The sequence below is a fragment of the Oncorhynchus keta genome, chromosome 29, assembly GCF_023373465.1.
Source record: "Oncorhynchus keta strain PuntledgeMale-10-30-2019 chromosome 29, Oket_V2, whole genome shotgun sequence".
NCBI classification, from domain to species: Eukaryota; Metazoa; Chordata; class Actinopteri; order Salmoniformes; family Salmonidae; genus Oncorhynchus; species Oncorhynchus keta.
In genome coordinates this window covers 10,987,220-11,131,398 of record NC_068449.1, presented here as the reverse complement: position 1 = coordinate 11,131,398, position 144,179 = coordinate 10,987,220, and the positions used below count along the sequence as shown (strand labels likewise).

The 144,179-nt window shown below is 43.5% G+C and overlaps 2 protein-coding genes across 5 annotated transcripts; both read right to left on the bottom strand.

Annotated features, from left to right (window-relative positions):
* Positions 1-30,040: 30,040 nt before the first annotated feature.
* Positions 30,041-105,343, bottom strand: LOC118372104 (probable E3 ubiquitin-protein ligase RNF144A-A). Of its 4 annotated transcripts, none has more exons than XM_035757870.2 (9): positions 105,206-105,309; positions 77,498-77,756; positions 71,548-71,698; positions 63,542-63,646; positions 58,144-58,204; positions 53,726-53,945; positions 46,197-46,344; positions 45,478-45,567; positions 30,041-32,068 (listed from the first exon to the last, which is right to left on the bottom strand). In XM_035757870.2, exons 2-9 carry the CDS (start codon positions 77,521-77,523, stop codon positions 31,649-31,651), a joined length of 1,221 nt encoding a protein of 406 aa, XP_035613763.2. In that variant the 5' UTR covers positions 77,524-77,756; positions 105,206-105,309; the 3' UTR covers positions 30,041-31,648. The 4 variants fall into 4 exon arrangements, with proteins under 4 accessions (XP_035613763.2, XP_035613765.2, XP_035613764.2 ...); XM_052485890.1 differs by lacking the exon at positions 30,041-32,068 and adding an exon at positions 37,036-41,674 and having other exon boundaries at positions 105,206-105,304; XM_035757872.2 differs by lacking the exons at positions 77,498-77,756; positions 105,206-105,309 and adding an exon at positions 104,553-105,139 and having other exon boundaries at positions 30,042-32,068.
* A 9,662-nt stretch (positions 105,344-115,005) lies between these two features.
* Positions 115,006-120,913, bottom strand: LOC118372105 (radical S-adenosyl methionine domain-containing protein 2-like). The gene is made up of 6 exons (XM_035757873.2): positions 120,082-120,913; positions 119,766-119,927; positions 118,527-118,756; positions 118,123-118,272; positions 116,521-116,553; positions 115,006-116,019 (listed from the first exon to the last, which is right to left on the bottom strand). The coding sequence occupies exons 1-6, from the start codon at positions 120,425-120,427 to the stop codon at positions 115,855-115,857; spliced, it is 1,086 nt and encodes a 361-aa protein (XP_035613766.1). The 5' UTR covers positions 120,428-120,913; the 3' UTR covers positions 115,006-115,854.
* Between the last annotated feature and the right edge of the window lie 23,266 nt (positions 120,914-144,179).

Sequence of the window (144,179 nt, the reverse complement as noted above, 5' to 3'; positions counted from 1 at the left end):
CGATTCGAAAGGTCTGCTTGCAGAAGTGTTTTAGGGAGTGTTTGACAGTGATGAGGGGTGGTCGTTTGATCGCAGACCCATTACGGATGCAGGCAATGAGGCAGTGATCGCTGAGATCTTGATTGAAAACAGCAGAGGTGTTTTTGGAGGGCGCGTTAGTTAGGATGATATATCTATGTGGGTGCTCATGTTTATGGATTTGGGGTTGTACCTGGTAGGTTCATTGATAATTTGTGTGAGATTGAGGGCATCAAGCTTAGATTGTAGGATGGCCGGGGTGTTAAGCATGTCCCAGTTTAGGTCACCTAGTAGCACGAGCTCAGAAGATAGATGGGGGGCAATCAAGTCACATATAGTGTCGAGGGCACAGCTGGGGGCAGAGGGTGGTCTATAGCAAGCGGCAACGGTGAGAGACTTGTTTCTGGAAAGATTAATTTTTAGAAGTAGGAGCTCGAATTGTTTGGGTACCAACCTGGATAGTAAGACAGAACTCTGCAGGTTATCTTTGCAGTAGATTGCAACACTGCCCCCTTTGGCAGTTCTATCTTGGCCGGTTTTTGGTGGTTTTCCTAAGCCAGGATTCAGACACGGCTAAGACATCCGGGTTGGCAGAGTGTGCTAAAGCAGTGAGAAAAACAAACTTAGGGAGTCAGCTTCTAATGTTAACATGCATGAAACCAAGGCTTTTACGGTTACGGAAGACAACAAATGAGAGCACCTGGGGAATAGGAGTGGAGCTAGGCACTGCAGGACCTGTATTAACCTCTACATCACCAGAGGAACAGAGGAGAAGTAGTATAAGGGTACGGCTAAATGCTATACGAACTGGCCGTCTAGCACGTTCGGAACAGAGAGTAAAAGGAGCAGGTTTCTGGGCACGTCTCCTACCAAAGTCCTCTACCTACCAACCCTTAACAGAGAAAAAGAGTTCCCACTTTACCACCTACAATAATTAAGCCATCAGAAAAGAGCAGGCGTGATGATAACCTCTGCAGTATTGCTGATGTGTGGATCTCTGTGGAGTTCTTATCACACCATGTTTAGCTACTACATATCTGTTTATCATCCTCAGCCTGAGCTGGTGTTTGACGTTAGAACACCGCACCTGCAAATGAGCCCTGTGACAGCTGTGTACGGTGGTGGCTCTGCAGTGTGGAGTGTGTTGCAACACACACACACACACACACAGACACACAGACACACACACACACACACACACACACACACACACACACACACACACACACACACACACACACACACACACACACACACACACACACACACACACACACACACACACACACACACACACACACAGGAAGGTTGGAATGCTTTTCTAAACTGCACGATGCCTCCGTACTGCAGCTCTACAGCCCAACATCTCATCCACTCAGACAGGAAGAGAGAGTTAAAGTTCAGGCTGTTCAGGCCTTTCCCTGAAGACTTCACACACATCACTATGATCAGGTCTCAAAATCAAACCTATGGCCACCACCCAAACCTCTTCAAACCTTCATATCATCAACATCATCGTTATCATCGTTGTCGTCATCAATGTCGTGTTCATCATCAATGTCATCATCATCATCATCATCATCATCATCATCATCATCATCATCATCATCATCATCATCATCATCATCATCATCATCATCATCATCATCATCATCACCAAGTGATGTGAAGTAAACTACCTGTAAACTTCAGGTAACTGCCAAAATAAAGAAAACACGTGACTAATGAGGGATACAAAGTATATAACGAAAGCAAGTGCTTACACAGAGGTGTGGTTCCTGAGTTAATTAAGCAATGAACATCCCATCAAGCTTAGGGTCATGTATAAAAATGCCCAGTTGCCCACTATTTTGGCTACCATAGCTAGAAGAAGAGATCTCAGTGACATTGAAAGAGGGGTCTTAAAGGAGCATATGTGTGTGTGTGTGTGTGTGTGTGTGTGTGTGTGTGTGTGTGTGTGTGTGTGTGTGTGTGTGTGTGTGTGTGTGTGTGTGTGTGTGTGTGTGTGTGTGTGTGTGTGTGTGTGCGTCAGTCACCAGATTTCAACCCAATTTCAACCCAATTGAACAATTATGGTTTTCCACCACTGTCAACAAAACACCAAATGATGTAATTTCTTGTGGAAGAATGATGTCGCATTGAAGCTGTTCTGGCAGCTCGTGGTGGCCCAACGCCCTATTAAGACACTTTATCTTGGTGTTTCCTTTATTTTGGCAGTTATCTGTACCTTCCTCTCTGATTGCAGATGGGACAGACTAGGAACAATTGTTCTTGTATTAAAGCCCACAGTCAACCTCGATCTGAAATGGCCTCTGCTTCCCACTCTGAAACAGAGATGTGTCAAGTCAAATGTCACCAATCAGATGACTTGCATGACATCACCATAACTTACCCTGCTGCTGGCTGCTGTGTTGTACCATGGCCATGTTTGCCTATGCTATTCTGTGAAACCTAAAGTACTAAAGATTTCCTCAACAATCCCCTCTGTATCCCTTTCCTCTCTACCCTGCCTTTCATAAGCATCGCTATTTATTTACTGGAGAAACGCGCATACATGCAAAAACAAACAACACAATTTTTGTGAAAAGTCTATCACCAAACCAAGATAAATGACATAAAGAACTATGGAAAAATAATTGAGTACTTTAAATTATATAATGGGCAGAAAACTCAATTCATCATCTCCATCATTCATTGAAGTTGATAGGTCATTTATAACAACAAAAAAACAGCCTGAAGGAGTGTGTGTGTACACAGGCGTGGAAGGAAACGGAATTAATTCCACTGTCTAAAAATAGTAAAGCACCCTTCGCTGGCTCTTACAGCAGCCCAATCAGTTTGCTGCATGTTCTTAGTAAACTGATGGAGAGTATTGTGTTTGACCAAATACAATGCTACTTTTCAGAGAACAAGTCAACTACTTCAGCACGCATATACACTGAGTGTACAAAACATTATGAACACCTGCTCTTTCCATGACAAGGACTGACCAGGTGAATCCTGGAGAAAGACAGTACCTCAGAAAGGCATTCTAAATAGTGTTGTTTTACAGCCTGAAATTGATTGACAAATTGACAATACCACATAATGACAAAGTGAAATGTATTGAAAGTGAAGTACAAACATGTCATTTGCATAAAAACATATTTAAAAAAGGTATTTATTCAACAACAAAAAAACACATTTATTCAGCCCTGAGTCAATACTTTGTAGAAACACCTTTGGCAGAAATTACAGCTTGTGAGTCTTTTTGGGTAAGTCTCTAAGAGCTTTCCACACCTGGATTGTGCAGGATTTGCCAATTATTATTTTCAAAATTCTCCAAGCTCTATCAAATTGGTTGTTGATCATTGCTAGATGATCATGTTCAGGTTTTGCCATAGAAGTATACTGAGCAAAAATATAAATGCAACATGTAAAGTGTTGGTCCCATGTTTCATGAGCTGAAGTAAAATATCTCAGAAATGTTCCATACGCACAAAAATACTATTTCTCTGAAATTTTGTGCACAAATGTGTTTACTTACCTGTTACTGAGCATTTCTACTTTGTTGAAATAATCCATTCACCTGACAGTTGTGGCATATCAAGAAGCGGATTAAACAGCATGATCATTACACAGGTGCACCTTGGGCTGGGGACAACAACAGGCCACTCTAAAATGTGCAGTTTTGTCTCACAACCCAATGCCACAAATGTTTCAAGGTTTGAGGGAGTGTGCAATTGGCATGCCGACTGCAGGAATGTCCACCAGAGTTGTTGCCAAATAATTTAATGTCATTTCTCTACCATAATTCACCTCCATTGTAATTTTAGAAAATTTGGCAGTACGTCCAACTAGCCTCACAAACTCAGACCACATGTATGGGGTCATGTGGGCATGCAGTTTGCTGATGTCAACATTGTCAACAAAGTGCCCCATGGTGGCGGTGGGTTTATGGTATGGGCAGGCATAAGTTACGGACAACGAACACAATTGTATTTGATCTATTGCAGTTTTAATGCACAGAGATACCGTGACGAGATCCCATTGTCGTGCCATTCATCCGCTGCCATCACCTCAAATTTCAGCATGATAAAGCACAGTCCCATGTTGCAAAGATCTGTACACAATTTCTGGAAGCTGAAAATGTCCCAGATCTTCCATAGCCTGCATACTCACCAGACATTTTCTGGATTGGGATGCTCTCGATTGACGTGAACAACAGCGTGTTCCAGTTCCTGCCAATATCCAGCAACTTCACACAGCCATTGAAGAGTAGTGGGACAACATTCCACAGGCCACAATCAACAGCCTGATCAACTCTATGCAAAGTAGATGTCGCTCTGTATGAAGCAAATGGTGGTCACACCAGATACTGACTGTTTTTTTTAATCCACGCCCCTACCTATTTTTAAAGGTATCTGTGACCAACAGATGCACATCTGTATTCCCAGTCATGTGAAATCCATAGATTTGGGCCTACTTCATTTATTTCAATTGACTGATTTCCTTATATGAACTGTAACTTCAAATCAAATCAGATTTTATTTGTCATATACACATGGTTAGCATACACATGGTAAAATCTTTAAAATTGTTGCATGTTGCATCTATATTTTTGTTCAGTCAAAACTAATGTGGCCACTCAGAAACATTCAGTGTCTTCTTGGTAAGCAACTTCAGTGTAGATTTGGCCTTGTGTTTTAGGTTATTGTCCTGCTGAAAGGTGAATTCATATCCCACTGTCTGGTGGAAAGCAGACTGAACCAGATTCAGGATTTTACCTGTGCTTAGCTCCATTCTGTTGATTTTTTATATCCTGAAAGACTCGTCAGTCCTTAATGATTACAAGCATACCCCTAACATGACCACTATGCTTGAAAATATGGAGAGTGGTACTCAGTAATGTGTTGTATTGGATTTGCCCCAAACATAACACTTTGTATTCAAGACTGAAAGTGAATTGCTTTGACACATTTTTTGCAGAATTACTTTAGTTTGTATTCTCTACAGGCTTCCTTCCTTTGTCAATTAGGTTAGTATTGTGGAGCAACTACAATTTTGTTGATCCATCCTCAGTTTTCTACTATCACAGCCATTAAACTCTGTAACTGATTTGAAGTCACCATTGGCCTCATAGTGAAATCCCTGAGTGGTTTCCTTACTCTCCGGCAACTGGGTTAGGAAGGACGCCTGTATCTTTGTAGTGACTGGGTCTATTTTCTCAAAGTGTAATTAGTAATTTCACTATGCTCAAAGGTATATTCAATGTATTTTTTTTAAATGTTTACCAATCGACCAATAGTTGCCCTTCTTTGCGATGCATTGGAAAACCTCCCTGGTCTTTGTTGTTGAATCTGTGTTTGAAATTCACTGCTTGACTGAGACACCTTACAGATAATTGTATGTGTGGGGTACAGACATGCCGTAGTTATCAAAAAATATATGTTTAGTCCATGGAACTTATGTTACTTGTTAAGGACATTTTTTCTCCTGAACTTATGTAGGCTTGCCAAAAACAAATGGGTTAAATACTTATGGACTCAATATGATTCCACTTTGACATTATGGGGTAGTGTGTGTAGGCCAGTGATATATATATATTTTTTAATGGAATCCATTTTAAATTCAGTCTGTAACAACAAAATGTGGTAAAAGTCCAGGTGTGTGAATACTTTCTGAAAGCACTTTATGATCCCTTATTGATGTTACTTCAATCAGTTTAGATGAAGGGGAGGAGACAGGTTAAAGAAGGATTTTTAAGGCTTGAGACAACTTAGACATGTATTGTGTATGTCTGCCATCCAGAGTGTGAATGGGCAAAACAATACAGATAAGCGCCAGGCGCTCCCGTTTGTGTCAAGAGCTGTAACTCTACTGTGCTTCACACGTTCAACAGTTTCCTATGTGTTTCAAGAATGGACAACCACCCAGAGGACACTCAGCCAACTTGACAACTGTTGGAAGCATTGGAGTCAACATAGGCCAGTATCCCTGTGGAACGTTTTTGGCACCTTGTAGAGTCCATGTGCTGACAAATTGAGGCTCATCTGAGGGAATAAAGGGGGGGGGGGGTGCAACTCAATATTAGGAATGAGTTGTTAATGTTTTGTACTGTACACTCAGTGTAGAGAAGGGAACTCAATTTGTACTGCACTGACTCAGATGACAGATGATTGGTTAAAATAAATGGATAATAAGATACCAGCTGGAGCTGTATTGTTAATTGGCATACGGTCCCGAGTTATTGGCCACCTTACTATTTTGTTAAATTACATGATACGTCCGTTTAATTTTGTTTAAAAAAATAGACACCAACCTCTTATCCGAATGTTTACTAGATAGCTGACTAGTTGGCTAACTTCCAGGAAAAAACAAACACTTTCCTGTCAACTTTCCATTGCATAGCCCGGTGCGCCCTCCTGTAGACTGTTAAAAATGGTTCATCACCAACATCTTCTTCAGTGTTGCAAACTAATAATGTCTCACTACTTGTTTTACAGATTCATCTTATGTTTTGAGAAAGTAGATAACAGTTAAATAATTTAGGTAAAAAGTTGGATATTAAATGATGTGTGGTCTGTCGACAAGTCGAATTTTACAATATACAGAGTCCCACAAAATGTGAACATATATTACTTTTTTGAAAACTAACTTAACTTATATAAACTGCAATGAAAATCGGGGGTCAGCTAGCTAGAGGGTGTCTTTAGTCGCAAAACATACCGTTATTTTCCAGTCCCTTTAAATGTTGAGCTGGAGGGGATTTAATCCTCCAACCGCAAGAGAGTATCCGAAGGGGGGGTGTCCGATGTTGGGGGAAAATGAGCTTCTGTAAATAAATCTACACTCGGATCATGACAACCTGCCTTGCCTTCTGCTGATGTCATGCCCTTACAACTGATACAAGGTCCCTATTTTACAATTAGTCTACACAGGCTAATCCAAATGTATGTGTTGTAGACAAAATTATAAAAAGGATTGTCTGGTAGTTTCAATGACAAAGATCTGAAGATTTGAACAAGTCATTGTTTTTACTTGACTTGAGACTTAACTTGAAAAGAATGTATGACTCGACTTGCTCTTAGAATGCAAGACACATTCTACTTGTGACTCGACTTGAGACTTGGACCTTGTGACTTGACACTTGCTTGTGACTTGAATAATAGTGACTTGGTCCCACCCCTGACTGTCTGTCACCTTGATTACTCAAAAATTCTCAACCTGTGCACCTACGTTGTAAACTTTCATTCATAGGCTAGGTTGCAGCAACCTTATGATGGGTACAGGAGAAAAATGTATGTAGTAAGCTAAACATATCAACATTACATTGAGCTGGGTCAATGGTATATGAATGACAGTCATCCAATAAGCTGTAATAGAAATAAGGCCATGCTCATAAACAAAATGATCATCCTCCCTCATCTTAAACGGCATTGACCGCCACTGATTTAGTTTGGGGGAAAAGTCAATACAAAACATTGGAATAATAGCTGCTGATTCTGCCATAGCTAATGGGGATTAAAATAAAGAAATACACACACACACACACACACACACACACACACACACACACACACACACACACACACACACACACACACACACACACACACACACACACACACACACACAGCCTCCTGTCTGGCAAAAGCCAACATTTATAGAGAGTGAGGGGAGGGACAGTTGGGATTTGCACATGTCATGGAAAAAGAACTACAAGTCCCAGCAGACTTGGTGGTGGAAATTAACCAGCTGTCCATGGTTTGTAGATCAGATCCCATCCCCTTGGTTACCAAATCACAAAATAATGAGGACCAAAGTGGTAGGCATGCCGTGGTTCTCCTTTGTTGTTTCCCTGCGACAGAAGTTATTTTTCTTCCATTGCCTCCGAGCTGGGTTTGGTTTGTGCCAGTAATTGGTGTGCTGTGCTACATTTGTTCTCTCTCTCACACACACGCTCAGAAAAGTAGAAGACTTGTGACCTGCCCCTCTAAAGCTGTCATCCAACTCCCGCCTTTTGTTTCATTTACACTTGAGCGTGGTCCATAAATTCTACTCACCAACTGGCTTTATCAAACATGCATAGATCAGACACATTTTAGGGGTTGAGGAACTTTTTTTTACAAAGAAAGTTTGGTTGCGCCAACATCTCACATGTAAGGCCCGATGCTATGGACTGGTTCATAGGATTTCTTGATTTACTTTGCAGGGTAGGAAATAGAACCCACACACCAACACAATAACACGTATGAAATGAAGCACAGCATGTTAAAAAAAAAAACACTCCTCTTTTTAAACACATTCTACAGAAACAAAGTGGGTAGCAACACATACCTGCTGCCTTCCTTTCAGTGGGTTGAAACTAGAGGCTTGTTTGCCTTTCAGTGGGTTGAAACTAGAGGCTTGTTTGCCTTTCAGTGGATTGAAACTAGAGGCTTGTTTGCCTACCTTTCAGTGGGTTGAAACTAGAGGCCTGCCTGCCTTTCAGTGGGTTGAAACTAGAGGCTTGTTTGCCTACCTTTCAGTGGGTTGAAACTAGAGGCTTGTTTGCCTACCTTTCAGTGGGTTGAAACTAGAGGCTTGTTTGCCTACCTTTCAGTGGGTTGAAACTAGAGGCTTGTTTGCCTACCTTTCAGTGGTTTGAAACTAGAGGCTTGTTTGCCTGCCTTTCAGTGGGTTGAAACTAGAGGCTTGTTTGCCTTTCAGTGGGTTGAAACTAGAGGCTTGTTTGCCTTTCAGTGGGTTGAAACTAGAGGCTTGTTTGCCTTTCAGTGGGTTGAAACTAGAGGCTTGTTTGCCTTTCAGTGGGTTGAAACTAGAGGCTTGTTTGCCTTTCAGTGGGTTGAAACTAGAGGCTTGTTTGCCTTTCAGTGGGTTGAAACTAGAGGCTTGTTTGCCTACCTTTCAGTGGGTTGAAACTAGAGGCTTGTTTGCCTTTCAGTGGGTTGAAACTAGAGGCTTGTTTGCCTTTCAGTGGGTTGAAATGAGAGGCCTGTTTGCCTTTCAGTGGATTGCAACTAGAGGCTTGTTTGCCTTTCAGTGGGTTGAAACTAGAGGCTTGTTTGCCTTTCAGTGGGTTGAAACTAGAGGCTTGTTTGCCTTTCAGTGGGTTGAAACTAGAGGCTTGTTTGCCTACCTTTCAGTGGGTTGAAACTAGAGGCCTGTTTGCCTTTCAGTGGATTGCAACTAGAGGCTTGTTTGCCTTTCAGTGGGTTGAAACTAGAGGCTTGTTTGCCTACCTTTCAGTGGGTTGAAACTAGAGGCTTGTTTGCCTTTCAGTGGATTGAAATGAGAGGCCTGTTTGCCTTTCAGTGGATTGCAACTAGAGGCTTGTTTGCCAGTGGATTGAAACAGTGGCCTGCCTTTCAGAAACTAGAGGCTTGTTTGCCTTTCAGTGGGTTGAAACTAGGAGTGGATGAAACTAGAGGCTTGTTTGCCTACCTTTCAGTGGGTTGAAACTAGAGGCTTGTTTGCCTTTCAGTGGATTGAAATGAGAGGCCTGTTTGCCTTTCAGTGGATTGCAACTAGAGGCTTGTTTGCCTACCTTTCAGTGGGTTGAAACTAGAGGCCTGCCTGCCTTTCAGTGGGTTGAAACTAGAGGCTTGTTTGCCTTTCAGTGGGTTGAAACTAGAGGCCTGCCTGACTTTCAGTGGATTGAAACTAGAGGCCTGCCTGCCTTTCAGTGGATTGAAACTAGAGGCCTGCCTGCCTTTCAGTGGATTGAAACTAGAGGCCTGCCTGCCTTTCAGTGGGTTGAAACTAGAGACTTGTTTGCCTTTCAGTGGGCTGAAACTAGAGGCTTGTTTGCCTGCCTTTCAGTGGATTGAAACTAGAGGCTTGTTTGCCTTTCAGTGGGTTGAAACTAGAGGCTTGTTTGCCTTTCAGTGGGTTGAAACTAGAGGCTTGTTTGCCTGCCTTTCAGTGGATTGAAACTAGAGACTTGTTTGCCTTTGTGGGTTGAAACTAGAGGCTTGTTTGCCTTTCAGTGGGTTGAAACTAGAGGCTTGTTTGCCTGCCTTTCAGTGGATTGAAACTAGAGGCTTGTTTGCCTACCTTTCAGTGGGTTGAAACTAGAGGCTTGTTTGCCTACCTTTCAGTGGGTTGAAACTAGAGGCTTGTTTGCCTACCTTTCAGTGGGTTGAAACTAGAGGCTTGTTTGCCTACCTTTCAGTGGGTTGAAACTAGAGGCTTGTTTGCCTGCCTTTCAGTGGATTGAAACTAGAGGCCTGCCTGCCTTTCAGTGGGTTGAAACTAGAGGCTTGTTTGCCTTTCAGTGGGTTGAAACTACAGGCTTGTTTGCCTTTCAGTGGGTTGAAACTAGAGGCTTGTTTGCCTACCTTTCAGTGGGTTGAAACTAGAGGCTTGTTTGCCTTTCAGTGGGTTGAAACTAGAGGCTTGTTTGCCTACCTTTCAGTGGGTTGAAACTATAGGCTTGTTTGCCTTTCAGTGGGTTGAAACTAGAGGCTTGTTTGCCTACCTTTCAGTGGGTTGAAACTAGAGGCCTGCCTGCCTTTCAGTGGGTTGAAACTAGAGGCTTGTTTGCCTTTCAGTGGGTTGAAACTAGAGGCTTGTTTGCCTTTCAGTGGATTGAAACTAGAGGCTTGTTTGCCTACCTTTCAGTGGGTTGAAACTAGAGGCTTGTTTGCCTACCTTTCAGTGGATTGAAACTAGAGGCTTGTTTGCCTACCTTTCAGTGGGTTGAAACTAGAGGCTTGTTTGCCTTTCAGTGGATTGAAACTAGAGGCTTGTTTGCCTACCTTTCAGTGGGTTGAAACTAGAGGCTTGTTTGCCTACCTTTCAGTGGGTTGAAACTAGAGGCTTGTTTGCCTACCTTTCAGTGGGTTGAAACTAGAGGCTTGTTTGCCTACCTTTCAGTGGGTTGAAACTAGAGGCTTGTTTGCCTACCTTTCAGTGGATTGAAACTAGAGGCTTGTTTGCCTACCTTTCAGTGGGTTGAAACTAGAGGCTTGTTTGCCTTTCAGTGGATTGAAACTAGAGGCTTGTTTGCCTTTCAGTGGGTTGAAACTAGAGGCTTGTTTGCCTTTCAGTGGATTGAAACTAGAGGCTTGTTTGCCTACCTTTCAGTGGATTGAAACTAGAGGCTTGTTTGCCTACCTTTCAGTGGATTGAAACTAGAGGCTTGTTTGCCTTTCAGTGGGTTGAAACTAGAGGCTTGTTTGCCTGCCTTTCAGTGGGTTGAAACTAGAGGCTTGTTTGCCTTTCAGTGGATTGAAACTAGAGGCTTGTTTGCCTTTCAGTGGGTTGAAACTAGAGGCTTGTTTGCCTGCCTTTCAGTGGGTTGAAACTAGAGGCTTGTTTGCCTTTCAGTGGATTGAAACTAGAGGCTTGTTTGCCTTTCAGTGGGTTGAAACTAGAGGCTTGTTTGCCTTTCAGTGGGTTGAAACTAGAGGCTTGTTTGCCTACCTTTCAGTGGATTGAAACTAGAGGCCTGCCTGCCTTTCAGTGGATTGAAATGAGAGGCCTGTTTGCTTTGTGTGTTTTTGTGAGAGGCATCAGTCTCTGTGATTAAGAATAGCTCTTGTCAGGACTAAAATAAATCAACACAAACAATGACATAAAAGCTTTAACAGATATGGATTGAGGTCGTTATGGCAGGAGTGTAGTGGCAGGCACTACTGTATAATAACAATATAGTGTGTGGGTTTATGTATGATGTTGTGTTCAACATGTTCTATAGGTCCATTGTGAGGTGACTGTATACAGTAAGTCTGTATACATCAAACCAAACTTTATTTGTCACATGCGCCGAATACAAAAGTGTAGATCTTACCCTGAAATGCTTACTTACAAGCCCTTAACCAACAGTGCAGTTCATCCAGCTGGATGGTCTTGTGTGAGGATGAATTTGGTTAAAAAAAAAATGTTGAGTCGTTTTGCAGACGCTAAAGCATCTTACAGTAGTGAGTGCATACATCGTTGTACTTCTACATACTCCTCCCCCATTGGAATGAAACCCACAACCCTGGCATTGCAAGCCCCATGCTCTACCAACTGAGCCACACTGGTGCTGTAGGCTAAAGATGAATGTCTTCCAAAGCTTCCTCATATTACTGTTGACTGGGAAACAGTGATTTCTGCACCAGTGATGTTGTCAACTCATTAGAACAGGTTAGAATGTCTCAGACTCATTAGAGCAGGTTAGAATGTCTCAGACTCATTAGAGCAGGTTAGAATGTCTCAGACTCATTAGAACAGGTTAGAATGTCTCAGACTGATTAGAACAGGTTAGAATGTCTCAGACTCATTAGAACAGGTTAGAATGTCTCAGACTCATTAGAACAGGTTAGAATGTCTCAGACTCATTAGAACAGGTTAGAATGTCTCAGACTGATTAGAACAGGTTAGAATGTCTCAGACTGATTAGAACAGGTTAGAATGTCTCAGACTGATTAGAACAGGTTAGAATGTCTCAGACTCATTAGAACAGGTTAGAATGTCTCAGACTCATTAGAACAGGTTAGAATGTCTCAGACTCATTAGAACAGGTTAGAATGTCTCAGACTCATTAGAACAGGTTAGAATGTCTCAGACTCATTAGAACAGGTTAGAATGTCTCAGACTGATTAGAACAGGTTAGAATGTCTCAGATTGTTACTGTACTTAACTTTGAGCAAGTGATGCACTTTTGGCAGGTCTCAGGTTGTGATATTCTCAGATTATACTTTTATTTCACAACATTTCATTTCACACATCCTACTTTCATACAACTGAGATACAGTGTATGATAATCAACTAACTTTTCACACCTTTCCATGTTACGGGGGACACAAAATGAGCAAACAGCAGAGTGTGGTTTGAATGTACTGCAGGTGAATGAAAAAAAAAGATGGAAAAGGCTGACAAAGTTAATAGGAGAACCAAAAGGAGAGTGCAACCTGGCAGTCAGTCAAGTCCTGCACCTGCACTTTTCCCTAACAAGCTCTTCTGTGATTATCTGGCTCCGACTCCCTCTGCCATTTCCATTCTCCTCCGTGTGCTGTGGCTCGGGGCGTTGTCATCGTTGTGGTGACCTCCGTGTGCTGTGGCTCGGGGCGTTGTCATCGTTGTGGTGACCTCCGTGTGCTGTGGCTCGGGGCGTTGTCATCGTTGTGGTGACCTCCGTGTGCTGTGGCTCGGGGCGTTGTCATCGTTGTGGTGACCTCCGTGTGCTGTGGCTCGGGGCGTTGTCATCGTTGTGGTGACCTCCGTGTGCTGTGGCTCGAGGCGTTGTCATCGTTGTGGTGACCTCCGTGTGCTGTGGCTCGGGGCGTTGTCATCGTTGTGGTGACCTCCGTGTGCTGTGGCTCGGGCGTTGTCATCGTTTTTGTCATCGTTGTGGTGACCTCCGTGTGCTGTGGCTCGGGGCGTTGTCATCGTTGTGGTGACCTCCGTGTGCTGTGGCTCGGGGTGTTGTCATTGTTTTTGTCATCGTTGTGGTGACCTCCGTGTGTGTTCATTGTGTGCGTGGGGGGGAGGGGGTGATGACAATGAGGAGGACCTGCTTGAGAGCAGTCATGCCAGGTTCTACCGATGACACGGTGTGGAGCTACAGCCACCTGGTCTGCCTGAAGGGCAAACGGAAGACCTCCCTCTCCATCTCCCTTTCACTCTTTTCGCTAGGAGAAAACAGCTGCTGTTCAGCCGCTCACACACAGCTATCCCTCCATACCGTCCTAACATATCCCATCAACCCCTCTGCTGTGGATAGTGGCAGATAGACCAGCGGTTAGGCGTGTTGGGACAGTAACTGAAAGGTCACTGGTTTGAATCCCTGAGCGAGCAAGGTGGAAAAATCTACCATTCTGCCATTGAGCTAGACAGTTAAACAACTGGGCCATGGGCATTGATTAAGGCAGCCCCCTGCACCTCTGATTCAGAGGGGTTATGTTTCATGAGACACGTTTCGGTTGAACACATTCAGTTGTGCAACTGATTAGGCATCCACTTCTCTTAAAGTAAAACAAAATGTGTGAAAAGTCATTGCATTAACTAATATATGGAGGACTTTTCCGCTACATTTAATTATTTTTGTGATTGAAGTTGAAAAGCCGTGAGCTAGTGACTGGATGGTAGTCATAACTGAGGCAGGTGTGGTTTGGCTGTATCTGTATCATCATCCACATCATCAAATACTCTGGTCATTCAACCATCTACGCTTAGGGACAAATCTAAGATCAGCTTACCTTCCTCATATCCCAACCGTTTGGGGAAAGTACACTAAAACTGACCCGGGTTTATTGACTACAGCAGAGCTGGGCAACAGGTGACTCTTTTTGGGCTATATCGAGGTTTCAAAATTCAATGGAGAACAGATCATTTGGTCTTAGACGATCCTGCAGGTGAAGAAGCCAGATGTGGGGGTCCTGGGCTGGCCTGGATACACGTGGTCTGTGGTTGTGAGGCCCTTTGGACGTACTGCCAAATTCTTTAAAATGACGTTAGAGGAGGCTTATGGTAGAGAAATTAACATTAAATTATCTGGCAACAGCTCTGGTGGACATTCCTGCAGTGAGCATGCCAATTTCATGCTCCCTCAAAACTTGAGACATCTGTAGCATTGTAATGTGTGACAAAACTGCACATTTTAGAGTGGCCTTTTATTGTCTCCAGCACAAGGTGCACCTGTGTAATTATCATGCTGTTCAATCAGCTTCTTGATATGCCACACCTGTCAGGTGTGCTTTGGGTCATTGTCATGTTGTAGGAGGAAATTGGCTCCAATTAACTGCTGTCCACATGGTATGGCATGGTGTTACAAAATGGAGTGACAGCCTTCCTTCTTCAAGATCCCTTTCACCCAATATAAATCTCCCACTTTACCACCACAAAAGCACCCCCAGACCATCACATTGCCTCCACTATGCTTGACCGATGGTGTCAAGCACTCCTCCAGCATATTTTCATTTTTTTTCTGCGTCTCATGAATGTTCTTCTTTGTGATCCAAACACCTCAAACTTAGATTTGTCTGTCCGTAACAATTTTTTCCAATCTTACTCTGTCCAGTGTCTGTTCTTTTGCCAATCGGAGTCGCCTCTGCTGACGTTAAAGACTGGTGTTTTGCGGGTACTATTTAACGAAGCTGCCAGTTGATGACTTGTGAGGCGTCAGTTTCTCAAACACTCTAATGTACTTGTCCTCTTGCTCAGTTGTGCACTAGGGAGTCCCACTACGCTTTCTATTCCATTTAGAGACAGTTTGCGATGTTCTGTGAAGGGAGTAGTACACAGTGTTGTACGAGATCTTCAGTTTCTTGACAATTTCTCGCAAGGAAAAGCTTTCATTTCTCAGAACAAGAACAGACTGACAAGTCTATAAAGATATTTGTTTCTGGACATTTTTAGCATGTACTCAAACCCACAAAGGCTGATGCTCCAGATACTCAACTAGTCTAAAGAAGGACAGTTTTATTGCTTCTTTAATCAGAACCATCAGCTAACATAATTGCTAAACGGTTTTATAAAGATAAATTAGCCTTTTAAAATTATAAACTTGGACTAGCTAACACAACTTGCCATTGGAACACAGGAGTGATGGTTGGTGATAATGGGCCTCTGTACGCGTATGCAGATATTTCATTTTTTAAAAGAAATCTGCCGTTTCCAGCTACAATAGTCATTTACAACAATAACAATGTCTACACTGTATTTCTGATCAATTTGATGTTATTTTAATGGACCAAAAATGTGTTTTTCTTACAAAACAAGGACATTTCTAGGTGACCCTAAATACCAAGTCCATAAATTAGTATTTGGTAGCATTGGCTTTAAATTTGTTTGACTTCAAACGTTTCAGGAAGCCTTCCACAAGCTTCCCACAATAAGTTGGGTGAATTGTGGCCCATTCCTCCTTACAGAGCTGGTGCAATTGAGTCAGGTTTGTAGGCTTCCTTGCAGGCACACGCGTTTTAAGGATTGAGGTCAGGGCCTTGTGATGGCCACTCCAATACCTTGACCTTGTTGTTTGTAAGCCACTTTGCCACAATTTTGGAGGTATGCTTGGGGTCATTGTTCATTTGGAAGACCCATTTGTGACCAAGCTTCAACTGATGTCTTGAGATGTTGCTTCAATATATCCACATAATTTTCCCACCTCATGATGCCATCAATTTTGTGAGGTGCACCAGTCCCTCCTGCAGCAAAGCAGCCCCAAAACATGTTACTGCCACCCCCAGTACTACACGGTTGGGATGGTTTTCTTCGCCTAGCAAGCTCCCCCTTTTTCCTCCAAACATAACAATGGTCATCATGGCCAAACAGTTCTATTTTTGTTTCATCAGATCAGAGGACATTTCTCCAAAAAGTACAATCTTTGTCCCCATGTGCAGTTGCAAATCGTAGTCTGGCTTTTTTATGGCGGTTTTGGAGCCGTGGCTTCTTCCTTGCCGAGCGGCCTTTCAGGTTATGTCGATATAGGTTATGTCGACTCGGTTTACTGTAGATATAGATACTTTTGTACCGGTTTCCTCCAGCATATTCACAAGGTCCTTTGCTGTTGTTCTAGGATAGATTTGCACTTTTTGCACCAAAATAAGTTCATCTCTAGGAGACAGAACGCGTCTCCTTCCTGAGCGTTATGACGGCTGCGTGGTTCCTTTGTGTTTATACTTGCATACTATTGTTTGTACATATGAACGTGGTACCTTCAGGTGTTTGGAAATTGCTCCCAAGGATGAACCAGACTTGTGGAGGTATACCATTTTTTTTCTGAGGTCTTGGCTGAATTCTTTTGATTTTCCCATGATGGGTTTGAAGGTAGGTCTTGAAATACTTCCACAGGTGCACCTCCAATTGACTCAAATGATTTCAATTTGCCTATCTAAAACCATGACATCATTTTCTGGAATTTTCCAAGCTGTTTAAAGGCACAGTCAACTTAGTGTATGTAAACTTTTGACCCACTGGAATTGTGATACAGTGAAGTAAGTAAAATTGTCTGTAAACAATTGTTGGAAAAATTACTTGTGTCATTAACAAAGTAGATGTCCTAACCACCTTGCCAAAACTATAGTTTAACAAGAAATGTGTGACTTTTAATGACTCCAACCTAAGTGTATATAAACGTACGACTTCAACTGTACAGTATATACATATACAGAGTACCAGTCAAAAGTTTGGACACACCTACTGATTCAAGGATTTTTATGTTTTACATTGTAGAATATTAGTTAAGACATCAAAACTATGAAATAACATAGTTATTATAGAATCATGTAGTAACCAAAAAAGTGTTAAACAAATGTAAATATTTTAGATTCTTCAAAGTAGCTACCCTTTGCCTTGATGCTTGATGACCGCTCTTGACATTCTCTCAACCAGCTTAATGAGGCAATTACCTGCAATGCATTTCAATTAACAGGTGAGTCTTGCTAAATGTACAATGGTGGAATTTCTTTCCTTCTTAATAGCCTTGAGCCAATCAGTTGTGTCGTGACAAGGTAGGGGTGGTATACAGAAGATAGCCCTATTTGGTAAAATACCAAGTCCATATTATGGCATGAACAGCTCAAATAAGCAAAGAGAAGTGCAGAAAATGTCAAGAACATTGAAAGTTTCTTCAATTGCAGTCGCAAAAACCATCAAGCTCTATGATGGAACTGGATCTAATTAGGACTGCAACAGAAAAGGAAGACCCAGAGTTCTCTGCTGCGGAGGATAAGTTCATTAGAGTTACCAGCCTCAGAAATTCCAGCCCAAATAAATACTTCACAGAGTTCAAGTAACAGACACATCTCAAATCAACTGAGGAAACTGCAAGAATCAGGCCTTCATGGTTAATTGCTTCAAAGAAACCACTACTAAAAGGACACCGATGAGAAGAAGAGACTTGCTTGGGCCAAGAAACATGAGCAATGGACATTAGACTGGTGGAAATCTGCTGATTCCAAATTTGAGATTTTTGTTTCCAACCTCCGTGTCTTTGAGACGCAGAGTAGATGAACGGATGATCTCCGCATGTGTGGTTCCCACCTTGAAGCATGGAGGAGGAGGTGTGATGGTGTAGGGGTGCTTTGCTGGTGACACTGTCAGTGATTTATTTAGAATTTAAGGCACACTTAACCAGAATGGCTACCACAGCATTCTGCAACGATACGGCATCCCATCTGGTTTGCACCTCCAGGCTGTGTAAGGGAAATTTGACCAAGAAGGAGACCTGGCCTCCACAAATCACCCGACCTCAACCCAATTGAAATGGTTTGAGATGAGTTGCACCGCAGAGTGAAGGAAAATCAGCCAACAAGTGCTCAGCATATGTGAGAACTCCTTCAAGACTGTTGGAAAAGTATTCCTCTGGCTGAGAGAGTGCCTAGAGAGTGCAAAGCCATCAACAAGGCAAAGGGTGGCTGCTTTTAAGATTCTAAAGTACGAAATATATTTTGATTTGTTTAACACTTTTTTGGTTACTACATGATTCCATTTGTGTTATTTCATAGTTTGTCTTCACTATCATTCTATAATGTTGAAAATAGTAAAAAAAAATAAAGGAAAACCCTTGAGTACACACACAAACCTCCCACGGGCCGGATTGAATCGGCTCTGATTCTGGCTCAGTTTGTCCACTCCTGGTCTCGAGGCAACTTCCTCCAACTCCCGCATTACATTTACATTTACATTTAAGTCATTTAGCAGACGCTCTTATCCAGAGCGACTTACAAATTGGTGCATTCACCTTATAACATTCAGTGGAACAGTCACTTTACAATAGTGCATCTAAATCTTAAAAGGGGGGTGAGAAGGATTACTTATCCTATCCTAGGTATTCCTTAAAGAGGCGGGGTTTCAGGTGTCTCCGGAAGGTGGTGATTGACTCCGCTGTCCTGGCGTCGTGAGGGAGTTTGTTCCACCATTGGGGGGCCAGAGCAGCGAACAGTTTTGACTGGGCTGAGCGGGAACTGTACTTCCTCAGTGGTAGGGAGGCGAGCAGGCCAGAGGTGGATGAACGCAGTGCCCTTGTTTGGGTGTAGGGCCTGATCAGAGCCTGGAGGTACTGAGGTGCCGTTCCCCTCACAGCTCCGTAGGCAAGCACCATGGTCTTGTAGCGGATGCGAGCTTCAACTGGAAGCCAGTGGAGAGAGCAGAGGAGCGGGGTGACGTGGGAGAACTTGGGAAGGTTGAACACCAGATGGGCTGCGGCGTTCTGGATGAGTTGTAGGGGTTTAATGGCACAGGCAGGGAGCCCAGCCAACAGCGAGTTGCAGTAATCCAGACGGGAGATGACAAGTGCCTGGATTAGGACCTGCGCCGCTTCCTGTGTGAGGCAGGGTCGTACTCTGCGGATGTTGTAGAGCATGAACCTACAGGAACGGGCCACCGTTAGTTGAGAACGACAGGGTGTTGTCCAGGATCACGCCAAGGTTCTTAGCGCTCTGGGAGGAGGACACAATGGAGTTGTCAACCGTGATGGCGAGATCATGGAACGGGCAATCCTTCCCCGGGAGGAAGAGCAGCTCCGTCTTGCCGAGGTTCAGCTTGAGGTGGTGATCCGTCATCCACACTGATATGTCTGCCAGACATGCAGAGATGCGATTCGCCACCTGGTCATCAGAAGGGGGAAAGGAGAAGATTAATTGTGTGTCGTCTGCATAGCAATGATAGGAGAGACCATGTGAGGTTATGACAGAGCCAAGTGACTTGGTGTATAGCGAGAATAGGAGAGGGCCTAGAACAGAGCCCTGGGGGACACCAGTGGTGAGAGCGCGTGGTGAGGAGACAGATTCTCGCCACGCCACCTGGTAGGAGCGACCTGTCAGGTAGGACGCAATCCAAGCGTGGGCCGCGCCGGAGATGCCCAACTCGGAGAGGGTGGAGAGGAGGATCTGATGGTTCACAGTATCGAAGGCAGCCGATAGGTCTAGAAGGATGAGAGCAGAGGAGAGAGAGTTAGCTTTAGCGGTGCGGAGCGCCTCCGTGATACAGAGAAGAGCAGTCTCAGTTGAATGACTAGTCTTGAAACCTGACTGATTTGGATCAAGAAGGTCATTCTGAGAGAGATAGCGGGAGAGCTGGCCAAGGACGGCACGTTCAAGAGTTTTGGAGAGAAAAGAAAGAAGGGATACTGGTCTGTAGTTGTTGACATCGGAGGGATCGAGTGTAGGTTTTTTCAGAAGGGGTGCAACTCTCGCTCTCTTGAAGACGGAAGGGACGTAGCCAGCGGTCAGGGATGAGTTGATGAGCGAGGTGAGGGAGAAGGTCTCCGGAAATGGTCTGGAGAAGAGAGGAGGGGATAGGGTCAAGCGGGCAGGTTGTTGGGCGGCCGGCCATCACAAAACGCAAGATTTCATCTGGAGAGAGAGGGGAGAAAGAGGTCAGAGCACAGGGTAGGGCAGTGTGAGCAGAACCAGCGGTGTCGTTTGACTTAGCAAACGAGGATCGGACGTCGTCAACCTTCTTTTCAAAATGGTTGACAAAGTCATCTGCAGAGAGGGAGGAGGGGGAGGGGGATTCAGGAGGGAGGAGAAGGTGGCAAAGAGCTTCCTAGGGTTAGAGGCAGAAGCTTGGAATTTATAGTGGTAGAAAGTGGCTTTAGCAGCAGAGACAGAAGAGGAAAATGTAGAGAGGAGGGAGCGAAAGGATGCCAGGTCCGCAGGGAGGCGAGTTTTCCTCCATTTCCGCTCGGCTGCCCGGAGCCCTGTTCTGTGAGCTCGCAATGAGTCATCGAGCCACGGAGCGGGAGGGGAGGACCGAGCCGGCCTGGAGGATAGGGGGCATAGAGAGTCAAAGGATGCAGAAAGGGAGGAGAGGAGGGTTGAGGAGGCAGAATCAGGAGATAGGTTGGAGAAGGTTTGAGCAGAGGGAAGAGATGATAGGATGGAAGAGGAGAGAGTAGCGGGGGAGAGAGAGCGAAGGTTGGGACGGCGCGATACCATCCGAGTAGGGGCAGTGTGGGAAGTGTTGGATGAGAGCGAGAGGGAAAAGGATACAAGGTAGTGGTCGGAGACTTGGTCAAACATTGAAGTCAAACATTTAGACTTACGTCAAACAACAGCTTGCCTTCTACTTTTAACTCCCATCTCTTTTCCTCTAAAACACATGGCCTTTCTAGTCAACTCCTCAACTCTTGCCCACATATGCACATGGAGGTTGAGCGCTGAGAGAAAAGTTGGTGTTCCATATTCACGTCGCCTGACATATTGAATAATGGAAAGTTGCTCGTGGAGTGCTTCTGGGCAGAGCCAGTGACATACGGGCATAGACACACACACACACACACACACACACACACACACACACACACACACACACACACACACACACACACACACACACACACACACTTGGTCAGCACAGATGCGTTCTGGGAAAACAAGCAGCTGCAGGAGGAAGAATGGACCATAAGGTTGGATTGCTTGCCAAATTTCATCATCTATTATAGATTTCCTAAGAAGCACAGTCCTCTGCGACCGGGGGCATGTTTCTGAATCACATGCAATCACAAATGTGCATACTTCACGCAGACAACCAGCCTCTTTTTGAACAAAACATTTCATTTTTAATTGTATTGTATTTTATTTTGTATTGTGTTTTTTTATAAAGGAATATGCTGGCAAGTAATGTATACCTTAATGTAATTACAAATAATTAGAGAGTATACAATTGGGAATAAATGACTACCATTATAATCATAATGGATCATGAATAACATATTAATTGGAGTGCATCATATTTACAAAATAACAACCATTATCAAACCATGAATTCATAATACAAATTCCTTTAAACAATGTCAATTTCAACACTCTCAGAGCCTAATATCAGGAGAAAGTTCAACATGTCTGTGGATGGCCCTTGTATTGGCCGTAAGGTAATGGTGCCTCCCTCTTTGGGAGGCACCATTACCACTCATCAGTCAAATGCATTGTAAATTACAGGGCCCGGGTAATAAAACCAGATTTGTACATCACCAGGACTGGAGACTGTCTGTCTTGTAAATTTAATTAAACAGCAGGTGCAAAATCAGGTCATATGGCTTTGATGTGTCCCATGTGAGAATGACAAGCAGACAAAGATTCTAATATGGGAAGCATTTACATATTTTTGCATGTGCACGCGTGTACGAGGGGAGCATTCCAGTTCGCCCAAATTAAGAGAGATTCAAATTAGCTGTCACCTTCAATTTCAATAGCTCGTCGCCAAAATAAACAGTTAAGCTCTTCAAAAGCAATCCCTGCTCGTCAAAAGCAGAGTAAACACACATATTACCAACAGCTTGTCGAGACGGGAAGATTTGCACTAATCAGGTCTTATAGCAAACAAAATAAAATGTTATTGGTCGCATACACATATTTAGCAGGTGTAGCGAAATGCTTGTGGAGCCATGAACAGGACGACCATGTCAATCAGTGCCGTCTTGTCAAGTCTGTGCACGACAACACAGAAAACCTACCTAAAGAAAACACTCATCAACCAGTGCCTACAATACAGTATAATCACATTTGATTTTCCAACCTACTAGTCAGCTCTTAATATAGACTTGATCCAGAGTGATGCGCATCCTCTTATGAACGAGTGTGACCTCTGACACCGTTCTCTCGCAGTCTCCGTGGCAGAAGACAGACATCGATTGAAGTTGACCAGCGAAATGTCAGCTGCCTGACCTGATGGCAACACTTTTGCTTGTTTTTGGGAAGAAGTGGTTGATAATTACCACCTAGAATGTAGCCATCTGTCCCGCTCTTTCATGACCTGTTAAACTCGCTTTTCAAAAAGTTTACTGGTGACAGAGGGCACGTGACGGAGTGTGCACGCAAGCCAGAGCTAAGGAGCTCGTAGAACCTCTTGTACTGTAGATACAGCAAACGGCTCTAAGACACTTTAAGTTATTTTGGGAAAACAAGGAAAGCAGAAGAGGGAAGAAAAGATGTTAGAAAATATTAAATGTTAATTTGAAGTAATATGCTTACGGAAATAAGAACCTAATTCTGTTGAACAGAACAAATAACTCAACCAAAGCCAACAACCTAGTGTCACCATGAGTTAATCATCGGTTGCTTTCAATTTCTCCCACACATTGCCAATAGTTTGACATCTACTCTCATTCCAGAGAAAGTCAGTGATTTTGCAACTTACATAAAACCGACTATCAGCATTGTCAATTACATCTGGGTTTTTCCCCTAGTCTTCAGAGACACCTGTGTTTTCACAGTAAGGAATCTGCTATCAACAACATGTTTGTCCGATGTCTATTCATCTGTCTTTGTGGAAATCCTCACTTGTCAGAACTGTTTCTCTCATGTTTCACTGAGTTTTTAATGAGAAACACCAGGCAAAATCCACAAGCAACAGGAGAGCAGAAGGGGGGGGGGACAGGGGACAGGTGGATAGCTGGGAGCTTCTGTATAACTGAACATCATGTGGTATACATCTCTTTTGATTACTGCCACATCCAATCACACTAATCAAACACGCATCAAAGAGCAGAAGTTATAGAGCGATGACTGAATGACACAATGTAAAGACTGGTGCCGTGTGAAATCTGCCAAGACTATCACTGGTGGTTTCAAAACCATGCACTGTGTCCACCCACTCTGCCAAGACTATCACTGGTGGTTTCAAAACCATGCACAGTGTCCACCCACTCTGCCAAGACTATCACTGGTGGTTTCAAAACCATGCACTGTGTCCACCCACTCTGCCAAGACTATCACTGGTGGTTTCAAAACCATGCACTGTCCACCCACTCTGCCAAGACTATCACTGGTGGTTTCAAAACCATGCACAGTGTCCACCCACTCTGCCAAGACTATCACTGGTGGTTTCAAAACCATGCACTGTGTCCACCCACTCTGCCAAGACTATCACTGGTGGTTTCAAAACCATGCACTGTGTCCACCCACTCCACCCAAGACTATCTCTGTCCAACTCTGCCAAGACTATCACTGGTGGTTTCAAAACCATGCACTGTGTCCACCCACTCTGCCAAGACTATCACTGGTGGTTTCAAAACCATGCACTGTGTCCACCCACTCTGCCAAGACTATCACTGGTGGTTTCAAAACCATGCACTGTGTCCAAGACTATCACTGGTGGTTTCAAAACCATGCACAGTGTCCAAGAAGACTATCACTGGTGGTTTCAAAACCATGCACTGTGTCCACCCACTCTGGTGGTTTCAAGACTATCACCCACTCTGCCAAGACTATCACTGGTGGTTTCATGCACTGTGTCCACCCACTCTGCCAACCATGCACCATGTGTCCACCCACTCTGCCAAGAAAACCATATCCACCCACTCTGCCAAGACTATCACTGGTGGTTTCAAAACCATGCACTGTGTCCACCCACTCTGCCAAGACTATCACTGGTGGTTTCAAAACCATGCACTGTGTCCACCCAAGACTATCTGGTGGTTTCCAAGACTATCACTGGTGGTTTCAAAACCATGCACTGTGTCCACCCACTCTGCCAAGACTATCACTGGTGGTTTCAAACCATGCAACCCACCAAGACTTCACAAAACCATGTGTCCACCCACTCTGCCAAGACTATCACTGGTGGTTTCAAAACCATGCACTGTGTCCACCCACTCTGGTGGTTTCCAAGACTATCACTGGTGGTTTCAAAACCATGCACTGTGTCCACCCACTCTGCCAAGACTATCACTGGTGGTTTCAAAACCATGCACTGTCCACCCACTCTGCCAAGACTATCACTGGTGGTTTCAAAACCATGCACTGTGTCCACCCACTCTGCCAAGACTATCACTGGTGGTTTCAAAACCATGCACTGTGTCCACCCACTCTGCCAAGACTATCACTGGTGGTTTCAAAACCATGCACTGTGTCCACCCACTCTGCCAAGACTATCACTGGTGGTTTCAAAACCATGCACTGTGTCCACCCACTCTGCCAAGACTATCACTGTCCACCCACTCTGCCAAGACTGGGTGGTTTCAAAACCATGCACTGTGTCCACCCACTCTGCCAAGACTATCACTGGTGGTTTCAAAACCATGCACTGTGTCCACCCACTCTGCCAAGACTATCACTGGTGGTTTCAAAACCATGCACTGTGTCCACCCACTCTGCCAAGACTATCACTGGTGGTTTCAAAACCATGCACTGTGTCCACCCACTCTGCCAAGACTATCACTGGTGGTTTCAAAACCATGCACTGTGTCCACCCACTCTGCCAAGACTATCACTGGTGGTTTCAAAACCATGCACTGTGTCCACCCACTCTGCCAAGACTATCACTGGTGGTTTCAAAACCATGCACTGTGTCCACCCACTCTGCCAAGACTATCACTGGTGGTTTCAAAACCATGCACTGTGTCCACCCACTCTGCCAAGACTATCACTGGTGGTTTCAAAACCATGCACTGTGTCCACCCACTCTGCCAAGACTATCACTGGTGGTTTCAAAACCATGCACTGTGTCCACCCACTCTGCCAAGACTATCACTGGTGGTTTCAAAACCATGCACTGTGCCAAGACTATCACTGGTGGTTTCAAAACCATGCACTGTGTCCACCCACTCTGCCAAGACTATCACTGGTGGTTTCAAAACCATGCACTGTGTCCACCCACTCTGCCAAGACTATCACTGGTGGTTTCAAAACCATGCACTGTGTCCACCCACTCTGCCAAGACTATCACTGGTGGTTTCAAAACCATGCACTGTCCACCCACTCTGCCAAGACTATCACTGGTGGTTTCAAAACCATGCACTGTGTCCACCCACTCTGCCAAGACTATCACTGGTGGTTTCAAAACAATGTTCCAAGACGCACGTTGGTGATGAAATTTCACTTCCTTATATTATCAAATACATTTTACCAAAACAAATATGATTATTCATGTCTGAATCATTCAGTAGGGTCTTTCTCTAACATATCATTAGCATTATATCCAAAAAGTTGGATTTTGTAATCTAATACATGCGATAATAAGCACCAAGATCTGTTGACATCGTGCTACAGGTTTCTCATAACTTCTAAAGATGTTACATTTTGAGGTCATCGTCTTCCAAGTAGTTAACAGGTCGCAAAAAGCTAATTAGAAATTAATTAAATGTAAAAGACTTGGATAATAAAAAGCTTGGAATGCTCAGCGTTCATTTTATAGAGATTCAATCATTTCTTACAAACAAGCATAAAAGAACAGGAAATTTCAAATTAATATGAAAAGTGTGTACTAAAATGTGAAAATATGTCATGTCTCAAAATCGATATCCATCTTAGCTCTATATTGTTTTATGTCCTGCGGGTTCGAGAAGAAAGATGACAAGTTCAATAGGGAAGTGAGCCTGTCAGGTAGCCAATAGCCTTAAGTCTTCCACAGAATCCAGCCTAGCTGACACAATGCAATTTTCCACATTTTTTTAACACATGTCTTTTTTCTCCGGCCTCCATTGATTTAGTCACCCGAATTCTGACCATCCCACAAGGGTAAAGACTCCAATAACTTGAACGGATTATGATAGACACAAGGTTTGGACCGTTGGAATTCTTAGAGGATTATCTACAGAATTAACATACTATTTAAAACACTGCTCGAAAAGATACATTTTTGATTGGAACTTGTGAACTCTGATTTTTTTTTCCAGTGCCTGAATATCACGACTCAGGATAAGACCCATATGCAGACAGTTCGAAACACAGATATTTATTGACAAAACAGGGGACAGACAAAAGACAGGTCAAGGGCAGGCAGAGGTCAGTAATCCAGGGCAGAGGCAGTAAGGTACAGAACGGCAGGCAGGCTCGGGGTTAGGGCAGGCAGAGGTCAGTAATCCAGGGCAGAGGCAGTAAGGTACAGAACGGCAGGCAGGCTCGGGGTTAGGGCAGGCAGAGGTCAGTAATCCAGGGCAGAGTCAGTAAGGTACAGAACGGCAGGCAGGCTCGGGGTTAGGGCAGGCAGAGGTCAGTAATCCAGGGCAGAGTCAGTAAGGTACAGAACGGCAGGCAGGCTCGGGGTTAGGGCAGGCAGGGGTCAGTAATCCAGGGCAGAGTCAGTAAGGTACAGAACGGCAGGCAGGCTCGGGGTTAGGGCAGGCAGAGGTCAGTAATCCAGGGCAGAGTCAGTAAGGTACAGAACGGCAGGCAGGCTCGGGGTTAGGGCAGGCAGAGGTCAGTAATCCAGGGCAGAGTCAGTAAGGTACAGAACGGCAGGCAGGCTTGGGGTTAGGGCAGGCAGAGGTCAGTAATCCAGGGCAGAGTCAGTAAAGTACAGAACGGCAGGCAGGCTTGGGGTTAGGGCAGGCAGAGGTCCGTAATCCAGGGCAGAGTCAGTAAGGTACAGAACAGCAGAAAAAAACCCGATGGTATGCTTGACGAGACAAGACGAACTGGCAACAGACAAACAGAAAACACAGGTATAAATGCACAGGGGATAATGGGGAAAATGGGCGACACCTGGAGGGGGTGGAGACAAGCACAAGCCAAGTGAAACAGATCAGGGTGTGACACTAAGGCTATGCAGCAGTTTGATAATGTAGAATGTGTTTTTTTTTTTTTTACTCTTGAGATCAAGGCCACATAGATCCATAACCAGGTGTGGTGTTTCGTGGTGTTTCGGGAAGGTGGGAGCTAGATACAGTATATCCAACATGCTTTTTTGTGACTATGAACATTAAGGTGTAATTGAGCTTTGCAATGTAACTCGACCCCTTTAAAGAAAAATACGCAAATGTTGAGAACTAAAGCTAAACCAGTCAAAATCCCTCTACTGTAGTTACATCATTTGCCTTATCACACATGCAGTAGTTACAACATCTGCCTTATCCCACATGCCTACTCTTGTCCTACATTCTTGTCCTACATTCTTGTCCTACATTCTTGTCCTACATATAATCAATCTTCCCTTGAAACGATCTAAGTCATAAGATATGAGTGTTTGCTGATTGACTCTCCGATACACATTTCAAAGATGTTTGTGCATCTGTATTCGCCTGCATTCACTACCAACACATTCCTCGAGCCTGCTCAGGTCTGAGGGTGTCAGAACAGATACAGAGAAACAGCTATTTCTTCACCTGCAGCAGAGAACAACATCTCCACGGAGGCCAGCAGCAGCAGCAGATATGTCATAGCGAGAGAGACAGAGCAGTTGAGAAGGTGAATGACTGCAGGCGGTCCTCAGAGGGAGAGGTGGAGGGTGGAGCCCCATGGGTTGGAACAACCCCATGGAGAGTAGACATACCAGCACTATTGAGTTGTTACACAACATCTACTGTAGGTCATGAATGCACTACCTCTGGTATTTTAACATGAACTGGAAAGTTTAGAGGCTCGGTATGAGGTTGATATGAGGTGATTTTGGTGCAACACAAAAGCAAGAACTTTACAATTTAGTAATTTAGCAGAAGCTCTTATCCAGAGTGACTTACAGGAGCAATTAGTCTTAAGTTCCTTGCTCAAGGGCACAACGAGAGAGCCTTGTTGGCTCAGGGATTCAAACCAGTAACCTTTCAGTTAATGGCCCAATACTCTAACCACTACCTTCCCCCCCAATCAATCCAATCAGTACTTGGACTGGTAACTGGAAGTTTATGGCAGTAAAACATACATTCGTGTTTCTCTGTCAGAATATTCAATTGAATTACTAGTTAATAACAGTCTTGTAGCACAGGAGCATTTACCTTAATTTATACATCAATCCCAGAATTGAATGATTGGTGTGACATGCAGAATATCTTGTCAAGGGCGCAAGAAGACGTTTGTAAAACCACAAATAAGTGCATCCTTTTGTCAGTCGGAGGCCAAAGAGCCTCTTTTTCTTCTGCTAGTGTCACACAACGCGGGAGGACCAAGGCCACGTCAAACCACAGGAAGTTAATAGGTGTCATTGGTGGTGTGGACAAAGAGCAGCACTGTAGCATGCTGGGAGAAAACTGATGTCAACTGATCACTTAGTGATGCACAATGGCCTCTGGTCACAGCTTGAGTCACATCACCGTTCTCATTATTAACCTTTCACCTTTAGGTGGAATCCCCAATGGCAACATGTGTTTGCTCCATTCATCTATTTGTGGGAAACAAACAACCCCTGTCAATGCATCATAGCGGCCTGTATGCCTCCAGTGTGTTGGCTGTGGATACCGTGCAATATATGGGTATATGGTTCAGGAGAGTTGAAGCTTAACGAAATGTTTCTCAGTATGCTGTAAAAGATAGCTCTTGCCACGCAGAATGAGAAATCATTATCAGCTCTATATGTTGCTTGTCAATATGAAACGCTGAATGTTAGACACTCCTAAATAAGCCATTTTGCTATGAGTCGTTCACCTGAAGCACCTCTTGTGGTCAGGTTAGGTTAGCTCTGTATTCAGATTCTCAGTCACATAATCTGTGTTACTGTGGAACAGCGTTCTGGGAGACGGGGTGGTGGTCGGCATGTTGTCTGTGTCCTGGGAGGTCGGCTGGGGCGGGGTGGTGGTCGGCATGTTGTCTGTGTCCTGGGAGGTCGGCTGGGGGCGGGGTGGTGGTCGGCATGTTGTCTGTGTCCTGGGAGGTCGGCTGGGGGCGGGGTGGTGGTCGGCATGTTATCTGTGTCCTGGGAGGTCGGCTGGGGGCGGGGTGGTGGTCGGCATGTTGTCTGTGTCCTGGGAGGTTGGCTGGGGGCGGGGTGGTGGTCGGCATGTTGTCTGTGTCCTGGGAGGTCGACTGGGGGCGGGGTGGTGGTCGGCATGTTGTCTGTGTCCTGGGAGGTCGGCTGAGGGCGGAGTGGGGTGGTGGTCGGCATGTTGTCTGTGTCCTGGGAGGTTGGCTGGGGGGTTGGGGTGGTGGTCGGCATGTTGTCTGTGTTGTAGATGATGGAACTCTAGTTCCCTCTCATGGCAAACGGATCTATAGCATTCACCTTGGAAGGCTACATGTCCCTTGAATTAAAGCCCCAAAATATCCAAGAAAGACAGAAAAACATAAGTATCAAGTATTTACTGATTTAGATAACATCAGCTGCGTTTAGACAGGCAGCCCAATTCTGATATTTTTTTCTCCACTGATTGGTCGTTTGACCGATCACATCAGATCTTTTCACATCAGATATTTTCCAGTAAAAAAAGATCAGAATTGATCTGCCTGTGTAAACGCAGCCATCCTAACATTTACCAAGACCAGTGAGGTTAATAACTGAGATTAATAAAACATTTGAATCCTGTTAGATAAAAAAAAGCGAAATTCAACACCATCAATTTGTCCAGATGATGACAATATACTGTTCAACAACAGAAAGTGTTAGTAATATCCTACTGATATTATATGCATTTCTTACAGCTCACTGCTCTGAATCTAATGTGTTATAGGAGGTGGTAAAAATAACAGATACATGTTAAATTAAACAAATTAGCGAGTTTAAGTGATAATGTTAATTGTAAAAGTTGGATACTGTAAGTAAAGGGACTTTTCATTGCTGAGTTCTGCACCCCTGTAAGTAAAGGGACTTTTAATTGCCAGAGTGCTGCACTCCTTAAATCTTTCAAAGTGAAAGTGGGAATGACAAAAATAACCACTTGCTACTTGTTAATCATATTAATTCATTTCAATACACATTATGGACAATTAAGAAAAACTAAGAAGGAGAAATGGATCATCAGCAACACCTTGAAAGTGAGAACTTTCCGCATTGGGTAATTGATTGAACCATGTGGTGTGAATATGAGGGGGTGTAAAATGATGAACTACTTGCATTGCAAAAGTTAAGTTGTGCTTTCTCACCCCCTTGAATCATGAAGGCACTGAAACAGAAACTGTACATGAAGTTAAGGCCTGAGTAAGTAATCAACTAATAAACTGTCATCTGTGTTATTCTGACAGACTTTAGTTGAGGGAGAAAAACATTTTAATACAGTGTATTACTTACCCATTACATTTCATGTAAATCATTCATTGGCATATTCAAATCAGTCGTCACTGACAAACACATTGCCTGAACATGGGTTGACAATTAACTGCCATTCAATGTGACATTCTTATCTCAAGTTCTAACATAACTCAGTGCCAATGATGACCAAAAAGGAGCTCTTTGCTTACATTATTTTCCAATCAAAGCTTTGCTCATAGGGTTCACATCTCTGAGATGGGCTCACTCCAATACCAGCTGGGCAGCACCTGGGGCCTGTTTTACAATATCAAATCGCTTTCAAGACATTTTAAGGGCTACCCCTTCAAGTCGCAACTTGGAGAAGATGAGAAATTCCAACATCATACCATCACCATTCCAGTCCAGTCCCTAAACAGCCAGGTCTACAGCTGCCTCCCAGTCCCAGCTCCTAGCAATCTGTTACAAACCACAGAAGAGGACCTCTGAGAGAACAGGCAGATTCTGAAGAGCATCATATCTAAGGTAATATGCACTGAGTGTACCAAACATTCAAGGACACTTTCCTAATATTGAGTTTAACCTGCCTCCTCCCCTTCATCTACACTGATTGAAGTGGATTTAACAAGTGACATCAATAAGGGATCATAGCTTTCACCTGGATTCACCTGGTCAGTCTATGTCATGGGAAAGAGCAGGTGTCCTTAATGTTTTGTTTACTCATTGTAAAATCTATCAGGGATATGAAGAGGTTTGGGTTAAGTACATATATATGTGTGTACATAAAACTATTTTAAAAACAAATTAAGACCTTAGGAACCTACCTGCCTGTAAATTAGCACATTCCAATTACTATGCAGGTTCACTCTAGAGACTGTACAGCGTTTTATTAGTGGAACATTTCACAGAAAGACACAAGGACAAAGAAGTCACCTCTCTTTACACCAAAGATTAAGTACAGGAGAGAGCAGAGGAAGGCCTTGGCAGAGCAGTGGGTGAACCCCAGCCCTGCGGCCCAGCGGCCCACACCTGTGATGTTAGGACTCTGTGTACCATACAGTACAGGTGTGAGGGCCTGGCTCTGGCTTCCTCTCCTCACTTCATTCGCTCCAGATAACCCATCAGCCTCAGCACCCGGAACCCTGTCGCCATGGAGCCCACAGATGGTGCTTCCTGCGGCCGGACCCTGCGATTGGCGGAGACCTTCCAAACAGAGAACAGCTGCTGGGGGATGATATATCACTGGGTTGTTATTTGGCGTTAGCGCTTTCATTTCAGGCTCGTCTGCTTGACACTCCCAGACCCACATCTGGCAGGAAATGGAAGCACAATGAGAGAGGGGGAGAGAGAGAACGAGAGAGTGATTAACAAAGAGCTGAAGAGCAGGTGTTGGTTTGACAGGGCTACAATGTGTGAAGAGAAGTAGAGATTGATTCAGAAGGCTTTTCAATAGCTTTAGTGAGCATATACAGTGCCTTGCAAAAGTATTCATCCCCTTGGTGTTTTTCCTATTTTGTTGCATTACAACCTGTAATTGAAATATTTTTATTTAATTTAATGGACATACAAACAAATTGTCAAAATTGGTGAAGTGAAAAAAAAGAAAAAAAAAAATTGTATTCACCCCCTTTGCAATGAAGCCCCTAAATAAGATCTGGTGTAGACAATTACCTTCAGAAGTCACATGATTAGTTTAAAAAAGTCCACCTGTGTGCAATTTAAGTGTCACATGATCGCAGAATGTATACATACATACATATATATATCTACATACACACACATACATATACATATATATATATACACATATACATACATTACCACACACACACACACACACACAGACATACATATATATACACATACACATACATTTATAAATATAGACACACACACACACACACACATACATATATATATACACATACACACACATATAGATACACACACACACACACACACACACACACACACACACACACACACACACACATATATATATATACAGGGTAGCCTAGTGGTTAGTGTTGGACTAGTAACCGAAAGGTTGCAAGTTCAAATCCCCGAGCTGACAAGGCACAAATCTGTCGTTCTGCCCCTGAACAGGCAGTTAACCCACTGTTCCCTAGCCGTCATTGAAAATAAGAATTTGTTCTTAACTGACTTTCCTAGTTAAATAAAGTAAAAAAAAATATATATATATATATATATATATGTATATATATACACACATACATACATACATACATACATACACACACAAATATTTATAAATATATATATGTACACAAACACAGAAAAAAATACATACACATGTACACACACATACATACATACATACATACATACATACATACATACATAGCCAGGGATTTTAACAAGGCTAATCTGAAAACAAGGCTCCCCAAATTCTATCAGCATATCGATTGCGCTACCAGGGCTGGAAAAATCCTAGACCTCTGTTATTCTAACTTCCGTGACGCATATAAGGCCCTCCCGTCAGGAAAAGCTGACCACGACTCAATTTTGTTGCTCCCAGCCTATAGACAGAAACTAAAACAAGAAGCTCCCGCGCTCAGGTCTGTTCAACGCTGGTCCGACCAATCGGATTCCACACTTCAAGATTAGATCACGTGGACTGCGTAATGTTCCACATTGCGCGAACACGCTGATTCGGTGTGCGAGTTTATTAACAAGTGCATCGGTGATGTTGTACCCACAGCGTCTATTAAGACATTCCCCAACCAGAAACCATGGATTGATGGCAGCATTCGTGCAAAACTGAACTTGCAAACCACTGCTTTTAATCAGGGCAAGGTGACCGGAAACATGACCGAATACAAACAGTGTAGCTATTCCCTCCTCAAGGCAATCAAACAAGCTGGTTGGTAGGTGATCAAATACTTATGTCATGCAATAAAATGCAAATGATTTCCTTAAAAATCATACAATGTGATTTTCTGGATTTTTGTTTTAGATTCCGTCTCTCACAGTTGAAGTGTACCTATGATAAAAATTACAGACCTCTACATGCTTTGTAAGTACGGAAACCTGCAAAATCGGCAGTGTATCAAATACTTGTTCTCCCCACTGTATATACAGACACATCAAATACACTGCTCAAAAAAATAAAGGGAACACTTAAACAACACAATGTAACTTTTGAATGCTGGTGGTGCTTTCACTCTAGTGGTAGCATGAGACGGAGTCTACAACCCACACAAGTGGCTCAGGTAGTGCAGCTCATCCAGGATGGACCATCAATGCGAGCTGTGGCAAGAAGGTTTGCTGTGTCTGTCAGCGTAGTGTCCAGAGCATGGAGGTGCTACCAGAAGACAGGCCAGTACATCAGGAGATGTGGAGGAGGCCGTAGGAGGGCAACAACCCAGCAGCAGGACCGTTACCTCCGCCTTTGTGCAAGGAGGAGCACTGTCAGAGCCCTGCAAAATGACCTCCAGCAGGCGACATATGTGCATGTGTCTGCTCAAACGGTCAGAAACAGACTCCATGTGGGTGGTATGAGGGCCCGACGTCCACAGGTGGGGGTTGTGTTTACAGCCCAACACCGTGCAGAACGTTTGGCATTTGCCAGAGAACACCAAGATTGGCAAATGTGCCACTGGCGCCCTGTGCTCTTCACAGATGAAAGCGGGTTCACACTGAGCACATGTGACAGAGTCTGGAGACGCTGTGGAGAACGTTCTGCTGCCTGCAACATCCCCCAGCATGACCGGTTTGGCGGTGGGTCAGTCATGGTGTGGGGTAGCATTTCTTTGGGGGGCCACACAGCCATCCATGTGCTCGCCAGAGGTAGCCTGACTGCCATTAGGTACCGAGATGAGATCCTCAGACCCCTTGTGAGACCATATGCTGGTGCAGTTGGCCCTGGGTTCCTCCTAATGCAAGACCATGCTAGACCTCATGTGGCTGGAGTGTGTCAGCAGTTCCTGCAAGAGGAAGGCATTGATGCTATGGACTGGCCCGCCTGTTCCCCAGACATGAATCCAATTGAGCACATCTGGGACATCATGTCTCGCTCCATCCACCAACGCCACGTTGCACCACAGATTGTCCAGGGATTGGCGGATGCTTTAGTCCAGGTCTGGGAGGAGATCCCTCAGGAGACCATCCGCCAACTCATCAGGAGCATGCCCAGGCGTTGTAGGGAGGTCATACAGGCACGTGGAGGCCACACACACTACTGAGCCTCATTTTGACTTGTTTTAAGGACATTACATCAAAGTTGGATCAGCCTGTAGTGTGGTTTTCCACTTTAATTTTGAGTGTGACTCCAAATCCAGACCTCCATGGGTTGATAACTTTGATTTCCATTGATAATTTGTGTGATTTTGTTGTCAGCACATTCAACTGTGTAAAGAAAAAATAATTTAATAAGAATATTTCATTCATTCAGATCTAGGATGTGTTATTTTAGTGTTCCATTAATTTTTTTGTGCAGTGTATATAGACACACTCACACACACATATATATATATCTATATACACACATACAAATATATGCAACGGGCACCACCAAGCAAGCGTCACCATGAAAACCAATGAGCACTCCAAACAGGTCAGGGACAAAGTTGTGGAGAAGTACATATCAGGGTCGGGTTATAAAAAAATATCCTAAACTTTGAACATCCCACAGAGCACCATTAACTCCATTATAAAACATTTAAAGAATATGACACCACAACAAACCTGCCAAGATAGAGCCGCCCACCAAAACTCAAGAACCAGACAAGGAGGGCATTAAATCAGAGGCAACAAAGAGACGAAAGATAACGCTGAAGGAGCTGCAAATCTCCACAGCGGAGATTGGAGTATCTGTCCATATGACCACTTTAAGCCGTACACTACATAGAGCTGGGCTTTACGGATGAGAGGACAGAAAAAAAAACAAGCAAACACGTTTGGTGTTCGCCAAAAGGCATGTTGGAGACTCCCCAAAGAAATGGAAGAAGGTACTCTGGTCAGATGAGACTAAAATTCTGCTTTTTGGCCATCAAGGAAAAGGTTATGTATGGTGCAACTCCAACACCTCATCACACTGAGACACCATTCCCACAGTGAAGCATGGTGGTGGCAGCATCATGCTGTGGGGATGATTTTCTATTGGCAGGGAAACTCTTGAGGGAAACCTGTTTGTCTTCCAGAGATTTGAGACTGGGACGGCGGTTCACCTTCCAGCAGGACAATGACCCTAAGCATACTGCTAAAGCAACACTTGAGTGGTTTAAGGGGAAACATTTAAATGTCTTGGAATGGCCTAGTCAAAGCCCAGACCTCAATCCAATTGAGAATCTGTGGCATGATTTAAAGATTGCTGTATACCAGCAGAACCCATCCAATTTGAAGGAGCTGTAGCAGTTTCTCCTTCGAAAAATGGGGTGAATACTTTCGCAAGTCACTGTACTCTATAGTTTCTTGTAGTTTTTACAGCCTCCATACATTCAACTCTATATGCATTTAACCCAAAAGCTATAAAATACCTTGAGACCAAAACATTGCAAATGGTACCATACAAACATACTTCATTGATATGAATGGTACAACTTTTATTTATGAGCTGGTGCCAGGAAATTAATGTTGACTATTCTGATTATAGGTACACTTGGCTTATTCTGAGAACCTGTCACAGTGCAAAGCCAAGAACTGGCAGGGGGGGGGGGGTCAGCAGCAACACTATGAATAGATTTGATTGAATGTCTCAATGCATATGTGTATTATTTTATGGATCTAGAAGGAACATAAGACCCATACAATAAGTAAGGTGTGCCACTGGAAAAGCCAAGGTTTACTTGGTAGGTCTACCTTCAAATAAGACCAACCCACTGACGGAAGTTGTTATTCATTTGCACATCTCTTTTCAGTGACATTTAACATGACCCGAGAGCCGACTGGAATGAAAATATCCTATTGTGTTTGATGAAGACAAACGTACCATTCATCTTTCAACACCAGTGGGCGCACTTACACCAGTCATGTTCCTGGGACCGATGAGGACTCGTGAGCACTTCCGTATGAGCAAAAGACGTTGAAAATACAACTTTCTGGTTGAAAAGAAGTTGAAAATACTACTTTCAACGTTGTGCTCATCGTATTCCCTTATTCACATCATACGGCCAAACCAAGTCAAGTTGTACTGGTCTGCTTACACATCCCTCATTGTTGCTGAAAAGGACCAGCGCCGTACGATTCTGGATGACCATACTGTGAATCAGACAATGTGAATATGCTTGACGCATTTATGTCCAAAGGAGACACGAGTCACAAAAAACAACCACATTTATTCCATGTCACAGTGTCAGTGAAACTGTAGATACATGGCAGAAGTACAATGTTGGTTTATGGAAGGACATCCTCACATGCCAATTTACAAGGTACCATCTTTTGAAAAGTTGAAAATAGTTGAAAGTAATTAAATGTAAGATTAACTGCATCAAAGCCAACAGAACAAGTATAACACAAAGGCAACCTACATACAGTGTCTTAAGTGTAAAAGGCAAACTTCAAAAGCCAGGATAGAGTACGTCATGACAGAAATTTAAGGACTTGTTTCAGTCCCTAAAATGAAGAGGCATAGTATGGGTTCTTAAAACGCATAGTAGTGGTAGAGTACAACATGCATTTTAAAAACAAGAGCAATGGAATTTTTTGGACAACCTAAATACATCTCAGTAGAAATGTGGACAAAGCAATAGAAGTATCAAATCTTAGAAAATAATTGTGCAACATGCATGACATCACGTCAGGGTGACCGGTCCTTGGAGTTTGATTGGTAGATACTGTGTAACCATATGAAAAGCCAGCAACCTAAATCAGTTGAGTAAGAGGACAAATATTCAGGATTTCTTCTAAGCTCAACATCCCAACTATACCAAATGGATGATAAGAGAAGTGGAAACAAGTTGAGTGTTACATTTCCTATAGTCCTGCAATGTCATCCTTCCATTTCCTATAGTCCTGCAATGTCATCCTTCCATTTCCTATAGTCCTGCAATGTCATCCTTCCATTTCCTATAGTCCTGCGATGTCATCCTTCCATTTCCTATAGTCCTGCAATGTCATCCTTCCATTTCCTATAGTCCTGCAATGTCATCCTTCCATTTCCTATAGTCCTGCAATGTCATCCTTCCATTTCCTATAGTCCTGCAATGCCATCCTTCCATTTCCTATAGTCCTGCAATGCCATCCTTCCATTTCCTATAGTCCTGCAATGCCATCCTTCCATTTCCTATAGTCCTGCAATGCCATCCTTCCATTTCCTATAGTCCTGCAATGCCATCCTTCCATTTCCTATAGTCCTGCAATGTCATCCTTCCATTCCCTATAGTCCTGCAATGTCATCCTTCCATTTCCTATAGTCCTGCAGTGCCATCCTTCCATTTCCTATAGTCCTGCAATGCCATCCTTCCATTTACTATAGTCCTGCAATGTCATCCTTCCAAGTATCCGAGTTGAGGAAATCTGGAAATAGCGTCTACATTTCTTCTGATCTCCAAACCCATTCAAAAAAACTAAACAATTCCAGAAAAACTACAGTATTTAATGAACATACTACATCTTGAAAACCAAAACAATAGTACACGTCACACCATAGAGTATTCTAAGGCTCAACCTCCAATATAACACCCACACCATACGGAAACAAGATCGCAGATTTTATTTTTAAAATTCTCAAGACGCTTCAAACTATTCACTCTACACCATTCAATTTCACCATTGCCACACACACACGAGAGACCTTCTTGGCACGATTGTCATACAACGACATGGTCAGCTCAGTGATCCACATGTCCAGTTGAAACAGGCTTTGATGCATTAAGGGTTAGAAGAAAATGAGGCTACAGGCGAGGTATTCAAACATTTAGGCTAACGTCATGTTTGTTTTTAAAGGAATGGCTACATGAGGTAAGGTGATTGCTGATAGTTCCATTAACTGCCATAGCCCCTATTTGAATGCTACGAGGAGAGCAACATTAAAAATCAAGGACTTCTGAAGAGTTTCTCAGTATTCTGTATGTGTTCCAAAGTAGCTAACTGATGGACCGAATGATAATGACTCATCTCTTGAGTTTAGGGACAATCTTCAGTTCAAGCAATAAAAAGAGTGGGCACCCTGCCACTGTTTTGGTAAACAATAGATGTAGAAATTCATAAAACAGCTATGGATGCAAGGACTGACCATCCATTAAATATCAAAAGTATAGTTAACCATTTTGAGGCTATAGAATTATTAGTGTTTAAAATGAGTAAAACAAGCTTATAGTTTGGTTTCTAATGGGTTTATACAGCTCATGAGACCGTTATATTCTTCATGAATCAATGGCTATATATTATGAATTTAAAAGTCAAAAAATGGATGCAGCAGATTGCCCTTTTACATGTGTTTGAGTGAGAAACGGTGTAGCTACATGCATCCTCAGCACACAGTCTAATGGAACAACATGAGGACAAATGACTGTGATTAACTCATGTATGGCTTCTCAGATAGCTCAAATCAAACCCATGTTACATCTGATGCAAGTCAACCCCCCTATTGTAAAACACTACCGTATGAAGAGATGGCACAGGGAAGCTGGTATAACATACTGGACCACTTGATATGACCACACTATTAGCAAGACCTAGTAAGATTGGAAACGCACAAACTTGCATAGATACAGTGATGTGTAGAGCAGCTTTGGGATGTGTCCAAAACAGTCTAGTGAAGTTCTTGACATTTTGATAGCCCTGCAAAGGTTAGCTGCATGTAGAGAGAGTGAGCTCTCGACTTTCTCCCAATGAAAACATTGACAACCATACCACTAACATATGCAAGTTTTCCACTAGTTCACACAACAAAAAACATTTGTATAGGATTATTGTTCATTACAGTAGTTGGATATATATGACCAACATCAATGTGATATGGATGATATGAAGAGACATCTTTGTATCAGAGACATGAATTCATCTCTTATGTTCTACCTGACAATACACAGGTTTTAATGACTGATTGTGATGCATTAAACAAATTCATTATTTAAGTGTGCTTTCACAAGGACGGAACTGGACAAAAGCCATGTTTTTTTTTCTTCAGGAAACTAAAATGTGGCTTTTTGGCTACTTTTCTAATTTATTTCAAAACCATTTGTTCTATTTGGCTAAGCAATATGATTATCTGGGTTCAGAGGAACTCGGAATGAAAACGGCAGGACATCTATATTCAGGTATTCCATTTGACAACAGAAGTCGCTTCTGTTGATTCCAAATGGTTTGTTTCCGTCTGTGTGGATGACGACACTAAGGATCAGGGCCTGTATTCACAAAGTGTTTCAGAGTAAGAATGCTAACCTAGGATTCGTTTAGTCTTTCCTAGATCAGCAGTCCTACTCTGAGACTGTGTGAATACAGGCCCATGATCATCTTATTGGGACGTGAGAGTGAGTTTGGGACACCGTCACAAATACCTGTAGACACATAAGAGTTCAAATTCAGTTTGTAAAATTAATACTTTCTTGCTGATAGTTGGAACAGAGCGAAAGATTACAAAAACACTGACATCAACAAGAGAACGTGCTGTACAGGGGAGTGAGAGAGAAAACGTCCCAACTCCCACCCCGGTCCTTAAAGTGACAAACGGGAGTCTCATGTGCAAACAGAGTGAACACAAAACGTGGGTCATCACGTAACTCCAGTGCTACTTCCTGTATGTTGACAGCTACACAGAGAGTGCTACTTCCTGTATGTTGACAGCTACACAGAGAGTGCTACTTCCTGTATGTTGACAGCTACACAGAGAGTGCTACTTCCTGTATGTTGACAGCTACACAGAGAGTGCTACTTCCTGTATGTTGACAGCTACACAGAGAGTGCTACTTCCTGTATGTTGACAGCTACACAGAGAGTGCCACTTCCTGTATGTTGACAGCTACACAGAGAGTGCCACTTCCTGTATGTTGACAGCTACATAGAGTGCTACTTCCTGTATGTTGACAGCTACACAGAGTGCTACTTCCTGTATGTTGACAGCTACACAGAGAGTGCTACTTCCTGTATGTTGACAGCTACACAGAGAGTGGGGGGAGCTTTGTGTTTGACAAATGAACAAAACTTGATTAAAAGTGAGTTCAAGTGAAAGGTCCTCCGATCCAAGCTGTTCCTGCATGAAAATGTCCCGAGGAGAGGATCTAGAACAGGGAGGCTCAACTCAAATTGAAGGCAGTCAATTCATGGAAGAAATGTAAATTCTGAAATGTAAAAACTTTTGAAATAAAAAGTTTACAGTTACGTTTATTGAGAAGTCATTTAAAATAAATGCAATTTTATCAATTATTTAATTTTAGTTTAATTCCTGAATGGACTGCCTTCAATTAGAATTGAGCCCAACCATGACCAAGACATCCTAATGTGTTTATCCTTCATCTTGATAAAACACCCTCCTCTTGTCTTGTACTGCCTGAAGCACAGCAGAGGCCTCAGAGTGGCCCTGCTACAGTATACTTACACAAGCCCCCAAATCCACACAGAGGGGCATCATTGTCCTCCCCAAAGTCTGACCTGTGACCTTTGACCTCATCTACCAGGCCAGTGGGCATGGGGTCAACTCCTTCTCCACTCCCACCATGACACTGTGGAGTGATGGATTGGGAAGTGGCTAGGCCCAAGTCTCATTAAATAAAGCAGCACTCCAAGGTTGGAGGGAGGCAATAGAGGAAAAAAAAGAAAAAAAATGGTCCATGGCGGGGGAGGGGGGGGGACTCTTCACCCGCCTGTGTTGGTGGGGTGAGGTTTAGGTGGGAAAGGGGTCATCATCTCCTTTGCTGCACTTGCACTTGCAGCAGAGGATGAATGGTGTGGCCAGGAGGAGGAAGGGAGAGGCCACCAGCAGGAGCAGGCCAAAGCCAGCGAAGATCCCCACCACCTGGAGAAAGAGAGGGGGAGAGAAAGAAGAGAGGGGAGGAGAGAAAGTAGAGAGGGAGAGAGAGGAGGAAAGGGGAGAGAAAGTAGAGAGAGAGGGGGAGAGGGGAGGAGAGAAAGTAGAGAGACGGAGGGGGAGAGGGGAGGAGAGAAAGTAGAGAGGAGAGAGGGAGGGGGAGAGGGGAGGAGAGAAAGTAGAGAGAAAGTAGAGGGAGAGAGGGGGAGAGGGGAGAGAAAGTAGAGGGAGAGAGGAAGAGAAAGTAGAGAGGAGGGAGAGAGGGGGAGAGAAAGTAGAGAGGAGGGAGAGAAAGTAGAGAGGAGGGAGAGAGAGGGGGAGAGAAAGTAGAGAGGAGGGAGAGAGAAAGTAGAGAGGAGGGAGAGAGAAAGTAGAGAGGGAGAGAAAGTAGAGAGGAGGGAGAGAGGGGAGGAGAGAAAGTAGAGAGGAGGGAGAGAGGGGAGGAGAGAAAGTAGAGGAGGGAGAGAGAGCGGGAGAGGGGAGGAGAGAAAGTAAGAGGGAGAGAGAGCGGGAGAGGGGAGGAGAGAAAGTAAGAGGGTGAGAGAGGGGGAGAGAAAGTAAGAGGGTGAGAGAGGGGGAGAGGGGAGGAGAGAAAGTAGAGGAGGGAGAGGGGAGGAGAGAAAGTAGAGGGAGAGAGAGGGGGAGAGAAAGTAGAGGAGGGAGAGAGAGGGGGAGAGGGGAGGAGAGAAAGTAGAGGAGGGAGAGAGGGGAGGAGAGAAAGTAGAGGAGGGAGAGAGGGGGAGAGAAAGTAGAGGAGGGAGAGAGAAAGTAAGAGGGTGAGAGAGGGGGAGAGGGAGGAGAGAAAGTAGGAGGGAGAGAGGGGAGGAGAGAAAGTAGAGGAGGGAGAGAGGGGGAGAGAAAGTAGAGGGAGAGAGAAAGTAGAGGAGGGAGAGAGAGGGGGAGAGGGGAGGAGAGAAAGTAAGAGGGTGAGAGAGGGGGAGAAAGTAGAGGAGGGAGAGAGGGGAGGAGAGAAAGTAGAGGAGGGAGAGAGGGGGAGAGAAAGTAGAGGAGGGAGAGAGAAAGTAGAGGAGGGAGAGAGAGGGGGAGAGGGGAGGAGAGAAAGTAAGAGGGTGAGAGAGGGGGAGAGGGGAGGAGAGAAAGTAGAGGAGGGAGAGAGGGGAGGAGAGAAAGTAGAGGAGGGAGAGAGGGGGAGAGAAAGTAGAGGAGGGAGAGAGAAAGTAGAGGAGGGAGAGAGAGGGGGAGAGGGGAGGAGAGAAAGTAAGAGGGTGAGAGAGGGGGAGAGAAAGTAGAGGAGGGAGAGAGGGGAGGAGAGAAAGTAGAGGAGGGAGAGAGGGGGAGAGAAAGTAGAGGAGGGAGAGAGAAAGTAGAGGAGGGAGAGAGAGGGGGAGAGGGGAGGAGAGAAAGTAAGAGGGTGAGAGAGGGGGAGAGGGGAGGAGAGAAAGTAGAGGAGGGAGAGAGGGGAGGAGAGAAAGTAGAGGAGGGAGAGAGGGGGAGAGAAAGTAGAGGAGGGAGAGAGAAAGTAGAGGAGGGAGAGAGAGGGGGAGAGGGGAGGAGAGAAAGTAAGAGGGTGAGAGACTGCAACAAGACCGAAGCACCAGCAGATAAGACACTGTTTGTTTAGATACATAGCAAACATATCAAAAGGACAACACATGCCACACTATAGAGAAACCACTTTGAAGAGGACTAGCATCTGCAGTATCCCTTAACATGATAATTACACTCCAAGCCATTTCCACTTTTCTTCTCAAACCATTTTCTCGTTTGGCCTTATTGAACATAAACCCCTGTGTGAGTGCTGGGCATCCCTTTTATTTTCAATTTTTGTTGTGCAAGTCACCTATCCCACCACATGGTGGCATCTGATTCCAGCCCAACATCTCCTCAGCAACAAAATGGCATACAAAGCATGCATTTACAGGGAAGACCTCCTTAGAATAACATAATGCAATTCTGCCAGTTTCAGAGCAAGAGTAATTTTGGGGATCACCTCAGGGTAGGTCTGTGAAGGACAAGACGGCAGAGAGTGAGATATAGATATATCTAAAAATAACTGCAAACGGACCATTTTGACAGTCAGCTAGATGGTTTAACATAATATAATAAACATAAAACATTTTAATTAAATACCACCAAGCATGGATAAATATCATAGTTGAGATCCACACTTGGGTGTTTCAGTTCCTCTCGTGGAGGTATTAATATTTACATGAATTCCCCAGACTAGCACCACAACCTTTAGTTGTGCCAGTATACCTGTATGAACATGATATCCTGTGTGCCCATATGAACAAACCCTGACAATGCTATCGTATAGAATATACCATGTCTGGTCTGAGAACAGTAAGCCTGGAGAGGTGACCTTCATTCCTCTTATGGCATCCCTAGTGGACACAATCCAATAACTGATCTGAAGTTAGACAGAGGCTGAGCTTTCATCAAGGCAGGATTTGCCTTATCAGATCAGGGCCTTTATTCATAAAAAGTGCTGATCTATGATCAGTTTTGCCTTTTAGATCCCAAGATCAGCACCCCTTTTGTGAATAAGGGCCATGTGTTAGGTATTCATGAGGAGTTCGAGAGAGCGACAAGGTCCTTGGAAGCAGTGAGGTTGTACGGGCTGCGTAGGAAGCAGTGAGGTTGTACGGGCTGCGTAGGAAGCAGTGAGGTTGTACGGGCTGCGTAGGAAGCAGTGAGGTTGTACGGGCTGCGTAGGAAGCAGTGAGGTTGTACGGGCTGCGTAGGAAGCAGTGAGGTTGTACGGGCTGCGTAGGAAGCAGTGAGGTTGTACGGGCTGCGTAGGAAGCAGTGAGGTTGTACGGGCTGCGTAGGAAGCAGTGAGGTTGTACGGGCTGCGTAGGAAGCAGTGAGGTTGTACGGGCTGCGTAGGAAGCAGTGAGGTTGTACGGGCTGCGTAGGAAGCAGTGAGGTTGTACGGGCTGCGTAGGAAGCAGTGAGGTTGTACGGGCTGCGTAGGAAGCAGTGAGGTTGTACGGGCTGCGTAGGAAGCAGTGAGGTTGTACGGGCTGGGTACAGGAGGTGCAGTACACAAGCTGTAACCATGCTCAAATGATTCAGCCTGTCCCACTGGGCAACAGATGTCAGTGTGTAAGCTAGCAGTCACAACACTATTAAAACACGGGAAACATGCTCGTCTACGAATAGATATGTGTTTGAAGTTACTGTACTTATAGCTGAAAAATGACTTGGTGATGTAAGATGAAATTGTTTTGTTGTTGCATTAAATGAATATTAAAATAACAATTCTAAAGGACGCATGGACTTTCATTTGATTTCCCAACGTATGGCAAGTGTTATGTTTCAACTTTTATTTAACTAGGCAGGTCAGTTAAGAACCGGTCATACCCGGACGACCCTCGGCCAATTGTGCACCGCCCTATGGGACACCCGATCACGGCGGGTTCTGATACAGACTGGATTCGAACCAGGTTGTCTGTAGTGACGCCTCAAGCACTGAGATGCAGTGCCTTAGATCACTGCGCCAGTCGGTTACAACATGGTTATGCATGTTGTAACGCAAGATATTAAGCAGCCGGTCACATTTGTGCCAAACTAAAAGCTTTACTATTACCCATTGACTAGTAAATGTACACATACAAAGGAAATGACCTAGAAGACAGCAATGTCAGACATGTTCTCACCAACATCTAGAGCACATGAACCAACCTGTGCTCTCCTACCGACCAGTGTTTTTACAGCACCGTCAATGTGTATTCATGTTGAACACGTGAAGTCCAGTGTGTGAAAGAGAGCAAGAGACAGAAAGCTATGAAGGAGAACGGTGAGTGTGCTAACATACTGTAACTCACCTGTGTTCTGTGCCAGATGACAGACGACCTGGAGTGGCCTAGTTTGTTTCGACAGGGTCCTTTGTCAAAGTGGATCAGGAGGAAGTCATCCTGTCACACACACACACACACACACACACACACACACAAAAACAAAACATGCAGACAGAGAGAGAGAATAATGATCTATCATTAGTACTCAGAGGCAGCTGCTGAGAGAAAATTGCTTTTAAATGACCAGTGCAGTCTAAATTGCCTGTGGTCTGAAATGAGGATTTACTTAAGACACTGCCAGTAAAGCCTCCTAGCTTCCTACAAGCACAGATAACACATAAATAAAAACTGTTGTTTCAGTTCCATTGCCTTGTATCAAACGTCATGGATTTGGAAAGACATTGGTCTGCAGCCTTATCACTCCTCCTGTAGTGCTATTACTCCCCATGTAACACATTGAATCACTGCTAACACCAAACGGAGTGAATTCTACACAGATTTCAGACTGCTGTATTGCAGTCAGGTGCAACATTCTCTGTACAGCGAATTTAAAAATCCTTGGCAAAGATACGCGTGTATTATTCTATTGGAACATCAGCATGTTGTAGCAGCAAGCGCGCAGAGGTGTTTCAGGCAAACATTGAGACAACGTTCTTCTCAAGTCCAGGAACTCTAGAAAGTACCAGCAGAAAGGCGTGTGTGTGTGTGAGAGAGAGAGAGAGAGAGACACGGGGTTCTTTACTCACGTCCAGTGACTCCAGGCAGTACCAGCAGAAGGCATGTTTGCAGTTCTTGCACATCATCTGGGCACAGCCCTCGTCTCTCTCGATGTACACCTTACACTTGGGACAGCGCTTGATGGGACCGTCATCGTCGTCACTCTTGTAAAAGGAGCTGAGGAGACAGTGAGAGCAATGTTCAGTGTGCTACGTTTCTTAAACAAATTCTGTTTGAAACAAGTGTTTATTCTGAATAATGCTTACAAAGACCACGATACATCAGAGACCCAGAGATGTTCCACCCATACAGTTTATCATGCCACAGAGCTGTTATAGCCTTTGTAAGTGCACAATAGACCCAAGCTTGCAATAAACTGGACACAGAACAAGCATATTAATTTATTGAGCCAATTATCCAGCTATTGATCACATACAGCCAGAGTGAATTTAGGCACACCTCTTACTTCCTCCTTAATTTGATACCCTGACAGCCATTTTGTACCAAAAAAGGGCTTTTGATTCTAGCATCTACTTTGGAAGGAAAGTGATGGAGCCCTTAATGTAATGTAATACAGGTGCAAGATCAGAAGGTAAAATACATGGATCGCTGTGAGGTTAGAGGAGAGTGTCTGTTTCATGTGAGCAATGGCAACAGAGAGAAACTAAAACAAATATCAGTGAAAGGCAGAAAGCTCCGTGCAAAATGGGATCGGTCCACTGAGGATAACATTTGCCCTTTGTGATAATGCCTTCATATGTCAGCTGGTTGCAGAACGGGCTAATAGTGTAAGAAGAGGCCATTCAAATAAGGAGACTAATTTCCCCTCCCCCACTATTCAAGGAGAGAGAAGGAAGAATGTACTCCAGAGCTCACTGTTGAGACAACTGAAGCATCACAGTAAGAGCCATACAAGCCATAATTGAAGTCTTGACAGTGGGGAGAGAGGAGGCTGCAGAGTAAAGGGGCAATCTGCAGCTCCTACGTCCATTTTGGGACGTAGAAATGAATTATATGTACCCCTTGAGTAATATGAATTATAAATGCCTCATGAAATTAGTACCCCATGAGAAACCAAAATATGCCTGTTTAACAATTTAAAGCCTCAAAACGTTGTTAAAACTTCCATTTTGAAATCATGGACGGTCAATCCTTGCATCCATAGCTCTGTCTATGAATATGAGAGTGGCTACAGGTCTCCAGCCCCATTCCTCAGCTTTTTACCCAAACAGAGGCGGAGAGTACGATTTGGTATTATTCAACAGCTGATTGCGCGTTAAAAGATGAATTGTTCAGGATTTTACAACTGGATGTTAGTTGGTTCCTCATCCTGAAGTTAAGTCCATGGGAAACTGTAATCCATGGTTTTCCTTAAACAGACAATACAAACAATACAACCATTAGCTGACTAGCTAACAAATGGTTAAAGAAAAGTGTGGCAAATAAAACATACCAATTTCATTTAAGGACCAAAAAACTGACAGCTGTATAAATTGCAAAATAGTTGGTAAGAGATTTTCGATGTACCCATTCCATGGCACATGGTTAATGAATTGACACACAAAACAACGTCGGATTCAAAACGTCAAATTACAACCAATAGAATGGTCCAGGAATGGCTGAAGCATTGCAACATTGGCTTAGAACTAACGCTGCAGATAGCAATACTGGGTGATTTGAAAAGCCATAGTCAATCAATAAATAATACAATAATTATTTTAGCAAAAATGTTCATTTACAATCTGTAGAAGCTATGAGAATAGAAAGGTTCAGTACTTTTGTGAAACATCACGTTAAAAAAAATATATGTCAAATTGAAATCCAAAATGGATGGTGTTAAGAGATAGGAGGGGTTGAATGGAGCTGAAGGTTGGGACTAATAACAAGATCTAAAACATACGAGGTCTGTAAAATGTACATAGGTTCAGAAATGTTGTGAAATAGTAGTTACAAATAGAAATCAACTGGATGGACATCAGAAATAGAGGTAGGACAAAAAACAAACAAAAAAATAACTATTGTAAAATAGATTGTGTCTGTAAAATGTGTATAAACTGAAGGTAGAAGCCTAAGTGTTATTGTTAATTAGTTTACTCCAATTAGGGGAAGGGTGGTAGAATTTGCGGGGAATAATAAAGGTATATTCTAAAAAACGTATGTATATCTATATAGGTATGTGTGTGTGTGTATGTATGTGTGTATGTATGAATGTTTATGTATCCATATGTATGTACGTGTATGTACAGTCGTGGCCAAAAGTTTTGAGAATGACAAATATTAATTTTCAAAGTTCGCTGCTTCAGTGTCTTTAGATATTTTTGTCAGATGTTACTATGGAATACTGAAGTATAATTACAAGCATTTCATATGTGTCAAAGGATTTTATTGACAATTACATGAAGTTGATGCAAAGAGTCAGTGTTGACCCTTCTTTTTCAAGACCTCTGCAATCCGCCCTGGCATGCTGTCAATTAACTTCTTGGCCACATCCTAATGGCAGCCCATTCTTGCATAATCAACGCTTGGAGTTTGTCCGAATTGGTGGGTTTTTGTCCACCCGCCTCTTGAGGATTGATCACAGGTTCTCAATGGGATTAAGGTCTGGGGAGTTTCCTGGCCATGGACCCAAAATATCGATGTTTTGTTCCCGAGCCACTTAGTTAGTGCTCCATCATGCTGGAAAAGGCATTGTTCATCACCAAACTGTTCCTGGATGGATGGTTGGGAGAAGTTGCTCTCTGATGATGTGTTGGTACCATTCTTTATTCATGGCTGTGTTCTTAGGCAAAATTGTGAGTGAGTCCACTCCCTTGGCTGAGAAGCAACCCCACACATGAATGGTCTCAGGATGCTTTACTGTTGGCATGACACAGGACTGATGATAGCGCTCACCTTGTCTTCTACGGACAAGCTTTTTTCCGGATGCCCCAAACAACCGGAAAGGGGATTCAGAGAAAATGACTTGACCCCAGTTCTCAGCAATCCAATCCCTGTACCTTTTGCAGAATATCAGTCTGTCCCTGATGTTTTTCCTGTAGAGAAGTGGCTTCTTTGCTGCCCTTCTTGATAGCAGGCCAAACTCCAAAAGTCTTCACCTCACTGTGCGTGCAGATGCACTCACACCTGCCTGCTGCCATTCCTGAGAAAGCTCTGTACTGGTGGTGCCCCGATACTGCAGCGCAATCAACTGGTCCTGGTGCTTGCTGGACTTTCTTGGGTGCCCTGAAGCCTTCTTCACAACAATTGAACTGCTCTACTTGAAGTTCTTGATGATCCGATATTTAGGTGCAATCTTACTGCTGCAATATCCTTGCCTGTAAAGCCCTTTTTGTGCAAAGCAATGATGACGGTACATGTTTCCTTGCAGGTAACCATGATTTACAGAGGAAGAACAATGATTCCAAGCACCACCCTCCTTTTGAAGCTTCCAAGTCTGTTATTCAAACTCAATCAGCATGACAGAGTGATCTCCAGCCCTGTCCTCGTCAACACTCACACCCGTGTTAACGAGAGAATCACTGACATGTCAGCTGGTCCTTTTGTGGCAGGGCTGAAATGCAGTGGAAATGTTTTTTTGGGGATTCATTACATTGATGGAAGCAACAATCTTCCCGCAATATTGAGCTGATCCACCCCTAAGAAGAATTTAAAAAAATAATTAACTAACTTTAGCCACCACTAGCTAACAATCAATGGACGTGATGGGGCATGTTCTTTATTTTTTATTGTATGGGGAAATGATGTTTAAGTAGCAACTAAATGTGGAGTTGATGAGAATTGATTTGGCCATGGCGAAAGTTGGTTGTGGCTGTTAAGAGAAAATCGAACCATGGATCAGTTTCTCCTAGCCCACAGACTACTTAAAATTGTCAAATCCTGAACAGTCCCTTTAACACTGGGGCCTTTCGTGACATCTGAGGACAACTCAACAACTCTCCCCTTCACTCTACTTTCAGATGGCTTTAATACTGGGCCACCATATCCTATAATTTCAAGTAGACAACTCATCCAAATTGGCTATGAGTTACGATCATAAATTGATCTACTTGATCCCGGGAGAACTTTCACCAGGTGACTTTAGTCAACCCCGGCTAGCCTTAACTGACTCCATGGGTCCCAGCACTACCGTCAGGCAATCTGCTCCAGCCAATACACTCGGTCATATTAAATATCCACAAAAATGTACTAGATGACTAGAGACTACTACATGATTCATGCCATAGTGTTACGCATGAGAGTAGCAGGCTTCCTGGAACCATCAACAGCAGTAGCTAGGCTGGTATCCAGAAACAGAGAGCTGGCTGGATTGTAAATACAGGTTCCCACGGGGACCAGAGGTTGCGTCCTCACAGTGTCTTCAGTAGAGAGGACAGAGGCTGTGTCCTAGGTAGAGGACAGATCATCAACATGAGATACAGGGACCAGAGGTTGTGTCCTCACAGTGTCTTCAGTAGAGAGGACAGAGGCTGTGTCCTAGGTAGAGGACAGATCATCAACATGAGATACAGGGACCAGAGGTTGTGTCCTCAGTGTCTTCAGTAGAGAGGACAGAGGCTGTGTCCTAGGTAGAGGACAGATCATCAACATGAGATACAGGGACCAGAGGTTGCATCCTCACAGTGTCTTCAGTAGAGAGGACAGAGGCTGTGTCCTAGGTAGAGGACAGATCATCAACATGAGATACAGGGACCAGAGGTTGCATCCTCACAGTGTCTTCAGTAGAGAGGACAGAGGCTGTGTCCTAGGTAGAGGACAGATCATCAACATGAGATACAGGGACCAGAGGTTGTGTCCTCACAGTGTCTTCAGTAGAGAGGACAGAGGCTGTGTCCTAGGTAGAGGACAGATCATCAACATGAGATACAGGGACCAGAGGTTGTGTCCTCACAGTGTCTTCAGTAGAGAGGACAGAGGCTGTGTCCTAGGTAGAGGACAGATCATCAACATGAGATACAGGGACCAGAGGTTGCATCCTCACAGTGTCTTCAGTAGAGAGGACAGAGGCTGTGTCCTAGGTAGAGGACAGATCATCAACATGAGATACAGGGACCAGAGGTTGCATCCTCACAGTGTCTTCAGTAGAGAGGACAGAGGCTGTGTCCTAGGTAGAGGACAGATCATCAACATGAGATACAGGGACCAGAGGTTGTGTCCTCACAGTGTCTTCAGTAGAGAGGACAGAGGCTGTGTCCTAGGTAGAGGACAGATCATCAACATGAGATACAGGGACCAGAGGTTGTGTCCTCACAGTGTCTTCAGTAGAGAGGACAGAGGCTGTGTCCTAGGTAGAGGACAGATCATCAACATGAGATACAGGGACCAGAGGTTGCATCCTCACAGTGTCTTCAGTAGAGAGGACAGAGGCTGTGTCCTAGGTAGAGGACAGATCATCAACATGAGATACAGGGACCAGAGGCTGTGTCCTCACAGTGTCTTCAGTAGAGAGGACAGAGGCTGTGTCCTAGGTAGAGGACAGATCATCAACATGATACAGGGACCAGAGGCTGTGTCCTCACAGTGTCTTCAGTAGAGAGGACAGAGGCTGTGTCCTAGGTAGAGGACAGATCATCAACATGAGATACAGGGACCAGAGGTTGTGTCCTCAGTGTCTTCAGTAGAGAGGACAGAGGCTGTGTCCTAGGTAGAGGACAGATCATCAACATGAGATACAGGGACCAGAGGTTGCATCCTCACAGTGTCTTCAGTAGAGAGGACAGAGGCTGTGTCCTAGGTAGAGGACAGATCATCAACATGAGATACAGGGACCAGAGGCTGTGTCCTCACAGTGTCTTCAGTAGAGAGGACAGAGGCTGTGTCCTAGGTAGAGGACAGATCATCAACATGAGATACAGGGACCAGAGGCTGTGTCCTCACAGTGTCTTCAGTAGAGAGGACAGAGGCTGTGTCCTAGGTAGAGGACAGATCAATAGCATGAGAAGGAAACAATGACGGCTAAATACAATGCATGTATGTACGTGGATCACTGCACCAGGATTTTCAAAATAAGAACACTTATGCTTATGCTCTCAACAAAACAATGCTTACAGTGTCATTTATTGGGGAAAGCCAGTTAACCTCTTGAACCTCTGGGGGCAGTATTTAATTTTTGGATGAAAAACGTTCCCGTTTTAAACAAGATATTTTGTCACGAAAAGATGTTCGACTAGGCATATAATTGACAGCTTTGGAAAGAAAACACTGACGTTTCCAAAACTGCAAAAATATTGTCTGTGAGTGCCACAGAACTAATGCCACAGGCGAAACCAGTTAGTAGTTTGAGGTGATGGGAAGGAGAGTGAGTTAAAGTGGCACTAGTCTCTTTTTCACTTCATTTAACATCCGATTTACTTAACAAAAGGCAGTCCAGCTAAGTCATGACAGAGCAGAGAGGGGGGGGGCACGAGCCTTCCCTCTTTTGTTCTCTATTGCTCAAACAAGGGGAAAGCTGATGACATCACGACATGCCATCAGACCAACTCAGGCTCGAATGCCCTTATACACCTTGAAGTCTGCCGTAAACCTTTTGCTCAAAACAGGGTTTATTTAACCTTTAGTGTATGTACTTTAATGTATTTATACTTGGGATATCGTTTTTCTTACAGTAAAAAGTTAAGATGGCTGGAGGGCATCTTAAAGATGGTGAAAACAGGAGGAGGAAGAGGACAAAACTCCAGCTCTATACCTGGTCTCTTACGGGTAGGAAGGATGTGTCCGGGAGGATAGGAAGTGATTGAGATGAAAAAAAAAAAAAAGACTCTTGGGTGGTATCTTGTTGGTCATACCTTCATACAGACTTTGTGCCATACTGGGATATTCAGTAATACCGGCACTGAACACAAGGTTCACTGATATTCTGTAATCCAAAAGGTTAGCAATGCTAACAAGCACATGTCAAATTCCATAGAGAAGGTTAACTACATGCTAACAAACACATTGCAAACACTTTGTGCAGTTTCTGACCTAAACAAGTGACAAACAAATTATACTCACAGTTTTTAGCACGCACAAAACAAATATTAGCATGCAAGGCTCCTGATCAAGGAGGGGATTCTCTGCGGTTACCAAGCGAATGCTTAATTTTGGAAGAAGCTAAGCACTTAACGTTAGCTAGATAGCTAACTACCTACTAAATGAGCAAACCAAACGCACAGCTGCAGAGCATTTATCACATTTTAGACAGTCAACTTAAAATAGTTAAGATTTCTAGCTGGCAAACATTTAGTTGTGAATTCCATACCTTAACTAGATCACCTGGTGCATGCCGCACAACAATTAATGACTCAAAAGGCTCTGGTCTACCGTCGTTGTGTGCTTGTAAACAGGTGCCACGTGACTGGAGTCTACCATAAGCTTCATAACAATGTGACAGGTGAAATGAAGAACGCGATGTTCTTTATCTCCGAACATATTGCACAAGTTGACATCATGTATTTACTTAAAAAGCAGCGAAAATTCCCATTTATTAAAACGGTATTGACAAATTGTAAAAGCTTCCCGTGGCTTCTTCCAAATACCCTGGTACACCGCCAAGGCTAGAGAAGACCGTCTAGTTCCATACCTGGTCTCTCCAGGTAGGAAGGCAGTGATGGGTAGGTTGTTCTCCGGTGGTGGGCAGGCCTGCCCGGGGTGCCAGTTAGCCTTGCAGGCTGAGCAGAACTCCAGGGTGCACATGGCACACTGCACCAGCTGGGGCAGCGCCACCTCAGTCTCCTTCAACTGGCACACTGCCTGGCACGACGACGACGGGCACCACATCAGACACGGGTCCAGAAGCACCTCTGTGGTGGCACAAAACAAGGTGTCACCAAAAGACTGTACTGTAAGACTGTACCCAGCCCGCCTGTGTGGTAGTGGCATGGTGACCTGAGTTCTTAAGTGATTGTAGTGCCCATGTCGTTACATGTGGTAACACACATTCAATGCAATGACTTTTTGCAGAAATTAGTGATATTAATGATAGCAAAAACAATCCAAATACTATAATTCCATGTATTTTTTTAATACTTTATTATTGACTGTCATCTTTCATGTCTGTGTCTATAGTGAGATTGTATGTGTACCAAACCAATCGCAATTGTGACTGATGTAAACAAACTCCCAATCATGTCTAATTTGACATACACAAAATCACCTTCAGTTGGTCCATAACAGGGCAGCTAAATGCACTTCTATTTTTCTCTATTTAAATTAGCATCTACCGAACAAAACTGGCAGATGCTCAATGTTTGGTCTGTCGCTACAAAACAAACCTGACCATCCTGTCCCAATCAAAAACACACAATGCTTGTGTCCAATGCAACAGCCTCTTGCTTGCACACAATTCCACATGCAGTCTTAGGCTCTGCCAAATATGGAACGGTTTCAGACACTATTCTGACTCGCTGGCCTGGAACGTTGATGAGATGGCTGACTGCCTTTACCCACTCTTCTCCCTGGCTTTTCTTAAATATTTTTTACCCATTTATGGGGATCTAATGTGGCCACGGTCACCATATTGTGTGTGTGTTCTTGTATGTGTAAGCATGCACACTAGGGTTGAATATTCTCCTGACATTTTACAAAGTGTTCCATCCTGAGAAAAAATCCCTTTTCTCCCGAGTATTTCCAGACAAAACCGGACGTGTCATTCCAAAGCAATGGAGGACTTAATTGTAAAAAATAAAATAAAACATTTACTTTGCTCTGTTCATCTTTCCCTTAATCTGTACTAATCTCTCAGTCCCTGACAATATGTTTTTGCGCTAGTTGGCTGTACCTGCACAAAAACTACAGTTTTTTTTCATTCATAAGTTTTCAGCCAACTTGTTTATAGCACTTTTATTTTGATGACTGATCAAAACTCATTTTCACATGTCTCTTGTCCCTCTGCAGCACATACATTTGTAAAAAAAAGTCTAAAAAACGTTTTTCACTTAGTCATTATGGGGTATTGTGTGTAGATTGATGAGGAATATTTTTTATTTAATACATTATAGAATAAGCCTGTAACGTAGGACTGGACGATATGGAAAATAAATTATCACGATATATATATATTTTTTTTAAATTCGATAACGATAATTATCACAATAATCAAATAATGTTTAAAAAAGGTTCATATCTGCTTCAGACTCAAGAATGCCTGAACAAACCAAAGGCTTTAATGTTTCTTATTTATTGTCAGAAGTATAACTCACAAATAACATTTTAACACTACTTTTTTTAAAGCTGTAAACCCTTACAATACTTGAGAAAGAAAGAAAAAAATACTGCATATAGACTTGATTACACACAGGTGGATTGTATTTATCATCATTAGTCATTTAGGTCAACATTGGATCATTCAGAGATCCTCACTGAACTTCTGGAGAGAGTTTGCTGCACTGAAAGTAAAAAAGGCTGAATAATTTTGCACGCCCAATTTTTCAGTTTTTGATTTGTTAAAAAAGTTTGAAATATCCAATAAAATGTCATTCCACTTCATGATTGTGTCCCACTTGTTGTCGATTCTTCACACAAAAAATACAGTTTTATATCTTTATGTTTGAAGCCTGAAATGTGGCAAAAGGTCGCAAAGTTCAAGGGGGCCGAATACTTTCGCAGGGCACTGTACATCAAAATCGGTCTTGAGCTGTTCCTCAACATTTTCTCTACACTCAGCGTCGAGTTTAGGCAGTGCTGTGTGAGAGAAATGTTTGCGGCCAGGGGGCACGTACCTGGGGTCCATTAAATTGATAAGCCTCTTGAAACCTTCCTTTTCGACTGCGCTAATTGGTCACATGTCCTTGGCAATGCAATGCATAAGAGATTTTGCGATGTCCTTGTGTCTTTTAGATGTTTGCTCGTAGGGCATAAACGCTGTCAGTGTTGACTGCTTGGACGAACATCCCTAGATTGGCTGATTCTTGAGGAGAGTTTATCAATCCGTGGCGCAAACTCAAACTTTCTGCATGTGCCAAAGAGTGATTTTTCTTCAGATGGTGACTTGGCAGCCACCTGTCTACGGCACAATTTGCACCGAACATTGCTCTGCTCTTTGTCGGACTTCAAAAAGCCAAACCACTTCCAAATAACTGAAACAGTTGAACCCTTTTTATCAATCATTTCTATGTTGGAAGCTGTTCCTTCTCCATGGCTATCACTGCCACTGTTTTTGCCTACATAACACATTTTGTGGTTAATAGTGGCTACTCCATCAGTCCAGGTGCTAAGTGGTTTTTAGTCGGCGTATACCTCTACGTGCATATTGTCACTTCTCCGCCGCATGTTCCTGCTGCGTCAGAGGTCAAATGGACTGCTGTACCTAATTATTCTATATTAATATTATATATATTTTTTTATCTAAACGTTTTTATATCGTTAGAGGGATGTAATTACCTCGATAATTATTGATATATCGCCCAGTCCTACTGTAACGTAACAAAATGTGGAAAAAGGAAAGCGGTCTGTATACTTTCCGAAAGCACTGTAGCCCTCTCTTTCCTCTCTTTGATAGCGGCTTGTGTTCAACTTTGATTGGGACAGGCTCGAAGCCAGGACACGATAGGTCAGCCAACAGGACACACACACACACACACACGGCCGGGCGGGCGAGACACACACACACACGGCCGGGCGGGCGAGACACACACACACACACACACACGACCGGGCGGGCGAGACACACACACACACACGGCCGGGCGGGCGAGACACACACACACACGGCCGGGCGGGCGAGACACACACACACACACACGGCCGGGCGGGCGAGACACACACACACACACGGCCGGGCGGGCGAGACACACACACACACGGCCGGGCGGGCGAGACACACACACACACACACACACACACGACCGGGCGGGCGAGACACACACACGACCGGGCGGGCGAGACACACACACACACGGCCGGGCGAGACACACACACGACCGGGCGGGCGAGACACACACACACACACGGCCGGGCGGGCGAGACACACACACACACCGGCCGGGCGGGCGAGACACACACACACGGCCGGGCGGGCGAGACACACGACCGGGGGCGGGCGAGACACACACACACACGGCCGGGCGGGCGAGACACACACACACACACAAGACCGGGCGGGCGAGACACACACACACACACACGGCCGGGCGGGCGAGACACACACACACACACGGCCGGGCGGGCGAGACACACACACACACGGCCGGGCGGGCGAGACACACACACACACGGCCGGGCGGGCGAGACACACACGGCCGGGCGGGCGAGACACACACACACGGCCGGGCGGGCGAGACACACACACACACACAAGACCGGGCGGGCGAGACACACACACACACACAAGACCGGGCGGGCGAGACACACACACACACACAGACCGGGCGGGCGAGACACACACACACACGACCGGGCGGGGCGAGGCGGGCCGGGCGAGACACACACACACACACACACACACACGACCGGGCGGGCGAGACACACACGACCGGGCGGGCGACACACACGACCGGGCGGGCGAGACACACGACCGGGCGGGCGAGACACACCGGGCGGGCGAGACACACGACCGGGCGGGCGAGACACACACACACGACCGGGCGGGCGAGACACACACACGGCCGGGCGGGCGAGACACACACACGACCGGGCGGGCGAGACACACACACACACACACGGCCGGGCGGGCGAGACACACACACACGGCCGGGCGGGCGAGACACACACACACAGCCGGGCGGGCGAGACACACACACACACACGACCGGGCGGGCGAGACACACACACACACAGACACACGGCCGGGCGGGCGGGGCCGGGCGGGCGAGACACACACACGGCCGGGCGGGCGAGACACACACACACACACACGACGGGGCGGGCGAGACACACACACGACCGGGCGGGCGAGACACACACACACACAGCCGGGCGGGCGAGACACACACGCGGCACACACACACAGACATCAGGCTATGAGTGGTGAGGCGGTCACAGATCGTTTCCTCTCCCACTCACCCCTTTCAAACTGTAGCTTCTTGTGTCTCTGCATAACCTCTGAAGCCACCATGCACTCGATCTGAATGAGGAAGAGAAGAGGAACAGTTAGGAACACGTGCTTTTGATAGCAAATATCAGACAGGATGCTTTCAGTTAGACCACAATATTTTCAATTACTAAACCCCACTCAATTCCAGCATCATTAGAACTAGCCCACCTGTTTTAAAGAGAGGAATATATGCATACTGGCTAGCTATATGGAGAGTTAAATGTGGTCATTACAAGACGATGAAAATAACATTTGGTGGTGGTGGGGGGTTGTTATCAAAGACGTAGCTGTCATAGCAGCTGGATGAGTACACCGTCTGACTTGAGTTACAAGCCAGGTTCTATTAAGGGCCAGTGACTGATTGATTGGAAACATACAGCCGTGCCACCAACCTCTGAGACAGAGTGAGTCCATCAAGCAAACTACCTGGAGAGGCGAGGAGCGGTGCCCTTGGATTGACCTCAAATTGGAGGGATGCAGGAGAGCAGAGCCCATCCACTTTGTATAAGCACAATGACACGTTTAGAGGGGGAGCAAGAGCTAGGCCAGATGATTGCTGTGATGAGAGGGAGCCAGAGCTAGGGCAGATTGCCGTGTGGAGAGGGAGCCGGAGCTAGGACAGATTGCCGTGTGGAGAGGGAGCCGGAGCTAGGGCAGATTGCTGTGTGGAGAGGGAGCCGGAGCTAGGACAGATTGCCGTGGTGAGAGGGAGCCGGAGCTAGGACAGATTGCCGTGTGGAGAGGGAGCCAGAGCTAGGGCAGATTGCCGTGGTGAGAGGGAGCCGGAGCTAGGGCAGATTGCTGTGTGGAGACAGCTTCGGGAAGGCTAATGTCTGCTCAGCAGGAAACACCAATTAAAGAGTCCTTCTGCAGCTTCAGATCTTAGGAATGGATGTGGAGATCTTTGAAAGACATGTGAACAAATGTAATTAATCCAAACTCACATACTTATCTATGTTAATAGTAAGTGTTGTTCAAAAGGACTAAATATCAATAAAAGTTGGGCCATGAAAGAAAACAATTTCAGTGACATTTAAAACCTGTCCCCTTCACATCCAAGACACCACCTTCACTTCCATTGTTTTTGATCAATGCTAAGATCAGCAGTTGTTAGCAGGAGTTAAGTACTGAAAAATCTGAAACGTGAATTAAAGTTGCTTGCCCACAGGCTAAGTGTCAAGGTACAGAGACATTAACTATGTGAGTGAGTGATCGGTATCTAAGAAACATTATCTATAAATGCACATGTTTTTCTTTAATGTACCTGCATACTTATATTGTGCTTTGTTACTTTATTTTTATTGCGTACATTTTTATCTGTGCCAACATACTCGGTGCATGTGGCAGTCATCTTTGCTGGAATTCCCCTCCCACTTCCTGCTTTATAAATCGAAATGCAGTTCCCCATTAGGCCATAATCATTCCTGCCTCAAGAGTAAGGATGTCATCTCTGTCTGTGGCAAAAAGGTTTTCCTTGGATCTCTTCAAAGTTGAGGGTGACATCCATCACAGGTTCAGAAAACTCTTGTCTGTGCTGAACAAAGGAGGGAGCCCCATGTGCACGGAGCCTGGCTTAAAGCCTGTAAGAAGACCAGTCTGTAAGGAGACAAGTTTGCTGAGGCATTTCTCAGTGAAACCAAGTAGTACAACGGTGCAGAGTTGGAGTCTGTCACCTTCAAGTCCAGTGCAGAGACTGCTAGGGTGAACTTAAGCAGCTAGGTGGAGAGAGAGGGAAAATCAATAACATGGTGGGAGGGAACTGTAAAGGGAACACAAATAGTGTTCAAGGGCCAGCGGAAAGAGGAATTTGAGTAGGCCAAAACCAGAGAAGCTCAGTTCAAAGTGAGCAAGATTGCCGTGGAAATGATAACACACTCAATGTACAATTTCCAATTGGCAGTCATCCCTGAGGCCAACTGCCAGACTCTGAAGATTCTCAGATCATTCCCATCATAGGGCATGCTCATCATGCTCCCTGATGAGGGCTGAAAAAGCTGGAGTTTCACCACTGGGTTTGAGAAGCTGAAGAAGAATCTCAAGAACTCTGCGACGTGGACAGAGCCAAAAAGGATGCAAGGGGTAAATCTGCCAAAATGTACCTACGACCTAAAAGTAGTTAAGTCCAGCATGAGCATAGTGAACAACTTCAACTCATCCAGGAGCGATTTCTCAGGCATGTCGCCCAACAACAACTTGGATTTGCCCAAGGCCTTTATAGAGGTGCACGAGATGGGCACCGAGGCAGCTACCACCACCACGCATGCAGAATATGACTTTATCTGCTCCTTTCTGCAAACCTAAAAACACACCTTCAAAGCGGACTACCCCTTTCTGTTCTTAATCCACACAACAGCACCCAGGACATCCTCTTCTGTGGACGTTACTCCGCCTTAAAGGGATAGTCCACCCCCAGAAAAAATAATCTTGTCAATTTAGTGAAAGCCTATTTTCTATCAGTGGGTAAATAAAAATCTCCCCCATGATTTAACTTCTACGTGGGCCATCTGTGAAAATCTGGAAATCGCGTAGGAATATGTCAAAGTGGATTCAGAAAGTATTCAGACAGCTTGACATTTTCCACATTTTGGCAAATGTATACCTTTTTTTAAATAAAAACATAGTTTATGTATTCACACTGTACAGAGACTAAATTGAGCTCAGGTGCATCCTGTTTCCATTGATCATAATTGACATGTTTCTTCAACTTGACTTGATTTGGAAAGGCACACACGTGTTATTATCTCAAATGCATTAAGAAGGCATACCAGTGGAAGTATACAAAACTTTTTTTTTTTATATACTCAGAGCACCATTATTAGCATGTTTTAACCACTCCTATATAAACGGTAGCTTATTGGACACTCAACAAGGTCTGATATCATTATTGAAACAGGACCCTAGTGGTATATATAAAGATCCAGTCCATTAAAAAGATTGGAGACCTATTACACTTCAGTGTTGTGATGCAAAAATCCTGGCGCATAGAATTAAAGTATTGTCAGATATTATTCATCTTATTCAGACAGGTTTTTTACATGGACGATACATTGGAGATAATATAAGACAAGTACTGGAAACAATAGAACACTATGAAAAACCGGGGACACCAGGCCTGGTTTTCATAGCCGATTTTGAAAAGGCTTTTGATAAAGTACGACTGGCGTTTACATATAAATGCCTAGAATATTTCAATTTTGGGGAATCTCTTATAAAATGGGTTCAAGTCATGTATAGTAACCCTAGGTGTAAAATAGTAAACAATGGCTACATCTCAGAAAGTTTTAAACTATCTAGAGGAGTAAAACAAGGTTGTCCACTATCGGCATGTATATTTATCATTGCTATCGAAATGTTAGCTGTAGATCAAACAATAATATTAAGGGATTAGAAATCAGTGGCTTAAAAACTAAGGTGTCATTGTATGCTGATGATTCATGTTTTCTTTTAAAAACACAATTAGAATCTCTATGGCCTCAGAGGATCTAGATACTTTTGCCATCCTCTCTGGATTAAAAACAAATAAAAATTAAGTGCACTAGATTACATATTGGATTACCAAAAAAAATGCTAATTTTACATTAACGTGTAGTTTACCAATTAAATGGTCTGATGGATATGTGGACATACTCGGTATACAAATCCCAAAAGAAATTAATCATCTCACTCCCATCATTTTCCATAGAAAGTGAACAAAAATAGGTAAGATCTTGCTACCATGGAAAGGAAAATACCTGTCTATTTGTGGAAAAAAAAAATCGCCTGATTAACACTTTAGTCATATCACAGTTGACCTATTTGCTTATGGTTTTGCCTACACCTAGTGACCTGCTTTTCAAATTATATTAAAAAAGATATTCACATTTTATTATTTGGAATGGCAAGCCAGACATTTACAGACAATTACATCTGCTGAAATAAAAATATACACCTCCAGGCTGTGTACGGGCTATTTGACCAAGGAGGAAAGTAATGGAGTGCTGCATCTGTTGACCTGGCCTCCACAATCACCCGACCACAACCCAATTGAGATGGTTTGGGATGAGTTGGACCGCGGAGTGAAGGAAAGGCAGCCAACAAGTGATCACCATATGTGGGGACTCCTTCAAGATTGTTGGAAAATAATTCCAGGTGAAGCTGGTTGAGAGAATGCCAAGAATGTGCAAAGCTGTCATCAAGGCAAAGGGTAGCTACTTTGAAGAATCTCAAATATTAAACATGCTTTGATTTGTTTAACACTTTTTTGGTTACTACATGATTCCATATGTGTTATTTCATAGTTTTGATGTCTTCACTATTATTCTACAATCTAATAAAAAAAAATAATAATAATAAACTTTGTTTGGTCATTACGGGGTATTGTGTATAGATTGAGGGAGAAAAAAACAAATTTATTCCATTTTAGATTAAGGCTGTAACGTAACAAAATGTGGAAAAATTCAAGGGATCTGAATACTTTCCAAATGCACTTTAACTCGTCAGACAATCACAATTCATAAAGATTTTAAAACAATTACCTGCACACCAGATCACTTTGGTATTATTGTATGTTGCCATGTTTCTAGCTAGCTACCTAGCCCAGAGAGGGAGATAGAGAACATTGCATTGTGGGTTTTGTAGTAGACTTGAGCTGCAACAGATTTCCCAAAAAGAAAAAACATTTTTTTTTCACATTTCTACCAATCTCTTTTAATTTTGTCCTTATAACATTATTTCACATAAAAAATATTAGAAATAAAAATGCATCGGTTTCACATAGTGTTATTTAACACTGTTAATAATAGGAATTTGTGTTTTGGACTTCCTTGATGATCTGATAGTATGCATGCAATGCATTTTGCCTCACTTATGAAATAGTCAGTTTCCCTACTTTGTAGTGTCACCATAGCCAGGTGCCAGATCAGTTTGTTCTTGCCAACTTCATTGCTCATTGTCATAACAATGAGTGATACAGAGTTGGAATGATAGCACAAACAGATTGCCATTCCGTCTAGTTTCCCCATCATCCATCACGACTGAGTTGTGTTATGTCTGTGTAACCTACCTTTTGTCTTCTTGATATGAACACATTTTACTTAAGATACTTCTGTCAATTCTGCATGTATTCTGTTTTGCTGAAAACAGCACGCAACAAGTCCAGTAAAATCAAATGGCATTATCAACTTACCACAACTTTGTGATCATGAATTCACTCACATGAATTCTGGTGTGTGTGTAGATGTAATATCATATTCTTAAAAGTAAGCAACTGTACACTGAAAAGTACAAGCTGAAAGATCGTACAATACATTAGGCTATGGCCCCTTCAATATCTGAATTGCATATGTCCCTGATACAAATTATACAATTAAACATTTTTGTAAATAATACCTCATTTTCCAGTAAGTGTCCTCTTTCTGGACAGGCAGAGTCTGGACAGCTAATAGCAGTTTCGAGCCCCTCTTTGATAAGGAGTTCCACATACTGCTTCAGGCACTGAAATAAAAACCAAGAGTATGAAATTGACCTCACTCCTTGGCCATGCAGTCAATCAGAAAATGTGCAGGCATACTGCAGGGATGGGCAACTCCAGTCCTCAAGGCAAAAGTGCATCATCAATCAGGACCCCCGAGGACTGGAGTTACCCATCCCTGGCATACTGTATGGTGTGACAACCAATGTGCCTCTCCCTCTTTGAACCCCGTAGTAGAAGTTCTCTGCTTTTGGCATTAACTATTCATTCTGCCATCCATTACTGATTTCTTGACTGCGTCCGGTTAGCTGAAGAGAAGCATGCTAACCACAACATCCCAATGAAACTATTTTCAACTAATGAGACAGTGAGAGGGCCTTCTAAACAAAGGCTCTTCACAGCTACAAGATGTAATATTGCATAGTGCTACAAATCCAGCCAATTCCCTTTAGCAACTGCAGTAAACATTAATTCATTACCAAACTAAAAGAAACTGCTCTTTCATAGCTCTGATTGAGCTCCACCGACGACCAACTTGTAATACACACACACACACACACACACACACACACACACACACACACACTACATTTTTGGCCGATACCGATATCCAATATTTTCAATATTTATTGGCAAATATTTTTGCCAAAATAAAACGACACCGATAACCGATATTTAACATTTTTGCGGTCTTTTCAGCATTCTAGTACAGTTAAATAGTTAATACACACACTTGCAGCAGTCTAAGGCACTGCATCTCAGTGCAAGAGGCGTCACTACAGTCCCTGGTTCGAATCCAGACTATCACATCCGGCCGTGATTGAGAGTCCCATAGGGGAGCGCACAATTGGGCCAGCGTCGTCGGGCCATCATTGTGAATAAGAATTTGTTCTTAACCGACTTGCCTAGTTAAATAAAGTACATGCACACACACACAAAAAGTTATTTTGTTGGCATTTATGCATGTCCCCATTACCAGTAAAACATAATCAAAACCTATTTCTTTCACTTACTTGCTGTGCTGTTTTGTTGTTTATTTGTTTCATTCTCAACCAGGGTTTCTATTGAACGCAGTTTGGTCTTTGCATGTCAAAAGGTATATGTCAAATAACACTATTTGACGTGTCAAATAACGACAATCTATTTCAGTAGCTATGTAGTTAGTTAGCTAGCTATATAGCTAGGTGTCATCATCTAAAATAACCCTCATTTATAAAACAGTTCTTATCAGATTAATGGTGGTCGGCCCCAATAGTGGACTTTGCGGTTAGCCCTCAAAATAAAAGTATGTATAATTTCACTATTTGTATCACTGTCAATGGCATACTTTTATTTTGAAAGCAAACCGCAAATTCCACTACTGTGCCTAATCCTTATTGTGGCTAGCTTTACAGCACATAACCCGGTCCGGTCGAGCCTCACTAGCCAGATGAGGTGTTGGGGAATAATCAGAATTGGTTGGTAACATAGGTAAGATGTTTTATATTCATCATATGTTTGTAAGTTACTTCTCATCAGAATGGTATTTTTGTATAATACTGTGGCGGGGTTGCAGTTATCTGTTCTATGTCAAGACTAAGTTGCATGGGCCGCAGAGAGGGGAGAGGTCAAGGTGTCATCATGTGTAAACATATCTTTTGCTCCACTGTGTCTGTGTGCCAGTCACTCCCTACTTTTCCCATCGGGGAGAGGAGGATGGCAGTGTCTGGAATCATTCTATGCTCCCTCTAATGTTGTCCCTATCTTAACCTATAGCAATCACTCTCCTCTCCGTGAGCTTGTCCAGGATTGGTTGTATTTAGAATTGGTTGTATTTAGAATTGGTTGTATCTAAATAACAATTTGATATATGCCTGTTGATATGGAGGGTTGGTTTATGGTTCTGGGTTTGAGTAAGGAGACAAAGCTGAACGATTTATTATGTCTATGCTGTCTGACTATGTGTGTTCTTTGCCATTAAAGGATCTCAGTTGCAATGTAGTGGGGCTCTCAGAGAATTCATGGATAGACACTGAATTGATTTCTCTGAGAGTCACAGGGTTGTGATAGAGCTCATATAATTAAGGATGGACTTTGATAACTAACTCTGACTTGTGTGTGGTTTGGTTTGCGCTCATGATTTGGTAAATAGAGGAAATTTCCACTACAGAGGCTAGCTGGATGCTTAAAACGTTTGCTTTTGGCAACAGGGTTAAGTAGCTGGCTAGCTATTTATTTTCATGATCTGAAGTTCAATTTCAATAGGCGAACAAGAAGTGGCAACTTAGATAATACTTACTCACAAGGATTCCTAAATCAGTCCTAAGAAATACTGAAAATGACTGCAGTTTCTATTGGTCATTGTTTTCAGGCTGTTTGTATTGGTGCTAGCTAGGCACCAAGCTAAAGCTAGCTACCCCAGAAGTTGGTCAAACAAATGATACTTTATTACTAACGCGGTATTGTAAACACATTGTTCGTGGCCGGTGTTTGCAGACTTTTTTTGTTCAGCTTTGACTGTGCTACTGTATCTTTTGTGACACGCAAAGGCTCAAATGGCGTTCCATAGTATGCATGTCGTGAAGCTAATAGCAGTGACGCTATTACTGTGTAACTCTGGTAGGGCAACATCTGAAAAATAGCGCACTTCGTAGTGGGTACCGGTGCTCGACCAGTTGGTGAAAGCCAACATCACCAACGACAGAACGGTAGATTGTCAAAGGCAATGAATTTCATTATCTTGGCTTTAATGGATTTCGCCTCGAGTCGTCTCGTTGAAATGTTCTTAATCTTTCAAATGACTGCCTGACTTGTTGAATGCTCAATCCACACAGCAGAAATTGTGTGGGCTAGGTTAGGAATGACGTGTTGCACGTGTAGCGCACAATTTTATGTGGCGTTATGGTCATGTACCTACGTTTTATACACTTAACTCAGTTTCACAATTCCTGACATTTAATCCTATTAAAAATTCCCTGTCTTAGGTCAGTTAGGATCACCACTTTATTTCAAGAATGTGAAATGTCAGAACAATAGTAGAGAGAATGATATATTTCAGCTTTTATTTCTTTCATCACATTCCCAGTGGGTCAGAAGTTTACATGCACTCAATTAGTATTTGGTAGCATTGCCTTTAAATAGTTTAACTTGGGTCAAACTTTTCAGGTAGCCATCCACAAGCTTCCCACAATAAGTTGGGTGAATTTTGGCCCATTCTTCCTGACAGAGCTGGTGTAACTGAGTCAGGTTTGTAGGCCTCCTTGCTCACACACGCGCATTCAGTTCTGCCCGCAAATTAACTATAGGATTGAGGTCAGGGCTTTGTGATGGCCACTCCAATAACTTGACTTTGTGGTCCTTAACTTCTCTAGGGTAGGGGGTAGCATTGGGAATTTTGGATGAAAAGCGTGCCCAAATTAAACTGCTTGCTACTCAGCCATAAAAGCTAGAATATGCATATATTAGTAGATTTGGATGAAAAACACTGAAGTTTCTAAAACAGTTTGAATGATGTCTGAGTATAACAGAAACCACTTTGCCTGTGGCAGGAAAAAACCTGAGAAAAAAATCCAACCAGGAAGTGGAAAATCTGAGGTTTGTAGTTTTGACTCTAGCCCTATCGAATACAGTGTCTATGGGGTCATGTTGCACTTCCTAAGGCTTCCACTAGATGTCAACAGTCTTTAGAACATTGTTTGAGGCTTCGACTGTGACTGGGGTCGAATGAGAGGGGAATGAGTCAGAGGTCTGCCAGCAGCCACGAGCTCAGTCTCGCGCGTTCACGTGAGAGCAACCTGCGTTCCATTGCATTTCTGAAGACAAAGGAATTCTCCGGTTGGAACATGATTGAGGATTTGTTAAAAACATCCTAAAGATTGATTCTATACATCGTTTGACATGTTTCTACGGACTGTAATGGAACTCTTGGACTTTGTCTGCTCGTGCGTCATGAAGTTGATTTACTGGGCTGAACGCGCTAACAACAAGGAGGAATTTGGACATAAATGATGGACATTATCGAACAAAACAAACATTTATTATGGAACTGGGATTCCTGGGAGTGCATTCTGATGAAGATCAAAGGTAAGTGAATATTTATAATCATGATGCCATCTATTTTGTGAAGTGCACCAGTCCCTCCTGCAGCAAAGCACCCCCACAACATGATGTTGCCACCCCTGTGCTTCACGGTTGGGATGGTGTTCTTCGACTTGCAAGCCTCCCACTTTCTCCTCCAAACATAATGATGGTCATTATGGCCGAACAGTTATATTTTTGTTTAATCAAACCAGAGACATTTCTCCAAAAAGTACGATCTTTGTCCCCATGTGCAGTTGCAAACCGTAGAGTTTAGGGCGGTTTTGGAGCCGTGGCTTCTTCCTTGCTGAGCGGCAATTCAGGTTATGTTGATATAGGACTCGTTTTACTGTGGATATAGATACTTTTGTACCCGTTTCCTCCAGCATCTTCACAAGGTCCTTTGCTGTTGTTCTGGGATTGATATGCACTTTTCACACCAAAGTACGTTTATGTCTAGGAGACAGAATGCGTCTCCTTCCAGAGAGGTATGACGGCTGCGTGGTCCCATGGTGTTTATACTTGCATACTATTGTTTGTACAGATGAAAGTGGTACCTTCAGGCTTTTGGAAAGTGCTCCCAAGGATGAACCAGACTTGTGGATGTCTACAATTCTTTTCTGAGGTCTTGGCTGATTCCTTTTGACTTCCCCATGCTGTCAAGCAAAGAGGCACGGAGTTTGACGGTAGGCCTTGAAATACATCCACAGGTACACCTCCAATTGACTCAAATTACGTAAATTAGCCGTATCAGAAGCTTCTAAAGCCATAATTTTCGAAGCCGTTTATAGGCACAGTCAACTTAGTGTATGTTAACTTCTAACCCACTGGAATTGTGATACAGTGAATAATAAGTGAAATCAGATTGTAAACCATTTTTAAAAAATGACTTGTGTCATGCACAAAGTAATAATAATAATAATAATAAATGCCATTTAGCAGACGCTTTTATCCAAAGCGACTTACAGTCATGTGTGCATACATTCTACGTATGGGTGGTCCCGGGGATTGAACCCACTACCCTGGCATTACAAGCGCCATGCTCTACCAACTGAGCTACAGAAGGACCAACCAACTTTGCACAAATTTATTTTTAACAAACTATAGTTTTGGCGTGGTTGAAAAACAAGTTAATGACTCCAACCTAAGTGTATGTAAACTTCCGACTTCAACTGTAGGTATGCACGGTAGCTTTGACATCGGTTTTTAACATCACCATTAAACTTGACATCGATATGTTCACCGATATATCGTGCATCCCTAAGACAGCCAGACAGTTATTGTTCCCACTGTTCAAATATATAAATGATAGCAGACTGGTTTGAGATCCCCTACCAAACCATTACAGTACATTCAGTCTCTTGCTACTGAGTTTATATTCAATATGTCAATTACAGACAAAATACAATACATTTGATGTAGGCCCACTGACTGGAAGACACCTTAAGTCCTAACTAAGATATTTGTTTTAATGCATAATTTTCTATGGTTCGGCAAACAAATTGTTTGTCATGTTTTGACTTTCTCTCACTCCAAAAATACTGAGGGGCGAGTTGGATGCTGCTGAATTTCTAAGCATCCTCGGGCTTTCACATGCTGGGAAAGTCGTGGCCGTGGTCCCAGCTTGTGGAGAGGTCAAAAGGCAATGTGCCTCTCCTCTGTGAATTCAAGCAACTGGACAGTAGTCCACAATGACTGTAGGATACATTTGTTAAGTTAAATTACGACCAGTATTGTATTTCTGTAGATACATTACAAACAAAATCGCAAGATCAAGAAGGGAGTTGAGGTTTCAGTGTTTGACCCAGGTAGAGGAATACCATGGACCGGCATGTATAGGAGATGCTCACTCCTAGATCTAGGTATGCGATGCATGTGCTCACAACCTCCAGCCATGTAAGAATTCCTTTCACTTTGTTGACAATTATATTGTTACATTGATCTGTGCATTCAAAGTGGTAAACACTGGATCTATATGGAAGAAACAATTGCATAGTATTCACTGCAAGTACTTCACTATCCACATATTGAGGTAGAAAGCACATGACTTCTTAGGCATAACATCGTGGGTGAACAAACACTATTCTTCAGGACGTTAACATGTGCAACACGGATACGGCTCTTTCACAGAGGACATATTGACAAGGACGGTGTAAAACACAACACATACACACTACGGTGCACACAGGGGACATATTGACAAGGACGGTGTAAAACACAACACATACACACTACGGTGCACACAGGGGACATATTGACAAGGACGGTGTAAAACAACACACACACTACGGTGCACACAGGGGACATAGTGACAAAAACGGTGTAAAACAACACATACACACTACGGTGCACACAGGGGACATATTGACAAGGACGGTAAAACACAACCCCTTCCCACTACGGTGCACACAGGGGACATATTGACAAGGACGGTGTAAAACAACACATACACACTACGGTGCACAAACATATTGACAAGGACGGTGTAAAACACAACACATACACACTACGGTGCACACAGGGGACATATTGACAAGGACGGTGTAAAACAACACACACACTACGGTGCACACAGGGGACATAGTGACAAAAACGGTGTAAAACAACACATACACACTACGGTGCACACAGGGGACATATTGACAAGGACGGTGTAAAACATAACACATACACACTACGGTGCACACAGGGGACATATTGACAAGGACGGTGTAAAACAACACACACACTACGGTGCACACAGGGGACATAGTGACAAGGACGGTGTAAAACAACACATACACACTACGGTGCACACAGGGGACATATTGACAAGGACGGTGTAAAACACAACACAACACACACTACGGTGCACACAGGGGACATATTGACAAGGACGGTGTAAAACACAACCCCTTCCCACTACGGTGCACACAGAGGACATATTGACAAGGACGGTGTAAAACACAACCCCTTCCCACTACGGTGCACACAGGGGACATATTGACAAGGACGGTGTAAAACACAACACATACACACTACGGTGCACACAGGGGACATATTGACAAGGACGGTGTAAAACACAACACACACTACGGTGCACACAGGGGACATATTGACAAGGACGGTGTAAAACACATACACACTACGGTGCACACAGGGGACATATTGACAAGGACGGTGTAAAACACAACCCCTTCCGACTACGGTGCACACAGGGGACATATTGACAAGGACGGTGTAAAACACAACCCCGTCCCACTACGGTGCACACAGGGGACATATTGACAAGGACGGTGTAAAACAACACACACACACTACGGTGCACACAGGGGACATATTGACACTACGGTGTAAAACACATACACAGGGGACATATTGACAAGGACGGTGTAAAACACAACCCCTTCCCACTACGACACAGGGGACATATTGACAAAACGGTGTAAAACACATACACACTACGGTGCACACAGGGGACATATTGACAAGGACGGGTGCACACAGGGGACATATTGACAAGGACGGTGTAAAACACATACACACTACGGTGCACACAGGGGACATATTGACAAGGACGGTGTAAAACACAACCCCTTCCCACTACGGTGCACACAGGGGACATATTGACAAGGACGGTGTAAAACACATACACACTACGGTGCACACAGGGGACATATTGACAAGGACGGTGTAAAACACAACCCCTTCCGACTACGGTGCACACAGGGGACATATTGACAAGGACGGTGTAAAACACAACCCCGTCCCACTACGGTGCACACAGGGGACATATTGACAAGGACGGTGTAAAACAACACATACACACTACGGTGCACACAGAGGACATGTTGACAAGATAGGGAACAGACGATTTAAGTGCACTCACCAGTGTACAGAAGACACATTGACACTGAGTGATGGTGGTCATCTGCTCCAGGGGAAACTCTCCAAGGCACAGTTTGCAGGAGACCAGCGGGTCCAGTGCCAGGTCCCAGGTGGGCCGATACCTGGCTGTGGTCATCTTGCCTGGCACAGAGCTGAGAGCAAGAGAGAGGAGCCCTGGTTAAAAACATTTCCTGAGATGAATCAGAGAATTTGATGCTCTTCCAGCTCTGCAACTGGTATTTTTAATGATAGATTTACGACGCAGAATGGCTAATGTTTGTCATTTCACAGACAACAGAAAACTGATATGAGATTCACAATGTGTGAATGAAGATAGCTCAGTAATGAGCATCTACATGATCTGTCCCCATGTCCCAGACATGCAGTTATTCGCTGTGTCATTCTGCATTGGTCAGAAAGGCAGTGTGACACCAGCTCGTTGCCTAAACGCACCTTGTCAGTAACAATCACTTCCCTTCTGGATGCTCTCAGACAGAATAAATGCATCTCTAATCCTGCAGCGAGCGTCTTGTTGCTTTTTGCCCTGAGATAAAAGCAGTCGTATTAAAAGAACACTTTCCCTTCGCCGTCATCTCCTCTTCAATTTCTGAGAAAGGGTTTATTTTGGGCCTTCTCAACTCTGATTCTGACTGCCTTTCATCCACCCTGGCTGAGACCGGAGAGGAAGAGACAGCAGTCACTTATTGTCTCTGAGTGTTTACAGGAACTGCCCCCGTGCAGGAAATGTCAACACTGTCAAACTCTCCCATCGCTGCTAGGCAACTGGGGAGAGAGAGGGAGAAAAGGAGGGGCCGGGCAGATACATAGCTTTCACTTGTATAGCAGTGAGCACTAACACAATAGCTTCCCTCTCAGAGACCAAAAAGTAGAAGGAGGCAGAAAGGATGAGTGGCTAGTTAACAAATGTAAAATGTACTGTGTCTGTAAAATGTATAAGCTGGAAGTAGAAGCCTAAGCGTTGTTGTCCATATGGATATTTCAATTAGGGGAGGGATGGTAGGGTCAGGGGAAAATAAGAAAAACATATGGGGGATTGGAAATAATGCAGACAATTACATAGATAGAACCCACAATCTGCAATAATAAAGCTGATCTACCCCCCAAAAAAATACAAAAGGAGGGGCTGCTATAGGGACTGAGAATGAGTCAATGCTGTCTACACATGCTGCAGGGAGAGAACATGTCCTGACCTGTGCTAAGGCTGCCAAGATGACAACACACTGGCCAGTGTGAGTCGTTTATAGGAACAGTGTTGTTTGTCTGGTTGTGTCAAGGTCAACGTGCTGCATGGGGAGTCACCAAAACCACCCTGTGTCAAACAGACAGGGAGAAGTCCTGGGAATCAGATGTGGTAAATCATTAATCTAGTGACAAAGCAACTGAAATGGGCACCTCCTGACTATTAAGTGATTCCCCTTGATTTGTGGACTCTGTCTTCCCTTCAGCTCTTCAGTGGAGGCAGGCAGGTTGAGGGGACGCGAGAGAGGCAGAACGAGAGAGAGGGGGGAGAGGGAGCGAGAGGAGAGCCTCCTATCCATTAGTGTAGTACACTGGGCCTGCTTTCATCAGGCCAAGCAGTGGGAGGCTAGCCAAGAGCGCTAAAAGCCTGTCTACTCTACACCAATCAAACATGCCAAGACAAGACTCACTGGCTGCCAAGTGAAAACCTGCCAGGGCCAGCCATCCCAGCAGCAAGTGGAATCACATTAGCACTATAGATCGCCATATGATTGTTGAAATGGTATGTGCATTATACGGCTGTCTTTACAACGAGAGTCTCATTGAAGATGTTGTGATTTTTGTCCAACAGTAGTACAAGGTGGATAGACCACCATAATACAGACAGTGTACACTATAAAGCTCACTCTATGTATTGTGGATTGGATAAGCTGGGGTAAATAGAATCTCTCATTTGTCTTTGATTCTTATGGCGAGCCGGAGGAGAGGAGAGCGCAAAGTTCTCATGACAAAAGGTGGTGCAACTCAAAAGGGTGCTCTCCCGTCGCTGCATTATTTACCAGGTGGTCCATTATCGCTCCGTGACACACACACACACCAAATTTTAAAAATAGACCTACTGCATGTCTGGCACGACACATTACGGCAGCAATCAATATGCTGGAGGCCGTAAATCAACGTGGTTAACCACGGCTACAGACAAGGAAGTTTGCGTTCTTATCGTATAGATTAACTAACAAATAAGTGGAAGTGCCGGAGTCTGGCCTTCTGGAGTTGCAGTCTAAGCTCCCGACAACATACAGGGTTAGAGCCTGTCAATAATACAACAAATATATGTAAATGGTGTCAGTCAGAAAACACTGTGTGTGTGTGTGTGTGTGTGTGTGCGCACATTGTGTAGTATACTGGGAGATTTGAGAGCAGTTCTAGCATTATATTGCTAGAACTGCACAGAATGTATACATCCATCTATGAATGTACAACATTGAACTATTCCATAACACATTACGTGAGCAACCTAGATAGTGAACGTGTACAGTAGAGCTGTATAGAAAGTGGGGCAGTGGTACTTTGAGGAGCTAGCCAAGTAACTATAAATGGACATATCCTGTATACTACAGTATCTCTACATAATTAATTTTCCATCAGAGGAAATGGGTAATCTTTAAGGCAAGCCTAAGTTTAAAAAAATCTGAATAAATCACATAAGTTGCATGGACTCACTGTGTGCAAAAGTGTTTATGATTTTTGAATGATTAACTCATGTACTGTATGTACCCCACACGTACAAATATCTGTAAGGTCCCTCAGTCGAGCAGTGAATTTCAAACAATGATTCAACCACAAAGACCAGGGAGGTTTTCCAAGGCCTCACAAAGGGCACCTATTGGTAGATGGGTAAAAATAAAAAAGCAGACATTGAATATGGAGGCCCCTGTGTTCTTGGGGACCTCCAATGCTGCAGACATTTGGTACCGTTACCCCAGATCTGTGCCTCAACAACCCTGTCGTGCAGCGCTACGGACAATTCCTTCGACCTCATGGCATTGTTTTTTGCTCTGACATGGACTGTCAACTGTGGGACCTTATATAGACAGGTGTGTGCTCGCGCCTTTCCAAATCATGTCCAATCAATAGAATTTACCACCGGTGGACTCCAAGTTGTAGAAACATCAAGAATGATCAATGGAAACAGGATGTACCGGAGCTCAATTTAGTGTCTCATAGCAAAGGGTCTGAATACTTATGCAAATAAGGTATCAATTCACTTATATATTTGCAAACATTTCACTTTGTCATTATGGAGTATTGTGTGTAGATTGATAAGGACTTGTATTTATTTAATACATTTTAGAATAAGACTGTAACATAACAAAATGTGGAAAAGGGGAAGGGGTCTGAATACTTTCCGAAAGCACTGTAAGTATCGTGACAATATCATAGAGGTCCCTGGCAATTCCCAGTCCCACTCGTCATCAAAAAGGCCTAGACAAGCCTCCCCTCTCCCCGTCTGTCACTGCACCCTACCGCTCAAATGACACCACAGCCGAGCCCTGCATTAAATCGCTGTGATAAGCACTGCCATCACTCGTTAATATCAACATTCAACACCTCCTGGGCTACGATGCAGTCAGAGACTCTGGTCAAGAACGGCTCTCATTTGAACCTGGCCTAGCAGCTCTCTCTGTAATTACATAATGTCATATCAAACTTGATTATGTAAGACCTATTTATAGTCTACCGAGGCTCCTCTCGGAGCGGATGCACTCTACTAGGGATGGGCAAGGTTAAACGAATATTCGGATAGCCGAACAGACGTTAGTGTTCGATTTTCTTTAGGCCGACTTTAACAATGAAAAAACTTTAAATTAAATGATCCTTGTGACATTTCAAATTCTTAGTTTTTAGTAGTTTTTATAACGTTGAGTTAAGCTACTGGTGCACATTTAGCCCTCTAGGCGGCCTTGACATCGGTATGCTATTTCTCCCTACTTTAAATAGCAATTACAGATGCTCATCTAACAAGAGTTCCACAATACGACACAAATGCAAAAAGTCCCCAGAAAGTATTTTTTATAACAGAATCAGTCCTATCATGCCAAAAATGTCTTCTTTTGCTGTTGCTACCAGAGAAAAAGCAATCAGAATGACGCAAATACACATGGTAGAGGTTAACAGCGGACATTCTGCTATTTACTCTCAACCAATTAATTTTCTGACAAAATGTCTATTTGAATAGTAAATAAATGTCAAACGCCCATCCCTACATTCTGTTTTCCACACTCCCAAAACACAGGTTCCCTTTTGTGAAGCGGCCAAACCACGAGTCGTCCTTGTGTGTTAGTGCAAAATGCAGGGGCTGGACAGGGGCTGTGATGGTGGACAGGGTTTACCTTTCTCAAAGAGACAAAAGCGCTGTCAAACAACTGATGACTTGTCCCTGGTCAATTCAGAAACAAAAATAGAAAGGGGAAAAAATGAGTCAGAGATGTGATACAATTGCTGCTGGAAGTGCTTCCTACTAAAGTGAACACTGGAGCAATGCATGTAATATGCATCTAATCCTGTGAGGAAAGCTGTCATTCTGAGGAGAGTGTTTCATTGACTTCTACTGCGGAGGGGATGGTGAAGAGGCAACTCAACGTTGGTGTGCATTCAGTCAGAAGAGAAATGAATGGCAGTTGAAATGGTTGGAACCATGGTGAAGACCCAACCTTCAGGGAAATGGTTTCACAAATATTCCTACAGTGAAATCATAAGACATTTTTTTTAGCTCTCTATGCAAATGCAAAGCTCAAGGACCGTATCAATGAAGCACTAAGAAGACCAGAGAGGCTGACTGCTGAGTCAATCAAACCACATGCTGGCCAACCAAAAGCTGCCACACTAATCTCATTGTACGTTTAGCCTCCTTAAGCTTTCACTTACTGTAAGTTCCTCAAAATGACACACAGACTGATCTTGATCTTAACCTAATAGAAGTTCAAAAGTCCAAACCACAAATCAAAAGTTACAATGCTAATAGGCAAAGCTAGGTTAACCGACTAGGCTACCAGGGTAATTGAGCCTAAAAGGCTAGGCTAACAATCGCAACACTATTTTGTCCACAGGATGATTAGTCTGATCAAGGCCTCTAATGGACGTGCTTTGTGGGCCTGCCATCATCATGTTCCTCCCTCGCTGCACTCCTTGCTCTAGACAGGTCATTAAGAGAGGCTCCGGCACTCATTTGTGTCATGTCTCCTCGGCGTTCAGTGTTTCCGTCACACCGTGGCCATCTGCCAATATCCTCAGTCTCCTGAGTCACCTGGTTTTTGGCAGCGCTGCCGTTTGTCACCTTGTTGTGTAGCTCCCACTGGACATACGCTGTACGACAGACGGAGCACACGTATACCCGTTAGCAGTCAAGCCCTTCAAACAACAAGACAGACACTATTATATTTCTAACAGTTGATTTGAAGCCTGCATTTTCTTTGACATATGGCTGTGAACATTTTCAAATTACAAGTGTTTTTCCATTATTTACAAAACTGACATTGCCATAAAAAGGAACGTGCCCAACTGTAATGTCACGGAATCATAAAAGAACAAGATGACATCAGTGTTGACAGATTGAAGTAGAACAACTACTTCTCTGAGAGGCCGTCAGAGTATGACATCCTTGATGTTGCAAGCTAGACAGAGGACAAGTCAATGCTATTTCATGGTCTTAGCCAAGGAATGTTTTGTATGCAAGGACTTAAAAACATCCTAATCCCAAATGGAGACATCCCAGCTACATCACGAAGACCTGAGAAACGTTGCTTCATTTCTAGCCTGGGCGTACTACAAAAGAAAGGATGTCATCTTGTGTTTTCCCTCAACTACAATTAACCATAATACATTGTGACAGGAACTACCTATTGTAGGCTGCAAGCCTATTCACAAAGGAAATGAATTAACACAATATATTCAGATATATGTTTACTAACCGTGCTAAATGCTGTCCACGCTGCATTAGTTATTCAACACGAGCAGATGAAGGAATAGTCTTCTGATTGAGTTCATCAAATGCACCATAACCAAGAGGCCTCATTCTCATGCAGCCTGCATGTTTGGCCGTGTGCATAATAGTGTCCGTTCATGTGTGTGCGCCATACTGGTCTGAGGGCCAAGGGCCACCGGCCTGGTGGACTCAGCGTGGTGTCAAACTCCTCCTAATCTCTCTCTCTGTGAAGGTCACCCCTGGCCCTGTGCCAAGAACACAATGATTCATTAACTTCTGGTTGCCATGGAAGTCATGCATTCACCGTTTCTGGATGAGTGGGAAACCGTGACTAGGAGCAGGTGAAAAGCACGTTGCAATGTGCGACAGTAACACTGACAGTATTGTTCTAAATATTTTCAGGTAAATCAAGAGTGATTACTCGATTTCTCTACCCATCTCCCCCCAACATGCACACACCAAAATGTTAGCTCAAGATTCACAATGGCACAAATGATTCAACACAACATTATGAAAGCAATAAAATAATCCAAAGAATGGAACACTGTTGCTGCTAGTGACCCATGCAAATAATACGTTCGTGCCAGGCCCGGCCGTTATCGAAACAAAATGCTGTGACTGAAAAGCTGCGTATTACGAACGTCTGCCTCACCGGTCACAAATTTAGAATGTAGGACATTGGTTTCCATTCCACCGTCACCAATGTTTCTGTGATATAGAGCCAGTGATCTCAGGAGGCCATACTTCTTCACCGCTCTCCAGTTCTCTTCTGCCCCAGCCAACTGACCTAAATTCATAACCCAGAGGGATCCAGAGGTCCTTTATTTGGGGCACACTCTTTCTTTCCCCTCAATGAGGATCTGAAGTGACATGCCGAGAGTAGTGTAGTATAGTGAAGGGCGGGCGCAGACATCAAACAATTGGTTCTGTGTCCTTACAAGGAAAGGTTCACCCACTTGGAATGTTATATTGTTTTTGTTTATCTCTGAGTGATGTTCTATCAATTCCCTGGGTCATTTCATGTTTATCTGAGTTATTGGCGTTCAAGCAGGCAGAAAACCAGGCTGGTATGATGTAGCACTGTGATGAAGTCACTCTCACTACACTGGAAGATAATAGGAATACAACTTTTAGATCACAAAAACCATCATAAACAGTTTTCAATACTGGCCAAACTCATCACGATTGAGAAAATGGATCATATTTTGCAGATATTCCTACCTTGAGAAATTTGCAATTGAACCTTTTTGGGATAGGGGACAGCATTTTCACTTTTGGGTGAAAAGTGTGCCCAGACAGAACTGCCTCCTACTCTGTCCCAGACGCTAATATATGCATATTATTATTAGTATTGGATAGAAAACACTGAAGTTTCTAAAAAACCTGAGAAAAATCCAACCAGGAAGTGGGAAACCTGAGGTTTGTAGTTTTTCAAAGCTTGGTCTACCGAATACAGTGTCTATGGGGTCAAGTTGCACTTCCTACGGCTTCCACTAGATGTCAACCGTCTTTAGAAACTTGTTTCAGGTTTCTGCTATAAAGGAGGGGGGAATGGGAGCTGAATGAGTCATGGGTCTGGCAGTGTCTCAGGCTCGTGACGCACGATCCCGACAGAGTTGTTCGATTCGTTCCAGTGCTTTTCTTCAGACAATGAAATTCTCCAGTTGGAACTTTATTGATGATTTATGTTAAAAACATGCTAAAGATTGATTCCATACATCGTTTGACTTGTTTCTACGACCTGTAACGGAACTTTTAGTCTGGAAGAAGTACTCATGCCTCATGAAGATGGATTACTGGGCTGAACACACTAACAACAAGTGGCTATTTAGACATAAATTATGGACTTTATGGAACAAATCACTCATTTATTGTCGAACTGGGATTCCTGGGAGTGCCTTCTGATGAAGATCATCAAAAAGGTAAGTGAATATTTATTTCTATCTGTTGACTCCAACATGGCGGATATTTCTTTGGCTGGATTGGGCTGAGGACCATACTCAGATTATGCTTTTTCCGTCAAATCTGACACAGCAGTTGCATTAAGGAGGAGTCTCTTTAATTCTGTGAATAACACTTGTATCTTTTATCAATGTTTATTATGAGTATTTCTGCAAAAATCTCCAGATGTTTTGGAATCAAAACCATAGAGAGCACATTGCATTGTGGATTTTGTAGTCGACTTAAACTGCAGATTTTCCATGTTTCTCACAGTTATTTGAAACTATATAATTAAAAGGAATGACTAGTTTTGGGTGGATTTTTTATTTTAATGCTGTGGAGGAACTGAACGATTAGTTAAGTGTGACAGTAAAGGTATATTTATTCAATGGCTGTACAGACAGACCACCCTCTAGATGTAGTTGTAGCTTTGATAGCAGAAGGGTAGACTAAGCTAAGTGTTGTGCTGTTTGGGATGGAGGCAGTCAGATAGGCTTCATGCCCGGGTAACTAGGACACAACCAGTCTCATGCCTACTGGGCACGTCGCCATCCCTCTGCAGAGCAGTCATGGTGTCTTTTTTTCTCTATTCTCGAGACAAGGGGGAGGACAGGAGGTGGTAATGAATGTTGCCGTAGGCCCCGGTCCAGTTTCAACACCTTGCTAAACCTCCTAAATGTGCCATTAGCCAAACGAGCCGAGGTTTAGGCAGCGCTCAATGACACAGCGTAAATATTCATGAGATTGTGGTGCTTTAAATAGGGCTCTGTAAATTCCTTTCAAATCCCCAAAAGGTTGAGGCAGGGACACGATGCATATTCCATCAGCTGTGTCTGATTGAAATCCTTCTTGGTTTTGGTTGGCGGTGTGCGACCATGGCCCAAAATGACATTTTCCCCATACCATGTTGCTTACTAAGTGCGCACTAGAGGTCGACCGATTAATCGGTGCAGATTTCAAGTTTTCATAACAATCGGAAATCTGAATTTTTGGACACCGATTTGGCAGATTTCTTTTTTTCCCACACCTTTATTTAACTAGGCAAGTCAGTTAAGAACACATTCTTATTTTCAATGACGGCCTAGGAACGGTGGGTTAACTGCCTTGTTCAGGGGAAGAACGACAGATTTTCACCTTGTCAGCTCAGGGATTCGATCTTGAAACCTTACAGTTAACTAGTCCAACGCTCTAACTACATTGCTCTCCACGAGGAGAGCTCGTGGAGAGCAAACTTCTCATAAAAAAAAAACAATCAAAATCACTAGTTAAACTAGTAATATCAACCATGTGTAGTTATCTAGCGTGTCCTGCGTTGCATATAATCGATGCAGTTCGCATTCGCGAAAAAGGACTGTCGTTGCTCCAACGTGTACCTAACCATAAACAATGCATTTCTTAAAATCAATACACAGAAGAACATATTTTTAAACCTGCATATTTAGCTAAAAGAAATCCAGGTTAGCAGGCAATATTAACTAGGTGAAATTGTGTCACTTCTCTTACATTCATTGCACGCAGAGTCAGGGTATAATGCAACAGTTTGGGCTGCCTGGCTCATTGCGAACTAATTTGCCAGATTTTTACGTAATTATGACATAGTATTGAAGGTTGTACAATGTAACAGGATTATTTAGACTTAAGGATGCCACCCGTGAGATAAAATACAGAACAGTTCTGTATTTCACTGAAAGAATAAACCTCTGGTTTTCGAGATGATAGTTTCCGGATTCAACCATATTACTGACATAAGGCTCGCATTTCTGTATGTCATGTTATAATTAAGTCTATGATTTGATAGAGCAGTCTGAGCAATGGTAGGCAGCAGCAGGCTCGAAAGCATTAATTCAAACAGCACTTTTGTGCGTTTTGCCAGCAGCTCTGCTGTTTATGACTTCAAGCCTATCAACTCCTGAGATTAGGCTGGTGTAACGATGCGATGTGAAATGGCTAGCTAGCGTTTCAAACGTTACTCGCTCTGAGACTTGGAGTAGTTGTTACCCATGCTGAGCAAGGGGAACGCTGCTTCGAGGGTGGCTGTTGTCGTTGTGTTCCTGGTTCGAGCCCAGGTAGGAGTGAGGAGAGGTACAGAAGCTATACTGTTAAAGGCAATACTAAAGTGCCTATAAGAACATCCAATAGTCAAAGGTATATGACATACAAATGGTAGAGAGAAAGTCCTATAATAACTACAACCTAAAACTTCTTACCTTGGAATATTGAAGACTCGTGTTAAAAGGAACCAACAGCTTTCATGTGTTCTCATGTTTTGAGCAAGTAACTTAAACTTTAGCTTTCTTACATGGCACATATTGCACTTTTACTTTTTCTCCAACACTTTGTTTTTTCATTATTTAAACTAAATTGAACATGTTTCAGTATTTATTTGGAGGCTAAATTGATTTTATTGACGTATTATATTAAGTTAAAATAAGTGTTCATTCAGTATTTTTATAATTGTCATTACAAATATTTGTTTATATTATTATTTATTTTTTTAATCGTCCGATTCAAATCGGTATAGACTTTTTTTTGTCCTCCAATAATCAGTATCGGTGTTGAAAAATCATAATCGACCTCTAGTATATGCAGCAGTTCGGGCCGCCTGGCACGTTGCGAACTGTGTGAAGACTATTCCTTCCTAACAAAGACAGCCAACTGTGCCAAAAGGGGGATGATTTAACAAAGCGCATTTGCAAAAAAAGCACAATCGTTGCACAACTATACCTAACCATAAACATCAATGCCTTTCTTAAAATCAATACAGAGAAGTATATATTTTTAAACCTGCATATTTAGCTAAAATAAATCCAGGTTAGCAGGCAATATTAACCAGGTGAAATTGTGTCAGGGTATATGCAACAGTTTTGGCAGCCTGGCTCATTGCGAACTAATTTGCCAGAATTTTACGTAATTATGACATAACATTGAAGGTTGTACAATGTAACAGCAATATTTAGACTTATAATTAAGTCTATGAGCAGTCTTACTGAGCGATGGTAGGGACCAGCAGGCTCGTAAGCATTCATTCAAACAGCACTTTAGTACGTTTTGCCAGCAGTTCGTTGCTGTGCTTCAAGCATTGCGCTGTTCAAGCATATCAACTCCCGAGATTAGGCTGGTGTAACCGATGTGAAATGGCTAGACAGTTAGCGGGGTGCGCGCTAATAGCATTTCAAACGTCACTCTGAGACTTGGAGTAGTTGTTCCCCTTGCTCTGCAAGGGCTGTGGCTTTTGTGGAGCGATGGGTAACAATGCTTTGAGGGTGTCTGTTGTCGATGTGTTCCTGGTTCGAGCCCAGGTAGGGGCGAGGAGAGAGACGGAAGCTATACTGTTACACTGGCAATAATATAGTGCCTATAAGAACATCTAATAGTCAAAGGTATATGGAATACAAATGGTAGAGAGAGAAATAGTCCTATAGATACTATATCAACTACAACCTAAAACCTCTTAACTTGGAATATTGAAGTCTCGTGTTAAAAAGGAACCACCAGCTTTCATATGTTCTGAGCAAGGCACTGAAACGTTAGCTTTCTTACATGGCACATATTGCACTTTTACTTTCTTCTCCAACACTTTGTTATTGCATTATTTAAACCAAATATAACTAAAAATGTTTTTTTCAAGTTTAAAAATAAATTTAAAAAAATTTAAAAAATAAAAATAAAAAAAATATAAAAAAATCGGCCGATTAATCAGTATTGGCTTTTTGTGGTCGGTATCGGCGTAGATTTAAAATAAATAATTGTTTTTATATATTATTTTTAAAAATCAGTCTACCTTTGTTGCGTACACCCTCAACTAGACGGACGTGTTACCGTCAGTAATTTTTTTTTTTTTACTCATCCATACTGTTACGTCAACAGTCAGATTGACAGTGTTGCCATAGAGACATTTTGGATACTGTACACCTACTAGTGCTGGTTTGAGAATTCCAGCCTTAGAGAGAATGACAACCACAGACCAAACAAAGGCTTGGGTTGTTCTGATTTTGAGAAGGATTTATTTTTTTAAATGTAAAAAAAAAAAAAAACACAAAAAAACACTTTCCATAATCTTAAAACCGAGCAGTAGACGTCCTCTCCAGTCTCTGCACATATTGGCGTCTGAAGAAACGAGACGGAGTGTGCACTCCAATGTGCATATCCTTATTGACAGCTGCAGAGAGCAAGGGCCCAGGGTTGACTGTGCTGACAGTCTGTTGTCTCTCAATGCTCTGAGCTCTACTTCTCAAAACAGCTCAAGCCACAATCACATCTATTTATTCTGACAGAACTTTTTAAAAATGGGGTTTCCGTTCTTTTTATAGTAGAAACTTTACATTTCACTAATGCCAGGAGACTTCTATGCATTGAAACAGCTTTTCTTAAACACTCCAATGATACATTATTACACACATACAGTACCAATCAAAAGTTGACACCTACTCATTCCATGGTTGTTCTTTATTTGTTTTATTTGCTAGATTGTAGAATAATATTGAAGACATCAAACCATGTAGCAACCAAAAATGTGATAAACAAATCAAAATATATTTTATATTCTTCAAAGTAGCCTTGATGACAGCTTCGCACTCTTGGCCTTGAATTGTAAATAAATCACTGACAATGTCACCAGCAAGACTTACAACGTCATACCTCCTCCCCCATGCTTCACGATGGGAACCACACATGCAGAGGTCATCCGTTCACCTACTCTGAGTTTCATAAAGACATTGTGGTTGGAAGCAAAAATCTCACATTTGGACAGATTTCCACCGGTGTAATGTCCATTGCTCGTGTTGCTTGGCCCAAGCAAATCTCTTTGTATTATTGGTGTCCTTTAGAAGTAGTTTCTTTGCAGCAATTCAACCATGAAGGCCTGATTCACAGAGTCTCCTCTGAACAGTTGATGTTGAGATGTGTCTGTTACTTGAACTCTGAAGCATTTATTTGGGCTGCAATCTGAGGTGCAGTTAAATATTTTATCCTCTGCAGCAGAGGTAACTCTGGGTCTTTCTTTCCTATGGTGGTCCTCATTAGAAACAGTTTCACCAAAGCGCTTGATGGTTTTTGCGACAAAGTTTCTTCAAGTGCAAAGTTCTTAAAATGTTCCAGATTACTTTAAGACTTGAAGGTCAATCAGGACTGTCATTTCTCTTCACTTATTTGAGCTGTTCTTTCCATATTATGGACTTGGTCTTTTAGCAAAAATGGCCATCTTCTGTATACCCACCCCTACCATGTCACAACAACTGATTGGCTCAAACACATTGAGGAAAGTCATTCCACAAATTAACAAGGCACACCTGTTAATTGAGATGTGTTCCAGGTGACTACCTCATGAAGCTGATTGGGAGAATGCAAAGAGTGTGCAAAGCTGTCATCAAGGCGAAGGATGGGTACTTTGAAAAATCTCAAGTATAAAATATATTTTGATTTGTTTAACACTTTTTGGTTACTACATGATTCCATGTGTTATTTCATAGTTTTGATGTCTTCACTATTATTCTACAATGTCAAAAATAGTACAAATAAAGAAAAACCCTGGAATGAGGTGTGTCAACTTGACTGGTACTGTATATACAGCACATTCAGAAAGTATTTAGACCCCTTCCCTTTTCTACATTTCGTTACAGCCTTAATCTCAAATTTATTACATTATTTTTTCTACACACAATACCCCATAATGACAAAGCAAAAACAGGTTAATAAATGGTTGCACGTTTATTTACATAAGCATTCAGAAACTTTGCTATGAGACTCGAAATTGAGCTCAGCTGCATCCTGTTTCCATTGATCATTTTGAGAAGTTTCTACAACTTAGAGTCCACCGGTGGTAAATTAAATTGATTGCAAATTATTTGGAAAAGGCACACACCTGCTTATAAAAAAGGTCCCACAGTTGACAGTGCATGTCAGAGCAAAAACCAAGCCATGAGGTCGAAGGAATTGTGTGAGACAGGATTGTGTCGAGGCACAGGTCTGGGAAAGGGTACCAAAACATTTCTGCAGCACTGAAGCGCCAAGAACACAGTGGCCTCCATCATTCTTAAATGGAAGAAGTTTGGAACCACCAAGACTCTTCCTAGAGCTGGCCGAATGGCCAAACTGAGCAATCGGGGGAAAAGGGCCTTGGTAAGTGAGGTGACCAGGAACCCGATGGTCACTCTGATAGAGCTTCTGTGGAGATGGGAGAACGTTCCAGAAGGACAACCATCTCTGTAGCCCTCCATCAATCAGGCCTTTATGGTAGTGGCCAGATGGAGGCCACTCCTCAGTAAAAGACATGTGACAGCCCACTTGGAGTTTGCCAAAAGGCACCTCAAGGACTCTCAGACCATGAGAAACAAGATTCTCTGATCTGATGAAACCAAGATTGAACTCTTTAGCCTGAATGCCAAGCATCACATCTGGAACAAATCTGGCACCATCCCTACTGTGAAGCATGTGGGGATGTTTTCAGCAGCAGGGACTGGGAGACTAATCAGGATCGAAGGAAAGATGAACGGAGCAAAGTACAGAAAGATCCTTGATGAAAACCTGCTCCAGAGCATTCAGACAATGACCCTAAGGACAAAGACAATGCAGGAGTGGCTTCAGGACAAGTCTCGGAAAGTCCTTTAGTGGCCTGGACGAACATCTCTGGAGACACCTGAAAATAGCTGTGCGGCGATGCTCCCAATTTAACCTGACAGAGCATCCTGCAGAGAAGGGGAAAAACTCTAAATACAGCAGGTGTGCCAAGATTGTAGTGTCATACACAAGAAGGCAATAATCACTGACAAAAGGTGCTTCAACAAAGTAGTGAGTAAAGGGTTTGAATAATTATGTAAATGGATTTTTTTTTTTTTTTTAAATATAAAATCAGCTCTGCCTTCAGACTCAGTATCCTCCCAGACCGCAGCAGACACACTCTCCCAGAGCTCTGAGACACACACAGGCTGGAAAAGCCTATATGCTACACTAGGCCACATGCTGATGCCAGAGAAAAGTGCTAGATGAGACTGGATCCACAAGAGCAAAACACATTGGATTAAGGCAATTGGATCAAGCTACAAAGTCCAGAAATAGCCATACTAGGTCCAGCGTTCAGAACTGTATTTGAGATACATAGTGTATGTCAAATTTAACTTATTTTTTCCTACACCAATTTGTCATGTGGTGCTGCAGATTACTTAGCATTTTGCCAGCTAGAAATCTGCCTATATACAACCAAATCTCTCTGGCCTAGCTTCTTAACGGGGTCCCGAGAGAGAGGCTCTCATCATGCCTAGGCTCAGAGACCAAGAAAGAGACAGAACTGGTTACATCATCAACACCTGGATTCCACAGGTGCCTGCCTGCCCGGAACACTGAGCTAGCTATTCTGGTGCAGGGCTGAAGGAAGTACCCAGGCGGGCAGGCATGCACTATGCTACTTTACCATCGCCAGAGCGATAGTGGGGGAGGGGGAGACGGAGCCAGAGCAATAGAGGAGGGGAGAGAGTGTGAGAAGGAGGGGGGTGTGATCACTTACTCAAATCAGAGCACTGATTAACCTAGAGGACTACCTACCCTGACTGCACGTAAAGCTCTACACAATGGTGACTTCATGGCCACTTTGAGGGAGGGAGGGTTACTGACAGACACTGATGGAGTCTAATCCGAAGGTCATGGCACAGGGTTATTTCCTCGAGTGTAATGCAGTTTAGTAAATTGACAAGAATTTTAAGATTTCTAACTTCTAGAACTGCAGTGACAGTGAAAGCCCTCTTAAACAAAGGACACAGTCTCTCCATGTGTCATCCCGGCACAAGGGCCCGCCACTTAAGGCATTTTCTAAATCCCTGCAGCAGCACTTGAGGGATAATCAGTGTGCAGACAGACTATGGGCAGAGTCTGACTGAGCTGTCCCTTCTGCTAAACACATCCACGTGGTCTGAATAAGATCCAGCAAGGCCACACCAGGCCATCAAGTCAAGAACTACTTAGCAGTTCTGGTCAGCAACACAATTCAACGGGAAAGTAAAAGGTCTTTCTTTCAGATAGTATGCAGCAGAGGTACAGACTCCTCAAGTCATGTGACTCGGATTAGAGTCCGACTCGATTCACAAATGTGAGGACTCGAGACTCTACTTAATAGAAAATAAAAAATTGAGTTGATTTGGACTTGGAGCCTCAAGGCGTTTTATCACTCATTTTGTGGCAGATTATCCATAAAAGCTGCAATCAGCAGCACCCATGCAAAGAAAAAAAACTTGTAACAGATTGGCTAGTGAAATGCACACTCTGCCCTCTGATTGGATCATCAAACTGTCAATCACAGGTCCAGTAAGCTGGTGCAGTATTTCCCAAAGTGTTAGTTCTATCCGGAATCCTAAACCCTTACCTTAACAATTTGAAATAGAGTTGGGCCGTTCTTAAAGTGAAGAATAAAATATACTTTTTAATACATTTACTTGACTACATATGCATACCATTTGTATTTTATATATTTCTACCTTTGTCTATTTGATCTGGTTTCTAGCATAGGTCTACGGTATTGCAACAAATTGTCTAAAAAACCTAATCTATGCTTCAGCACCAAAAAGTTGCATGTCTTGTTGGTGACCAGTGACCAGTTGTCTCGCAAAGGCGAGCGAGCATATCCAGAAAGCACACATTTAATTTTCTCTGTTTTTTCCTGATAAGAGTATGCCTACTTTTATATTATCCATACATACAGTTTTGCAGTCTACTACAGACTAATCTTTGCAAAAACAATAAGGTTATGCTACCTGGCAAGTTCTTTGATCATTTACATATATTTCAGATATATAGCCAGTAGTCCTACTTTGGGTGGCTGTGATAGGGGGCAGCATTTTCACTTTGGATAAATTGCGTACCCATAGTGAACTGCCTCCTACTCTATCCCAGATGCTAATATATGCATATTATTATTACCATTGCATAGAAAACACTGACGTTTCTAAAACGGGTTCAATGATGTCTGTGAGTACAACAGAACTCATATGGCAGGCAAAAACCTGAGAAAAATCCAACCAGGAAGTGGAACATCTGAGGTTTGTAGTTTTTCCAAAGCTTGGCCTACCGAATACACATTGAGATATGGATACATTTGCACTTCCTAAGGCTTCCACTGGATGTCAAACGTCTTTAGAAACTTTAATGAGGATTCTACTATAATGGAAGGGCTCATGAGACCTCCGAGTCAGTGGTCTGGAAGAGTGCCTTGGTCTCATGACGCGCGCTCACGACTGAGTTACCTCTCGTCCCAGTGCTTTTCTGAAGACAAAGGAATTCTCCGGTTGGAACATTATTGATGTTTTGTGTTAAAAACATCCTAAAGATTGATTCCATACATGTTTTGACTTGTTTCTAAAGAACTAACGGAACTTTTCAAGTTTTTGTCTGGACGAAGTGCCTGCGCCTCATGAAGATGGATTACTGGGCTGAACAAGCTAACAACAAGTGGCTATTTGGACATAAATTAGGGATTTATGGAACAAAGTCATTTATTGTCGAACTGGGATTCCTGGGAGTGCCTTCTGATGAAGATCAAAGGTAAGTGAATATTTATGGTGTTGTTTCTAACTTTGTTGACTCCAAAATAGCGGATATTCCTCTGGCTGTTTTGGGTTCTGAGCGCCGTTCTCAGATTATGCTTTTTCCGTAAAGATTTTTTGAAATCTGACACAGCGGTTGTATTAAGGAGAAGAACATCTTTAAATCTGTGAATAACACTTGTATCTTTTATCAATGTTTATTATGAGTATTTCTGCAAAATCACCGGATGTTTTGGAATCAAAACATTACTGCACGTAACGCGCCAATGTAAAGAGATTTTTGGATAGAAATATGCACATTATCGAACAAACCATACATGTATTGTGTAACATGATGTCCTATGAGTGTCATCTGATGAAGATCAAAGGTTAGTGATTCATTTTATCTATATTTCTGCTTTTTTGACTCCTTTCTTTGGCTGGAAAAATGGCTGTGTTTTTTCAACTTGGCTATGACCTAACAATCATATGTGGTGCATTCGCTGGAAAGCATTTTTGAAATTGGACACGATGGGTAGATTAAACTATTGAGTGTACAGGGCAGTATTTTGATGTTTGGATGAAAAACAAATGAAACTGCATAGAATTGTCAGATTAGGATAGAATACACTAAAGTTTCCAAAACCGTCAAAATATTGTCTGAGTATGACAGAAGTGGTATTGCAGGTGAAAACCTGAGGAAAATCCAACCCGGAAGTGCTGTTTTTCCTGAATTCTCTCTGTTCCATTGCCTGCCTACACTCCATTTAAAGGGATAGCAACCAGATTCATTTTCCTATCGCTTCCTCAAGGTGTCAGTCTTTAGACATTTTCAGGCTTTTATTTTAAAAAATGAGCGAGAAAAGATCACATCGCGTCATTGGATGGCTTGGTGCCAGCAGCGTTTTGCATGCGCAACAGTGTTTGTCTGCTCGGTCGTGACCACTCGAGTCTGTGGATTTCTGAACATAACCCGCAGTGACAGTGCTCACCGAGGGAGAGAAGCAACTTGTGTCATGGACAGGTGCAGTACTACCAGAAGAGCAGGTACGCGGCTCTATGGACGCGGGCCTTACTAAATGTGAAGATTTTTTATACACACACACACACACACACACACACACATATATACATACAGCTCAAAGAAATAAAGGGAACACTAAAATAACACATCCTAGATCTGAATGAATTAAATAGTTTTCTTTACATAGTTGAATGTGCTGACAACAAAATCACACAAAAATGATCAATGGAAATCAAATTTATCAACCCATGGAGGTCTGGATTTGGAGTCACACTGAAAATTAAAGTGGAAAACCACACTACAGGCTGATCCAACTTTGATGTAATGTCCTTAAAACAAGTCATAATGAGGCTCAGTAGTGTGTGTGGCCTCCACGTGCCTGTATGACCTCCCTAGAACGCCTGGGCATGCCCCTGATGAGGTGGCGGATGATCTCCTGAGGGATCTCCTCCCAGACCTGGACTAAAGCATCCGCCAACTCCTGGACAGTCTGTGATGCAATGTGGCGTTGGTGGATGGAGCGAGACATGATGTCCCAGATGTGCTCAATTTGATTCAGGTCTGAGGAACAGGAGGGCCAGTCCATAGCATCAATGCCTTCCTCTTGCAGGAACTGCTGACACATTCCAGCCACATGAGGTCTAGCATTGTCTTGCATTAGGAGGAACCCAAGGCCAACCGCACCAGCACATGGTCTCACAAGGGGTCTGAGGATTTCATCTCTGTACCTAATGGCAGTCAGGCTACCTCTGGCGAGCACATGGAGGGCTGTGCGGCCCCCCAAAGAAATGCCACCCCACACCATGACTGACCCACTGCCAAACTGGCCAGCTGGAGGATGTTTTAGGCAGCAGAATGTTCTCCACGGCGTCTCCAGACTCTGTCACGTCTGTCACATGTGCTCAGTGTGAACCTGCTTTCATCTGTGAAGAGCACAGGGCGCCAGTGGGCGAATTTGCCAATCTTGGTGTTCTCTGCCAAATGCCAAACGTCTTGCACGGTGTTGGGCTATAAGCACAACCCCCACCTGTGGACATCGGGCCCTCATACCACCCTCATGGAGTCTGTTTCTGACCGTTTGAGCAGACACATGCACATTTGTGGCCTGCTGGAGGTCATTTTGCAGGGCTCTGGCAGTGCTCCTCCTTGCACAAAGGCGGAGGTAGCGGTCCTGCTGCTGGGTTGTTGCCCTCCTACGACCTCCTCCACGTCTTCTGATGTACTGGCCTGTCTCCTGGTAGCGCCTCCATACTCTGGACACTACGCTGACAGACACAGCAAACCTTCTTGCCACAGCACGCATTGATGGGCCATCCTGGATGAGCTGCACTGCCTGAGCAACTTGTGTGGGTTGTAGACTCAGTCTCATGCTACCACTAGAGTGAAAGCACCGCCATTCAAAAGTGACCAAAACATCAGCCAGGAAGCATAGGAACTGAGAAGTGATCTGTGGTCACCACCTGCAGAACCACTCCTTTATTGGGAGTGTCTTGCTAATTGCCAATAATGTCCACCTGTTGTCTATTCCATTTGCACAACAGCATGTGAAATCTATTGTCAATCAGTGTTGCTTCCTAAGTGGACAGTTTGATTTCACAGAAGCGTGATTGACTTGGAGTTACATTGTGTTGTTTAAGTGTTCCCTTTATTTTTTTGTTTTTTGAGCAGTGCATTTCGACGGCATTGCGCGTACAACAGATTGGGAATACCTGCTGTAGAGGTTAAAACGGCATTGTTAGTTAATGACTTGGAAGTAAGCATTTCACTGTAAGGTTTTATTCGGTTGCATTCGGTATGTGACAAATAAAATGTGATTTGGAGCAGTGGAAACGCATTCTTTGAAGTGATGAATCAAGCTTCACCATCTGGCAGTCCAACGGATGAATCTGGGTTTTGCAGACTTCAGGAGAACACTACCTGCCCCAATGCCTACTGCTAACTGTGAAGTTCAGTGGATGAGGAATAATGGTCTGGGGCTGTTTTTCCATGGTTCGGGTTATGCCCCTTGGTTCCACTGAAGGGAAATCTAAAATGCTACAACATACACTAACATTGTAGATGATTCTGTGCTTCCAACTTTGTGGCAATGCTTTCCTGTTTCATCATGTCAATGCCCCTGTGCACAAACCAAGGTCCATACAGAAATAAGTTGTCCAGATCGGTGCGGTAAAACTTGAATTGCCTGCACAGAGTCCCAACTGCAAGCCAAGCCTAATCGCCCAACATCAGTGCCCGACCTCACTAATGCCCGTGACTGAATGGGGGCACATCTCCCAGCAATGTTCCAACATCTAGTGGAAAGCCTTCCCAGAAGAGTGGAGGCTGTTATATTTATTTTTTATTTCACCTTTATTTAACCAGGTAGGCCAGTTGAGAACAAGTTCTCATTTACAACTGTGACCTGGCCAAGATAAAGCAAAGCAATGAGAGAAACAGAGTTACGTGGAATAAACAAACATACAGTCAATAACACAATATAAAAAATCTATATACAGTGTGTGCAAATAAGATTAGGGAGGAAAGGCAATAAATAGGCCGTAGTGGAGAAGTAATTACAATTTACCAATTAAAACACTGGAGTGATAGATATGCAGAAGATGAATGTGCAAATAGGGATATTGGGGTGCAAAGGAGCAATAAAAGAAATACCAATATGGGGATGAGGTAGTTGGATGGGCTATTTACAGCTGAGCTATTTACAGATGGGCTATGAACAGGTGCAGTGATCTGTGAGCTGCTTTCACAGCTGATGCTTTAAGTGAGGGAGGTATGAGGCTCCAGCTTTAGTGATTTTTGCAATTTATTCCAGTCATTGGCAGCAGAGAATTGGAAGGAATGGCTGCCAAAGGAGGAATTGGCTTTTGGGGTGACCAGTGAAACATACCTGCTGGAGCGCGTGCTACGGGTGGGTGCCGCTATGGTGACCAGTGAGCTGAGATAAGGTGGGGTTTTACCTAGCAAAGACTTGTAGATGACATGGAGCCAGTGGGTTTGGCGACGAATATGAAGTGAGGGCCAGACAACGAGAGCATACAGGTCGCAGTGGTGGGTAGTATATGGGGCTTTGGTGACAAAACGGATGGCACTATGATAGACTGCATCCAATGTGTTGAGTAGTGTTGGAGGCCATTTTGTAAATTACATCGCCGAAGGGAAGAATCGGTAGGATAGTCAGTTTTACAAGGGTGTTTGGCAGTGAAAGATGCTTTGTTGCAAAATAGGAAGCTGATTCTAGATTTCATTTTGGATTGGAGATTGGAGAGTTTAGGGCCTAACCAGACACCTGGGTGTTTGTAGTTGTCCACATATTCTAAGTCAGAACCGTCCAGAGAAGCGATGCTGGATGGGCAGGTGCAGGCAGCGATCAGTTGAAGAGCATGTATTTAGTTTTACTTGCATTTAAGAGCAGTTGGAGGCCACGGAAGAAGTTGTATGGCATTGAAGCGCGTCTGAAGGTTAGTTAACACAGTGTCCAAAGGGCCAGAAGTATACACAATGGTCTCGTATGCATAGAGGTGGATCGGAGAATCACCAGCAGCAAGAGTGATATCATTGCTGTATACAGTGAAAAGAGTCGACCCGACAATTGAACCCTGTGGCACCCCCATGGAGACTGCCAGAGGACCGAAAAACAGGCCCTCTGATTTGACACACTGTACTCTATCAGAGACATAGTTGGTGAACCAGGCGAGGCAGTCATTTTGGATTCGAAATGGTCGGTGATCGGTTTGTTAACTTGGCTTTCGAAGACTTTAGAAAGGCAGGGTAGGATAGATATAGGTCTAGAGTAGAGGTTGAGCGATTATCATTTTTCAACACCGATACCGATTATTGGAGGACCAAAAAGGTTGATACCGATGAATGGGCCGATATTTATTTATTTATTATTTATTTGTAATAATGACAATTACAACAATACTGAATGAACACTTATTTTAACTTAATATAATACAACAATAAAATAAATTTAGCCTCAAGTAAATAATGAAACATGTTCAATTTGGTTTAAATAACGCAAAAACAGTGTTGGAGAAGCAAAAGTGCAATATGTGCTATGTAAGAAAGCTAACGTTTCAGTTCCTTGCTCAGAACATGAGAACACATGAAAGCTGGTGGTTCCTTTCAACATGAGTGTTCAATATTCCCAGGTAAGAAGTTTTAGGTTGAAGTTATTATAGGAATTATATAACTATTTCCCTCCATTCTATTTGTATTTCATTAACCGTTGACTATTGGATGTTCTTATAGGCACTTTAGTATTGCCAGTGTAACAACAGTATAGCTTCCGTCCCTCTCCTCACTCCTCCCTGGGCTCGAACAAGCAACACAACGACAACAGCCACCCTCGAAGCAGCGTTACCCATGCAGAGCAAGGGGAACAACTACTAGAAGGCTCAGAGCGAGTGACGTTTGAAGCGCTATTAGTGTGCGCTAACTAGCCAGCCATTTCACTTTGGTTACACCAGCCTCATCCCGGGAGTTGATTGGCTTGAAGTCATAAACAGCGCAATGCTTGACGCACAACAAAGAGCTGCTGGCAAAACGCACGAAAGTGCTGTTTGAATGAATGTTTACTTGTATGCTCAGTCAGATGATATGCAACGCAGGACGCGCTAGATAATATCTAGTAATATCATCAACCATGTGTAGTTAACTAGTGAATATGATTGATTGTTTTTTCAGATAAGTTTAATGCTAGCTAGCAACTTACCTTGGCTTACTGCATTCGCCTAACAGGCAGTCTCCTTGTGGAGTGCAACGAGAGAGAGAGGCCGGTCGTTATTGCGTTGGACAAGTTAACTGTAAGGTTCCAAGGTTGGATCCCCCGAGCTGACAAGGTGAAAATCTGTCGTTCTGCCCCTGAACGAGGCAGTTAACCCACTGTTCCTAGGTCATTGAAAATAAGAATGTGTTCTTAACTGACTTGCCGAGTTAAATAAAAAGGTATATAAAAATTTAAAAAAAATATATATATATTTTTAAATCAGCAAATGGGCGCCCAAAAATACCGATTTCCGATTGTTATGAAAACCTGAAATCGGCCCTAATTAAAATCGGCCATTCCGATTAATCGGTCGACCTCTAGTCTAGAGTGTCTCCCCCTTTCAGGAGGGCGATGACCGCGGCAGCTCTCCAATCTTTGGGGATCTCACACGATACCAAAGAGGTTGAACAGGCTAGTAATAGGGGTTGCAACAATTGAGGTGGATGATTTTAGAAATAGAGGGTCCAGATTGTCTAGCCCAGCTGATTTGTCAGGGTCCGGATTATGCAACTTTCACAACATCAGCTATCTGGATTTGTGTGAAGGAGAAATGGGAGTTTGTGCTACAGGATTCAAATTTCTGCTTGAAAAAGCTAGCCTTTGCTTTCCTAACTGCCTGTGTATATTGGTTCCTAAATTCCCTGAAAAGTTGCATACCGTGGGGGCTAGTCGATGCTAATGCAGTACACCAAAGGATGTTTTTGTGCTGGTCAAGGGCAGTCAGGTCTGGTTCTACATTTTCTGAATGGGGCATGCTTATTTAAGACTAGGAAAGCACTTTTAAAGAGCAACCAGGCATCCTCTGACGGAATGAGGTCAATGTCCTTCCAAGATACCCGGGCCAGGTCGATTAGAAAGGCCTGCTCACTGAAGTGTTTTAGGGAGCGTGTGACAGTGATGAGGTGGGACCCATTACGGACGCTGGCAATGAGGCAGTGATCGCTGAGATCAAACAGCAGAGGTGTATTTAGAGGTTAGGTTGGTCAGGATGACATCTATGAGGGTGCCCATGTTTACAGATTTGGGGTTGTACCTTGTAGGTTCATTGATAATTTGTGTGAGAATGAGGGGATCTACCTTAGATTGTAGGATGGCCGGGGTATTAAGCATGTCCCAGTTAGGTCACCTAACAGTATGAGCTCTGAAGATAGATGGGGGACAATCAATTCACATATGGTGTCCAGGGCACAGCTGGGGGCGGAAGGTGGTCTATAACAAGCGGCAACAGTGAAAGACTTCTTTCTGGAAAGGTGGATTCTTAGAAGTAGAAGCTTGAATTGTTTGGGCACAGACCTAGATAGTATGACATAACTCTGCAGGCTAACTCCACCGCCTTTGGAAGTTCTATCTTGTTGGAAAATGTTAGTTAGGGATGGAAATTGCAGGATTTTTGGTGGCCTTCCTAAGCCAGGATTCAGACAAGGCTAGGACATCCAGGTTGGCAGAGTGTGCTAAAGCAGTGAATAAAACAAACTTAGTGATGAGGATTCTAATGTTAACATGCATGAAACCGAGGCTTTTAAGGTTACATGTCCCTGATTGAAACTGTATTACCAACATGTTTCAAGCAGACCACCATAGTCCCTGTGCCCAAGAACACAAAGGCAACCTGCCTAAATGACTACAGACGCGTAGCACTCATGTCCGTTGCCATGATGTGCTTTGAAAGGTTGGTAATGGCTCAGGTCAACACCATTACTCCAGAAACCCTAAACACACTCCAATTTTCATACCGCCCAAACAGATCCAAAGATGATGCCATCTCTATTGCACTCCACACTGCCATTTCCCACTTGGACAAAAGGAACACTGATATGAGAATGCTATTCATTGACGACAGCTCAGCGTTCAACACCATAGTACCCTCAAAGCTCATCACCAAGCTAAGGATCCTGGGACTAAACACCTCCATCTGCAACTGGACCCTGGACACCCTGACGGACAGCCCCAGGTGGTGTGGGTAGGTAGCAACACATCTGCCACGCTGATCCTCAACACTGGAGTTCCCCAGGGGTGCATGCGCAGTCCCCTCCTGTACTCCCTGTTCACCCACGACTGCATGGCCAGGCACGACTCCAACACCATCATTAAGTTTGCAGATGACACAACAGTGGAAGGCATGATCACCGAAAACAACGAGACAGCCTATAGGGAAGAGGTCAGAGACCTGGCCGTGTGGTGCCAGAATAACAACCTATCCCTCAACGTAACCAAGACTAAGGAGATGATTGTAGACTACAGGAAAAGGAGGACAGAGCACACCACCCATTCTCATTGACGGGGCTATAGTGGAGCAGGTTGAGAGCTTCAAGTTCCCTGAAGTCCACATCAAACTATCATGGTCCAAACACACCAAGACAGTCGTGAAGTGGGCACGACAAAGCCTATTCCTCCTCAGAAAACTAAAAAAAGACTTGGCATGGGTCCTGAGATCCTCAAAATGTATTACAGCTGCAACATCGAGAGCATCCCGACTGGTTGCATCACTGCCTGGTACGGCAATTACTCAGCCTCTGACAGCAAGGTACTACAGAGGGTAGTGTGTATGGCCCAGTACATCTCTGGATCTAAGCTGCCTGCCATCCAGGACCTCGACACCAGGCGGTGTCAGAGGAAGGCCACCCCAGTCAGACTGTTCTCTCTACTACCGGAGTGACAAGTCTCAGACAAAAAGGCTTCAACAGTTTTTACCCCCAAGCCATAAGACTCCAGAACAGGTAATCAAATGGCTACCCGGACTATTTGCATTGTGTGCCCCCCCCAACCCAAGCCCTCTTTAACGCTGATGCTACTCTCCGTTTATGATATGCATAGTCATTTTAACTATACATTAATGTACATACTACCTCAATTGGGCCGACCAACCAGTGCCCGCACATTGGCTAACCGGGCTATCTGCATTGTGTCCCGCCACCCACCAACCCCTCTTTTATGCTACTGCTCCTCTCTGTTCATCATATATGCACAGTCACTTTAACCATATCTACATGTACATACTACTTCAAATCAGCCTGACTAACCAGTGTCTGTATGTAGCCTCGCTACTGTATATAGCCTGTCTTTTTACAGTTTTTTTTCTTTACTTACCTATTGTTCACCTAATACATTTTTTTTGCACTATTGGTTAGAGCCTGTAAGTAAGCGGTTCACTGTAAGGTCTACTACACCTGTTGTATTTGGCGCACGTGACAAACTTTGATTTACAGAAGTCAACAAATGAGCGCCTGGGGAATGTGAGGAGCCAGGCGCTGCAGGGCCTGGATTAACCTCTACATCACCAGGAGAACAGAAGAGGAATAGGATAAGGGTACAGCTAAAGGCTTTAAGAACTGGTCGTGTAGTGCGTTCGGAACAGAGAGTAAAAGGAGCACGTTTCTGGGTGCAGAAGAATAGATTCAAGGCATACTGTCCAGACAAGGGTATGGTACGATAGGAACACAGTGGAGGTAAACCTAGGCATTGAGTGACAATGAGAGGTTTTGTCTATAGAGACAACATTTAAACCAGGTGAGGTCACCGCATGTGTGGGAGGTGGAACAAAAGCTCTACAGTGAAATAAGACAATCACTAACCAAAACTGCAATGGACAAGGCATATTGACATCAGGGAGACGCATGCATAGCCGAGTGATCATAGGGACCAGTGAGTAACTAGGCGAGCTGGAGACACGGCGATTCAGACAGCTATCGGGCCGGGGCTAGCAGAAGGGCCTTAGGGGGACGGCACGACGGAAGAGTCTGTTGTAGCCCCCTCGGACGGTTATGTCGGCAGACCAGTCGTGATGGATCGGCAGGGCTCCGTGTCGGCAGTAAAAGGGGTCCAGGCCAATTTGCAAAATAGGTATTGTAGCCCAAGAAATTGGCTGATGGACCTATTCAGCTAGCCGGGAGATGGGCCTAGCACGAGGCTAGTTCCAGGCTAACTGGTGCTTGCGTCGGGACAGACACGTTAGTCAGTAGTAGCCCCTCGGATAGTAGCTAGCTAGCTGCGATGACCCAGGTGAAAAGGTTCAGAGCTTGCGGTAGGAATCCCGAGATGTGGAGATTTGGTAGAGAAAAAGCAGTCGGATACGCTCTGGGTTGAATCGCGCTGGGAAGACTGGCAGTTGACAGGCTAAGGTTAGCTGATGACCGCTAGCAGTGGCTAACTGACTACTAGCTGGCTAGCTTCTGTTGGGGGTTCCGGTTCTAAAGTATAGAAAATAGCAGATCCATACCACATTGGGTGAGGCAGGTTGCAGGAGAGTATGTTGAAATTGAGGCAAAAAAAAAATTCTATAAATATACTAAATATATACACGAAGAAAAAATATCTATACACGGGACACGGCAAGGCGTCTGAACTGCTACGTCATCTTGGAAAAAAACAGCCCAAAGGGGGGGAGACCAACTCCATATTAATGCCTATGATTTTGGAATGAGATGTATGTGGACACCTGCTCGTCAAACATTTGGTCATGTAGTGTACCTAGGAAAGCACTCACGTCCTGTTTTGTTTGATGCACTGAAAAGTGAGGCCCTAGACTAGATAGAACCCACTTACGGTAAAGAACCCACTTACGGTAAGGAACACTCAAACGAGTAAGGTATGCGACTTAGCATGTCAAAAAGGAGAGACAAAACACCATGGGGACTGGCTTAATAGGAAGCGAGTATGGGCTTTAAGACCAGTTAATGACTAATGCATGCACTTAAAGCATTTTCACCCTTTTCTTCAGTGAAATTACATAAGTGTACATACAGTATGCTGCTCACTACAGGATGGCTGAACCTCTTAATGGGTCTTTATCATTACCCAGCCTACAGAGCTGCAGGCCTATGACCTTTTGCCTCGAATCACAAGAATCAAAGCCTATATGGCTATCATGTTCTAAAGGTCTGGGTTTATAGTTCTACTGATCATACGTGTAAAGTGTGTATCCATTTTTAGAGGTACTATTACATTGCACTATACTGCTGCAATGTTTGTCAGGCCAGTCCGAGGCTTATTGACAGAGATTAATGTTTAACCTTTGCAGAGCACAATTTGATCAGGGATTAAACATACTGTCGATGTGCTATAGAGTTAGGCCTGGAGGGTATTCATGGCACTGTACACGATGTTCTCTATTTAAAACACAAACCTAGAGATGCGAGTGAGTTCTGTGAGCGAGGAGCGAGCTCTGTCGAAAAAAGTAATTACAGTACAATACCATTAGGGATGCCTCGAAATACTGTTATGATTGTTGGGCTGGATGCTGGCCATTAGGCAAAGCGTCCCTCGGAGCAATAAACATTTCAGGAACCATTCAAACACTCAATCATTTGTTTCCCGACTCGCGCCACGATCCCCACCACTTGGACCCGGCTGTCTGCTGAACGCGAATGACACTGAAAACGATTAGGTAACCTAACCTCATACAACTTCAACGAACAATTTTAACCCCACCACAGAGTCATATAACGGCAAATTATTATAACATCTTGCCAGGAGTGACAATAGATTTTCTCCACATTTCCAATGCAGCAAAACGCAGACTTTGAGAGTGACACACACATCCCTGAGAAGCTAGCCTAACGTGATTTAAAAGGTAAAAAGTAGGCATTCATTAACGGGGCAAGTTTACCAGTTGCTTTGAATGTTCAAAATCACAATTCCTTTTTGGCAAGCCACAACAATCTAGCTAGCTGTCACATTCACTCATTTGTAAAAAATAAAAATAATTAAAAAGCTAGTTAGCTACACATGTTCTTGTCAAAACTGTCAGAGTAACAAGAAACAGGATATGGCAAATAAGTCTTAAACTACTTGAGGGCAAATAAATCAGATTTGACCATTCAGACAAGTCCATTGGCCAGGAATCTCATTTGTATCGGATTTCAAACCATCTGCGAATGTGAAATGTTCCTTGAAATATCTGATTCTGTGCTTTTTGGCTGTTTAGACTGTAGGAAAAAGAACATATTCGAGTCAGACAAAAAAAATATATATATTTCAGTCACTTCAAAACTGCCAAAGTGAGCAAGGATTAACGGTGTCAAGGCGTGAGCAGTATTTTTAAGTTACTCCCACCTCCATACTTGTGCGATTACATTGTGATCGAATGTGGCAACCTTAAAAACGACTTAAAAAAACTTACCAACAATTTCAACATGCTGGAATTGCCCAGTCATGTATAACATCAACATGGCATATCTTTATAGAACTAGCCTACCAGAGGAGATGGCAAAGTTGGCCCTAATGTTTATTTAGTGACAATGATCAATACATTATGATTGAGTAGCCTAAATGTACAGCCAAGAATCCCTTCATTCAATAATATACTATTAGGAGTAGAGGTCGACCAATTATGATTTTTCAACGCTGAGACCGATTATTAGAGGATCAAAAAAGCCAATACAGATTACATTTTTTTTTTAAAGGCATATTTTTTAAATGTATTTATTTATTTATTTGTAATAATGACAATTACCACAATACTGAATGAACACGTATTTTAACTTAATATAATACAATAAAATCTATTTATCCTCAAATAAATAATGAAACATGTTCAATTTGGTTGAAATAATGCAACATAAAAAAAAGTGTTGGAGAAGTGAAAGTGCAATATGTGTCATGTAAAAAAAAAAAAACAACGTTTGAGTTCCTTGCTCAGAACATGAGAACATATGAAAGTTGGTGGTTTCTTTTAAAATGAGACTTCAATATTCCAAGGTAAGAGGTTTTAGGTTGTAGTTAATATAGTATTTATAGGACTATTTCTCTCTGTACCATTTGTATTTCATATACCTCTGACTATTGGATGTTCTTATAGGCACTATAGTATTGCCAGTATAACAGTATAGCTTCCGTCCCTCTCCTCGCCCCTACCTGGGCTCGAACCAGGAACACATCGACAACAGCCACACTCGAAGCAGCGTTACCCATCGCTCCACAAAAGCCGAGGCCCTTGCAGAGCAAGGGGAATAACTACTCCAAGTCTCAGAGCGAGTGACGTTTGAAACGCTATTAGTGCGTACCCCGCTAACTAGCTAGCTATTTCACATCGGTTACACCAGTCATTAGGCTGATAGTCATTAGGCTTGAAGTCATAAACAGCGCTGTGCTTGCAAAGAGCTGCTGGCAAAACGCACGAAAGTGCTGTTTAAATAAATGCATACGATTCTGCTGCTGCCTACCATCGCTCAGTCAGAATGCTCTATCAAATTATAGACTTAATTATAACATAACACACAAATATTAGCCTTTGGTCATTAATATGGTTGAATCTGGAAACGATCACTTCGAAAAAACAAAACTTGTATTATTTCAGTGAAATACGGAACCGTTCTGTATTTTATCTAACGGGTGGCATCCTTAAGTCTAAATATTCTTGTTACATTGCACAACCTTCAATGTTGTCATAATTACGTACAATTCTGGCAAATAAGTTCACAATGAGCCAGGCGGCCAAAACTGTTGCATATACCCTGACTCTGCGTGCAATGAACGCAAGAGAAGTGACACAATTTCACCTGGTTAATATTGCCTGCTAACCTGGATTTCTTTTAGCTAAATATGCAGGTTTAAAAATATATACTTCTATGTATTGATTTTAAGAAAGGCATTGGTGTTTATGGTTAGGTACAGTCGTCCAACGATTGTGCTTTTTTCACAAATGCGCTTTTTTTAAGTCATCCCCCAGCGTTGCATCGATTATATGCAACGTAGGACACGCTAGATAAACAAGTAATATCATCAACCATGTGTAGTTATTGATTTCCGTGACAAGGTTGCCTGCTGCTAGCAAGGCATAATGCTAAGCTAGGCTATCGATAAACTTACACAAATGCTTGTCTAGCTTTGGCTGAAAATCTGAGATGACAGTGGTGATTAATTTTTTTTATTAAAATCGGCTAAATCAGAGCCCAAAAATACCGATTTCCAATTGTTATGAAAACGGCCCTAATTAAATCGGCCATTTCGATTAAAATCAGTCGACCACTAATTAGGAGGTTCCTTTCTCAAATCCAAGCAACTTTTCATTCAATAGCAGTATTAAAAACCACAGCAGTTCATGTTACATGCCAAGCCACACCCCCAAACATAAAATGCTTAGAGGCACATTGCGAAATGCCAAAGTATTTATTACTGAAAAGGGGGATGGTGGTGTTTGAAACCACCACAATACACACTCCTACACCCAGGTACATTCAATGCCTGTTTAAATTAAAAGAAATACTCAAGGCTGCAGTCAGTCAGTATTATTCACTGGGGCTTTCTGATGGTACAGGTGGATGTTTGAGCAGGACTCACAGTTCTGAGGGATTGTGGAGTGTAATGTTGATTGTGTTCCCAAGAGGCTGGCAGGTACACTGTGTTCTCAGCCTGCTTCATTACCAGCATATCACATGAATTGAAAAATGTTCTTCCCCTCATGCAAATCCAGGTCCATTTCCCCTGAGAGTGGCTTGTCACTCTGTGAATTCATTTCAACACAACCAATTTTCACAGAACAATCTTTTGGCCATGTATAGCTAGAGTAGGATATGTTTTGTTTTGTTCCCTAATGGGAATAATGCCTGCCTCATCCCTTGAAACTCCATCCCTACTGCATGCCTGTCTGACTGCCTGCCAGGTTCTATTCACCTTCCAAGTGTCGGATCTTCCCAGCACGCCATTACAGCTCACATGTAGTTCAGCGAAACAGAATCAAATTGTACAGTATGGGCAAGATGAGTAAGTGGTGATGCGACAGAGAATGGGTATGTATGCATCACTACATGGGTCCTCAGCTTTGACGGTGACTGTGCAGACATGCTCTTTGTTCATGTCTAGGCCTAAACTTTACCTGGGGGGGGAGGCTGCTTCAAATGGAAATGCCATGGCAAGGTACCATATGACATTTAAGAGCTCAGAGAGAGAGAGCAGTCAACCAGTCCAAACAGGTTGAAATTAATATTGAGATGTACTCATATGGTGTCATCTTTTGTTTTGTTGCAATATATTTTCCTTGATGAATGTCATGGATTCACATTACCTGGAATCATTGATATTCATATGTATAGTATCACTACACAGCGCTTACATTTCCCTTATTCTGGTTGATGACTCACTAGAACAGTAGCCTAGGGGAATAATCAACTCTCAATGTTTTAGGGTGTCACCTTGCTGTGCATCATATATCCAACATGAACACTAGCAGCCTATCTGACATCAGCACTGCATCAGTCCCATGGTTGCTGAAGAGCCACTGTTCTTGAATAATGATAACGTGGTTGCAGTGTCAGCAACACAAATAGCAGAAGTTCATTAAATCAACACTGTTGTACACCTGAGTTGATGAACATATAGTCTTGGCAAAACAATTTGGAGAACTCGGAGTATCAACTAGACGAAAACAACAAAATGCAAAACAGCTTGCTACTGACAACGGGTAATTCCAGAACTACAGGCAATCATGTTGGCACCCTCCTATAATGCCTCATGTAATTTTCAGTAGGCCTAATATTGTAACAAAAAGCCTACAGTAGGCTGCAACACTATTTTCCTGCTTCAAAGTGTCACAGCAGCCTACCTGTACAATGTCATGGGTGAGGTTTAGTTCATCTGAAATTATGACATCTTGCACACCCTGACTGGAGGGCAGATGACAATATCAGCCTGTATTTCACAAAGCAAATCCGTTCTAATTGTCCTTCTCAGCGTAAAACAAGATACAACAACGTTATAACAGTGTAGACTCGACTGTATGGGAAACGCAGTCAGTGTTAAGGTTCTCAGACAGAACTGTCATGTGAACGACTCGGTCGGTGGTGCACATATTGGAAATAAACCAAATTACCTGGCGTTTTGTGACAGCGCCGTGTTCTTCGTTATAAAATACCCCCAGGAGCGATGCAAGCACAACTTCAGAAGGTTATCAACTAGATCAAATGTAGGTGGCTGATTGCTGCTACTCGAGAGGCATTGTGACAGACAGAGTATCGTTATGGGTGTATATTCATTACGCCAATTATGTTGCAAAACGTTTCTTAAAGGGAAGCAAACTGAACGAAACGGGGAGGGACCAACCTGAATTTGTCAACTAGAAACTCTCGTTTCAGTCCGTTTTGCAACTGTTTGGACTAATGATTACACCCGTGGTTACAGATTGTTTTTAGTAGTGACTTCTAAACGTATCCGTCCAAAACGAAGAGGCTAAAACATTCGACCATGTATCACCTGGAAATAAACGAAGAGGATATTCAATGCAATATAAATAAGACTACGTGGATAACGAAAGCGGGCGAATTAAAACCACAGCTGACAAGCAGTATCGAATGACCGTTACAGTAACGTTAGCTGCATGAGGAAATCATGAAAATAATGTCTGAGGACACTCCTTTGCAACTAAGCAACGTCCCCTTTCACCCGCCTCGAAACCGGTGATTCACAAGACACAAACCGAGCTTACATCTGCATAACATTGTAAATATCCCAAGGTGATGTGCCTACCTTGAAAATGCCTAGCAACTACACGGGGAAAATCAGCTGCTCCGCGCGACGCACTGGAGAGACGCCATTTGTCAGGCGAACGTTTTTGTTGAGTTATGCGCCGCCTTCTTCTTATTCTTCTTCTTTAAGGCTTTTTGGGAGTTTACACCCATAATGTGTATTACTGCCTCCTACTGTACGGGGTACTATGAGTGAACATTCCCTATCAAATGTGCACTTATCAATGGCCTGGTCGGAAAATAACTATTTATATTATGCAAGTTCAGCAAGGACAAAAGCTAAATTACATATCATATGAATGCCATTACAGACAAAGCTTTAAGGCAATAGGCCTATTACATGTCTATACAAATGTATTCCGGCATTAACTGTGTTCAATTCCTTTGTAATTAAGGAGATGCATTTCACAATTGTACATTTGTTTATTGACATTATGGCCCAATATCAATAAATGGAAAATGATTGTTTACTGTAGAAAAGCACAAAGTTTGACAGCTTTGCACCACAGGCAAATAAACAGGTCAGAATAGTACTACCAAGAAAGGCGTATGTATTAGCTTTCATTTTCTTCTGTGTTTTCTATGTTGGCTTTACTTGATACATATTCAGCTTCAGTAGCAACATATGTAGGCATATACGTCTTCTCTATATAAGATGTTTTATCAGGGGACTGACTATTGGCCTATTGACGATCTCCAGATCTAATGAGACAAAGATCGAGATGATGACAATATACTGTAGGAAACATAGAATTTATGTCAGTTCCAAGGGAACCCCTCATCATAGGGCTCCAGGGAACAATCCTTTCTGGAGTGGGGATTGGAGTGAGCCCATTACACATTTAGTGCACATTTAAAGCTACCAACAGGCTCAGAGACCGTTTCTAGCTACATGCCATCAGACTGGTAAACATTTGAACTGTACTGACCACCTGCACTGACTCTGCACCTTAGCACACATGTACTCACTCATGCACACACCTATACAGTGCATTCGGAAAGTATTCAGACCCCTTGACATTTTCCACATTTTGTTACGTTAGTCTTACTCTAAAATGGACTACTAACATGGTGGTGGCAGCATTATGCTGTGGAGCTGTTGTGTAATCCATTTTAGTTGACAGAGCATGTCAGAGCAAAAACCAAGCTTCCAGGTTGAAGGAATTGTCCGTAGAGATCCGAGACAGGATTGTGTTGAAGCACAGATCTGGGGAAGAGTACCAAAAAATGTCTGCAGCATTGACGGTCCCCAAGAACACAGTGGCCTTCATCATTCTTGAATGGAAGAAGTTTGGAACCAACAAGACTCTTCTTAGAGCTGGCCGCACAGCTAAACTGAGCAATCGGGAGAAAGGACCTTGGTCAGGGAGGTGACCAAGAACCAGATGTTCACTCTAACAGAGTTCCAAAGTTTCTCTGTGGATATGGGAGAACCTTCCAGAAAGACAACCATCTCTGCAGCACTCAACCAATCAGGCCTTTATGGTAGAATGGTCAGATGGACGCCACTCCCCCATAAAAGGCACATGACAGCCAGCTTGGAGTTTGCCAAAAAGCACCTAAACAACATTCTAAGGTCTGATGAAACCAAGATTGAACTCTTTGGCCTGAATGCCAAGTGTCACATCTGGAAGAAACCTGGCACCATCACTACGATGAAGTGTGGTGGCAGCATCATGCTGTGGGGAAGTTTGTCAGCGGCAGGGACTGGGAAACTAGTCAGGATCGAGGGAAAGATGAACGGAACAAAGTACAGACAGTTCCTTGATGAAAACCTGCTCAGGACCTCAGACTAGGGTCGCTGCTGTTTAAGATGAGGGAGGACGATAATTAATTCCATGAGCGTGGCCTTATTTCTATTACAGCAAATTAGATGTAATTCATATTCCATTCACCCAGCTCAATGTAACATCGATAGGTTTAGGCTACTACATGATACACAAATTTTCCCTATACCCATCGTGAGGTTAATACAACCTAGCTTATGAATGAAAGTTTACAACGTAGGTGCACAGCTCTGGAGAAATTTGAGTAATCAAGGTGACAGACATTAATACATTCAATACCGCCTTGCACAATCTTGCCTGCATCTAGCTGATCTAGGGTATAATCATTAGTCCAACAGTTGCAAACAAGAGTTTCTATTGGATAAATTGTTTATCCCCATTTCATTCCGTTTGCTCCCGTTTAAGAAAGGTTTTAAACAGAATCGGCAGAATGAATACACCCCAGGCATTAATATATGTCACATACCAGTTTGTAAACAATGGAGAAACAAATTATCATTGAGCTAATAAAGCTGCATATAAACATGGTTTCCTTTTTGCTGTTTTGAGTAAGACAGCTCCAAAATGCAGGTGTTCAGCCTAACTCAGTACTTTCTGTGGTGGTGGGGCAGCAAGTGGAAAATACAGAGCGTAGGGTTTGGTAATCTTCTATATTTGCGCGGTAATTGGCTAAGTGTTCCCTCACTCATGGGGACACTACGTTGCCTCAAAATCTACAGGGAGAGCTAGAAAGATCAAGCCCCCTTGGGTGCTGCCATAGAGTTACATTAGAATTGCCCATCCAAGAAGGCTCAATGTCAAATTAAATCAAAGTGTATTTGTCACGTGTGCTGAATACAACAGCTGTAGACCTTACAGTGAAATGCTTACTTACAGGCTCTAACCAATGGTGCGGGGAAAAATAAGAAAAAAAGGTCTGTGTGTGTGTGTAGGTAAGTAAAGAAATAAAACAACAGTAAAAAGACATTTGTAAAAAGAGTAGCAAGGCTATATACAGACACCTGTTAGTCAGGCTTATTAAGGTAGTATGTACATGTAGGTATCATTAAAGTGACTATGCATATATGATGAACAGATAGTAGCAGAAGCGTAAAAAGAGGGGTTGCCAGGTGGTGGGACACAATGCAGATAGCCCGGTTAGCACTGGTTGGTCGGGCCAATTTAGGTAGTATGCACATGAATGTATAGTTAAAGTGACTATGCATATAAGATAAACACAGAGCAGCGTAAAAGAGGGTTTGGGGGGGGCACACAATGCAAATAGTCCGGGTAACCATTTGGTTACCTGTTCAGGAGTCTTTTGGCTTGGGGGTAAAAACTGTTGAGAAACCTTTTTGTCCTAGACTTGGCACTCCTGTACCGCTTGCCATGTGGTAGTAGAGAGAACAGTCTATGACTGGGGTGACTGTGGTCTTTGACCATTTTAAGGGCCTTCCTCTGACACCGCCTGGTGTAGAGGTCCTGGATGGCAGGCAGCTTTGCCCCAGTGATGTACTGGGCCTTATGCACTACCCTCTGAAGTGCCTTGCAGCCGGAGCCCGAGCAGCTGTAGAACCTTTTGAGGATCTCAGGACCCATGCCAAATCTTTTTAGTTTTCTGAGGGAGAATAGGCTTTGTCGTGCCCTCTTCACGACTGTCTTGGTGTGTTTGGACCAATATATAGAGAATACACTACTTGTCATTTCCGGTGACAACTTGCAGACTTGCTTACGTCTTGCTGTGAGTTTTGTTGCCAACCTTACTTTGCTACCCGACAACTTTAGCTTTTTTACTTTTTAATTACAGTTTATGTTTTTAGTTTTTCTCTCACTCAACTTATTTTTCATTCAACTTTTTCACTCCGGACGCTTTATCTGGACATGGTTCGTCAGGACCTCCAACAGCCGAAGCTAAGTAGTAACATTAACATGATGCCTTCTAAATGCAGTCACTTTACTCATAATATACAGGAGAACGATCGCCTTACGGCGAGGATAGCTGTGCTGCAAGCCCAGCTTCAGACGCAATCGTTAGGCAAGGGTAATTTCAGTGTAGGAAAGGATGAAACAGCATCTGTGCCACCAGTAAGCACAGATAGGAACGTTAGAATAAATCCCCTCGCACGTTCCCTTGCACGTTCCCCCGCAGCCGGACAACTTTCTCATGGCTTCTGAAAGGAAATGCTGTAGGAATGCTGTAGGAATGCTGTAGGAATGCTCAACTGGTGTCGCTCATTCAGCTGAAATAAACTTTCAACCGGTTTTCCCCATTAAGCAGCAAGTCGGAGTCTGATGCAGAGCCTTCTCTTGTCTCTACTCCTCTCCTTCCCTCTTGTCTCTACTCCTCTCCTTACGGGGTCTGAGACGCCGAAGCTTCCCACCATTACCTCTGACAAATTGAAAACCCTAGTCACTGGCGACTCCATTACCCACAGTATTAGATTTAAAACGAATCATCCAGCAATCATACACTGTTTCCAGGGGACAGTGCTACCGACGTTAAATCTAATCTGAAGATGGTGCTGGCTAAAGCTAAAACTGGCGAGTGTAGAGAGTATAGAGATATTGTTATCCACGTCGGCACCAACGATGTTAGGATGAAACAGTCAGATGTCACCAAGCGCAACATAGCTTCAGCGTGTAATTCAGCTAGAAAGATGTGTCGGGATCGAGTAATTGTCTTTGGCCCCCTCCCAGTTAAGGGGAGTGATGACCTCTACAGCAGAGTCTCACAACTCAATCGCTGGTTGAAAACTGTTTTCTGCCCCTCACAAAATATAGAATTTGTAGATAATTGGCCCTCTTTCAGGGACTCACCCACAAACAGGACCAAGCCTGGCCTGCTGAGGAGCGACGGACTCCATCCTAGCTGGAGGGGTGCTCTCATCTTATCTACCAACATAGACAGGGCTCTAGCTCCACAATGAAATAGGGTGCAGGCCAGACAGCAGGCTGTTAGCCAGCCTACCAGCTTAGTGGAGTCTGCCACTAGCACAGTCAGTGTAGTCAGCTCAGCTATCCCCATTGAGACCGTGTCTGTGCCTCGACCTTGGGCAAAACTTAACATGGCGGTGTTCGCCTTAGCAATCTCACTAGGATAAAGACCTCCTCCATTCCTGCCATTATTGAAAGATATCGTGATACCTCACATCTCAAAATAGGGCTACTTAATGTTAGATCCCTCACTTCAAAGGCAGTTATAGTCAATGAACTAATCACGGATCATAATCTTGATGTGATTGGCCTGACTGAAACATGGCTTAAGCCTGATGAATTTACTGTGTTAAATGAGGCCTCACATCCTGGTTACACTAGTGACCATATCCCCCGTGCATCCAGTGTTGAGGATCAGTGTGACAGATGTGTTGCTACCTACCCTCACCACCTGGGGCCGGCCTGTCAGGAAGTTCAGGATCCAGTTGCAGAGGGAGGTGTTTAGTCCCAGGATCCTTAGCTTGGTGATGAGCTTTGAGGGTACTATGGTGTTGAACGCTGAACTGTAGTCACTGAATAGCATTCTCACATAGGTGTTCCTTTTGTCCAGGTGGGAAAGGGCAGTGTGGAGTGCAATAGAGATGGCATCATCTGTGGATCTGTTTGGGCGGTATGCAAATTGGAGCGGGTCTAGGGTTTCTGGGATAATGGTGTTGATGTGAGCCATTACCAGCCTTTGAAAGCACTTCATGGCTACGGACGTGAGTGCTACGGGGCTGTAGTCATTTAGGCAGGTTATCTTTGTGTTCTTGGCACACTTTCTGGTAATCCGTGTGGCCCCTCAGCCTTGTGTATATTGACCTGTTTAAAGGTCTTACTCATGTCGGCTACGGAGAGTGTGATCACACATTCGTCCGGAACAGCTGATGCTCTCATGCATGCCTCAGTGTTGCTTGCCTCGAAGCGAGCATAGAAGTGATTTAGCTCGTCTGGTAGGCTCGTGTCATTGGACAGCTCCCGGCTGTGCTTCCCTTTGTAGTCTGTAATAATTTGCAAGCCCTGCCACATCCGACGACCGCCGGAGCCGGTGTAGTATGATTCTATCTTAGCCCTGTATTGACGCTTTGCCCAATTGATGGTTCGTCTCAGGGCATAGCGGGATTTCTTGTAAGCTTCCGGGTTAGAGTCCCGCACCTTGAAAGCGGCAGCTCTACCCTCTACCCTAGCTCAGTGCGAATGTTGCCTGTAATCCATAGCTTCTGGTTGGGGTATGTACGTACAGTCACTGCTGGGACGACGTCCTCAATGCACTTATTGATAAAGCCAGTGACTGATGTGGTGTATTCCTCAATGTCATCGGAAGAATCCCGGAACATGTTCCAGTCTGATAGCAAAGCAGTCCTGTAGTTTAGCATCTGCTTCATCTGACCATTTTTTTATAGACCGAGTCACTGGTGCTTTCTGCTTTAATTTTTGCTTGTAAGCAGGAATCATGAGGATAGAGTTGTGGTCAGGGAGAGCTTTGTACGTGTCTCTGTGTGTGGAGTACAGGTGATCTAGAATTTGTTTTCCCTCTGGTTGCACATGTTGATAAAGATTTGGTAGAACTGATTTAAGTTTCCCACATTAAAGTCTCCGGGCTACTAGGAGCGCCGCCTCTGGGTGAGTGGTTTCCTGTCATTGGCCACAGATAAAAAGACGTCAAATCACGTTATATCTACAGTAGCTTTGATTGGACTGATCATACTTTCAAAATCATAGCTAGCAAGCTAGAGAAGCAGTCATCAACATGAATCAAGTCGACAATCTACTGGCAAATCCTTTTCAATCATTGTCATATGAAGATAAATTATAGATAAAACGTATCAGTGCTCATCGGCCATTGGACATAAACTTTCACAACAAGTTTGACATCTCAAATTCAACAATGAGGGGTTTTGAGGTAATCAGTGTCTAACTGCAAGCGTTGCAAAGCACTCATTAGCCTGCTATTCAGTGGAGAGGTTGTGTGGTCTGTTTAAGAGTCTCTTTTCCAAGCTTAAAAGTGTAAACAATCACATGCAACACCATGGGCCAGAAAAGGTTGAATACATTGGCCAAGCTGTCAATCCAGCATGATTTCTGTGGCTTTCAAAAGAACTGTAAACTCTGAACTGGGAAATCTCAGAGTCCAGCCAGTTAAAAAAAACTGGGATCTCGTGGAAGAATTTGCTCCGACTGGGAAAATAACGTTTTGAACAGTCATCCAACTCGGAATTCCATGTTGGGAAATCAGGCCTATTTCTAGACCTCCGACCTGAAGATCACTGACATCATGATTCAACCTTATTTTTTTCAGAGTTCCCAGTTGTCTTGAAAGCACTATAAATCCAGAGAATACCAGACTTTGATGACAGAATTTGACCACACGAAGGATCGCCACGCCACCTTCCTGTTCAAGTGAGCACCTCACAACAAGGTGAGTCCAAAAATGTATTGTATGCTGCTGCAGAAAGGATGTAATATGCCAGGGAGATATGCATTCTGTAGCTAAGAAAGTAATACTAAGTGTATGTTGTGTAGTAAGTTGTTAGTAGCCCATGTACCTCACCCTAATAATTTGGTCCCTTTCCCCTTCATAACTTAGCCTACTGTTCTGACTTGGTGGTGCACATGTAGCCTATAGCCTGTTTTAGAGAAAATGTTATCATCAAATATTGTAAGAGCTTTCATTGTCTGCTTATATGCCCCATTTATTTATCCTATGGTTCTGACTTGGTGTCCAGGGAGAATACTGTGAGAACGGCCCATGTTCTGAATTCTGTCGCTGTTCATATCAAAAGTGCTGAACAAATAGTTATATTGACTACGTCCGTCCTATCTCGCTCATTAATGTCTTAATCGAAATTACAGATTGCGTCTTATCCGCTTGTCATCCCCTTATGCCATAGTTTGTACATCTGAATTGTCAGTAGAAACCACATTTGTTTAAGCAAGTCAGCCATATCAGCTATGTTTTTTTTAACCCTTGTATGGTGTTCATGTTTTTGTTATTCACCCAATGTTCGCAGGTCTGATGGACCTACAACATTATTGGGTTTTTAAAACAATACAGCCATAACCATTTTCGTAAAAATACTTAATACCTAGATGTTGACTTATATAAATTACAAGCAATATAGACAGTGTACATGGTTAATATTTACCTCTGCTACCTCCTTCTTGGGTCCACACACATTGCATCGCTTCTTCTTGTTGCTACCGGCTGCAATCAGGAATTTTACTAACAACTCACTCCCTCACATATTTAGTTACAGCGGGCTAAGGTGGGAGAGTCAGACACACACACATGCAACAAGTCCAGGACAACCCGCATCCCTTGGTTCTTCTCACGGACTTCTCCCTCTGGCTTCCCCGTATACACTTCAAGTTCCACGCATATGATGAAGCATCATCACAGGCAGTCCAGATCTTCATTACATATTTTGCGGTATGTACTGCCTGAAGGGGCAGAGGCCCCTAAATGTCATAAGCTGCTCATCAACAGTAGCGTTGGGCCCAGGGTTGTAAAGCAGGGGAAGGCGGTCCACCCACTTGTCCCACACTGACCTGATTGCAGCTAGCTTGCCTCTGTGCCGCCGAGCCAGCTCGGTTATCGAAGCGGATAATCCTGGAAATAATGTGGAAGTTTTCCAGAGACATTGTTGCACGGAAAAGTTCTCTGGCAGTTTCCTGGAGCTGGCTGCTGATGGGATGGTCCTGGGGCTGGCTGAGGGTCAATCTCAACCTCCTCTTCCATTTCACTGTCAGACTCCGAATTGACATAGAAGACGCTCAATCCACACTAGCTTCTCTCTGCAAAAAAAATGTCTAAAGCCCTCTGAGCAGAGATTATTTTTGCCATACTGATTGATTGTGGTAAGGAGCCACACATGCAAAGCTATTTATTTGTTGTGTCCCTCCCCCAATTTGCACTTGGCTGGGGTAGTGTGGGAAAATACTGCTTTTTGTTTTACAAGGTATCGAAATAATGTATTGTAATAACATTGTGCAGGTTCCCGTAAGACATTGTGTAGTTTCACACACTACAAAGGGTAAAGAGTGTGAGAAAAGCGGGAGACAGACAGGTACTATGTTGAAACAACAGGCCCAAGGAGGAGGAAGACAAGAGTGATGGCACACAGCAAACCTTTTTGTTTCAATTTGACTTGTTTTCACCTACACACACACACTTTTCCACACTTTCATTACCCTCGGGTTCAGTAAGACCAGAACAGCACATATGTAATATAAATGTGTAGGGGGGTGCACAGTGGGCACTCAATGAAAATGTGTTCTTTTACATGTTCTTCACAGAAAATGAGCCAATGAGTCTCAGGTTGAAAAAATAATTCATTGTATCACTTTTCTTTTAGTAAACCTTGAAAATGGGTCCCCCAGATACAAACACCACACAAGGGTTAAAGGTAATAAATGAGGCTGAATGAACTGTTTCACTGCCAGACAAGGCTCTGCTGATAGCTTCAGTAACAAAATAACACCATGGTTGTAATAATACTTTAAACAGGTCATTTGTGAATGTGTAGAATGTGTTTGTTTTGGGTCCAAATTGGTAAGCTAATATATGTGAATTAGACAGTCACAGAGGATTTTCTTCTGAATAACTGGTCAGAGCATAGCACTTTCCATTCAGCTTCAGGCAACTTTGATGTAAGGCTTGATCACACCTGTCGTGACTACTTCTATCTGTCATTACCATTGTTGCTCATCCATTGTTCACTAGATACATCCATGTAATTATACCTAACACAATGTTGAAAAACAGAATGCTTTCAAAAGATTGTTCCTGAAGTTTGCCTGCCAAAAATGTATTTACCTATGAATTAGGTCACACAAAAATGTGTATTTTCACAGGAATTAAGCCACAGAAAAAAGCACGAAATCTGATTAAATACTTTTCGGACATATTTGCATGTGAGATTGTGTTGTCCAAACACATGCCAGAGTCGACATGGGTTCGAATCCGGCCCACTGTCCTTTGACTCCGCCTCCCCCTATCTTCCCCGTCTTTCCAACACTGTTCTATCTCTTCAATGAAAGCAACAAAAAAATACAAAAGGAGTGAGACTGTCAATTTAATAAAGAATAATAATAGGCTTGAGTAATATAATGATCATATGTACTGTATGATTCAGTATGATGACAATATAGGCCTAATAATATGCCAGTTAGCAGTGGGAGGAAGATTTGAACTTTAACTCATTGGTTGCGGCAAAGTGCCAGATTCTTGAATGATAATGACCAAATCATTATCGCACGATTAAAGAGACCGAGTTGGCGCAAGTTGCAGGAGTGGGGATGATGAAATCAGCTGTTCAACTAGCTGTCAATCAACTGATGGCCCAAATGATCTCATTAGCTCAGCCAGGGAAACTGTTATCATTATGTGAGAATGGATAGACTAATGGATAGCCTAAAGAATGTATTGGAATATAATCAAATAACAAGGGGTCTATTGCAACCATCAACGTCACTAGATTATCACCAGCTATCAATATGTTCTAAATTTGCCCATACAGCTGATCTCAACTGCAACCATTATTGGTCACCTCATTACCACTCCCTAAACGATGTTGGTGCTACCTTAGTCCTGCTTGCAAACAAAGATATGTTCGCCCTCTGGTTGGTATTCATCATCAGAACATCGTAGTCCCTTTTTGAACTAAGGACAATTTATCTATTTGACAAGCATTCCATACAATTGAATAAAAGTATTTCCTGGCTTACCACAGCAAATCTACTGTGGCAATTTACCCGACACTTTGTATGAATAGAAACAAATGTTGGTGTAGCCTAATGTTATTATTTTATTTTGTTTTCCTATTTATGTTATCCATTAAATACATCTGTCTATACAAATAAAAACACACACAAGTACAAACAAAAAGTGGAATTGATTACAATGTGTGGATCACCACTCGAGCCGCATGTCAGCTTTGCTCCACACATATTTCCCTCCTCTCTTTAGGAACATCTTCTCATCAAAGCCACTGAACTGAATGGCCTCCTCCACGCCAACATCAAGGATGGACTTGGATGGATCCTTCCTCCCCTCTCTGCAATCCAGGAAACGCATCTAAAAAAAAAGCACATCCAAACATATAATTCATAAGCATTTAGAACATGTATAATCATTTATAAAGAATGTATAAGCATTTATAAAGGCTTATTAAGGAAAGTTATTATGAAGTGTTACCAACGGGTCAGAAAAGAGAATCTTAACACGATGGTTCATTATCAAAGTAATTCACTACTATGAAACCTCATGTCTAATACTAACATAAATATCTGCAAATCCACATCTCCTTTCACCCATCTCAAAGCCTGTAAATCCCCTGATTAAAGATTGAAGTCATAGACTACCCTGGGACTTAATATGGGAAGGTGCATGTCTTTACATCTCAATCGATGAGAGCATTTAGATGGCTGTTCAATAGTTCTGATGGATGAGGACTGATGGATGAGGACTGATGGATGAGGACTGATGAATAAGGACTGTCTACTTTAAAGGGCTTGCTAAGACTTGGAAGGTAGTGTGTGTATCACATAAAATAACAGATTGATGAAAATGACTTACATATTCATCCAGGATGAGGTAGGAATCTCTCATCTGACAAGATAAGACAACAAGGAAACATGTTAATGTCACAACTATTCTGTATTATGTACAATATTGTCACAGACTATCGTTTTTTTTGTGGACAATATTGTGTCTGATAGGTCTGATATACAGTGCATTCGAAAAGTATTCAGACCCCTTGACTTTTTCCACATTTTGTTACGTTACAGCCTTATTCTAAAATGGATTAAATCAATCCTCATCAATCTACACACAATATGCCGTAATGATGATGCAAAAACAGGTTTTTAGATTGTTTTGCGAATTTATAAAATGAAATGAAACATCACATTTATATACGTTTTCAGACCCTTTACTCAGGACTTTGTTGAAGCAGCTTTGGCAGTGATTATTTCCTTGAGTCTTCTTGTGTCTTACGCTTCAAGCTTGGCACACCTATATTTGGGGAGTTTCTCCCATTCTTCTCAGTAGATCCTCTCAAGCTCTGTCAGATTGGATGGCGAGGGTCACAGCTGTTTTCAGGTCTCTCCAGAGAAGTTTGATTGGGTTTAAGTCATGGCTCTGGCTGGGCCACTCAAGGACATTTAGAGACTTGTCCCGAAGCCACTCCTGCATTGTCTTGGCTGTGTGCTTTGGGTCGTTGTCCTGTTGGAAGGTCTGAGAGTCTTTAGGTGCATTTTGACAAACTCCAAGTAGGCTGTCATGTGTCTTTTACTGAGGCGTGGTGTCCATCCGGCCACTCTACCATAAAGGCCTTATTGGTTGAGTGTTGCAGAGATGGTTGTCCTTCTGGAAGGTTCTCCCATCTCTGCACAGGAACTCTGGAGCTCTGTCAGAGTGACCATTGGGTTCTTGGTCACCTCTCTGACCAAGGCCCTTCTACCCCGATTGCTCAGTTTGGCCGGGCGGCCAGCTCTAAGAAGAGTGTTGTTGGTTCCAAACTTCTTCAATTCAAGAATGATGGAGGCACTGTAATCTTAGGGACCTTCAATGCTGCAGACATTTTTTGGTACCCTTCCCCAGATCTGTGCCTCGACACAATCCAGTCTCTGAGCTCTAGGACAGTTCCTTTGACCTCATGGCTTGGTTTTTGCTCTGACATGCACTGTCAACTGTGGGACCTTATATAGACAGGTGTGTGACTTTCCAAATCATGTTACATTCAATTAAATTGACCACAGATGGACTCCAATCAAGTTGAAGAAACATCTCAAGGATGATCAATGGAAACAGGATGCACCTGAACTCAATTTCGAGTCTCATAGCAAAGGGTCGGAATACTTATGTAAATAAGGTATTTATTTTCTAAAAACCTGTTTTTGTTTTGTCATTATGGGTTATTGTGTGTAGGTGAGTGTGGGAAATTATTGAATCCATTTTAGAATGAGGCCGTAACCTAACAAAATGTGGAAAAAGGGAAGGGGTCTGAATACTTTCCGAATGCTCTGTACGTGATTAATTGAGTTAGTAGATTACACTAGGCCTACTCTGGTACACATTAATAGCATTCTGAAACTACAAGGAATAGTAGTAGTTCAATCATCATAATATCAATAACAGACCATTTTTTTGTGTGTTGTCTTTAGTTCAGTCCCATACCTTCTGATTGGATTCAGGTACCAGGCAGCTGATGGTGCTGTGTCTATCCAGGAAGTCCTGAAACTGCTGATCGCTGATGACAAACCTCTCTGCCTCCCTCAGACTGTTCTCCCCAGCATTCTCCCCATCGATCAGTAGACACTGGAACACCTAGACACAGTAGACACACACACACACACACACACACACACACACACACACACACACACACACACACACACACACACACACACACACACACACACACACACACACACACACACACACACACACACACACACACACACACAGTCAAGGCCATACAACTAACTTCTTACTTATCTATGGTAGGAGAAGAAACCACTATTCACAACACAGATACAGTTTTACTGGTGAGTAATGTAAATGCATTTGAACACCCTTACCTTCCAGCGTACAGGGTTGAGTTCAGAAATGTTTTCTCTCATGTCTTCATTCACATTAAATGTGTTGATCACAGAGTTAATTTTGAATGCCACTTTGTAGTCCCGGCACCACTCCCGGACTTTGAAGAGGTTGTCAAGGTGGCTCTTTCTGCCCTGGGCTCTGCCTATAGTCTGGTTCGTGTCCTCATCAAAGCTGTCACAGGAAATGGCCAGAATGTCCAGGTATTGGCCTGTGAGGACAAGAAGAGTTCTGATATTAAAACTGACATAATCTCAAAGAATTGTATTTTGAAACACCCATGTATTCAAAATGTATTAACATCTAGACATACGATTTATGACATAGCCTAGAACATGTGATAGTTAAGATTTATTGAGATAAAAATCAAAAAGTAGTTTTAATAACACTGTGATGATCAAATCATGCATTTTAAAATGTGTCCAAACATTTTATAACTCAACTGGGAAACATTTTAAAGAGAGAAAGGTTTCTCTGAGTTGTGACCTCATATCAAAACTAACCAGGCGCTGACATCTAGTGTAAATAAAATGAACTTATTTACCAGACTTTGCATGAGAATAATGAAGATTCAAGCAAAGACAGTAAAGTATGAAGATTGGCTAAAACTGCTTCTCCGATAGAAATCCCTGATCACACTTGCAGGTGACGTCATGGCAATGTCGGCTAACAAAGGCTCTTAATAGAAACACGTCATCGTGCAACAATCGTGACACGATTGCAACGCGCCAAACTGCGCATGTACGTTTGTCACACACCAAACTGCGCATGTTGTTTTCGAAGAAAATTAAAGCGTGTCAGTTTGACACTTTCACGAGGTAAATAACATGTTAAACTACTTAAGTACACATTGGCTCGAATCTAGGTTGTGCCTTTAGAATTGTTTTCTTCCCGGCCTCGGGGTTCCGGGAAGTCTTGCGATGTTGCGCCTCTGGGTTTAAAAACTCTGTGTGTTTTTTATTTAACTAGGCAAGTCAACAAATTCTTATTTTCAATGACGGCCTAGGAACAGTGGGTTATAACTGCATGTTCAGGGGTAGAACGACGGATTTGTACCTTGTCGGCTCGGGGGTTTGAACTTGCAACAGGTTACTAGTCCAACGCTCTAACCACTAGGCTACCCTGCCGCACCGCGTTTATTATGGTGTCTGTTCGATATAATGACGACCAGTAAGTAGCGTAATGTTGGTACTATTTATTTCAAAAGAAAACCCTCTTACCATATTTCTGGAACCACTTCTCTCTGATCAGGCTGCCATTGCTGACAATACTGACACTTGGGAGATGGAGGTCTTGTTTGCAGTACTGGACTAATTTACCCAAGAAATCCCCTCTGTCCTGTAAGAAAGGCTCTCCACCAGAGAAGTTAATCTTTTCCAGTCCTGCAAAAGAAAATCTGAAATTCAGAATTCTAAACACTGAATAAAAAGTATTAGTTAGAAATAGGATGTAATAATAATGTAATAACATGTCATGTGAATTTATATAGGGATTTTACGATATCATAAACACATAGGCTAATTTTGGCAAATGTACCTGATTGCTTCAGAAGCTGTAAACCTCTCTTTGCTTCCTCAATGGGCAGGACAAAAGACGTCTTTGCCGTGTGGAAACAAAAACCGCATTTATAATTGCACTGTCGAGTAAAATGATAATTGACACTGCTTGGAGTTGTCGCTGTTTGAGATATATTATTTTGCAACACCTTGACTAGATTGACTTTTCCTGTAGATGTCAACCGGACCTGCGGACCGCGCACACCTATCCATGCCAGGACAGTTGCAAAGATGTGCTGGATGTTACTTATGCAAAGCTGCAGGGACATCTTCACAAACACGATTTGAGTAAAGAACGACATTGCTAGTCTCCAGCTATCTGTCATGTTGAAACTTCTGATGTAGGATTAGCGTGAATCCCTTTTTACCGCAATGGCCTAAGTGACGCGTCTCATGACGTTTGGTCAAACAGTTTCTATTTGCAAATAAGGAAAACGAAAGTTACAATGTTGAATATAAAATCCTAACCTTATTCATATGCAGTCCTACATGCCTACATGGAAAAAGCTGTCATTTTCCTAAAGTTCCATGCAAATAAGGTGATCCTCTGTGTTTGCTTAATGTATGTGACGGCATCGAACAGAACGTGACAGCTACAGGCGCACTTATGCCGCGTTCATGTCCTGTCGAAAACCCGGTAATGTCCGACCTTGTAACATAGACGGAAGACTCGGATCCCAAGTTTTACATTTGGGAAGTATCCGAATCAAACAATAGGAAGTTCAATACAAATCATTAATTTTAATGCCGCGTTCAAATGCTAGTCGGAACTAGTCAACTCTTAAATGTTCGACTTGCTAATTCGTTGAACGTAGCATGTGTATTACTACAACTAGATAGCAAATCGGACATTTACGAGTTTCCTAGTTCAGACGGAGGGATAATTTCGTAGGTCCCAGTTTCCGACATTATGAGAACGTAAGATCATCTCCGTACGACATTGCATCAAGTTTCAAATTGGCTAAAGTTTCGGATTGCTTGTCCAGCACTTCAAGTTTCATTTCCCCCTCAGTTTCCAAAATCATTAGCCGTGCGCGTGAGTTGCGATTCACCTGAAATGCACTTTGCTCGGCCTTTGATTAAATATTGCAAGAAGCATAATGTCCGGGTTTGGTTAGTGGTTGGTATTTCTATGCGTTAGCAGTTTAATTCGATACGAAATCGGACCCAATCTATTTCGCACTACAAGCCGAGCATTGCAACGAGGTGCCACAAATGTTCAGAAATGTCCTCGCTTCTGATGAAAGATGCTACTCACTCCATGTCCACAGCGATAACACAATTCAAAGAGCAAAGGAGAGCAAAAATAAACTATCCTAAAGGTTACCAAATGTAAGGTTTTGCAATGTCAGCATTTCAGCCTGAGGTAAAATATACTGTTATCAAATGATCATTTCCTAAATATTTTCTGTCTTAATTTCTGACACAAAAAAAGCAAGGTTTGGAAGAAATTGTACGTGGTTGAGGGTATTGCTTTGGCTTAAACTATAAAGGCAAAAAATGGCTACAGTTTACACTTTTTTTTAGTTCTTTCATGAAATGCAGTTTTTTTTGAAAAGGGACGTTTTTTTTTTTTTTTTAAGAACTGGGGTAACTGCCACCCCATGGGATAACTGGTGGTGCCAGTTACCTGAATATTATGGCTTAAGGTTTCACAACAGTGTAACATCAGCTGTAAAGATATCAGTCATTAGTAGAAACATTTCTAAGTTATGTTATCTTTTTTACGTATTTTATCTCAGACGATCGATCTGGTAGTAAGGTTGCTAGCTATCACTCCTAGCAGCTTATGCTAACTTGCTAACTGGCTAGCATTTACTGCTAGTGAATTTGTCAGCTAGCAAGTTAGCACAAACTAGTGCTAATTGGGCTAGTTATTGGGGGGATTGCCCCCAATTATAGATATAACTTCATTGGAATATATCAACAACTTTATTTTATTTTTATATCTCCAAAAGTTGTGATGACAAAGAGGACATTTTGTTGAGCAAGAGTAGTGGCAGCCAAGGAAAGTGTTGGGGAAATCATTTGGTGACATCTTATGGTCTTCATGTGTATTACCGGGGGGGGGCAGTTACCCCATAGGGCTAGTTACCCCCCGGTACCCTTCGCATCTAAGTCCTCAGTGACTGAAGGATTATTGGGCAAGCTGTTTCATATTGACCCAGTCTATTGCCGTGTTCAAAACAACTTCGATCTCAGAAATCTCGGACTTCCGACTTTAGTGTGTTCAAGACAACTGGGAACTCAACAAAAAAAATATGAGCTCCGACTGGGAAAAACATTTTTTAACCGTCATTTAACTCCAAGTCGGAAACTATGACATCTTTCTAGAGCTCCAACATTCCGACCTAAAGATCACCAACTTCATAATTAGACCTCGGTTATTTCAGAGTTCCCAGTTGTCTTGAAAGCAGCATATGTATGTTTCTATTTGTGCTGGGAGAAGACAGGCTAACCTGCTGAAGTGTCATCCTTCAACTCTGATATGTTCCACAGTTTTGAGGATGCCTACAAAGTTCTACAACAGGTTTGAACAGTGAAACGTTCATGTTTCAAATCAGTTGGCGTATGATGCCATGTATTTGAGTAGTTGTCATTATATAGTAAACAATAAATATATATATAGTATAGGCCTATATACTTCGTGACAGAGGAATAACATGAACAAAAGCCCAGCAATGTCACACTCCAGTGGTGGACAGAGGAATAACATGATATTCAAACTGGGTTAACTGAAACTGAATCTCTGTATCTCTCTCCTTTGCTTCTCATCTGCAGTGTGGTGACATCCTCCCAAAGTCCAAGGCAGTGCTTGATGTTTCCTTTTACTGTCGTAGAGGGATTAGATTAACATCATCACTACTTCACTATTGTCCTAGCAATTCTATTTACTATAAGGTTATCAGTAAGGGCCAGGAGTTTTCCCAGGTCAGCTCACATGCTGATCAGGGAACACTCCTCGTCCTATTAATCAGAATGTTGTCACAGTAATCAGGACATACAATACTGAATGTTGTCACAGTAATCAGAACATACAATACTGAATGTTGTCACAGTAATCGGGACATACAATACTGAATGCTGTCACAATAATCAGGACATCCAATACAGAATGCTGTCACAGTAATCGGGACATACAACACTGAATGTTGTCACAGTAATCAGGACATACAATACTGAGTGCTGTCACAGTAATCAGGACATACAATACTGAATGCTGTCACAGTAATCAGGACATACAATACTGAATGCTGTCACAATACTCAGGACATACAATACTGAATGCTGTCACAGTAATCAGGACATACAATACTGAATGCTGTCACAGTAATCAGGACATACAATACTGAATGTTGTCACAGTAATCAGGACATACAATACTGAGTGCTGTCACAGTAATCAGGACATACAATTCTGAATGTTGTCACAGTAATCAGGACATACAATACTGAGTGCTGTCACAGTAATCAGGACATACAATACTGAATGCTGTCACAGTAATCAGGACATACAATACTGAATGCTGTCACAGTAATCAGGACATACAATACTGAATGCTGTCACAGTAATCAGGACATACAATTCTGAATGTTGTCACAGTAATCAGGACATACAATACTGAGTGCTGTCACAGTAATCAGGACATACAATACTGAATGCTGTCACAGTAATCAGGACATACAATACTGAATGCTGTCACAGTAATCAGGACATACAATACTGAATGCTGTCACAGTAATCAGGACATACAATACTGAATGCTGTCACAGTAATCAGGACATACAATACTGAATGTTGTCACAGTAATCAGGACATACAATACTGAGTGCTGTCACAGTAATCAGGACATACAATACTGAATGCTGTCACAGTAATCAGGACATACAATTCTGTGTGGTCTTTCAGTCACTTACAATGCTTCAGTTTTCTCTCTTCTCACTCCACCTCTGGTAAAACCTCTGAAGGAGGCCCTGGAGTCCCCTCCCCAGGCTCTGTCCCCATGGAGGGCCGCTTCGATACTGAGCCCCCCCTCTCCCTCCCCTCATCCGCAGGGCTTTCTACACCCTTTGGAATTACCTGACAGCTGGACAGGTAGGCCAGGAGGCCAAACAAGCACCTGTCATTGTAGAAAGGTGAGGACAGCATCAAAGAGTTTTGGTGTTGGATATAGTTTGATGAGTTGGGATATGTTATTCTTTCTGAAAGATATGTTATCGTTTCTGTATGGTCGGGATCATGTGCATAACTTCAACTCATGTGCATTGTTCACGTTGTTCAATGACATTAATGGATCATTTATTTAAAATGTGAAGTGCTCCCCGTTTGTAGCAATTTGTCCTTACACTGGCTCATATTTTGTCACTATTTTATTCAAATGTATTTAATCAGGGAATCCCATTGAGACCATGGCCTCTTGCAAGGGAGCCCTGCACACAATCATATTCACAATTCCAACGCAATAAAAATGTGCAATATGACACAAGCAATTGAAGAAAAGTAACTTACAAAACACATCATGAAAATAAACACATTCCTCAGTAAAAGTCATCAATCAGCTGTCTGAACTGTCCTAGTGGCACGGAGACATCCAACCTTTGAGAGCTCTGGAGATCATTCAACAAGTAAGGTGCAACAAAAAATCTATATACAGACCTACTTAACTCAGTGGAGACTGAAGGGTTATCCTGAGTTGGCCATCCCTGTGATCAGGTCTGGAGTCATTTAACAATGAAGTAAGGTACGGCAGAAGTTTGCACAAGAGGGCTTTAGTAACAAAACGAGAGCAGCACCTTGATCTACGGGACTTTAGAGAGGGCCAGCCTACTTTCTGATATAGAATGTGGTGATGTGTACTTAACCTATCGCCCGTATTTAAGCGTATTGCAAAGGCTTCAATACTGTGGCAGCTGCATTCTTATAGACCATATCACCATAGTCTAAAGCCAGAATGAATTTTAATTGAATTTAATTTTACCTTTATTTAACCAGGTACATATTCTAACCAGAACATATTCTTATTTTCAATGACGGCCTGGGAACAGTGGGTTAACTGCCTGTTCAGGGGCAAAACGACAGATTTGTACCTTGTCAGCTCGGGGGTTTGAACTTACAACCTTCCGGTCCAACACTCTAACCACTAGGCTACGCTGCCGCCCCGCTGTCGAGTGAATTATTTGTTTTCTGCTATTTAACTGGAACGAAATGAAACCTGAAGTTGGTAAATACAGCTGTCAATAACCACCAAACACCACAAGTAGTCACCAGGCGTAGTCGCTGGTCTTTGAGGCTCACTATAACCCACTACTTCCCTATACTCTCCATTCTCCCAGGTACTGGCACTGTGGCACAGAGCAGCCTATGCCATAGCCATGGCGGTCATGGCAGTAACTACATATGAGCACACCGAGTTCCGGACCTCTGTAATGTTGTATAATTTGAAAAAATAAATAATAATGCAAAATATATGTTTTGTACAAAAATATGGTAAACATTTCTCCCAGCGTTGATCAAAGCTCAGAATGCTTATATTCTCAATCTGACTGAGTTCTAATCGCGTCTACCTCTGCGAATGAGTGGAATCGTAAACAGTGGTTTGTTCATTATGTTCACCTGTGTCCCCTGAATTAGCCTCCCGGATTTGCCTTTTTAGCAGCAAATGCACCTCTCTTGCCGTCTCGTGGTAGTGGCCAAGGGCCTGAGAAAGGAATTACCCCAGCTCACAGTCGGCTCAGTAGTCAATTTGAGATGCTGATGACAGTGTGTTTGCGAGATGCCAGACAAAAGGCCATTTTAAAACCATCGAGCGACTCCTGCAGTGTCTACAGATATCTCCCAAACAAACAAAAAACAACTCTCGGAGAATGAGTGCATAACTGGTAAATAGTTGCTTATAAACCCCCCTTCCGGACCTCACTAAAACTCAAACCCAAGTTATGGCCCTGGACAAAAAAACTAGTCACAATAGAATTCTGCTCTGGCATTAAATGTTCTTCATTGTTTCTCTGACAACAATAAACGTCGCTGATTGATGTGCTGTTGTGTTGCTTTTTATCATGTATTTTATGGTGTGGTAGCTAGCTGAGTTTTATTTCTACTAAATGTATTGGTAAATCACGGTATTTAACTAACTTTAAAGTACTTTTTTAGGAGAGATTGGTCTCTGCCCAGACAGCAGGGAGACAATCTGCGAGCAGCAGCTCAAGATTATTTGATTGGCAGTGCTGGTCGTCTAGTGATGATTGTTTGTCCCGCTTCAGCAACCACATTCCTTTACTGACATGTAAAATGCCCTTTCATATCTCCAGAGAATGTTCCGTAGTGTAGCCTACCCTAACAGACAGGCAAACAGATATGCCGTAGGCGAGTCGCTTTCAAGGGGCCACATTCCAAAATGTCTGAAAAGGGTAATACATTTTTTATTTTTAAATTTAACCTTTATTTAACCAGGTAGGCTAGTTGAGAACACCTTTATTTAACCAGGTAGGCTAGTTGAGAACACCTTTCGTTTAACCAGGTAGGCTAGTTGAGAACACCTTTATTTAACCAGGTAGGCTAGTTTAGAACACCTTTATTTAACCAGGTAGGCTAGTTGAGAACACCTTTATTTAACCAGGTAGGCTAGTTGAGAACACCTTTATTTAACCAGGTTGGCTAGTTTAGAACACCTTTATTTAACCAGGTAGGCTAGTTGAGAACACCTTTATTTAACCAGGTAGGCTAGTTTAGAACACCTTTATTTAACCAGGTAGGCTAGTTTAGAACACCTTTATTTAACCAGGTAGGCTAGTTGAGAACACCTTTATTTAACCAGGTAGGCTAGTTGAGAACACCTTTATTTAACCAGGTAGGCTAGTTGAGAACACCTTTATTTAACCAGGTAGGCTAGTTGAGAACACCTTTATTTAACCAGGTAGGCTAGTTGAGAACACCTTTATTTAACCAGGTAGGCTAGTTGAGAACACCTTTATTTAACCAGGTAGGCTAGTTGAGAACACCTTTATTTAACCAGGTAGGCTAGTTGAGAACACCTTTATTTAACCAGGTAGGCTAGTTGAGAACACCTTTATTTAACCAGGTAGGCTAGTTGAGAACACCTTTATTTAACCAGGTAGGCTAGTTGAGAACACCTTTATTTAACCAGGTAGGCTAGTTTAGAACACCTTTATTTAACCAGGTAGGCTAGTTGAGAACACTTTTATTTAACCAGGTAGGCTAGTTGAGAACACCTTTATTTAACCAGGTAGGCTAGTTGAGAACACCTTTATTTAACCAGGTAGGCTAGTTGAGAACAAGTTCTCATTTACAAGTGCGACTTGGCCAAGATAAAGCAAAGCAGTGCGACACAAACAACAATACAGAGTTACTTCGCAGACAGAGTCTTGGAATAAACAAGCGTACAGTCAATAACACAATAGAAAAAAAGAAAGCCTTATATACAGTGTGTGCAAATGGCGTGAGGAGGTAGGCAATAAATAGGCCATAGTAGCGAAGGAATTACAATTTAGCAGATTAACACTGGAGTGATAAATGAGCAGATGATGATGTGCAAGTAGAGATACTGGTGTGCAAAAGAGCAGAAAAGTAAATAAATCAATATGGGGATGAGGTAGGTAGATTGGGTGGCTATTTACAGATGGACTATGTACAGTTGCAGCAATCAGTTAGCTGCTCAGATAGCTTATGTTTAAAGTTAGTGAGGGAAATATAAGTCTCCAGCTTCAGAGATTTTTGCGACTCTTTCCAGTCACTGGCAGCAGAGAACTGGAAGGATAGGTGGCCAAAGGTAGGTGTTGGCTTTGGGGATGAACGGTGAGATATACCTGTTGGAGCACGTGCTACGGGTGGGTGTTGTTATCGTGGCCAGTGAGCTGAGATAAGGCGGAGCTTTACCCAGCATAGACTTATAGATGATGACTTATAGATGACCACTATATATTCTGGCGACGAATATGTAGTGAGGGCCAGCCGACTAGAGTATACAGGTCGCATTGGTGGGTGGTATAAGGGGCTTTGGTAACAAAATGGATGGCACTTTGATAGACTGCATCCAGTTTGCTGAGTAGAGTATCGGAAGCTATTTTGTAGATGACATCGCCGAAGTCGAGGATCGGTAGGATAGTCTGTTTTAATAGGGTAAGTTTGATAGCGTGAGTGAAGGAGGCATTGTTGCGAAATAGAAAGCCGATTCAAGATTTGATTTTGGATTGGAGATGTTTAATATGTGTCTGGAAGGAGAGTTTACAGTCTAGCCAGACACCTAGGTGTTTGTAGTTGTCCACATATTCTAGGTCAGAACCATCCAGGTAAGTAATGCTAGTTGGGCGGGCGGGTAATTGAACCCTGTGGTACCCCCATAGAGACTGCCAGAGGTCCGGACAACAGGCCCTCCGATTTGACACACTGAACTCTGTCTGCGAAGTAGTTGGTGAACCAGGCGAGCCAGTCATTTGAGAAACCAAGGCTATTGAGTCTGCCGATAAGAATACGGTGATTGACAGAGTCGAAAGCCTTGGCTAGGTCAATGAAGACGGCTGCACAGTACTATCTTTTATCGATGGCGGTTATGATATTGTTTAGTACCTTGAGCGTGGCTGAGGTGCACCCATGACCAGCTCAGAAACCGGATTACACAGCGGAGAAGGTACGGTGGGATTGGTACGGTGAGGTAGCCAGGAGGAAAGCATGGCCAGCCGTTGAGAAATGCTTTTTGAAATTTCCGATTATCATGGATTGTTTGGAGGGTAATAAAGATAATGTAGGTAATGTAGTATACGTGTTTTGTTTCCAAGGCAACTCGTTGGAGGGAGCATACGACGTGGCACTATATACAGAGGAAAAACACAATGATATCCTGAGAAGGGCAAGAGCAGTGGGAGGTGAGAGGCCGATGTGCCACTACGAAATAACAAGCCTGGCGAAGAATAACTTTAGGGTTGTAACTGTCAACATTTACAACCCTTACGTTAAGGACGAAGAGGTGAGGGCTTTTCTGGGGAGATACATGGATAACGTCTCCTCAGCAAGGCACCTCAAAGACTCCCTTGGGTTTTGGAATGGGAGGAGAGGCTTCCAGGCCCTCCTCAGAGAGGACCCAAAGGGACATGGTGGCTACCTCCATCCTCCTGCTATGTTCTCCCTAGGGGCTTACAGGGGGACGTTGTTTTATGCACGTCAGCCCCCATTTTGCAGGCGCTGTATGGCCTACGGTCACATATTCGCATCATGCAGTACAAGAAAATGCAGATTTTGTGCATCTGAGGATCACGAGGCGAGGGATTGTGACAAGCCTAAGACGTGCCATGGGTGTGGCTCATCAGCACACCTGTGGCGGGGGTGCCCGGCCCGTCAGGTCATATGCGTCTGCGGCTGGGGGGGGAGCAGGGGCGGGGGATGGGGGAAGAAGAGGAGGGGAAGGAAGCACGCCTCATGACCAGAGTACAGGTCCAGAGGGGAAGGCTACAAGGAAGGAGAAGGAGCAAGAAGCGGCGGATGGAAGAGAGAAGGAAACGGAAGGCACGGGAGTAGGAGAACCAGGAAAAGCGGAGGAAGAAGGCAACCGAGTGGAGGAGCATGAGAGAGAAGAAAGCGAGGGAGGAGTGGTGGAGAAGGAGACGGTGGAAGAGCAAGTGGACTGGGGGGAAAGTGCCCTGGTGGAAGAGATGAGGGGTATGGTGGAGGAGCTGGCGGGGGGGAGGGTGGTATCTCTCCACTGCCGCCATCAACAAAGAAGAGAATGAAGAGGAGGGTGCGATTGGCCGACAGTGAGAGGGAGGGGATGGCCAAGAGAGTGATGGGGGTGGGAGAAACCTCTGGGATGCTGCTGGTTTCCCCAGGCCCTCAACTTCTGTTGGGTGGGGACACACCTAACAAGACTCAGGACTGGGTACAGGAGGAGGTGGGGAGTTTTTTGTTTGGGGACTCAGCCTCCCCATTTTTTTCCAAACCAGCTGCAACACTGGGGAGGGGGAGGATTGTGGGGGTAGACCCAGGGTGCAGGGCACCCCAGAGCCAAACACTATTCCTGCATCCTGGGATGGTGTGATGGAGGAAGAGGGGGGGATGTCGGGATTACGGATGGTGTTCTCACCGGTAGATATGGAGCAGGGGAGCATCGGGTGAGTCTCCTGTTTTTTTTTCTGTCTGGGTTTATAATTTGAGTGTATTACATGTTTTTATTTTTTCATGGGGTCTAATTTTACTTTTGTTAGTTTAAATGTAAGGGGTTTAAGGGATTTTGTTAAGAGGAGGGCGGTTTTTAGTTATTTGGAGGGTGTGGGGTTTGATTTTTGTTTTTTACAGGAGGTTCACCTGAGGGATGGAGGGGATGTTAGTAGGTTTAAGAGGGAGTGGGACAAGGGGGAGTCGGTTTGGGGTGTTGGGGGGGTGCACTCATTGGGGGTAGGGATTTTGTGTGGGCACAGGGAGGTAAAAGTGGAGGATTCTTTTGTGGTAATGCAGGGGAGGGTTATAGGGGTGGATGTCACGATAAGGGATTGTAAATTTAGATTAGTGGTGGTGTATGGGCCACAGGTGGTGGCAGACAGGAGGGAGATGGTGGACTGTCTGACGCCCCTGTGTGTCACAAATAGGAAATTAGTGATAGGGGGGGGGGTTTAATACAGATTTAGGAAGAGGGGGGATAGCAGTGCAGTCGCCATTGCCAGGCTAATGGCTTGCCATGGTCTGGTAGATGGTGGTCTGCACACTACTCCGAAAATGGACGGTCCTACATGGCGCAACTCCAGGGGGGGTTGAGCGGAGGCTCGACTATATTTTTGTACCCAGGTCTTTGGGTAAGTTGTCTGGGCGGCTGTTGCCTGTTTTCTTTTCGGATCACGACGGGGTGCTCCTGCAGGTGGGGTCGCCAGTCTGCCTCTTTGGTAGGGGGTACTGGAAGCTAGATCGGGATGTGCTGGAGGAGCAGGCTTTTGTTGACGGGTTTTATGGTTTCTTTTGGAGGCTTGAGGGCCTCCGGTCCATGTGCGAGGGGGTGTTAGAGTGGTGGGAATTAGTTATAGTGAGGATTAGGGCTTTTATAATAGGGTATTGCAAGAGGAAAAAAAGGGAGGAGAGGAGGGAGGTGGATCGTATCCAAAGGTTAATTGAACTCGAATACGAGGCAGGCAACCTCGGCGGGTCGTTTGACTGGGAGAGATCCGCAACCCTAAAAGCGCAGCTCAGGGAGTTGCAGGAGTGGAAGGCTCGAGCTTTCCTGGAGCGTGCACATAGTGGCATTCTAGAACATAATGAGACTTGTTCTGCTATGTTCTTTAAGTTGGTTAGGGCCAGACAGAGTAGGAAGGTAATGCATGGTGTTAGGGAAGAAAATGGTAGTATAGTTAGAGAACCAGAGGATATGGTCAGGGTGACAACTGATAATTTCCAAGGTTTATTTAAGGAAAGGGAAATAGATGTAGAGCAGGGAAATGTGTTTTTAGAACACTTGTCCAGGCGGTTGCTGGAGGACATTAGAGAAGTGATGGAGGCCCAGATCTCACTAGAAGAGGTTGAGAGCGCTCTTACGAGGATGGGAAAAGGGAAGGTGCCTGGGATGGATGGGCTGCCGGCTGAGTTTTATCACAAGTTTTGGGGTATACTTGGACCAGTGGTCCTCGAAGTCTTGAAGGCCATCCTTGAGACGGGGGTCCCGGGGGGGATCAATGGCTGTTGGTGTGCTGTCACTTTTATATAAGAAGGGGGAAGTAACAGACCTTGGCAACTGGCGGTCGTTGACCATGCTGTGTGTAGATTACAAGCTACTTGCAAAGGTTTTAGCAGACCGGTTGCGCACAGCCCTTCCCTACGTCGTTCATGAGGATCAGACGTGCGGTGTAGAGGGCCGCTCTATTAGATGGAACCTACAGTTAATGAGGGACTCCATCGCTTGGGTTGAAGATAGAGGACTGCCTTTAATGGTAGCAGCGCTAGATCAGGCGAAAGCCTTTGATCGCGTGAATAGATCCTTTTTATTCAGAGTGTTAGGTCAATTAGGATTTGGGGAGAAGTTTATAGGATGGATTTGTACATTATATGTCGGAGCGGGTTGCCGAGTTAGTGTAAATAGTCACTTGGATGACGTTTTTGACCTCTCGTCTGGGGTCAGGCAGGGGTGCCCACTCTCGGCTCTCCTCTTCGTTCTGTACATGGAGCCTCTGGGGGCTGCCATTAGGGCAGACACAGGGGTGGAAGGCTTGCTGATCTCTGGAAGTGGTGGGCTGCGTGTTAAGATGACGCAATACGCCGACGACACTTCCTTGCTGTTGTGCAAGGACTCGTGCCTGACAAGGTCCCTTGCCATCTTTGGGGATTTCACCCGAGCGTCGGGAGCAGTTCTGAACCATGTCTTCCGTCAAGTTTTTCAGAAGATGGCGCGGTAGAACGGATGTGCCTGGGGGGTTATCTCTCTGTGAGGGGGCCCTGAGGATTCTCGGGGTCCATTTTGAGACCTCCGGCTCAGCGACGCTAAACTGGAACATGCGTATCGCAGTGGTACAGACGAAGCAAGCAATGTGGAAAGCTAGGTATTTGTCTTTTATGGGCAAAGTCCTGGTCCTAAAGGTGGATGTGTTGCCGTCTCTTTTGTATTTGGCATACATCTACCCATTGCCGGCTTGTCTGAGGAGGCCTCTAGTGAGGCTTGTGTTTCAGTTTATGTGGAGTGGCAGGTGCGAGTGGGTCGCCAGGGCACGCATGATCTGTCCCATCGGGGAGGGAGGTAGGGGGGGTACCACATTTCCCCCTCAAGCTGGACACAATTTTTGTTTCTTTCTTGTTAACGGAGCTTGCTCAGCCAGTGATACACCCGTCCGGTTACCTCCTGCGGGTGTTTTTCTCGTATCAGGCGAGAAGCATAATGGTGTGGTCTAACACGGGTCCTCGGGCGGAACAGCTGCCGTGGCACTTTGGTCATGCGGCCAAGTGGCTGCGTGCGCACCCTGAGGTTGAAGTTGCCCAAGTAGGTTTAGATCACAGGCACCTGTACGAGGAGGTCAGAAAGGTAGGGAGTCCGGCGCCTGTAGTGGGCATCTCGGAAGTGGTCTGGGAGGGAGTGCAGGCGCGGGGTCTGGACAACAGGCTCAAGGACCTGAATTGGTTGAGCCTTCATAAGTGTTTGCCGGTACGTTCCATCTTGTACCGGTATAGTTTGGTGCAATCCCCCACCTGTCCAAGATCCTCTTGTGGCAGGGAGGAGACTGTGCGCCATGTCTTTTGGGACTGTGCCTTTGCCGGAGTAGTATGGGCTAGGGCACGGGTGTTGTTAGGTTTGGTAAAGGGGGATTTTGTATTGACGTGGGCCAGGTTAGAGAGGGGTGTAGGGAGAGCGAGAGGGACGGATAGGGACAGGTTTCTGCTCTGGCTTCTCATGAGTCTCTTTAAACGGGGGCTGTGGGAAGCAAGGCAGAACATGGTGAAGACAGGGAGAGATTGGGGGGTGGAAGGGATAGTGAGGAGGGTGGAAGGAGATTTGAGGGGGAGGATGAAGAAGGAGGAGAGGAAGTGGGGGCAGCATGCTGCTCGGGAGAGGTGGAAGGGGGGTTTAGGGCTGGGTGTCATTTAGATTTGTAAGGGGATAGATTAGGGACGGGGAGATAGGGAAAGGTATTTTGTAGGGTGACGGGGAGGGAAGATGCTCCCCTGAGGTTTTGTTTGGGGTTTATGTTTAGTTTAATTAGTTTAATTAAAATACCATTATTTGAGTATGTATGTAAATTATGAGTTGTAAAGAATGAATGGTATTGAAGATAATTAATTATTTTTTATAAAAAATAAAAAAAAATAGGCTGTAATAGGTTTCACGTTCCGTTTGTTATTTTGTATCGTTATTTCATGTGTCACTTTTTCCAATAAAGTCATGAGTAACTACCACGCTGCATTTCGGTCCGACCCTCTTTCGACAAACGAAGAACGCCGTTACACAGAGGCCGGGGTTTGATCCCTGTGTCCAACCTTCCTACAGTGTTTCCTCTTCATCTATCCCTCCTCTACTTCAACCAAAAGAGTAAGATTACTGAAATTCAGTCTTTCTGCAACAGAGCCATCCTTATGTGTGAGTGTGCGTGTGCATGATAGTGATATAAAATATATGTCATCATTTCCTTTTACATGATCACAATCTTGTGAAACCTGAACCCTCCAAGATCCCCCCACAGTTCCCCAATAGCTATCCCTCAACCATTCTAGACCCCTGCCACAGTCCTCCCCGCCCGGAAGAAAAAATAAAAAAAAACAATGAATTCCATTCCCCACCCCCAAGAACCCCCCAATGCACCAACAACCAAGAGAATGAACTAAAGAGAAAAAAGGAAAAGACAGAAGAAAACAGCTAACAGCAATGCAAAAAAATAAATAATAATAATAACAATACATTTAAAACAAAGGACATCAAGGACACCTGAAATCATAACAGCAATAACTACTTTATATGTGTGTGTGCATGTCTGGCACTATTACATGTGTGTGTTCTTGTATGTGTTTATTTGAATGAGAGTTTGTATATATGCATGTGTACAAACACCTGCACGGCATCAGCCTCTGGCAAACCGGCATTAGTTCTAAAAACACTGCCACTTAGTGTCATTCAAATGTACTTTAATTATGTTTTATTTAGACTTTTTCTCCCCTTTATCTTTTGACAATCATTCTCTCACACAGCAACTTCACTCCCACTTGTCTCCAATTCCACATACCACCCCTCAGCTTCACTCAGTCCATCCCATCTATCTCTGCTGACCACCCTCTTCGTGTTTCTACACAACACATATCTTTCAACTATGCTATGATGTTTAACGTACAATTTGAATCTATATATTAGAATCTACAGATTGCGTGTTGAAGATACAGTGCCTTGCGAAAGTATTCCCTTGAACTTTGCGACCTTTTGCCACATTTCAGGCTTTCAGGCTTCAAACATAAAGATATAAAACTGTATTTTTTTGTGAAGAATCAACAACAAGTGGGACACAATCATCAAGTGGAACAACATTTATTGGATATTTCAAACTTTTTTAACAAATCAAAAACTGAAAAATTGGGCGTGCAAAATTATTCAGCCCCCTTAAGTTAATACTTTGTAGCGCCACCTTTTGCTGTGATTACAGCTGTAAGTCGCTTGGGGTATGTCTCTATCAGTTTTGCACATCGAGAGACTGAAATTTTTTCCCATTCCTCCTTGCAAAACAGCTCGAGCTCAGTGAGGTTGGATGGAGAGCATTCGTGAACAGCAGTTTTCAGTTCTTTCCACAGATTCTCGATTGGATTCAGGTCTGGACTTTGACTTGGCCATTCTAACACCTGTTTATTTTTTAACCATTCCATTGTAGATTTTGCTTTATGTTTTGGATCATTGACTTGTTGGAAGACAAATCTCCGTCCCAGTCTCAGGTCTTTTGCAGACTCCATCAGGTTTTCTTCCAGAATGGTCCTGTATTTGGCTCCATCCATCTTCCCATCAATTTTAACCATCTTCCCTGTCCCTGCTGAAGAAAAGCAGGCCCAAACCATGATGCTGCCACCACCATGTTTGACAGTGGGGATGGTGTGTTCAGGGTGATGAGCTGTGTTGCTTTTACGCCAAACATAACGTTTTGCATTGTTGCCAAAAAGTTCAATTTTGGTTTCATCTGACCAGAGCACCTTCTTCCACATGTTTGGTGTGTCTCCCAGGTGGCTTGTGGCAAACTTTAAACAACACTTTTTATGGATATCTTTAAGAAATGGCTTTCTTCTTGCCACTCTTCCATAAAGGCCAGATTTGTGCAATATACGACTGATTGTTGTCCAATGGACAGAGTCTCCCACCTCAGCTGTAGATCTCTGCAGTTCATCCAGAGTGATCATGGGCCTCTTGGCTGCATCTCTGATCAGTCTTCTCCTTGTATGAGCTGAAAGTTTAGAGGGACGGCCAGGTCTTGGTAGATTTGCAGTGGTCTGATACTCCTTCCATTTCAATATTATCGCTTGCACAGTGCTCCTTGGGATGTTTAAAGCTTGGGAAATCTTTTTGTATCCAAATCTGGCTTTAGACTTCTTCACAACAGTATCTCGGACCGGCCTGGTGTGTTCCTTGTTCTTCATGATGCTCTCTGCGCTTTTAACGGACCTCTGAGACTATCACAGTGCAGGTGCATTTATACAGAGACTTGAATACACACAGGTGGATTGTATTTATCATCATTAGTCATGTAGGTCAACATTGGATCATTCAGAGATCCTCACTGAACTTCTGGAGAGAGTTTGCTGCACTGAAAGTAAAGGGGCTGAATCATTTTGAACGCCCAATTTTTCCGTTTTTGATTTGTTAATTATTTTTTTTAAATTTCCAATAAATGTCGTTCCACTTCATGATTGTGTCCCACTTGTTGTTGATTCTTCACAAAAAAAAATACAGTTTTATATCTTTATGTTTGAAACCTGAAATGTGGCAAAAGGTCGCAAAGTTCAAGGGGGCCGAATACTTTTACTAAGACTATTAGTATATTAGTAATTGACCGACTCCAGATCTCCTAACAGCACTATTTCCAGTGTCAATTTTAGATTTTCAGTCATTCCTGAACCTGAGACCAGAAACAGGCTACCTAAGGACAATACCAAAATAAATGGTCTATTGATTCTGTATCCTCACAACAAAATCCGCAGAGCTTCGATGATTTTATGCCCCAAATATTCAACATTTTGTTGGTGGCAAGAATTCTATATAATAATTTTAGCTGAAAAGCATGAAGCCTTGAATTTTGCGTTGTTTTATATATCAACTCATATGGAATCTGACATCAAAAGTCTCTTCCCAACTATTTTACAATCTGTATGGCACAGTTGTCAACATCCTGGTCCTCAAATGAAACTGGTATACTTTCCTATTTATGCTATTTTTATTCCCCCTCCAGTTTTGATCCATTATATTGGGCAGACCGACCAGTTCCCTACCTCTTCCCGCTGCCACCTGCCTCCTCCAGTTTTGATCCATTATATTGGGCAGACAGACCAGTTCCCTACCTCCTCCCGCTGCCACCAGCCTCCTCCAGTTTTGATCCATTATATTGGGCAGACCGACCAGTTCCCTACCTCTTCCCTGCTGCCACCATTATATTGCCTTCCTCCAGTTTTGATCCATTATATTGGGCAGACAGACCAGTTCCCCTCCTCCCGCTGCCACCAGCCTACCTCCTCCCTACCTCCTCCCGCTGCCACCTGCCTCCTCCAGCTGCCACCAGCCTCCTCCAGTTTTGATCCATTATATTGGGCAGACCGACCAGTTCCCTACCTCCTCCCTGCCACCAGCCTGCCACCAGCCTCCTCCAGTTTTGATCCATTATATTGGGCAGACCGACCAGTTCCCTACCTCCTCCCGCTCCTCCAGTTTTGATCCACCAGCCTCCTCCAGTTTTTTTGATCCATTATATTGGGCAGACCGACCAGTTCCCTACCTCCTCCTCCTGCTGCCACCAGCCTCCTCCAGTTTTGATCCATTATATTGGGCAGACCCAGTTCCCTACCAGTTCCAGTTTTGATCCATATATTGGGCCTTCCCTCCTCCTCCCGCTGCCACCAGCCTCCTCCAGTTTTGATCCAGCCTCCTACCTCCTCCCACTGCCACCAGCCTTTTGATCCATTATATTGGGCAGACAGACCAGTTCCCTACCTCCTCCCGCTGCCACCAGCCTCCTCCAGTTTTGATCCATTATATTGGGCAGACAGACCAGTTCCCTACCTCCTCCCGCTGCCACCAGCCTCCTCCAGTTTTGATCCATTATATTGGGCAGACCGACCAGTTCCCTACCTCCTCCCGCTGCCACCAGCCTCCTCCAGTTTTGATCCATTATATTGGGCAGACCGACCAGTTCCCTACCTCCTCCCGCTGCCACCAGCCTCCATTATATTGGGCAGACAGACCAGTTCCTCCTGATCCATTATATTGGGCCACCAGCCCTACCTCCCTGCTGCCACCAGCCTCCTCCAGTTTTGATCCATTATATTGGGCAGACCGACCAGTTCCCTATCCTTATATTGGGCCTCCCTACCTCCTCCTGCTGCCACCAGCCTCCTCCAGTTTTGATCCATTATATTGGGCAGACAGACCAGTTCCCTACCTCCTCCCGCTGCCACCAGCCTCCTCCAGTTTTGATCCATTATATTGGGCAGACCCTAGACCAGTTCCATTATATTGGGCAGACCGACCTCCTCCTCCTCCCGCTGCCACCAGCCTCCTCCAGTTTTGATCCATTATATTGGGCAGACCGACCAGTTCCCTACCTCCTCCACCAGCCATTATATTGGGCCACCAGCCTCCTCCAGTTTTGATCCATTATATTGGGCAGACAGACCAGTTCCCTACCTCCTCCCGCTGCCACCAGCCTCCTCCAGTTTTGATCCATTATATTGGGCCAGCCTCCTCCAGTTTTGATCCATTATATTGGGCAGACCGACCAGTTCCCTACCTCCTCCCGCTGCCACCAGCCTCCTCCAGTTTTGATCCATTATATTGGGCAGACCGAGACCAGTTCCATTATATTGGGCAGACCGACCAGTTCCCTACCTCCTCCACCAGCCTCCAGTTTTGATCCATTATATTGGGCACCAGCCTCCTCCAGTTTTGATCCATTATATTGGGCCAGTTCCCTACCTCCTCCCGCTGCCACCAGCCTCCTCCAGTTTTGATCCATTACCCGACCAGTTCCCTACCTCCTCCTGCTGCCACCAGCCTCCTCCAGTTTTGATCCATTATATTGGGCAGACCAGTTCCCTACCTACCTCCTCGCCCACCAGCCTCCTCCAGTTTTGATCCATTATATTGGGCACCAGCCTCCTCCAGTTTTGATCCATTATATTGGGCAGACCGACCAGTTCCCTACCTCCTCCCGCTGCCACCAGCCTCCTCCAGTTTTGATCCATTATATTGGGCAGACCGACCAGTTCCCTACCTCCTCCCGCTGCCACCAGCCTCCTCCAGTTTTGATCCATTATATTGGGCAGACCGACCAGTTCCCTACCTCCTCCTGCTGCCACCAGCCTCCTCCAGTTTTGATCCATTATATTGGGCAGACCGACCAGTTCCCTACCTCCTCCCGCTGCCACCAGCCTCCTCCAGTTTTGATCCATTATATTGGGCAGACAGACCAGTTCCCTACCTCCTCCCGCTGCCACCAGCCTCCTCCAGTTTTGATCCATTATATTGGGCAGACAGACCAGTTCCCTACCTCCTCCCGCTGCCACCAGCCTCCTCCAGTTTTGATCCATTATATTGGGCAGACAGACCAGTTCCCTACCTCCTCCCGCTGCCACCAGCCTCCTCCAGTTTTGATCCATTATATTGGGCAGACCGACCAGTTCCCTACCTCCTCCCGCTGCCACCAGCCTCCTCCAGTTTTGATCCATTATATTGGGCAGACCGACCAGTTCCCTACCTCCTCCCGCTGCCACCAGCCTCCTCCAGTTTTGATCCATTATATTGGGCAGACCGACCAGTTCCCTACCTCCTCCCGCTGCCACCAGCCTCCTCCATTTTTGAAGTCGGAAGTTTACATACACATAGGGTGGAGTCATTAAAACTAGTTTTTCAACCACTCCACAAATGTCTTGTTAACAAACTATAGTTTTAGCAAGTCGGTTAGGACATCTACTTTGTGCATGACACAAGTAATTTTTCCAACAATTGTTTACAGACGGATTATTTCGCTTATAATTCACTGTATCACAATTCCAGTGGGTCAGAAGTTTACATACACTAAGTTAACTGTGCCTTTAAACAGCTTGGAAAATGACAGAAAATTATGTCATGGCTTTAGAAACTTCTGTTAGGCTAATTGACATCGTTTGAGTCAATTGGAGGTGCACTTGTGGGTGTATTTCAAGGCCTACCTTCAAACTCAGTGTCTCTTTGCTTGACAGCATGGGAAAATCGAAAGAAATCAGCCCACACCTCAGAAAAACAATTGTAGACCTCAAGAAGTCTGGTTCATCCTTGGGAGCAATTTACAAACGCCTGAAGGTACCACGTTCATCTGTACAAACAATAGTACGCAAGTATAAACACCATGGGACCACGCAGCCTTCATACTGCTCGGGAAGGAGATGAGTTCTGTCTCCAAGAGAAGAACGTACCTTGGTGCGAAAAGTGCAAATCAATCCCAGAACAACAGCAAAGGACCTTGTGAAGAGGTTGGAGGAAACAGGTACAAAAGTATCTATATCCACAGTAAAACGAGTCATATATCGACATAACCTGAAAGGCCGCTCAGCAAGGAAGAAGCCACTGCTCCAAAACCGCCATAAAATAGCCAGACCACAGTTTGCAACTGCACATGGGGACAAAGATTGTAATTTTTGGGGAAATGTCCTCTGGTCTGATGAAACAAAAATAGAACTGTTTGGCCATAATGACCATCGCTATGTTTGGAGGAAAAACTGGGAGGCTTGCAAGCGGAAGAACACCATCCCAACCATGAAGCACAGGGGTGGCAGCATCATGTTGTGGGGGTGCTTTGCTGCAGGAGGGCCTGGTGCACTTCACAAAATAGATGGCGTCATTAGGGAGGAAAGTTATGTAGATATATTGAAGCAACATCTCAAGACATCTGTCAGGAAGTTGAAGCTTTGTGTCAAATAGGTCTTTCAAATGGACAGTGACCCCAAACATACTTCCAAAGTTGTGGCAAAATGGCTTAAGGACAACAAAGTCAAGGTATTGGAGTGGCCATCACAAAGCCCTGACTTCAATCCTATAGAAGATTTGTGGGCAGAACTGAAAGCGCGTGTGCGAGCAAGGAGGCCTACAAACCTGACTCAGTTACACCATCTCTGTCAGGTGCAATGGGCCAAAATTCACCCAACTTATTGTGGGAAGCTTTTTGAAGGCTACCCAAAACATTTGACCTAAGTTAAACAATTTAAAGGCAATGTTACCAAATACTAATTGAGTGTATGTAAACTTCTGACCCACTGGGAATGTGAGGAAAGAAATAAAAGCTGAAATAAATTATTCTCTCTACTATTATTCATTTCACATTTCACAACAATTCACATTCTTAAAATAAAGTGGTGATCCTAACTGAACATAAACAAGGATTATTTTACTAGCAATACATTTCAGGAATTGTGAAAAACTGAGTTTAAATGTATTTGGCGAAGGTGTATGTAAACTTCCGACTTCAACTGTTAAGTAGTACATATTATTTTATTACAGTAAATAGACAGAGCACATTCCACTCCAATGCATTGACACATTACCCACTGCTTCAATCTACTGTGTGTATAGATACTGGAACAGAGGCTTTACAGCCGTTTATTGACACACAGTACCTTACACACTGCTGTATTGAAATGGTGAGATGAGCAGAACTAACCGTGGACTGTATATGTGCGAACACACACACACACACACACACACACACACACACACACACACACACACACACACACACACACACACACACACACACACACACACACACACACACACACACACACACACACACACACACACACACACACACACACACACACACACACACACACACACATGTAAATACACACACACGCGTAAAAACACACACACACGCACACACACAACTGTACCTCATTGAGTGAGTATGTCAGGTCCGCTTGGTTTTAGGCCTGATCCATCAAACATTTTACAATCATTTACCATCCCTAGGGCAACCAGCTGATGAGGAAAGAACAAGTGATTAGTTGCTGAGCTGGTCTGCTCCATTAAGCTGGTCTAAACGCACTGCTACTAGTCAGACTGGTCGATGACAACTTTCATTCATCCTCCCCACTGACATCATGGGCTTCATCCCAAATGCCACCCTATTCCCTACATAGTGCACTTCTTAAGAGCAGGGCTCTGGTCAACATTAGTTGACTATATAGGGAATAGGGTGCCATTTGGGACAAATGCTTTCCACATGGGCTCACCAGATGTTCTACCAGCAGTAATTATCCTCAAGGAAGACCACTGTTGATCACTCTTGACAGTCTGGACTCTGGGACTCAGTCCATCACCTGTCCATACCCTATAATATGATTGTGTATTTGTGTGCTATAATCTTGTGGACTATCGTTCTTACTGTTGCTCAATGTCCACTTGGGCTGCCATATGTTTTGGTACTTATTGTGTGAAATATATTACATTATATAGATGGACTAGGCAAAGGCATATACATTTGCAGTCTAAAATGGACATACAAGTATAGAACACCATTGTGACCATAATTTTACAGCATTACTCATCCAAAGGGCCCTGAGTTTTTCATTTTACCAGGTAGGGTCATGTGATCAGGAAAAACAATTAATTTGGTACACCATCTCAAAAGTTCTGCTGATCCAGTTTGTAAGTGCTGTGGTGATTTGTGGGACATACTGTAATTGCTTATTCACTTCGTCTGCAGAGTGGAGGAGGCTTGCCACCAGATTGTGGGCTTTGCCTGCGTCATAGTGGATTCCAGTCCTTTTGCAGACCAAGTGCTCCAACAAGTTCTGCTTTTAATTAGGGCCAAATGCCACTTGTGAACAGCTCCTTTCCTCCTCTCCCAGTCTTGCCCCGGGTGCTGTTTCATTGTGTTTCACTAGGTGGTAGTAGAGTGCCATTGATTTGACACAGACATGCAGAGCCAGTGAGATAATAGCAGGGTCTAGACCAGGGATCTCCAACCCCGTTCCTGGAGGAGAACCCCCTAGTAGGTTTTCACTACAATCCCAGTTGTAACTAACCTGATTCAGCTTATCAACTAGCTAATTAGTAGAATCAGCTGCGCTAGATTAGGGTTGGAGTGAAAACCTGCAGGACGGTAGCTCTCCAGGAACAGTGTTGGAGAACCTTGGTGTAGAGTGTATGGACTGGGGATAAGCCTTATATGGCAAAGGGCCAGTACTACACACTCTCTCTCACACACACACAAGCATGCCTGCACACGTACACACGCACAGAGCCAAGACCCCGACCAGAGTGTCATGACATGTCCTATTCTGTCCGACTGCCATCAGTGAGCTGAGGAGGAATGTTATTATGAATGCCCTTGTAATCTGTCAGTACTGATACTTAGGGATATGCAGCCAGACTGCCCACAGTGACAACCATTTTTATTAGACCTGAAATTCAGGAAATGAAAGGGAGGGTTTGTATTTTCATCAATCACTTCTATTTCATTTAAACAGGCCGCCACAGCTAGTTCTGTTTTTTCCTTTTGAAGTATCGATATGGACCCAGGAATTAAAACACAAGACAACCATCTCTCTCTCTCTCTCTTTCTATCACCCATGCACACACCCACCAACACTTAAACACATACAGGTACATTAACTCATTTATATAGTAGGAAGCTGTATTTGGCCGGTGATGGGAAGATTAATTAGAGGTCTTAGTAATTATGAGCTTGGCAAGGCTATGGGCCGGAGAAGACAGAGTGACCCATCTCTTCTACAGGGATGCATCAGCAGAGAGGCAACGGCTGTGGACCTTATTCATATGGCAATTAATGGAGCGCTCTATATCAATGTCATTCCTTGCTCCAGCACAGCACAAGCCACATGTATGGGCATCTTCTTCCAATTACTGTAACTCACTGTTTCCAGTGACCCGAGAGGTTCTATCATTAGGGGTATATCATATATCCATGGAATTACGTTGTTTGTTGAAATTATTCAAATTAGCCAAGGGTGTCTACAATAGGCCAAATCTATTTGCTTTACAATGAGTGAAAATTGAATGTCCTTGGCTAAAATCCTGATGAAGTGAGAAATGTATCAGCATCCATGCATTTTATATACAGTATCACTAGGGTGTAGATATGGTAAGGTTTCCACTTATTTACTGTAAGTCTGACTAAAAGTTTCTTGAATATAAGCAGTTACTCGAAGACATTCCTTTTAAATCTAAAATGTAAAAATTTGCAAGGACTTGCAACACAGTGTCTCAAGAGCACAATAAAATGATCTTGTAGGAAAGCAGTGTGACTTGTGCCAGTAATGTCACTGGCCAGTAATGTCACGGGCCAGTAATTTCACGGGCCAGTAATGTCACGGGCCAGTAATGTCACGGGCCAGTAATGCCAACGGGCCAGTAATGCCAACGGGCCAGTA

Coding starts and splice junctions, on each gene's coding strand:
- LOC118372105 (XM_035757873.2), bottom strand. CDS start 120,427: ATGACAGATAGCTGGAGACTAGCAATGTCGTTCTTTACTCAAATCGTG. Junction 119,928..120,081: donor ACAGCTTCTGAAGCAATCAG/GTACATTTGCCA, acceptor TTTCTTTTGCAG/GACTGGAAAAGATTAACTTC. Junction 118,757..119,765: donor GAAGTGGTTCCAGAAATATG/GTAAGAGGGTTT, acceptor TTGTCCTCACAG/GCCAATACCTGGACATTCTG.
- LOC118372104 (XM_035757870.2), bottom strand. CDS start 77,523: ATGCAGCGTGGACAGCATTTAGCACG. Junction 58,205..63,541: donor GACACTTACTGGAAAATGAG/GTATTATTTACA, acceptor TTCCTCATTCAG/ATCGAGTGCATGGTGGCTTC. Junction 32,069..45,477: donor TCATCTGGCACAGAACACAG/GTGAGTTACAGT, acceptor ATTTCCTGCCAG/ATGTGGGTCTGGGAGTGTCA.